General features: G+C 49.3%; 7 protein-coding genes and 1 non-coding gene across 12 annotated transcripts; 4 read left to right on the forward strand and 4 right to left on the reverse strand.

Moving 5' to 3' along the window:
- Window positions 1-12,120: 12,120 nt before the first annotated feature.
- On the reverse strand, window positions 12,121-14,855 carry LRRN4CL (LRRN4 C-terminal like). The gene is made up of 2 exons (XM_049779906.1): window positions 14,630-14,855; window positions 12,121-12,980 (listed from the first exon to the last, which is right to left on the reverse strand). Exon 2 carries the CDS (start codon window positions 12,975-12,977, stop codon window positions 12,252-12,254), a length of 726 nt encoding a protein of 241 aa, XP_049635863.1. The 5' UTR covers window positions 12,978-12,980; window positions 14,630-14,855; the 3' UTR covers window positions 12,121-12,251.
- Window positions 14,856-15,401: 546 nt separating this feature from the next.
- Window positions 15,402-37,184, reverse strand: BSCL2 (BSCL2 lipid droplet biogenesis associated, seipin). 4 transcript variants are annotated; one of them, XM_049779684.1, is made up of 12 exons: window positions 37,135-37,184; window positions 36,646-36,835; window positions 33,893-34,209; window positions 30,087-30,168; window positions 21,880-22,023; window positions 20,583-20,717; window positions 20,389-20,486; window positions 17,183-17,324; window positions 16,993-17,053; window positions 15,928-16,008; window positions 15,762-15,845; window positions 15,402-15,672 (listed from the first exon to the last, which is right to left on the reverse strand). In XM_049779684.1, the coding sequence occupies exons 2-12, from the start codon at window positions 36,718-36,720 to the stop codon at window positions 15,530-15,532; spliced, it is 1,362 nt and encodes a 453-aa protein (XP_049635641.1). In that variant the 5' UTR covers window positions 36,721-36,835; window positions 37,135-37,184; the 3' UTR covers window positions 15,402-15,529. The 4 variants fall into 4 exon arrangements, with proteins under 4 accessions (XP_049635641.1, XP_049635644.1, XP_049635643.1 ...); XM_049779687.1 differs by lacking the exons at window positions 36,646-36,835; window positions 37,135-37,184 and adding an exon at window positions 35,637-35,666; XM_049779686.1 differs by lacking the exons at window positions 36,646-36,835; window positions 37,135-37,184 and adding an exon at window positions 35,401-35,486.
- A 46-nt stretch (window positions 37,185-37,230) lies between these two features.
- GNG3 (G protein subunit gamma 3) lies at window positions 37,231-38,628 on the forward strand. Its single transcript, XM_049779972.1, has 3 exons — window positions 37,231-37,468; window positions 37,839-37,950; window positions 38,156-38,628. Exons 2-3 carry the CDS (start codon window positions 37,852-37,854, stop codon window positions 38,282-38,284), a joined length of 228 nt encoding a protein of 75 aa, XP_049635929.1. The 5' UTR covers window positions 37,231-37,468; window positions 37,839-37,851; the 3' UTR covers window positions 38,285-38,628.
- Window positions 38,629-44,340: 5,712 nt separating this feature from the next.
- On the reverse strand, window positions 44,341-55,723 carry HNRNPUL2 (heterogeneous nuclear ribonucleoprotein U like 2). Its single transcript, XM_049779605.1, has 14 exons — window positions 55,044-55,723; window positions 52,525-52,660; window positions 52,145-52,221; window positions 51,690-51,829; window positions 50,848-50,938; window positions 50,639-50,751; window positions 50,189-50,452; window positions 49,894-50,016; window positions 49,365-49,493; window positions 48,679-48,847; window positions 45,996-46,196; window positions 44,974-45,044; window positions 44,630-44,737; window positions 44,341-44,527 (listed from the first exon to the last, which is right to left on the reverse strand). The coding sequence occupies exons 1-14, from the start codon at window positions 55,678-55,680 to the stop codon at window positions 44,447-44,449; spliced, it is 2,340 nt and encodes a 779-aa protein (XP_049635562.1). The 5' UTR covers window positions 55,681-55,723; the 3' UTR covers window positions 44,341-44,446.
- A 1,807-nt stretch (window positions 55,724-57,530) lies between these two features.
- On the forward strand, window positions 57,531-70,892 carry TTC9C (tetratricopeptide repeat domain 9C). Of its 2 annotated transcripts, none has more exons than XM_049779909.1 (3): window positions 57,531-58,121; window positions 66,356-66,538; window positions 67,485-67,817. In XM_049779909.1, exons 1-3 carry the CDS (start codon window positions 57,884-57,886, stop codon window positions 67,730-67,732), a joined length of 669 nt encoding a protein of 222 aa, XP_049635866.1. In that variant the 5' UTR covers window positions 57,531-57,883; the 3' UTR covers window positions 67,733-67,817. The 2 variants fall into 2 exon arrangements, with proteins under 2 accessions (XP_049635866.1, XP_049635867.1); XM_049779910.1 differs by lacking the exon at window positions 67,485-67,817 and adding an exon at window positions 70,562-70,892 and having other exon boundaries at window positions 57,532-58,121.
- Window positions 64,269-64,401, forward strand: LOC126019262 (small nucleolar RNA SNORA41). The gene has a single exon (XR_007498994.1). It is a non-coding gene; the product is annotated as a small nucleolar RNA SNORA41 (small nucleolar RNA).
- A 12,259-nt stretch (window positions 70,893-83,151) lies between the features above and the next one.
- ZBTB3 (zinc finger and BTB domain containing 3) lies at window positions 83,152-85,450 on the reverse strand. The gene is made up of 2 exons (XM_049779668.1): window positions 85,359-85,450; window positions 83,152-85,018 (listed from the first exon to the last, which is right to left on the reverse strand). The coding sequence occupies exon 2, from the start codon at window positions 84,964-84,966 to the stop codon at window positions 83,416-83,418; it is 1,551 nt and encodes a 516-aa protein (XP_049635625.1). The 5' UTR covers window positions 84,967-85,018; window positions 85,359-85,450; the 3' UTR covers window positions 83,152-83,415.
- A 14,590-nt stretch (window positions 85,451-100,040) lies between these two features.
- Window positions 100,041-107,715, forward strand: POLR2G (RNA polymerase II subunit G). Its single transcript, XM_049779923.1, has 8 exons — window positions 100,041-100,135; window positions 100,263-100,372; window positions 104,469-104,628; window positions 105,282-105,332; window positions 106,619-106,684; window positions 106,773-106,844; window positions 107,351-107,384; window positions 107,563-107,715. The coding sequence occupies exons 1-8, from the start codon at window positions 100,124-100,126 to the stop codon at window positions 107,574-107,576; spliced, it is 519 nt and encodes a 172-aa protein (XP_049635880.1). The 5' UTR covers window positions 100,041-100,123; the 3' UTR covers window positions 107,577-107,715.
- The last annotated feature ends 3,814 nt before the right edge of the window (window positions 107,716-111,529 follow it).

Below are 111,529 nucleotides of genomic sequence, written 5' to 3' on the forward strand. Positions count from 1 at the left end.
AGAGCACAGCAGTAGGGGCCTTTGCCTTGCATGCGGCCAACACAAGACGGACCCTGGTTCGAATCCCCGGCATCCCATATGGTTCCCTCACCCCCACCCCGCCTCCCAGGAGCGATTGCTGAGTGCAGAACCAGGAGTAAACCCTGAGCAATGCCAGGTGTAACCCAAAAACCAAAAACCAAACAAACAAACAAACAAAGCAGTGGAGGGCCCCTCAGTGCAAATGGAAAAAATCCCTTGGCAATTTTTATCTGGAGTCTTAGAAACATGCTTAATTGGTTCCCCAAGCAGTAGGACTGTGTGTAGGAAGCTTGCCTGGTACACAGGCTGATCTGGGTTAGATCCTCAGCATTCTATATGGCTCTCTTCAGCACTTGCAGCAGTAATTCTTGAGTGCAGATTCAGGAGTAAGCCTGAGCATAGACCCTGCCCCCTCATCACCACCCCTGCAGGGAAAATAAAAATAAGGCAAAAAAAGAGATAGTGGGGAGTGTTTTTTCTTGGGGCCTGAGAGATAACACAGCAGGGCGTTTTCCCTTGCACGCAGCAGATCCAGGATGGACGTTGGTTCAAATCCAGGCATCCCATATGGTCCCCCAAGCCTGCCAGGAGCTATTTCTGAGCGCAGAGCCAGGAGTTACCTCTGAGCACTTCCAGCAGGTGTGACCCAAAAACCAAAAATAAATAAATAAATAAATACCAATAAAAAAGAGCTTACTCTTTGATCCACTTAAGAGCTCCAGGGAAATGGGGGGACCGGAGAGATAGCATGGAGGTAAGGCGTTTGCCTTTCATGCAGGAGGTCATCGGTTCGAATCCCGGCACCCCATATGGTCCCCCGTGCCTGCCAGGAGCAATTTCTGAGCCTGGAGCCAGGAATAACCCCTGAGCACTGCCGGGTGTGACCCAAAAAATCACAAAAAAAAAAAAAAAAAAAAAAAAAGAGCTCCAGGGAACTGAGGCATCCTGTGCCCATCCCCCAAGAGAATCTTTGCAAAACACTTTCTAATCCTGGCATCACTAATCTTGAAGGCAGAAGCCAATGCCATTGGTTTGGCCTTTTTTTTCCAGCAGCTTTCCCAGTGACTTTGGGGGATGTTCTTTTATTGATGTTATGGTTTTATGTTTGTTTCTTAGGGGGCTCCACCCAACAGTACTCAGGGCTTACACCTGGCTCTACACTCAGGAATCAGTCTGGGGTCCAGCCCAGGGGACCATTCGGGATGTCAAGGATCAAGAATCGAGCCCTCGGAGCCGAAGAGATAGCATGGAGGTAAGGCATTTGCCTTGGAGCCAGGAGCGATTTCTGAGCCTAGAGTCAGGAGTAACCCCTGAGCGCTGCCGGGTGTGACCTCCCCCCAATAAAATAAATAAATAAATAAATAAATAAATAAATAAATAAATAAATAAATAAATAAATAAATAAATAAATAAATAAATAAGGATCGAGCCCTGGTCTTCCACACAAAAGGCAAGCGCCCTGCACGCTGTTCTATCCCTCAGGCCCTGGGTTGTTTTTGACAGTAGAGTTCCATCTACACTGCAAGAGGCTGGGAAGAGGAGGAGGAGAAGGAGGAGGAACTGTTTTGAAATATTTCCAAAGTATCTTCAAGGATTAGGAGATAGTTACAAACTACAAACATTTCCACAATCCAGGCCAGCCAGGACCACCGGCCTCCTCCTCCTCTTCCTCTTCCAGGCCCGTGGCAAGGTCTGCTCCTCCAACTGCTGTGCCCTGCTTCCTCTGAATTTCTTCTTCCACTACAAGGTCCTATTTTCTAATTTTCTCCTGTCCTCCATACTCCAGCATTTATCCTCTGCTCTACTGATAACTTAGCTGTCCTTCTTGGCACTTCCTAAAGGTAAAGTTTACTTTTACATTTTTTATTTATCTTTTGCTTTGTGGGCAACACCCATTAATGATCAGGAGTTACTCCTGACTCTGAACTCAGGAATTACTCCTGGCAGTGCAGAGAGGAACTATGAGATGCCAGGAATGAACCCAGACGGGTCGTATCCAAGACAAGTGCCCTACCGGCTGTGTCTCTCCAGCCTAATTTATTAATTCAGAATTTCAAACTTGGTTTCACCCAAAAGAAAAATAATCCTTGGTTGCTTTGTATCTGCAACTTTCACCCTAAACAGAAATTTTTCTTTCACTCTAAACAGAAATTTTCCTTCTTATCATCTTGTTTTACATGTTATCAAGTATCCCTGAGTGTGATTGACTCAGGACAGGCCTTCTGGGTTCATTACTTCCCCGCTCTGGGATGGTCTCTGTACTCAATAAAAACTGCAGTTCTTTCAGGTTGCTCTCCCTCTTGCTCAATAATGCTAAAGCTACCCGCTACGTGGGATTCACCCTCTCAGCCTGGTTTAGATTATTTCCTGTGGCAACCCCTACTCCAGAACTGTTTCCCCTGGGTGGGATAGAACAGCGTTTTTCAACCACTGTACCGTGGGAAAAATTCCAATGTCATTCATAACATGCAGCTTTGGCTCACAAATTAAACAATCTCTAAATTATTTCATAATAAAGTAATTATAAAAAATATCTTTGTGTTTATTTGATTCCTATTCAAGAAAATTACTTTGTATATCGTCAATATAGGAACAGAGTTAAATTCTTTTAACATTTTCTTTCTTTTTTTGGTTTGTTTTTTGGGTCACACCTGGCAGCACTCAGAGGTTACTCCTGGCTCTATGCTCAGAAATCGCTCCTGGCGGGCTCAGGGGACCATATGGGATGCTGGGATTTGAACCAACGACCTTCTGCATGCAAGGCAAACACATTACCTCCATGCTATCTCTCCGGCCCCAAACTTTTTAACATTTTCTAATGGTGGTATACCTCGTGATTTTTTTTCATGAAAAAAATGTGCCTTTGCACAAAAAGGTTGAGAAACACTAGGATAGAGTATATGAAGTCTTTACGTAATTTAATTTTATTAAAAAAGTAGGGCCAGGGCCGGAGAGATAGCATGGAAGTAAGGCATGCTTTGCATGCAGAAGGATGGTGGTTCGAATCCCGGTATCCCATATGGTCCCCCAGTCTGCCAGGAGCGATTTCTGAGCGTAGAGCCAGGAGTAACCCTACTGCTGCTGGGTGTGACCCAAAACACAAAACAAACAAACAAACAAACAAACAAAAATTAGGGCTAGGGCCAGAGCAATAGCACAGAAGGGAGAACATTTGTCTTGCATGCTGCCAACCCAGGTTTGGTCCTCGGCATCCCATATGGTCCTTGGCATCCCATATGGTCCCCCGTGCCTGCAGGAGTAATTTCTGAGAACAGAGCCAAGAGTAACCCCTGAGCACCTCTACGTGTGGCCCAAAAAACAAAGAAAAATATCATTCTAGTAGGGCCAAAAAGATAGTATAGGAGGGTTAGATTAAACCTCTTTCTTTTTTAACCAAAATAAAGATAATTTTTTTTTGTTCCTTTCTATTTGTTTACAACTTGGTTTTACCCCAAAACAGAGATTGTTTTACATGTAAACCCAGACAGGACTGGCTCAGGATAGTCTGAGCTCTCTGTCCTTATTCTGTCCTTATTCCCCCACCTGAGAATGGTCTCTGTACTTAATAAAATGACAGTTTTGGTAGGCAGTTTGTGCCTTTTTGGGTCATGTCCGGTGGTGCTCAGAGATTACTCCTGGCTCTGTGCTCAGAAATTGCTCCTGGCAGGCTCGGGGACCATATGGGATGCTGGGATTCAAACCAGTATCTGTCCTGGATCTGCTACGTGCAAGGCAAATGCCCTACCGCTGTGCTATCTCTATGTGCACCCCCCCAAGCTCACTCTTGATATGAAGTGGAAGATTGCCAGACTATATTTGTTTCACCCTCAGTCTGGTCTGGATTACTTCATGCACGACACTGCTTCAGACCTGTTCACCAGGGGTTTGAAATACAGCACATGGAGTGATTTTACAATGAAGTTAAGTTTGCCTTGAATGCTGCCAATTCAAGTTTGATCCCCTCACAATGAAGGGTCTCCCAGCACTAGCAGGGGTCACTCTAGAACATAGAACCGGGAGCCAGCCCCGAGCACTGCAGGGTATGGCCCAATTCCTCACCCAAATAAATAATTAAATAAATTTTTTCTAGTAATCTTTTTTTTTTTTTTTGGTTTTTGGGCCACACCCAGGGGTGCTCAGGAGTTACTCCTGGCTGTCTGCTCAGAAATAACTCCTGGCAGGCACGGGGGACCATGTGGGACACCGGGATTTGAACCAACCACCTTTGGTCCTGGATCGGCTGCTTGCAAGCAAACACCTCTGTGCTATCTCTCCCAACCACCTTAGGTCCTGGATTGGCTGCTTGCAAGCAAACACCTCTGTGCTATCTCTCCGGGCCTATTCTAGTAATCTAATGATCAAAAAATGCTTAGATTGGGTCCAGAGAGATAGCATGGAGATAGGGTGTTTGTCTTGCATGCAGAAGGATGGCGGTTCGAATTCCGGCATCCCATATGGTCCCCTGAGCCTGCTAGGAGTGATTTCTGAGCGTAGAGCCAGGAGTAACCCCTGAACACTGCCGGGTATGACCCAAAAACAAACAAACAAACAAACAAACAAAATATTAAATTGGGAGTCAGACAGATAGTACAGTGAGTAGGGAGTGTAGGGACCTGGGTTCTGAGCATGGAAGGACTTCATTTTGTAAAGGCCACATGGTGTAAGCCACATGCTAGGTTTTCTCAAGCCTATTTCCATTAAAACCACCCCAAGCTACCTGACCATACCAGGTAGCCCATCAGGGAAGGACACAAGGGAGCAGTAGGGAGAAATGACTAGACTATAGCCAATCATTTTAAAGATCATCAAAAAGCTAGAATCTAAAGCAAACAAACAAAACAAAAAAAACTGGGGCCGGTGAGGTGGCGCTAGAGGTAAGGTATCTGCCTTGCAAGCGCTAACCAAGGAAGAACCAGGGTTAGATTCCCCAGCATCCCATATGGTCCCCCAAGCCAGGAGCAATTTCTGAGCGCTTAGCCAGGAGTAACCCCTGAGCATCAAATGGGTGTGGCCTGAAAAACAAAAACAAAACAAAAAACCAAACCTAGGGGCTGGAGAGATAGCAAGTCTCTGGATTGTCTTTTGGAAGAGGGGGCAGATAAAAGAGTGAATACAAGGGCCAGAGAAATAGCATAGAAGTAGGGCGTTTGTCTTGCATGCAGAAGGACGGTGGTTTGAATCCCGGCATCCCATATGATCCTCCGAGCCTGCCAGGAGCGATTTCTGAGTGTAGAGCCGGGAGGAACCCCTGAGCGCAGCTGGGTGTGACCCAAAAACCAAAACAAACAAACAAACAAACCTAAAAATAAGGAGCCGGATGGCAATGGTGCAACGGTAGGGCATTTGCCTTGCACGCAGCTGACCTAGGACAGACTACGGATTCGATCCCCTAGCATCCTATATGGTCCCCCAAAGCCAGGGGCGATTTCTGAGCACAGAGTCGGGAGTAATCCCTGAGCTATCACAGGGTATGGCCCAAAAACCAAAAATCAAACGAACTAACTAATAAAGTATTCAGCTTTACTCCAGTTGTGTGGTTTCATTCTTTGACTCTCGACTCTAACAGGTTGCCTTGAATGCAGGAAATCCCAGTTCAATCCTCAGCACCTTTTAAAGTTCCCCCCTTTTTTGGGGGGGTCACACTTGGCAGCACTCAGGGCAAGCTCGGGAGACCATATGGGATGCCAGGATTAGAACCACTGTCCTTCTGCATACAAGGCAAACGCCTTATCTCTATGCTACCTCTCCGGCCCCTCTTGTTTTCTTAATCCTCCTGGCACCCCTGCTTCAGGTTTGTTCACCAGGACTGGTCCCTGGCAGATTCCAAGCATCCATATAGTCCCCTCAAAGCACAGTCAGGAGCAATTCTCGAGCACAGAGCCAGTAGGAACCTGTGAGCACCACCAGGTCTAGCCCAAAACTAAACAAGCAAACAAAAATAGTATAAAAGTACTGTGCCAGAGTAAGAATATAACAGATAGGGAACTTGCATATGACTGAGACCTGGGTTTGATCCCCAGTAGCTCATATGATCCACGAACACCACCAAGAGTAATTCCTGGGGCTGGAGAGATAGCATGAAGGTAGGGTGTTTGCCTTGCATGCAGAAGGTCAGTGGTTCGCATTCCGGCATCCCATGTGGTCCCCTGAGCCTGCCGGGGGTGATTTCTGAGCGTGGAGCCAGGAGTAGCCCCTGAGTGCTGCCGGGTGTGGCCCAAAAACCCAAAAAAAAAAAAAAAAAAAAAGAGTAATTCCTGAGTACAGAGCCAGGTAGCCAGGTGTGGCTGCCCCAAACAAAACAAAATTGAGCAATACTGCCCCTGAGTTACTTCTCATGGAAACCGACAGCAAAATACAACATATAAGAATACACAAACAAGGTTATCCAGAGCAAACATAGAGACACATGCAGTATCCCAACAAAGACCCGAATGATAATACAGTGAGAAGAGCAGTGTGTGTGTGTGTGTGTGTGTGTGTGTGTGTGTGTGTGTGTGTGTGTGTGTGTGTGTGTGTGTGTGTGTGTGTGTCAGGGATCACTCCTGGTGATGCTCCAGGGTCAAACCCTGGTCAGCCAGTGTAAGGAAAGTGATTTGTCCATTGTACTATTGCTCTGACTCCATGATATATTACTCAAACTTTTCAAAGTTTGGGGAGGGGCTGTAGAGAAAGTACAAGGGTTAAGGTATGTGCTTTTCGCAATGCTCTCATCCCAGTTAAAACAACCCCCTGACCACTCCTGGGTGTGGCCCCATCTAAATAAAATAGATTTGGAGGTAAAAACTAAGAAATCCTCAGAGATTCGTGTATACTAATTATTTTTTGTTTTTGGGGGTCACCTGGTGGTACTCCAGGGTTACTCCTGTTTCTGTGCTCAGGAATCACTCCCGGCAGGCTCAGGGACCATATGGGATACTGGGGACTGAACCTGGGTCAGCCACATACAAAGCAAGTGTCTTACCCACTGTGCTATTGCTCTGATCATGCCCTGGGGATTTTCTTTTTTGAGGGGTGGAGTCACACCCAGCAGCACTCAGGGTTACTCCTGGCTCTATGCTCAGAAATTGCTCCTGGCAGGCTTGGGGGATCATATGGGATGCCGGGATTTAAACCACCAACCTTCTGCATGCAAGGCAAACGCCTTACTTCCATGCTATCTCTTAGGCCCCAAATTCTCTTTTTTTTTTTTTGTTTTTTTTTTTTTTTGTTTTTGGGCCACACCCGGCGGTGCTCAGGGGTTACTCCTGGCTGTCTGCTCAGAAATAGCTCCTGGCAGGCACGGGGGACCATATGGGACACCGGGATTCGAACCAAACACCTTTGGTCCTGGATTGGCTGCTTGCAAGGCAAACAACGCTGTGCTATCTCTCCGGGTCCCCAAATTCCCTTTTCTTGATCAAATCTCACTTTTGCTATCAAAGTAACATAAGATATTTTTGTTTGTTTGTTTTTGGGACCACACCCGTTTGATGCTCAGGGGTTACTCCTGGCTAAGTGCTCAGAAATTGTCCCTGGCTTGGGGGGACCATATGGGGTGCTGGGTGATCTAATCGTGGTCTTTCCTTGGCTAGCGCTTGCAAGGCAGACGCCTTACCTCTAGCACCACCTTACCGATCCCAACATAAGATATTTTTACATGAGTTTGCATGAAATGTGTTTTATTCTTTTATTTTTATTTTATTTTTGGTTTTTGGGCCACATCCAGTGACACTCAAGGATTACTCCTGGCTAAGGTCTCAGAAATCACTCCTGGGGCCGGAGAGATAGCATGGAGGTAAGGCGTTTGCCTTTCATGCAGGAGGTCATCGGTTCGAATCCCGGCGCCCCATATGGTCCCCCGTGCCTGCCAGGAGCAATTTCTGAGCCTGGAGCCAGGAATAACCCCTGAGCACTGCCGGGTGTGACCCAAAAACCACAAAAAAAAGAAAAAAAAGAAAAAAAAAGAAATCACTCCTGGCTTGGGGAACCATGTGGTAAATCAAACCTCAGTCTGTCCTAGATTAGCTGCATGTAAGGTAAATGACCTACTGCTTGTGCCACTGCTCTGGCCCCTGTTTCATCCTTTTAGTGAACTGAAGCTCCTAACATAGAGCAATGCTGAGCATAGAGCTGGGAGTATTCCCTGAGTACCTCTGGATGTGGCCCCAAAACCAAAAAATGAGAGAGAGGAGCAGAATAATAGCACAGCAGGGAGGCTTTTTGCCTTGCATGCAGCTGGCTTGGGTTCCAGCCCAAACATCCCATCTGGTTCCCTGAGCACAAAAGAAATGACTCCTGAGTATTATGGGTTGGCATAAAAATAAAACAAAACAACAACAAAACAATAGAGTGCTGGAGCAATAGCACAGTGGTAGAGCATTTGCCTTGCATGCGGGCCAACCTGGGACAGACCTGGGTTTGATCCTTGGCATCCCATACAGGTCCCTGAGCTTGCCAGGAGTGACTTCTGAGTGCAGAGCCAGGAGTAACCCCTGAGCACTGCAAGGTCTGGCTCAAAACAAACAAACAAAAAAACAATAGAACCTAATGAAAGAATGAATGTTAGGGGCCCCGCACCAGAGTAATAACACAATGAGTGGGACATCTGTCATGCAAGCAGCTGACCTGGATTCCATCCCCAACATCCCAGATGGTTCCCTGAGCACCAAAGGAGTGATTCCTGTGTGGAGAGCCAGGAGTAACCCCCGAGTATTTCTGGGTGTCGCTTCCCCAAAACAAAATTGTAAAAGCAGGGGCCGGAGCACAGCGGTAGGGCATTTCCCTTGCACATGGTCAACCTGAGAAAGACCTGGGTTCGATTCTCGGTATCCCATATGGTCCCCTGAGTCTGCCAAGAGTGACTTCTGACTGCAGAGCCGGAGTAACCTCTGAGTGCTGCCAGGTGTGTCCCCCCTCAAAAAAAAAAAGCAAAAAAACAAAAATACATAATAGCAACCAATAGGACCTAATGAAAGAATGAATGTCAAAGAGATGATTTAAAGACTAAGGTCATGGGCCGGAGCGGTGGCACTAGAGGGAAAGCGTCTGCCTTGCAAGCGCTAGCCTAGGACAGACCCTGGTTCAATCCCCTGCCCCCGTGTTCCATATGGTCCCCCCAAGACAGGAGTGATTTCTGAGCACATAGCCAGGAGTAACCCCTGAGCATCACCAGGTGTGGCCCCCCAAAAAAACAAAACAAAAAAAGACTAAATTCATGAGGCTGGAGCCGTAGGACAGCAGGTAGGGCTCACTGTCACGAGAGATTCCTGAGTTCAGAGCTACAAGTAACCCCTGAGCATTGCCAGATGTGGCCCCCAAACCCAAACCAAACCAGTGCAAACCAGAAAGATGAAATTCATGGAGAAAACCGAGATTCAATTCCTGGCGACACCTGGGCCTGCAAGTACTGCTAGGATTGATTCCCCCATACACCAAGCAACACCCTGGAAGTTACTCCAGAGCACTTTAGGGTGTGGCCATCAAATGTGAACTATAAAAATAGAGCACTGGCTGGGGACGTGACTCAAAGTTCTGAGTGCATGTTTTTCACGTAAGGGCCATAGATTCTACTTCTGGCACCACACGGTCTTCACGAGTATTACTGGGTGTGATTCCCTCCCAAAAAATGTAAGAGGGTCAACTGCCTGCCTTGCCTGTGTGGGGTTCTGACATGAAAGCATTGCCAAGAATAAATCTGTCTGCCACCTTGAATGACACATTTGCAGGAGAGGAATCGAGAAGGACCAGCAGACTGTCTTTGGGTACATTTCCTTTAATGTTCCAGTAACTTTGATAAATACAATGAGGACTGGAGAATCCCCTGGTATTGTTGATATACAAGGATCCCTAGTATGATTGGATCATTACTATGATGAGACTTATTTTATTAGTAAAAATACCAGCTTATCCCAGACAGCAGCTTAAATAGCTTCATTAGGTCACACCAGCCATTTCCTTCCACCCATCTGACAGATCTTGGCAGCTTCAGGAATTGGCAAAAGGGGTTAGAGGGGATTGGGGCTGGCGAGGTGGCGCTAGAGGTAAAGTGTCTGCCTTGCAAGCGCTAGCGTAGGACGGACCTTGGTTCGATCCCCCAGTGTCCCATATGGTCCCCCCAAGCCAGGGGCAACTTCTGAGCGCTTAGCCAGGAGTAACCCCGGAGCATCAAATGGGTGTGGCCCATCCTATTAGAGAGCTTAATATCAAAAGCCCACAGGAGACACCTAGACAGAGCCATTATGTAGGAGAAAGGTCAGTCTCTACAGCCTGTGGGCCATATTGGATCCATAGCTAAGAATTAATTTTCTTTTTATTTATTCAATTTCCTTGTTTTGGGGCCATATCTGCAGTGCTCAGGGCTGAATAGCTTTGCATGCAGAGATCACTTCTGATGGTACTTGGGAGAACATATGGGGAGACCAGAGGTTGAACCCTGGTTTGCTGTCATGCAAAGAATTTCCCTACCCATTGAACTATCTCTCCAGATCTTGTGAATAATATTTTCTTGGTGGTGTTCATTTGGTAATGTTCAGGGGTTACTCTAACCCCTGAACAGGAATCAGGAATCACTCCTTGCAGATCTCAAGGAATCTCATGGGATGCTGGGAATTGACTGCATGCAAGGCAAACGCCCATTTGCTTTGTTATCACTCTGATTTTTTGTTTTTGTTTTTGTTTTTGATTTTGGGTCACACCTGGCAGCACTCAGGAGGTTACTCCTGGCGTTACGCTCAAAAATCACTCCTGGCAGGCTCAGGGAACCATTTGGAACTGCCGGGATTCAAAAAACCATCCTTCTGCATGCAAGGCAAATGCTCTACTTCCATGCTATCTCTCTGGCCCCATATAACTCTGATTTTTTTTTAAGTGGTTACATGTTTATATAAGTACCTATATACTATTTTTCATTTTTGCAAAATCCAGAAGTGCACAGGGTTTATTTCTGGCTCTGTACTTAGAGATCACTCCTGGCAGGGCTGGAGGGACCTTATTGGGTACTGGGGATTAAACCTGGGTCAACTGCATTCAAGGTAAGCACCCTACTGCTATACTCTGACCCCAAACCTAAATTATTTACTTTGGCCCTTTAAGAAAAACTGAGCAGGGAGTGGGACAAAGTGCAAAGGGCCAGAGCATACATGCAAAACATGTGTAAGGCCCGGTTCCAAGGCATGATCCCCAGAGCATCTTGGAGGGAGTAGCCTGCAGCCTTAGTACCACTGGTGTGACCCATCCCGTCTCTCTCACACACACACAAATACACATACATACACACACACATACACAAAGAGAAAAAGAAAAAAGAAAAACTGATCTTGAAGCCAGGAAAATAGCTTAAAGGGTAAGAACACACTCACAGGGCCTGTGGTGCAATCTCTGGCTTCCTAAGAACCCCTGAGTATAATGCTGGTCGCCCCCATGTCCTTGAGGAGGTCCCCCTTAAAAATGAGCCTGAATCAAATCTATTCCCCCAATCCCTAATTATCCTTTTGGAGCCACACTCAACAGTGCTCAGGACTTGTTCCTAGCTCTGTGCTCTCTTGTGACCCTAAAGAGGGTTACTAGGAATCAAACCCAGGTCAGTCACATGCAGGGCAAGTCCCCTCCTTATTGTATTATCTCTTTGGCCAAACAACCCCCCAATATTATTTTGTTTGGGGTTACACCTGGCGGTGCTCAAGGGTTGTTTCTGGCTCTGTACTCAGAAATCAGTCCTAGCAGGCTCAGGGGACCCTATGGGGTGCAGGGATCAACCTAGGTCAGCTGTATGCAAGGCAGTTTGTGCTATCAAACTGGACCCTGCTCCCCCAATTTTTTTTAAACTTTATTGATTGATTGATTGATTGTTGGGCCACACCCAGCTGTGCTCAAGAGTTACTCCTGGCTCTGCACTCAGAAATCACCCATGGCAGGCTGGGGGACTATATGGGATGCCAGGAATCAAATTAGGTCCCTCCCAGGTCGGCTGCATGCAAGGCAAATGCCCTACTGCTATTCTATCTCTCCAGCCCCTGCCCCCAAATTTTTGAGGAAAAATATGAGCTGGCTCTTCTGCGTTACCCTAGTCCTCTGCCAGGAAGGCAGGGAACCTGATGGAATTTTCCAGTCGCGAACCAAAACTCAGCCAGACCCAGGTGGTGGTGGTGATACTGTCCAGGCTGCAAGGGGATGTGGGGGGTAAACATCTCTTCCTTTGGGGGGGCCCAGGAGCCAGGCTGGACTCTCCACTGGAAGAGCCCCCCCTAGGCAGATCAGACTCTGGGTGGATTTGGGGCAGCCTGTCGGCGAGGGCAGCCCCAGCGATCCCGCAGGCAGAAGTGCCACATTAGGGCAGAACAACTCAGCAAAGCCAGAGCGATGCCCACCCCAACAGCCGCATTCAACAGGGTCTGGGGCCTGGGTGGCATGGTGAAATAGCCGCAGGGTCCAAAGGGGGGACTAGACAACCCGGACACCCCGGGCACCAGGCTCTCCCCTGCACTGTTAGCCGCCACCACACACACCACATAAGCCCCTCCAGGCTTCAGTTCCTTCAGTTCTGCTCTGCGGAAGGTGGAGTTGAGAGGGGGCCCCTTCTGAGGGGTCCCTCCACCGTCTGACCAAAGCAGCAACCAGTATTGGTCGACAGGGGAAAAGGGGGCGCACCAGTGCACCTGTGCCCATCCTTCTTCGGCCATCACCTGCACCTCTCCAAGGCGTGGCTGCTCGGGTGGCAGGGCAGGGCTGGAGAGCCCTGGGCACAGACAGGCCACCGGGCCCACCCTCTGAAGTTCCTTGCAGGGCACCTGCAGGTGGCGACAGCGGTCGTAGTCACAGCGGACCTCTGTCTGCTGTGTTGGCAGTGTAGGCTGAGCCGGCTCATCTTCCTCCAACAACGGCTCATCTTCCTCAGACTTTTCAAGGGTCCAGGGCTGCGCCCCCAAAACAGTGGCCAAAGTGAGGGCAAGCAGCCAGCGAAGGGCTGGAGCCCCCCACATGGTCTGGAAGGAAAGGAATCAGGTTGAGGAAGGAAGTTGTAAGCAAGCCCCTGTGGATAGGACACAACTAGAGTGCTGGAAAAGCACAGGGGAGTGGTGGGAAGGGACCCAGCATTCATTTATCAGCCCCCCTTTTTTTGGTTTTTGATTTTTGGGTCACACTGGCAGTGCTCAGAGGTTACTCCTGGCTCTGCACTCAGAAATCGCCCCTGGCAGGTACAGGGGACCATATGGGATGCCAGGATTTGAACTATCATCCTTCTGGATGTAAGGCAAACGCCCTACCTCCATGTTATCTCTCTGGCCCCTATCAGCCCCTTTTTATATCTTTTTGGCTTGGAGGCCACACCCGGAGGTACTCAGGGGTTACTCCTGACTAGCTCTGCACTCAGGAATCACTCCCAGCAAGCTCAGGGGGACCATATGGGATGCTGGAGATAGAACCCAGATTGACAGAGTGCAAGGCAAATGCCCTTCCCGCTGTGCTATAGCTCCAGCCCTAACCCTACCCCTTTTTTTTCCAAGGCAGGTTTGGACTACACTCAGCAGTATTAATGGGGTAACTCCTCATTCTGTGCTCAGGGATCACTCCCAGTAGTGCTCAAGGGGACCATGTAGTCCATGAGTAGAACTGGAGTTAGCTGCAGGCAAGCACCTTAGTTTTGGGGCTTATTCCTGGTCCTGTGCTCAGGGAGCATTCCTCCTAACAGGGTTCAGGAGGCCCATACATAGTACCAGAGATTAAATCCAGATCAGTAGCAGCAAGACAAATACCTCAGCCACTGTACTATCTCCTGGGACCTCAAACTTACCTGCTTTTTATTGCTACATTGAATTTTACTAATCACTAAGGAGCTTCTGAACCAGCTCTTGGTTTCATGCAAAAAATGGAATTCAGGACTGAAGAGATAGCATAGCGGTAGGCCATTTGTCTTGCACGCAGCCGACCTAGGACGGACTGTGGTTCCCTGTGCCTGCCAGGAGCAATTTCTTTGTTGGCGGGGTGTCACACCGGGCAGCACTCAGGAGTCACTCCTGGCTCTATGCTCAGAAATCGCTCCTGGCAGGCTCAAGGGGGGGGGGGGGGAACCATATGGGATGCCAGGATTCAAACCACCGTCCTTTTGCATGCAAGGCAAACACCCTACCTCCATGCTATCTCTCTGGCCCCCAAGAGTGATTTCTGAGCACAGAGCCAGGAGTAAACTGAGTGCCAGAGCACAGAGTCCATGCCTTGCATGCAGGAGACCCAGCCTCAGCCTTTGGCGCTCCATGGTCCCCAGAGCACCACACAATATAGGCCTTGAGCATTGCCAAGTATGGCCAAGTGTGTTGCCCCAAAAGCAAAAGAGTACAACAGAGCTTGACATCAGCAAAGGCACCAATTCTAGCGGCAGCTTCAGAATCAACAAAGTGGAAGCGATGGTGAACTCAGCTCCAGCTGCCAGCCTGAAAAAAGAGCTGAGTGAAAACAAACCCACAGCAACACATGCAAACACTTAGTTCGGAGACAGCCAGGCAGGAAAAGGAATGGACCAGAAGCAAGGCAAGCGGGACCCTGGAATCCCCAACTGTCCACTTGTTTCCAGAGTCGTGGGCCCTGCTTGTAACCCCCGCCCCGGTTTCCGCCCTGGCCCACTGCAGGCCCTCACCCGTGGTTTGGCCTGGAAGGGGATCAGCAGCCTGAAGTCTGTGGGTAACAGGCTCCAAGGTCCCGGGAAGCAGGGGCAGCGCCGTCAGGTGGTGTCAATGTGTCCAACTTCGATTCTGTGTTGGCTCCCGGCTTTTATGCCCGGGGAAGTCTGAGGTCACTATCTAGCCCCCCTCCATGGTGAGTGGCGAGGAGGGGCTGGTCCTCTGGGAGGGCCTGAGTCACGGGGTCAGGGATGGGGACGCCTCAGCTGGAGGCCGGGATGCCTGGGTTCTGAAAGGGGATTGGAATGTGGACAGGCGCCCGGGAGGAGAGGCTGGTCATGTGAGACCCAGGAGCTGAGTAGAGGCACGGGGCCACCTGTCTGGCACGGAGCAGAAGACAGATGTGCACAAAACTGCTGCTTTGGCAGAAAAACACACATCACATCCCTGGCAGTCATTTCCTGCCTCCTGCCTCCCAAAGGTCAGAGAAAAAGGGAGGGGTGCGAGGCCAGAATGAGGTAGCATAGTTTGGGGGACCCGCCCTCCACCAGCCCCCACTAGGAGGGAGCTGTGATCACGTGGCTGAAACTAGGCAATTTCTCTCGGGGCCTGATGAATGGAAGCCACTGTGTGTCTGGGAAATAGTTGGGGGGCGCTGCGGGGGACCTTTCTGACCCCACAGTCTCTTTGGGTGAGATTGGGGAAAGCCAAGGGGAGGTCAGGATGTTCTAAGGGCAGCAGATTCCCCCAATGGGCCTGAGTCCCATTCACAGTCCAGAGATGCGCATAGCCAGCAAGAAAATAAGTTTATTGGAAGACACGCAGGTGGAAATGAAGCCGGGGGTGGTGGTGGTGGTGGTTGAGGGGGTTCCGGGGAGATAGGGCTGGAATGTTGGGGGGCATCTGCCCAGCTGTCCTCAGGAGCTGGAGCATGTAGAGCGCTGCCGGACGGTGCTTGTGGCTGGCTCGGAGCTGCCCAGCGTCTCTGGGGCCACAGCAAGGGTGGTGTTGGGCAGGTTGGCCTCAGTCAGCAGGGCCGCATCTTCCCAGGAGCCAGAGCCTGCGGGGCCGGAGGACCAAGAAAGAACTGAGCCCCCCACACGGGCTGTGCCCTCCCTACCTGCAGCCTCAGGGGCCAGCGCCCCTCACCATCGCTGGCCTCTGGCTCTAGCTCCTCCTCGTGGCCGTTTGGGAGCTGTGGACGCTGTTTCTTCTCCTCCACCGCCTCCCCTGCTGCACCCACAAAGGCAGGCAGAGGTGAGACTGGGAGAGGCCGACAGGCTGAGCTTCCAGGATGGGGGAGGCGGCGGCTTACCTGCTCTTGGGTTCTCTTCTGGACCCTCACCCTCCTCTCCAATGTCCGTTTGCTGAGGGGGCTCCTCCTGGTCTCGGGGTTCTGTATGGCCAGAGTGGGGAGAAGTCAGGGCGAGGGTAGTGATGTCTGGGTATGGCACTTCACCTGTTTTTCTTTCCTTCTTTGACCTCCTTGGTTTGGGGGCCACACCTGGCGGTGCCCAGGGTTTACTCCTGGTTCTGCGCTCAAGAATCACTCCTAGCAGTATCCAGGGGACCAGAGGGGATATTGGGGACTGAACCTGGGTTGGCTGTAAGCCAAGAGAGAGCCTACCCTGTGTGCTATCAATCTGGTTCCTCTCTTTATTATTATTATACATTAATTAGTATTATTATTTGGATCACACCCGGCAGTACTCAGAAATTACTCCTGGCTCTATGCTCAGAAATTGCTCTTGGCAGGCTCGGGAGACCATAAGGGATGCCAGGATTCGAATGCAAGGCAAATGCCCTACCTCCATGCTATCTCTCCGGTCCCTATTATTATTTTTGATTGTTTTGTTTTTGGGTCACACCCGGCAGCTCTCAGGAGTTACTCCTGGCTCTAAAACTCAGAAATCGCTCCTGGCAGGCTCGGGGGACCATATGGGATGCCAGGATTCAAACTACCGTCCATCTGCATGCAAGGCAAATGCCCTACCTCCATGCTATCTTTTCGGCCCCAATTATTATTATTTTTGTTGTTCCTTGTTTGGGGGGGCCACACCTCGCACGCTCAGGGATTACTCCTGGCTCTAGACTCAGTAATCGCTCCTGGCAGGCTAGGTTGGGATCAAACCCAGGTGAGCCACATACAAGGCAAATACCCTACCCACTGTGCTACTGTTCCGGCCCTTCCTATTTTATTGTTCTTTGGCCACACTTGGAGATCTTCAGGTGCTTTCCTCATTCTGTGCTCAGGGGGTCCCCATCTGTGCCAGCCTGCAGCGCTCCTTCAAGCCCCTCCAGGCTTGGCTCCAACTCAGCATGGAAATGCTGGAACCCAACTGGCTGACTGGGAATCCGGGTGCCCCGAACCATTTGTTACCTGTCTGGGGGGCATCCACCTTCTGCCTCACAGCCTTTGTCGAACCGCCCTTCCTCCGGACCTGTGGGTGAGACCCTCCTCAGTGCCGAGGCCTGACCCCCTCACCAGTGCTCGGGGCCCACGGGAGATCGTGGCGGGGGAAGGGGCCGGGGAGGGGAGAAAAAATGGGGGGGTGGTGGTGCCTGGTGACCTGCAAAGAGAAACGGTGTCGGGGCCAGACGCTCCCCCACATCCACTGCATGTAGCTGAAGAGCACGATGACGCTGAGGAAGGTGAAGTTGCTGGCGACACCCACGAAGGCGCAGGTCATGGGGAAATTGTACAGCAGATACCTGGGGCAGAGAGGAGGGACGGGGCGTGAGCGGCAGTGATGGGACAGCCTAGACCTCTGTTCCCCCCCCACACGTGTGCTCTGGCAGGCTTCTGCCTCGACCTCCCCCACCCCCCCCCCCCGCCTGCTGCCCACACCTGAGTCTTCCAGAGTTCAAGGCCCAGCCTCAGAAACTCCCTCCTGAGTCATTCCCACTACTGCTGAGTCACTGGTTCAGGGCGAGTGATCCCTTTGGTTCCTGTCAGCGTTCCCGTTCCCGTTCCCGTTCCTGTTCCTGGGGTGGCTTTCACAAAGACCGTGGGTGGGAGGCAGAAAGCACAGCCGGGAAAGCGCTGATCTTGCACCAGGCCAACTTGGCTTCTTTTCCCGGCATTCCATTGGGTCCCCTGAGCCCCGCCAGGGAGTGGCCCCTGGGCTCAGAGTCCGAAATAAGTTTTGGGGCTGAAGTGATAGCACAGGCAGAAGGGCATTTGTTTTGCACACGGCTGGCCCAGGACCGACCTGGGACTGATCTGGGTTCCATCCCCAGCATCCCATATGGTTCCTGAACTTGTCAGGAGTGTAGAGCCAGGAGTAACCACTGGATGTGGCCCAAATGCCCCCTCCTCAAAAAAGAAGTAAGTTCTCTTGGGGCTGGAGCGGTGGCGCAAGGGGTAAGGTGTCTGTGTTGCCCACGCTAGCCTAGGACAGACCATGGTTTGATCCCCCGATGTCCCATATAGTCCCCCAAGCCAGGGGCAATTTCTGAGCTCAAGCCAGGAGTAACCCCTGAGAGCATCACCAGATGTGGCTCCTGGTAGGCTCGGGGGACCATATAGGATGCCGGGATTTGCATGATCTGTCCTGGGTGGGCTTCGTGCCAGGCTAACACCCTACCGCTGTGCTATCTCTCCGGGCCCCTCCTTTTTTTTCTTTTTGGGCCACAGCCAGTGACGCTCAGGGGTTATTCCTGGCTATGCGCTCAGAAATTGCTCCTGGCTGGCATGCTGGGGGATGGAACTGAGGGCCATCCTAGGTTAGTGCATACAAAGCAAACACGTCCTATCGCTTGCGTCACTGCTCCAAGAAGTTCCGAGTACAGTCAGGAGTGGCCCAAACACGGAAAACCACCAAACAAAAGAGAACTCCCAAGTAGGGCCTGGGAGGGAGTACAGGGATTGGGGTGTTTGCCTTGTACACAGCCAACCCCAGTTCAGTGTGCTGAACACCCCCAGGGATGGTCCCCCCCAAACAAATAGATAGATGGTCAAACAGGAACTCAGTAATTCTGGCCAGTGATGCCCTGTGCCCACTCCTGCAGTGACTTTCAAATCTTCCAGAAAGTTGCCTGGCTGGTATGTGATCAGGGTTAGTTAAGGTCATGCTGCTCATCCAGTCAGCCTGCAGCTGTGCCTGTAATTTGAGCTTGAACCCCAGTAGCACATCTGGTGCTCTCCCCATGGCCCCCAAATCCCAGCACTGCCAGGCATAGTGCCCTAAGCACAGAGTCAGGTGTGGACCCTGAGCTAAGCCAGCTAGAGTGACTCAAGAAGCAAAAAACAAGGGGGCTGGAGTGATAGTACAGTGGGGGAGGGCTCTGGCCTTGCACACAGCCAATCCAGGTTCAATCTCCAGCAATCTATATGGTCCTTCAAACCTGTCAGGCCTGATTTCTGAGTGCAAAGCTAGGAGGAATCTAAAGCACTGCTGGGTGTGGCCCGAACACCCAAAAAGAAACCATCAAAATACAAAAACCAATAAAAGTCAAATTTGGGACCGGAGAGATAGCATGGAAGTAAAATGTTTGCCTTCCATGCAGAAGGTCGGTGGTTCGAATCCCGGCATCCCATTAGGTCCCCTGAGCCTTCCAGGAGCGATTTCTGAGCATAGAGCCAGGAGTAACCCTGAGTGCTGCCAGTGTGACCCAAAAAACAAAAACAAAACAAAACAAAACAAAAAAGTCAAATTCTTTGGAGGCTGGAGAGATAGCATGGAGGTAAGGCATTTGCCTTGCATGCAGAAGGATGGTGGTTCAAATCCCGGCATTCCGTATGGTCCCCCGAGCCTGCCTGGAGTGATTTTTGAGCACAGAGCTAGGAGTGACCTCTGAGCGGTGCCTGGTATGACTCCCCTCAAAACAAACAAACAAAAAAACAAAAGTAAAATTCTTTGTCAGAAGCAACTTGATTCAGAAAACTTACTGTAAATAAAAGAATTTTTGAGGGCCGGGCGGTGGCGCTAAAGGTAAGGTGCCTGCCTTGCCTGCGCTAGCCTCGGACGGACCGCGGTTCGATCCCCCGGCGTCCCATATGGTCCCCCCAAGCCAGGAGCAACTTCTGAGCGCATAGCCAGGAGTAACCCCTGAGCGTCACCGGGTGTGGCCCAAAAACCAAAAAAAAAAAAAAAAAAAAAAGAATTTTTGAGGGGCTGGAGAGATAGCATGGAGGTAAGGCGTTTGCCTTTCATGCAAGAGGTCATCGGTTCGAATCCCAGCGTCCCATATGGTCCCCGTGCCTGCCAGGAGCAATTTCTGAGCATGGAGCCAGGAGTAACCCCTGAGCACTGCCGGGTGTGACCCAAAAACCACAAAAAAAAAAAAAAAAAAAAAAAAAAAAAGAATTTTTGATAACCTTAAAAAAAAAAAACCCGGGGCCGGGTGGTGGCGCTAAAGGTAAGGTGCCTGCCTTGCCTGCGCTAGCCTTGGACGGACCACGGTTCGATCCACCGGTGTCCCATATGGTCCCCCAAGCCAGGAGCAACTTCTGAGCACATAGCCAGAAGTAACCCCTGAGCGTTACCGGGTGTGGCCCAAAAACCAAAAAAAAAAAAAAAAAAAAAAAACCCAACACCAGGGCCAGAGTGATAGCACAGTGGGTAGGACATTTGCCTTGCATGCAGCTGACCAGGTTCAAATTCTGGCATCCTATAAGGTCCCCTGAGCCTAGCAGGAGTGATTCCTAAGCATGGTCCTAAGCACGGCTGGGTGTGCCCCTAAATCGAAAAACCAACCAACACCAAAGGGGAAAAAAAAAAAAGGCAAACTAGAATCAGGTGACATCTGGCCTCTGGGTGGGTGGGTGCCTCACCTGAGCCCCGTGAAGTGTGCGTGGATGCGCAGGAAGGCCCCATACATCTGGACGCGGCGGCTGTGGACCTCGATGATGACGCCAGTGGTCGGCATGTACTGCGGAGAGAGCGGGCGCAGCGTGCTCAGCTGCTGACAATCCCTACCAGTAGGGCTCCAGCCTGGTGGGACCTGCCCTCTGCACCCCCCCATTACCGAATTCTCTCTGTATTCCGGGTACAGTTCCACCTCTATGATCTGCTTCTGCTCTGAAAAGCCCGATAGCAGGAGGCCCGAGAAGACCAGCGTGTCGATCGTTTGCAGCAGGCTCGAGCGGTAATGCAGCATCACCTGTCAGACCGCAAGGGGGAGGAGGCTGGGTGAGGGACCCTTGTAGTCCCAGAGTTACCCCCCCAAAGATGCTTCTTCTTCTTCAAGGGGAGCTCCCTGTACCCCAGTTATATTTCATCCCATAACCATCCCAGTCTTTTTTAAAAATTAAAAATTTTAGCCACTGGGGCCGGAGAGATAGCATGGAGGTAAGGCGTTTGCCTTTCATGCAGGAGGTCATCGGTTCGAATCCTGGCGTCCCATTTGGTCCCCTGTGCCTGCCAGGAGCAATTTCTGAGCCTGGAGCCACCCCTAAGCACTGCTGGGTGTGACTCAAAAACCACAAAAATAAAAGAAAAAATTTTAGCCACACCTGGCTGTGCTCAAGGAATCACTCCTGGTGGTGCTTGGGGGAACCATATGGGATGCCAGATACAGAACCCAGGTTGGCCCTGCCAAGCACCTTGTCTGCTGTACTACTGCTTTGACTCCCCTTCCTTTTTTTTGGGGGGGGAGCACACTCGGCAGCACTCAGGGATTACTCCTGGCTCTTCGCTCAGAAATCGATCCTGGCAGGCTCGGGAAACCACATGAGATGCCAGGAATTGAACTAGTTTCCATCCTTGGTTGGCCATATGCAAGGCAAATGCCCTACCTCTGTACTATCTCTCTGGCTCCATGACTCCCCTTTTTGGTTTTGGGCCATACCTGGCCATGCACAGGGGTTACTCCTGGTTTTGCACTCAGGAATCACCTCCTGGTAGACTTGGGGGACCATATGGGATAACAAGGACCAAACCTGAGTTGGCCATGTGCAAAGTCAACTTGCACTCCTGTCCTAGTGCTCTGGCCCTGGACTCCTTTTGGGCCACACCCAGTGACACTCAGGGATTAGTTACTCCTGGCTATGAACTCAGAAATCGCTCCTGGCTTGGGAGACCATATGGGATGTCGGGGGATTGAACCGTGGTCCGTCTTAGGTTAGCGCATGCAAGGCAGACACCCTACCGCTTGCACCACTCCTCCGGCCCTACCTTGACTCCTCTTTTCTCAGCCCCTGTGTTTGTGGCCTCAGGACTGAAATGTTTCTCCCAAAGCCTTGACCCAGGGAACTCTGCCCTGTGTCCCCCCAGTCCCCGTTCTCCTCCTGCCCACCCTCCCTGGACAGGGCATGAACACTTACAGAGCGTGAAGAAGTGGAGATGATGCGGCCACCTCGGGTGTAGCAGGAAATGGTCACCAGGAACATGCCCAAAGCTTGGTTGACAGGGGACTCTGGCAGCTCGAGCTCTAAGGTCACGCGGTAGGGCTGTCCATACATTAGCACCTGCCCCAGGGAAACCCCGTCTCCTTCTTAAAAAGACTTGGGGGAAAAATTGTACTTTCACCTCCCACCCCTTCACTGCCAGCCCACTTGGTGAGAGTAACAGGCCCCTGTCACCAGTATTCAGGCAGGTGCTGCCCCCTGCTGGCGCCTGGGTCCCTGATTAGCTCTCCCACAGTCAGCGGGCTGTACCGCTGAAGCCCCAAAAATCTAAGGGATGGAACCTAGGAATTCATATACACACACATAGACAGACAGATAGACAGATAGACACAGACACACACACACACACAAGTGTGTGTCCTATGGCTAATTCACATCTCTGTCCCATGTCGGCTCTTTTTAAATATTGCCTCTTTGGGGGACCAGAGTGCCACAACACAGTTGGTAGTGTTTGCCTTGCATGCGGCTGACCCGGGTTCGATCTCCAGCATCCCATATAATCATATGGATATGATCCCTGAGCTTGCCAGAAATTATTTCTGAGCTTGGACCCAGGAATAATCGCTGAATGCTACTGGGTGTAGCCCAACACCGGCCCCAAAATCTTGCCGCTTTGACAAAAGCTATGTGACAGGAACCATAGAAATAGGACAAGTGGGTAGGGCGTTTGCTTTACACACCGCTGACCTGGGTTCCATCCCCAACACTCCCCCTACTGTGTAGAGTCAGGATTGAGTCCTGAGCACCACTGGGTGAGGAGGAAATAAAAAAAAAAATCTGTGTCACATTTCTTTTGCAAAAGTAAGAACCGTCTGAGTGCCAACTGGGCCATCTGTTACTCAGGCCCGCGTCCTCATGAGGCCACCCTCCTGGGCCTCATTTCCATGATTAATGAACCAAGTGCCAGAAGTGCAGACAGTTACTGTCACTCTGGAGTAGCTTTGTTTCATTCTGGGAACCCCCCCCCCCCCAGATGCCGCTGAGTGGGAAGAGGCTTCATTAGGGTTGACTTTCAAGGGTGGGAGATGGGTCAGGAAACAGAGCCCCGCTTTCCCAAGATGATTCCTGTATTCCTCCAATCCTGTGCCCTCAGGGGGATATGTAAGAATTATAAACCCGGGGCACAGTTCAAGGAGCTGAGCTCATGGCTTGCATGTAGGAGGCCAGAGTTTAATCCCTGGCATTATTGCATGGTTCTCTGAGCATTACCAAGTGTGGGCCAAGACGTACCAAAACAAAACCCGGAAGAAATAATCAAACTTCTGTGCTTAACCAAACTGAAAAGTTGGGGGGGGGGGGTTACCTGAAAGTTACTTCTGCTTCTGTGCTCAGGGGTTGTTCCCAGTGGTGTTCAGAGAACCATGTGGTGCCAAGGATTAGATTGAGTGAGATTGAGTATCTCACTTGCAAAGCATGCACTTGACCCAGCGGGAGCCATTTTGCTAGCCCTTTTTGGTTTTGAGGCACTCTTGGCAGTGCTCAGGAATCCCTCTGGGTGTACTTTGAGGGGACAGCCACAGTACTAGGAGCTGAACATGGTCTGCCATGAGCAAGGTGAGCACCCTACTTTTTCCTTGAAAAATACTGTTTAGCTTACAGTGCTTATCTCAAAATGTGGGGCTTAAGTGCCTTAGCTCAAGATGTGGGGCTGGAGCTATAACAGCACAGTGGGGAGGGAATTTGCCTTGCACACAGCCGACCCAGGTTTGATCCCTGGCATCCCATATGGTCCCCCAAGCCTGCCAGGTGTAATTTCTGAGCACCAGGAGTAACCTGAGCGCAGCTGGGTGTAACCCAAAACTGAAAAAAAAAATCCGTGTATGGCCATGAAGTTACTAAAAGCACTTTCTCCTTAGGGCAAGAAGTGGGAAGCACAAACTTCCTTACCTCCTGTACTATCTGATTCTGGTTTTGAGATTTTTTTATTTGTTTGTTTGTTTGTTTTGGGGGCATACCTGGCAGCAATCAGGGGCTATTCCTAACTCTGTGCTCAGAAATCAATCCTTGCAGTCTCAGGGACCATATGGGATGCCTGGAATCGAACCAGGGTCCATTCAGGGTTGGCTGCATGTGACTGCTGTGCTATTGCTCTGGCCCCTATTTATTTTTGATTTTGGGGTCACACTCAGGGGTTATTCCTGGCAGGCATAGAGGACCATATGGGATGCCAGGATTCGAACCACTGTCTGTTCTGGATTGACTGTGTGCAAGGCAAACACCCTACTGCTGTATTATCTCTCTGGTCCCTATTTATTTTTTGATGAGGCAGGGTGGGTCATACCTGGTAATGCTTAGGGGTTAATCCTGGTTCTGCACTCAGGAATTACTTCTTGTGGACCATATGGAATGCCAGGACTGAACCCGGGTTGACCTTGTGCCAGGCAATACGCCCTTGCCACTGTGCTATCGCTTTGGCTCCTAAAGCCTTTTTTTTTTTTTTTTTTTTTTACACATTATACATTTCACTCTAAAAGATAAAAAAAAGTCAGGTGATTCTTTTTGTTTTGGGCCACACCTGGTGATGCTCAGGAGTTACTCCTGGCTATGTGCTCAGAAATCGCCCCTGGGTTGGGGGACCAAATGGGACTCCCAAGATTGAACTGTGGTCCATCCTGGATAAGTCGTGTGAAAGGCAAACACCCTACCTTTGTGCTATTGCTCAGAGCCCAGATTCTTTTTGTTTTTTGTTTTTTTTTGGGCCATGCCTCGAGGTTCTCAGGAATTACTCCTGGCTCTGCACTCAGAAATCACTCCTGGGGCCAGAGAGATAGCATGGAGGTAAGGCATTTGTCTTTCATGCAGAAGGATGGTGGTTCGAATCCCAGTACCCCATATGGTCCCCTATACCTGCCAGTGGCGATTTCTGAGCATAGAGTCAAGAGTAACCCAAGCGCTGCTAGATGTGACCCAAAAACAAACAAACAAAAAAATCACTCCTGGCAGACTTGAGGGATCATATGGGATACTAGGGATCAAACCCAGGTCTATCCCAGTTCAGCTGCGTGCAAGGCAAACGCCCTACCCACTGTGCTATTGCTTTAGCCCCTCGATGGCGAACCTATGGCACGGGTGCCAGCGGTGGCACACAAAGGCCTTGCAGCTGGCACGCAGGAAGGTCCTCGATTAAGATATGCAGTGCGGCGGGAGGCGAGTGTGCCGGTGTCTGCTCTGCAGCTCACCTGGCAACAGGGCCGGACTGGCCATTGGGAGGACCGGGCATTGTGCGGCAGTTTGGGTACTCAAAAAAGGTTAGCCATCACTGCTCTAGCCCCACGAGATTCTGTGTGATTTGGGGTGGGGGGCATAACCAGCATATCCTGCACTCAAGGGTGATTCCTGGTAGTGCTCAGGAGACCATATGGGATGCTGGGAATTGAACCTGGGTCGGCCCCTAGTCATGAGAGATTTTTGGGTCACTCATGGTGGCTCTCAAGGGTTATTCCTGGCACTGTGCTCAGACATTGCTCCTGGAAGGCTCGGGGGACCATATGGGATGTTAGGGATCGTACCAGGGTTCACAGCATGCAAGGCAAATGCCCTTTCCGCTGTGCTATTGCTCCAGTTCCCTAAGTCACAAGATTCTTTTTTTTTTTTTTTTGGGTGGGGGTCACACCCGGCAATGCTCAGGGGTTACTCCTGGCTCTACCCTCAGAAATCGCTCCTGGCAGACTCGGGGGACCATATGGGATGCCAGGAGTTGAACCATTGTCCTTCTGCATGCAAGGCAAATGCCTTATCTCCATGCTATGTCTCCGGCCCAGTCACAAGATTCTTATGAGCAATACCAGTGCTCTAGCCACTGTATTATGGTTCCACTCTGATCTTGGGCTTCCTGGTGTGATCTCAGGGACCTTCTCCATACCTCTTTTCTAGACTCATTTCCAAAGGACAGTTAGATTTCCAGTTTGGTTTTGGGGCCACCTCAGGCAATGCTCAGGGTTTGCTCCAGGGGAGATCATGTGGTACTGGAGATCAAACCTGGGTATCCAGTATGCAAAGCAAGTGCTCAGCATGTTGAGTTCTGAGTGGCCCTAAATTCTTCCTAAATTTGATCGATGGTTGCTTCCAATTACACTGCCAACTCCAACATCGGTAATTGGAAATGCTGCTTATCCAGGGTCAGAGCAATAGTACAATGGGAAAGGTGCTAAATGTGTATATATGGCCAGTCCAGGTTCAATCCCCAGTACCCTAAATCGTCTCCTGAGTATCGCCTAGAATGATTCCTGAACTCAGGGCCAAGAGGAAGCCCAGAGCGACACAAAGTATAACTCAAAAACCAAGATAAGAAAAAAAGAGAGGGGCTGAAGTGGTGGTGCAAGCGGTAGGGCATTTGCCTTGCACACGCTGACCTAGGGCGAACCGTGGTTCAATACCCCAGAGTTCCATATGGCCCCCCAAGCCAGGAGTGATTTCTGAGTGCTCAGGAGTAACCCCTGAGCATCAGGGGTGTGGCCCTCCCCCCAAAAAAAGAAAGAGAGGGGTTAAAAGTAGGAAGAGGGGCCGGAGAAATAGCATGGAGGTAAGGTGTTTGCCTTTCATGCAGAAGGTCAGTGGTTTGAATCCCGGCATCCCATATGATCCCCTGTGCCTGCCAGGGGCGATTTCTGAGCATAGAGCCAGGAGTAACCCCTGAGCACTGCCGGGTATGCCGGGTTCAGGCTCCCCCGCCCCCCCCCCCCCGTCCTCCATATTCCATGGGGGAGATGCATTGGGGAGGAGGGTGGGCAGACATCTGGCTTCCATGTTCCCCTTTGATTCTGGAGGCCAGCTCTTGCCAAGTATGGGGTTTGGGGAGGCACCATGCCGGAGGTCTTCTCCCAAGCCTAGGGAGTGCTGGGAGGCTTGGTGGGCCCCCAGCCATCCCTGTCTTTTTCCCCTGATTCCAGGCTTTCCCTGGATGCCAGCTCAGATGGCCAGAGTAAGTTCAGGTGGACCCTTAGGGGTCCTCAGGCTTCCCCCTGCCCTCCATACTCCATGGGGGAGATGCATGGGGAGGAGGGTGGGCAGACGTCTGGCTTCCCTGTTCCCCTTTGATTCTGGAGGCCAGCTCTTGCCAAGTATGGGGTTTGGGGAGGCCCCATGACGGAGGCCTTCTCCCAAGCCTGGGAAGTGCTGGGAGGCTTGGCAGGTCCCCAGCCGTCCCCCTCTTTCTCCCCTGGATTCCAGGCCTTCCTTGGGCGCCGGTCCAGGTGGACTCTATAGGGGTCATCAGGCTTTCCCCCTACCTCTCCCTACATTAATAGGAATACGCTTTGGGAGGCACTGGTTTATGTTGGGACAGTCACTGGGAATTTTTTTCTCCTTGGTCTCCTATTGATAGTATTGTATGCATATAGTTTATATATGCATAATATCCATCTTGCATTGTGACCTTGATACTACCCTACAAAGCTCATTTCTAATCTTTAACTGCCTCAGTCCCAACCCTTATTTCCCCCCATCTTCCCATGTAGGTGCAGCTCATGACATGAAGCTCACCACATAGAGTGATGAGTGCAGTTAGAGAAATAACTACACTGAAAACTATTATAACAATGTGAATGAATGAGGGAAATAGAAAGCCTGTCTTGAGTACAGGTGTGGGTGGGGTGGGGAGGAGGGAAATCTGGGAAATTGGTGGTGGGAATCCTGCACTGGTGAAGGAGGGTGTTCTTTACATGACGGTAATCATACAACTACAATCATATTTGTAATCACGGTGTTTAAATAAAGATAATTAAAAGAAAGATATTAAAAGTCAAGTTGCATGGTTTAATAAAAATTTGAAAAATTCGAAAAATATTTGAAAAAAATTTGAAAAAAAAGTTGAAAAAAAGAAAATAATTATCAACAAAATGGCAAAATATTATTAAATAAAGTTTATAGTTGTTGAAAAAAAGTAGGAAGAAAGAACGTGGGGAGAGAAGGCAGAAAGGAAAAAAGAAAGAGGGAAGGAAGGAAAGGAAGGAGGGAAGAAAATAAAAGGGAAGGAAAGGAGGGAGGGAAGGATGGAAGGAAGAAGGGAAAGGAGGTAAGAAGGAAGAAAGGAAAAAAGAAGGATAAATGAAAGAGGAAAAGAAGGAGGAAGTAAAGGAAGAAAAGAAGGAAGAAGGGAAGAGAGGAAGGACGAAAGAAGGAAAGAAAAGGACGAAAAAATAAGGAAGGATTGGGGCCGGGCGGTGGCGCTCGAGGTAAGGTGCCTGCCTTACCTGCGCTAGCCTAGGAGACGGACCGAGGTTCGATCCCCCGGCGTCCCATATGGTCCCCCAAGCCAGGAGCGACTTCTGAGCGCATAGTCAGGAGTAACCCCTGAGCGTCACCGGGTGTGGCCCAAAAACCAAAAAAAAAAAAAAAAAAAGGAAGGACAATATAGCTGCTCCTCCAGTCTTCTTTTTTTTGGTTTTTGGTTTTTGGGCCACACCTAGTGATACTCAGGGGTTAATCCTGGCTATGCACTCAGAAATCACTCCTGGCTTGGGGGAACTATATGGGACACTGGGGGATCAAATTGCAGTCCATCCTAGGTTAGCACTTGCAAGGCAAACGCCCTACTTACGCCACAGCTCTGGCCCCATCCTCCAGTCTTTAGAGGATTTTTTTTGTTTTTTGTTTTTTTTGGGCCACACCCGGTAACGCTCAGGGGTTACTCCTGGCTATGTGCTCAGAAGTCGCTCCTGGCTTGGGGGACCATATGGGACACCGGGGGATCGAACCGCGGTCCGTCCAAGGCTAGCGCAGGCAAGGCAAACGCCCTACTTACGCCACAGCTCTGGCCCCATCCTCCAGTCTTTAGAGGATTTTTGGCCCTCATTGAGGCCCCCAGCACTTCCCTGGCATTGGCTGCATTCCAATTCTGCATTTTTTGGGTCTGGTTTCATTTTGCAGCCACACCAGCAGTGCTGAGGGATAGCTCCTGAGGATGCTTGGGGGACCATAAGTTGTGCCTGATATTGAACAGGGGTCATCATCAAAAACCTTTAACTAACCACTGTCCTCTCTCTCCAGTCCCCATCCTGCCTTTTTTGGGCTCCTAGGTTTGTTAACGTCCTGCTGGCATCTGGCCTGTCCTCTGGCACAGTGGCTTTTGTAATGACAGGTTACATAGATTTGCCGACAGTTTCACAATTCTACCTGGCAGCTCTCAGAAGACCTGGGGCTGGAGTGACACCCTCCCAGGTCGCCTGGAGTGGCTGAAGTTAAGATTAAGTTTGCCTGAGTTTAAAACACTCCAGCATGGAGTTTCCCATGTTGGAATCATCTAGGAGGGCCTAGTTCCTGGTTACCCTTCTAAAGAGAAGAAATCACCTTCCATCAGTCAAAGTTTGGGTTTTGGGATTCTTGTTTGTTTTTGGACCATATCTGGTGGCCTCAGGAGTTACTCCTGGCTCTGTGCTCAGAAATTGTTCCTGGCAGGGTTGGGAGACTATGAGGGATGCCAGAGATCGAACCCATGTCTGTTCTGGGTTGGCAGTGTGCAAGGCAAATGCTCTATCGCTGTGCTCTCTCCGGCCCCAGACTCTGAGTTTTCTACCCTATTTTGTTTCTGTTTTTGGGTCCACACCTGGTGGTTCACACTTAGGAATCACTCCTGATGAGCTCAGGAATGCTGGGGATCGAACCCAAGTTGGCCACATGCAAGGCAAATTCCTTGCCCACAGTACTATTTCTTTGGGTTTTGGGTCACACCCGGCAGCGCTCAGGGGTTACTACTGGCTCCAAGCTCAGAAATCGCTCCTGGCAGGCTCGGGGGACCATATGGGATGCTGGGATTCGAACTACCGACCTTCTGCATGCAAGGCAAATGCTTTAACCCCATTATATCTCTCCAGCCCTGTTTTTGTTTTTTTTTTAAATAATTTTTTTGTTTCTTCATTTTGTTTTTGGACCACACCCAGCTGTACTCAAAAATCACCATGTGGGATGCCGGGGATTGAACCTGGGTCAGCAGAGTGCAAAGCAAAAGCCTTACCTGCTGTGCTATCACTCTGGCTTTCCACTGTACTGTTTCTCCAACCCCAAAGACTTTGGTTTTGTACCTATATGCCTTTCTCTGAAGACCTGTGACTCAATACCTGTTCTCCTGGCCTTTCTCAATCCTTCTGATTTCTAGCCACCCATGCTTGACTGAGATCAATACTCACCCTGTCCCGACCACTCTTAGCCAGCGAGACGTTGGCGACAGGGAAGGAACAGAGAAGTGGGGACTCATCTTCACAGTCGGTCCTAAGAGTGAGAAAAGAATGCTCTGGAACTCCCCATGAGTCTGGGTGGTCCCAATAATTGCTTCCTGTCCCTACTCCTTGTCCCAGAGCAGAAACCCTGACACCCCTCTCTCTATTACAGAGAGAAAGCAAGAAAGGAGCCTGGGAATTAAAGGCACCCAAATGGTCCCATTTCTTCCTGCTATTTCTTTTCTTTTTCTCTTTTGTTTTTTGTTTTTGGGTCACACCTGGCAGTGCTCAGAGGTTACTCTGGCTCTACGTTCAGAAATTGTTCCTGGCAGGCTTAGGGGATCATATGGGGTGCCGGGACTTGAACCACCATCCTTCTGCATGTAAGGGAAATGCCCTACCTCCATACTATCTCTCTGGCTCTCAGTTAATTTTTTTCTTCATTCCAGCAGACACTCTTATTTCACTCCTTCCCTTTTTATTTTTTTTTTAGGGGGGGCACACCCAGTGATGCTCAGGGGTTACTCTGGGTTCTACGCTCAGAAATCTTTCCTGGCTTGGGGGACTATTTGGGACGCCGGGAGATTGAACCGTGGTCCATCCTAGGCTAGCTCGGGCAAGGCAGACGCCTTACCGCTTGCACCACTGAACCGGCCCATTCACTCCTTCCCTTTATGTCCTTTGTTTTTTGGTGGCCACACTAGGGATGGTCAGGATTTAGTCCTGGTTCTGTGCTCAGGGATTGCTTCTGGCAGTACTTGGGAGACCATATGGGATGCTAAGGATCGAACCCATGTTAGCTGTGTACAAGGCAAACAAGGCAAATGCCCTACATATTTTATATCACTCCAGACCCTGAACAGCTTTTTTTATTTTTCTGCATTTGGGGCTACTACAGCCTAACAGCAGGGGGGGTCTGCCCAGTAGTGCTTGGGGAGTAGTGGCAGGAGTCCAAGTTGGGGCCCTAGGCTTGCTCCTGACTCTACACTTAGGGATCACATCTGGCGGTGCTCAGGGGTCAATATGGGATACTGAAGACTGCCTATAATGCACAAAGCACCCTACCGGCTGGAATATAGCTTCAGCCCCCAAATAAAACTGTTTTTAAGGTGTTTTGTTTGTTTGTTTTGGGACCACACCCAGCGATGCTCAGAGATTACTCCTAACTGCACTCAGGGATCCTTCCTGATGGGGCTCAGGGCACCTTATGGGGTGCTGGGAATCAAACCCAGGTCAGCTGTGTACTAGGCAAATGTGCTCTTCAACTAGACCATGGCTCCCACCAGTGCTTTTAAGTTTGTCAAGACTTACATCACTGAGGGCAGTTGATAAAAAGGTAGATTTGGGAAGGAGGTTCTCATCCCAAGATGTTCTGAATGTTGTAAACTGAAAAACTGAAGCTCCTTTGTAAAAAATTCCATCAAAAATTGTGGGAAGAATTGCATGTTTGTGTGTGTATGCTACATATTGGTATATGTAAACATTTTTCTTTTTTGTGAGTTTTTTTTTTCATTCTTTGGGGGGAGTGGTATCATCATACCTGGTAGTGCTCAGGATTTACTCCTAGCTCTGCATTCAAGAATAACTCCTGGCAGAACTCAGGTGATCATATTGAGCTAAGGATCAAACCCAGGTGGGCCACATGCTCTGGAGTAAAATTTAGGAAGGACATGTATGTGTGTGTGTGTGTGTGTGTGTGTGTGTGTGTGTGTGTGTGTGTGTTCATGAAGAAAATTTAGGAAGGATGTGTGTGTGTGTGTGTGTGTGTGTGTGTTCATGAAGAAAATCAACAATAAGATCATTGATAATAATGCCCTTATGCTATCATTTTGTTTTGGAATCAAGCCCAGTAGTGCTAGAGGATGCTCCTAGCTCAGTGTTCACTTTCAGAAGATTTCTGGGAACCCTATGGTGCTCAGGGATCAAATCTGGGCTTAAGCAAACTACATCTAGAATCATTGTTGATAAAATTTGGCAGGGGCCCCCCCCCAAAAAAAAAGAATGAACAGAAGGAGCAGGCGAGCAGAGCATTCTGGAAGTTTCTATCCCAGAGTTATCTAGTCTTTCCGTAATCTCCACTGTGAGGCGACATAACTGGGAGTTGGAGACAGTCATATCTGAGCCAGACTGACACTTTCCCGAGCCCCCTATTCCAAAAGGCTAGGTTAGTTCTGAGATGAACCAAGGAGATAGACTGGCACAAATATCTATGGGACACTGAAGTGATACCAAAGCAGGTGAGCACTTGTCTTGCACATGGCCAACCTAGGTTCAATCCTCCCCAGCACCTCACATGGTTCCCCGAGCACTGCTATGCATAATTCCTGAGTGTAGAGGTAGGTGTTATCCCAATACATTATCCAAAAACAAAAAACAAAAAACAAAAAAAAACCCTAAAAAACATACATGGGACCCTGAAAAAGAGAGTTGATACAACCAAGCAGAACCTACCCTAATAAAAACAGGAGAGAAGGGCCAGAGAGATAGCAGGAGGTAAGGTGTTTACCTTTCTTTTTTTGTTTTTGTTTTTGGGTCACACTCGGCGGTGCTCAGGGGTTACTCCTGGCTGTCTGCTCAGAAATAGCTCCTGGAAGGCACGGGGGACCATATGGAACACCGGGATTTGAACTAACCACCTTTGGTCCTGGATCAGCTGCTTGCAAGTAAAGACTGCTGTGCTATCTCTCCGGGCCCAGGTGTTTACCTTTCATGCAGAAGGACAGTGGTTGGAATCCCGGTATCCCATATGGTCCCCTGTGCCTGCCAGGGGCGATTTTCTGAGCATGGAGCCAGGAGTAACCCCTGAGCGCTGCCGGGTGTGACCCAAAAACCAAAAATAAATAAATAAAAAGTAAATAAAAATAAAAACAAGAGGGGGCTGGAGAGATAGCATGGAGGTAAGGCGTTTGCCTTTCATGCAGGAGGTCATCTGTTCGAATCCCAGCGTCCCATATGGTCCCCCGTGCCTGCCAGGAGCAATTTCTGAGCATGGAGCCAGGAATAACCCCTGAGCACTGCCAGGTGTGACCCAAAAACCACAAAAAAAAAAATAAATAAATAAATAAAATAAATAAATAAAAAAAAATAAAAACAAGAGAGAAGTGGGCTTCCTTTCCATCTTGATTTATTTTGGGGGTGCTGAAATGCCACACCCAACAGTTCTCAGCACATATTCCTGGTTCTATGCTCAGGGATCACTCCTAAGAGAGCTTTGGGGCCCCTTGATGGTGGGAAAGATGAAACCGAGGTCAGTTGCATGAATGCAAACACTCAGACCTGCTTTTCCATCATCTCTGCGACCCATTAGCCAGATTTTAGTTTTAGTGAAACAGAACTTTAGAAACTCATTGTGCCTTGGGACCGGGTGGTAGCACAGTGGTAAGGCCTTTGCCTTGCATTCGGCTCAACCAAGATAGACATGGATTTGATCCCCGCCATCCCATAATCTCCTTAGCTAGGAGCGATTTCTGAGTGCAGAACCAGGAGTAAGTAACCCCTGAGCACCGCTGAGTGTGACCCAAAAACCAAAAAAAAAAAGAAAAAAAGAAAGAAAAAAGAAATGAAATGAAATGAAATTCCTTATCCCAACTTGCCTGGGACCTTGGGCCTTGTGAGACAGGGAAAAAAGTCATAAAGACCTGCTGCCCTCCGCTTCCTCTTCTGTAAAGAAGGGTGAAATAGGGTCCCCCCACAACAAGTAATTCTCAGAGGCAATTTCATCCCAACAAGCAATTCTCAGAAGCTTCCTTTCCACTGAAATAGCAGCCCCTGCTTACCTGTAGTAGAAGTTGACGGGACTCAGGTGGCTGACTGTCGGCATGTACGAATAGTAGAAGGAGCCGTAGAGGAACACAGACACCCAGAGCAGGAGGAGGATGGTGCAGAAGAGCACCCCAAACTGCAGCAGCAGCCTGCGGGCTCTGATGGCCAGCACATGGCCTACTTCCTGGGCCCAGAGCAGGGATGGTAAGGGGGGCTCGCTAGCCATGGTGGGGTGTGCGGGAGAGCGGGCACCGAGTTCCGACCTCCCGCTCCTGGCTGCTCTGCCAGCCGGCCGCCACCCCTGGCCATGGGCTGGTGCAGCTGATGGTTCCTGGAAAGAGATGAGAGATGGGGAAAGAAATGGCTGCTTTCCTTGGGGAGGTGGGGACACAGCACGGGGCTCGTTGGACTGGCTTTGCGGAACCAGAGATAACAAGAGACAACCAGGTCTTTGTTCCATGGGGGCCTCTTCCCCAAACTCTTGCACTTCCCGGGCCAGTGGTATCTCTTCCCCTTTACTCCACTGTTCTCTATTCACCCCCTCTCCACAGGTGCCACCACCCAGGTCACCCAGACATTGATTCATTCCAAGTGACACTTAAAGAGGTCCAGCATCTTCAAATTCTCATGGGGTATTGGGTCTGGATTGACTGACAGTCCAGTGGGAAGGGACATTGCCTTGCATGGGTTCAATCCCGGGTACTCCATAAGGTCCCAGAGCCCCCACCAAGAATGATCCCTGAGGGGCCGGAGAGATAGCATGGAAGTAGGGAGTTAGTCTTGCATGCAGGACAGTGGTTTGAATCCCAGCATCCCATTTGGTCCCCCGAGCCTGCCAGGAGCGATTTCTGAGCATAGATCCCTGAGTAGAGAGCTAGGAGTGTCAGTCCTAAGCACCATCAGATGTGGCACCCCCCAAAAAAAAGAGAGAAAAAAAAATCCTTTGGCCAGAGCGATAGCACAGTAGGTGGGGCATTTGCCTCATATGTGGCTGACCAGGGTTTGACATCTGGCATCCCCTGAGCACAGTAAGGAGTCATTTTTTTTTGTTTTTGGGTCACACCCGGCAGTGCTCAGGGGTTCCTCCAGGTTCTACGCTCAGAAATTGCTCCTGGCAGGCTCAGGGGACCACGTGGGATGCTGGAATTTGAACCACCGACCTTCTGCATGCAAGGCGAAGGCCTTACCTCCATGTTATCTCTCCAGCCCCAGGAATCATTTTTGAGCACAGAATCAGGAGTAACCCAAGTAACAGGTGTGGCCTAAAATACCCTATATATATATATATATGGAAATATATAATATACCCAATATATATCCAATATATGATATATATACCCAAATATATACCATAGCCAATATATAATATATACCCAATATATAATATACCCAATATATATCCAATATATAATATACCCAATATATATATGGATATATATCCATACAGGGGGCTTTGACACACACTCGATGGTGAGTGCTTTAACACACTTACACACATGACACAATACACACACACACACACCACGATGATGCTGCGGGATCGTTGCGGGGAAGAGACAGTCCCAAGACAGCCCAAGCCAAGCCAAGTCACACTGGGGAGTTTTCCTCCGTCTCGAGCTCCGCCGGCTCCCCTCTCCGGGCCCGCTGGTCCGGCGGGGCAGTCAACCAACGGCCGTCGCCCACCTCCCGCTCCCGCCTACCCGCAGCGCCAGCACCTGGGAACGAGCCCGCGGGGCCGCCGCAGCTCCGCGGACTCACCAGCCTAGCGCGCTGCCCCGGCAACGGGGAGAAGGAACTTCCGCCAGCTGGGGCCACGCCCCCGCGCGCCGCCTTTATACCCGAGGGGGCGTGGCCTGGTAGAGGGCGTGATCAGTTAGGGTGTGTTGGGCGTGGCCCGAGTCGTCGGGGCGTGGCCTAGGCGAGAGGTCCCGCCCCCTTGCGCTCCTGCACTCGACTCAAGAAGGTCGGTTGGTTGGTTGGTTGGTTATCTGCTGGGTTACCCAGCAAGACCCAAGGGGAGAGGCGCTTTGGGCTAGGCCCAGCGCATGTTATTAGTCATCAGTGTCCCCCGCAGCCCCTCAATCCGTCCTCCCGGGTGGGGTTCACGGCCTTTCACCCACACTTTCACCCTGGTGTCTGAAATAGGGAACTCAACAAATTTGTATGTTCTCAGCTATTTTAGGACCTGCAAGGCCTCCTAGGTAGAGTGCTATGCCCAAGAAAGGTGGGGACCTATGTAGTGCCCCAGGGGGCATTGACTCTGAGATCCTTGGCAAGAGGCTTGGCAAGAGGGACAGCAGCTCAGCTCCACTTTTTTTTTGGTTTTTGGGTCACACCCGGAGGTGCTCAGGGGTTACTTCTGGCTCTGGGCTCAGAAACCACTCCTAGTAGACTCGGGGGGGACCATATGGGAGGATGCTGGGATTCGAACCACCGTCCATCCTGGATCGGCTGTGTACAAGGCAAATGCCCTGCCGCTGTGCTATCTCTTCGGCCCCTCAGCTCCACTTTTGGTCCCTAACTTCCAGGATGCATAACGGAGGTCCTCACAGCCACAAAACTCTCTTGGGGTTCTCCCCCTCAAAAGTGTGTCAGCTAAATTATTTTGTTTATATGCATCCCGAATCAGATCCCCCAAAGGCAAAGGATGCTGTGTAGGGGCACAACTTTGCCTTCCCCATAGTACCGAGTACCAAGCCAGCACACACATGCACCGGATGGAGGTCATCGTCCTGTCTCTTCCCAGCCTGTCCCCCTACCTACCTACCTCTTTGCTGGGTACCTTGGTCTGCTCTCCGTGGACCTCCTTTCCCCTGGCTTCTCTTCTTGGGGCTGCTGCCATTTCTCCCTCGCTGGCCCCTGGAGGTCCCAGTTAAGCGTCACTTGTGGCTAGGACATGAAGAAGCGAATACCTGTGGCTTGTCACATTTTCCTGGGAATGAGGACTCGGAGGGTCCCTGGAAGAGAAGCGCAGATTGAGGTGCTTAGTGCTGTGTCACAGTACAGGGAGGAGGGAGAAGGAGGGGGCCTAGTGCCCAGCTGATGTCAGATTTTCAAATGAGCAGGGTCCCCTCGGGCAGCCAGTCCAGACTCCACTGCAGGGGCTGTCATAGGTCCAGACCACCCCACTGGAAGAGGGGGAGGATGTCCCTGCCTAGACCCTCCAGTTCCTTGCAATTCCTTCAGCCAGGAATGGAAAGCTCTGGGTCCGAGCCTGCTTGCACTGGGGGGATGAAGCAGGGAGTGAGATCATTACAGCAGGACTGTGTGTGGGGGCTGCGGGTACCAGCAATTCTCCCCCACTAGCCTGGCAGTTGGTATGCTCCAGCATCTGAGCATTTCCTTCTAGCATCCTTCATCCTTCAGGTACCAGGCGTCTGGGTACTGCTTGAGCGGCAGAAACTGGCACCACCCCAGAGAGACCCCAGCCCTGAGCGTCCCCAGGGTCTTTCTTACTTAGAAGTTTCTAGAGCTTTGTCAATCTCTCAGCTGCAAGTCCCTGCAAGGTGGGGCACCCTTGCCTCAGGGACCAAAGGTTTTGGTGCAACCACTGACCAGATCCGGAAGGCAGCTGTCGTGGGGAGCCTCAGGTGAGCTGGCAGCCTGCTATTTTCCTCCCATTGGGCTGCAAAGGGGGCAAAAGGGGGCTCACAGCCCTCTGGGGCAGGTTTGGGTGGAGGTGCTCTGACAGCTCAAGGTGTGATGCACCAAAGAAGGGCTGCAAAGCTTTATGTAGTTGGGCCATATTCTGGGGTCCAGGGCCAGGGAGGAATCGGAGTGTTTAGCTCATCTCATTCTCTGCATTGTTTCAGAAAACATAGATGATCTAAGGCCACTGAAGGGAATAAGGGAGGGAAGACAAGATGGGGGGGCAGGGCTCCATCCTGAGCACAGGATGGTGGTGGTGGTGGGGTTCAGCTGCAATGGGGCAGGGTCGTCAACAGTGCATGCTCTGCTCAGGTTTTGCTCCAGGATGAAGGGGGAGACCCCGGTGAACAGTACCATGAGTATCGGCCAAGCCCGCAAGATGGTGGAGCAGCTGAAGATTGAAGCCAGCTTGTGTCGGATAAAGGTGGGTGGGGACCCTGCAACCCAGACCTAAGAGATGCTTTTTGTCTGTCCTTCAAGGGGGCGCCAAGGAGCGCTGTCCACACACACACCCCCGCCCCCCAACTCAGAAGGGTTGAAAGGAAGAGAACAGAGGGCCTTTAAGGGGCCTTAGAGGGGCCTGATCCTTCCAGGGTTAATTCTGGCTAACAACTCCCATTTGGCCCCAGGTGTCCAAGGCTGCAGCCGACCTGATGACTTACTGTGATGCTCACGCCTGCGAGGACCCCCTCATCACCCCTGTGCCCACCTCGGAGAATCCCTTCCGGGAGAAGAAATTCTTCTGTGCCCTGCTCTGAGCTTGTCCTGGCAACTTCCCTCCGGGGGGGGGGGGCTCCCTTAGGTCAGTAACTGCCTCCAGTCCCCAGCCCCTTGCCCACCCCTGGGAGATAGATGGTCGCAAGCACAAGCCCCCAGCCTGGATCCCTAGCCGGGCCTCGAACTCGGGGCGCTGCCTTTGGCCTCCCTCATGGAAGAGTCATCGGATTCTGCCAGCGTCCCTCCCACATCCCTCCATGACCCGCTCTGACCCGGGGGGAGAGGGATGAATGGGCTGGGCCAGGCCGGGCTGGGGTTGCCAACAGGCCAGGCCAGGCTAAGCCAAGCCATTTGAATAAAGTCATCCATCAGTCTCTGAGGTTCACTCCCGTGTTAAGCATTTGGGGGGTGGTGGCAATGGATGCTGTGTGAGGAAATTTGGGGGGCTGGGTGTGGCTGGCAGGTTTGGGGACCAGGCGGGGTGGCTGAGGGTGCGTCTCCAATGCAGGAATTAAATGACAAAGAGACAAAGGCCGCTGGAAGCGCACGCGTACACACTTGCACACACACAAACATATGCAAACACACACATGCACACGTGTGCACCCATGGGCAGTGAAAGGAGGCAAGTGGAGATGAAAGGCAGGGGAAACCAGCGAACAAACCGAACGGTGGATTTGGGACCGCTGCGCTGACAGATCTCAGCATCGCAGGGGAGGAGCTTGAGCTTGCTCGCCTGGCTCTGGCCCGGCCCGGCCCAGGGGCCGGTTTTCCCCTTCCCTCTAAGATGGCCGCGCCCATGGGCGGGTCCGTTCCAAGATGGCAGCCCCCGTCCCCGCGCGCTCTGCCGTACGGAGCTCCCCCCCCCCCCCTTTCTTGCAGCCAGTGAGTCCAAGTCCTAAAATGGCGGCGTTGGAGTCCGGAATTGTCTGCAACGGTCCTTGCTGGGATCGTCTGTTCTCTCTCTCTCGCTCTCAAAATGGCTGCCTCTGCTTTGGCCGCTGACTCGGGCTTCCAGCCAAGTCCGGCCCTCCCGTGCCCGCGCCCACAGGCCCAGGCGGGCCTCCAGCGCTGACTTTGCGTGGGTGGGTCTGGGTGGGAATCTCAGGTGTGTGGGGCCAAGTGTTCTGCATGAATGTTTCGGGGTGCAGCCATTGCAGACGCCCCAGATGGTTGCATCCCACGCCCTGTTTCCCACCCAGATGTGGTGCATCCTGTCTGGGGCTGCAATGCCATGCCAGTCCAACCCTACATCTTGCTTAGGCCCAGAATCAAATGGGCGCTTTCTAAAGCTAAGCCTGAGTTACTTTTTTAGGGGAGTAAGGGGTTACACACCCGGCAGCTTTCGTTACTATTCGTTTTGTTTTTGGGTCACACCCGGTGGTGCTCACGGTGAGGCACCTGAGTTACTTCTGGCTCTGCGCTCAGGGGACCATATGGGAGGCAGATGGAACTTGGGTCGGCATGTGTAAGGCAAAAGTTCTACCCGCTCTGGCCCACTATTCGTTCTTTGGAAGAAGATTAACAAAATGGACCAGGACCCAAGTCCCAGAATGACTGCACTTCACACAGTCAAATGCAAGGGCGCTGCTATGTGGAGGGCAGCTAGTTGACAACCTAGATTTCAGAGGCCTCAGAACAAGGGTGACATGTATTAGGAATATGTATGACATACATAGAGCTCCAATTTGCCCCATCCTCACACAGGAAGGGGTGCATGAAAGAGGAAATTCAAGGAATTATGAATTGCCTGCCCAGCTGGGCTGGGTTCCCCACGGGGTATAATCGGGATACTTGGAGTGGTTTTCTAGCCATTGAAGGCCTGAGGGGCCCTCAGTTCTAGAAACTAGTTCTTGTTCTGGTTGCCCTGCTGAAACAAAAGCATGCCCCATCTCTTTTAGTAGCCTGCACATTCCTTTCTGCTGGAAGATGTGTTGGCTTTTTTTATTTTGTTGGGGAGGGGGCAGGAATCAAAACTAGGGTCGTACATATGTAACTTCTCATTTTTTTTTTTTTTTTTTGGTTTTTGGGCCACACCCGGTAACGCTCAGGGGTTACTCCTGGCTATGTGCTCAGAAGTTGCTCCTGGCTTGGGGGACCATATGGGACGCCGGGGGATCGAACCGCGGTCCGTCCAAGGCTAGCGCAGGCAAGGCAGGCACCTTACTTCTTGCGCCACCGCCCAGCCCCGTAACTTCTCAATTTTTCCAAACTCTCCTTATTTTCCACACCCAGCAGTGCTTGGGGGAACCACGTGGTGCTGGGATAGAAACTGAGGTCCAGAACCACACGCTCAGCCTGTCCATTGAGCTCTTTCCAGCCCTGCACCCAATCTACTTTGGGGTCACCCCTGGCTGTGCTTGGGAAACCACATGGGGTGCCAGGAATAGAACTCAGGTCTTGTGTCCAAGGCAAGTAAGTGCTCTACTCTCAGTACATCCCAGCCCCACAATTTCTATTCTCATATCAATAGGGGTAAAAGAAATTCAGTCCTCATCAGGGAAGGTAGGGGAGTTTAGACATTAGATACTTGGCCTGAATTACAACTGTTACAGTGACAAGGTGCTTGCTTTGAATGTGCCTGACTCAGGTTTGATTGCCAATACCTCTCAGTTTCCCAGGAGCAAGCCCTGAGATATAAAAAATAATATATAATACAAATTTAAAAAAACTAGGAGTCTCAGAGTACAATACGCAATTGCCCACCTAGTTTTGATATCTGAGCGCAGCTGGGAGAGTCTCCAAAACTAATTCTATCCACCAAGTGGATAGAATCCACTTGTACTGAAATCAAGGCTATTTTTTTTGGGTACCAGCTCAGTCCCTGGGTTATAATCTGTACAGGGACAGAGAGGAGCTAGACCAGAATCTAGATCTCTGGGAGTATCCTTGCCAGTCCACCGGATGCTGTGAACAGCCACCAGCTGCCCTGTCCCCAAACCATTTATCAGAAGTCACGAGGGCCATTTAAGCAAGTGCTAGTAATGCTTTTGTTACCTCAAGTTACCTGTTCATCTGCATCCTCCAGATTCACTACAATTCTCCATTAGGCCACGACCAGGAAGATAGCCTAGGGGGTTGGAGCACATGCAGCCCAGGATTTAATCTCTGGGAGCAGGTCCAACACTGAGCCAAGAGTGACCCCTAAAGATACCGTGTGTGACCCCCTAAACCAAACCAACCACATAAACCACCCATCAAATACCTACTGAATGAGCAGACAATTCTCTCCTGTGCTCATGATAAATTCATTCAATTCTGTGATGGAACCTTGCATTATATTTCCAGCATCCAATTGAGTTTTCTTGGGGGCGGGGCTTGGCCATACCTGGTGGTGCTCAGGGGTTACTCCTGCCAAGCTCTTGGCACCATATGGGATGCTCGGATCAGCCCCATACAAGGCAAAAAACCTCCCCACAGTGCTCCAATCCCATAAAACTTGATTTTTAAACTGTGGTGCAATGTGTTACCCCAGTGGCAGTGGCGCGAACTTAGCAACAATAAGTCAAGGACCCCGGGAGTGAAGGTGTGGTGAGCAGGAAGGGACTAGTGAGCCAGCCAAGTGGCAGCCACTGTTGATGGAATTGGGGCAGCACCAGAGATGCTGAATATCCAGGAGCCCTATATCCCCACAATCCCGCATTCCACCCCAGTCATTGCAGTCACAGGACATAAGGTGAATTCAATCCAAATGGTCATTTATTCTAAAACTGGAAGCTACTGTGCCTACATTTTGCCAGAATGTTGTCATGAGAACAGGGGAAAAGTTACAGATGTAAACAATGACACAGTTACATTTTTTTAAAATGGTAAAACCCTTTTTTACTGGCCACTTCAAGAATGCTATTTTTTTTTACAGGTTGTGCAAAAACATTTACAGGCTCCATGTGGTATTTGTTTTTCTCACAAGCTTTCCCATCTATGACAACTACAACAGAAGTCTGATAAACACTAAACAGGTCTTCTAAGCAAAACAAGGCTAGAAATCCCTCTGGCTGATCCACACTCCCCACCCCCCACACATTGATATTTTCATAGTAAAGAGACAGAAACGAAAGCCAGACATCTACTGTTGTTGCGGTGATCTCTTAAGACTAAATCAACAAGGACGTGGCAGCTTCACTCTCCACCCTAGAAAAACAGCCTTTTATTTTCGAAAAAGAGGACTCTATTATCTAAAATTAACAGCAAGGACCTCCCCCAACCCTCCCTCCCTTTCTGTCAAAAGCACCTGATGTGGCTGAAGCTAGGCCCCTGCCAACCCCCTACCTATGCCACAGATTGGGAAGATGATATGTGCTGGAGGACTAACCCAGCCTCAAATCCCAGTTTTCATTGGTAACATAATGTGGTTTACAGGGAATGTTCTTTGGGAACCTATTTTGACATCCTTGTCCTAACTCGGCAAAGTTACTCCAAATCCCTTGCATTAAGAATTAGTGGGTTCCAGCAAAGTCCATGCAATCCTAACCCACAACTGCTCCTCTGCGCCAACACCAGAGTGCCAGGCGCCAAGAGGAAGGACGCTGCAAGCAAGCCAACTCATTTCCTAGCAGCCCCTTGCATTCCAGCCTTTGGGGGAAGGGGGTCAGAGGTACGTGTGAAGCTAAGGGTATGTCACAGACGGTGGCAAATGGGCCAAAAACCAAGGGTCTTCACACCAGAGAAAAGGGCAACACGGCAGTTAATGGGGGCTCGAGAGCAAAGAGCAAATCTCGGCACAAAACGTCACATGGACACTGTCCGGGTTAAGGGAATGGAGGGAAGCGTTTTCCAGCATGGCCCGGGTTTCCCTGTGAGGAAGTGCTGGCATTGGGATGCGTTGTTTGTAGAGTAAGCTCAGAGCCAATACAACGTGGAGTGAGAATAGGAACCCCAACTGAAGCCGTGGATTGAACAAGCACTCCTGTATCTCACTCAGTCTCTGGCCAGCCAAGGGAGAATTGCTTGGCAAAAACTAGGTGTCGGTGGTAAAATTACAAACAAACAAACAAAAATCCCAACAGGAAGTCTCTTGGGTCAGAGGCTTCTCTGGGGACACACAGGGAAAGCACCCCAGGGGCAATCCTGTCTCAATGATCGGGAAGAGGTGCTCCCTCTGCACACACGCATATCCCATACACCCCCCCCACTCACGCGTTCCCCACTTTTCAGCAGCCCCACTGAGCTGCCTTCTTCCCCCCACCCCCCCACCCCATTCCAAGTCACTCTCTGTATATCAAAAGAACCAGCAAGGCATGGGCCCTCTGTAGGTATAAAATAGTTGCTGTTCTCAGCACCTGGGCAGTCCCCTATATACAAACTCTGCCGGACTCAAGAGTCCTGCTTCGGTTCTGTGTGAGCTGAAACCCTGAGAATCGTTCCTAGGAGGCCAGATATTCTCAACAGGTGATGCCAGACAGGAAGAGGGAGACGGTCAAATCTCGATCTCCAGTCCTACGTGCCACCCCCCCAGATCCTGTGGACATAAGCAAGTCTGCTCTGTAAGCAGCCCCCCACTGCCTCCTGGGCCCGGGAATCCTATATACTAGAACCACCCAATTTGCAGGCTCCATGCCTCGGCCTACCAGCACGAAGGCACAGCACAGGAAAGCAGAGACAGGGACACTTTGGCCTCCCAGCCCACCAGACCAGCTATCCCGAGAGGGAAAGGTCGGTAAAGAAATATACAAACGGTTAGTTGGTGCAAGTGATTGCTAAGAGCCAATCATTTTATTGTCACTACCCCGAGTCACAAGCTCGCCCTCTGTCCTGCCCTGGAGCGACCTGCCCTCTTCTCGTGCCACCTCCTCACTCTCCCTGCTCACGGCTGCCAATCCAGCTGCTCAGAATGCCAGCAGGGTGACATTATCCGCTCTGTTCCTGTTCCACTGCAGGGGATGGGACAGACAGCCCTAAGTGCTGCTTTCTGCGCAAATGGGTTTTTTTGTTTTGTTTTGATTACAAATATCTAACTAGGTTTGAAATGTTTTATAGAATAAGACAATATTCTTTTCAACAAACTTTAAAAAAAATGTACAGTTTTGTCGTTGGTTTCCACCTCCCCCCTCCCCCACCCGCTTGCGCACCCTCCCCCCCACCAACCCTCCCCGGCAGCTCAGCCCCACCCCGACAGCCCCTGTTTTCCTTGGTTGTGTTTTGGGGGGTGCCTGGCACCCCCAGAGATTCAGCTTCATGGCTGACAGGCGACAATGGCAGGGGCTTCACCGATACCCTTGGTAACCGTAGTAGTTCCGGTAGTATCGGTCTCTGTCCTGGGGGTGGTGGTAGTAGTAATTCTGCCACTAGAAGAGAGGGGAAACCCCATCACTTGGAGCCAGAGCTTCCACGGACAGAGAAGTGGGATCCCCACTCTGGCCCTGCCCCTGGCCCCAGAAGACACTTACATCCCGATTGTACTGTCTGTAATAGTCTCTGTATCTGTTGTACTCGTAGTCGCGGCTGTAGAACCGTTCGTAGTCTCCCCGGTATCGGTCATAGAAATTACGATAGCCCTGAGAAAGGAGGGAGGGAAGCGGTGAAGGTGCTGGGCGGTCGGCATCTCTATCTGCTATCTCCACCCCCTCTTAGAGACACAACTTAACTGGAAGGGGAGAGAAACGGGCAATTCTTCCACCGGGACACATTCCAGGGGCAAAACCCTAAGCCCAGGAACAGCCTGAACCGCTCAGCTCCCGCCAGCAGGTGGAAGGAGCGGCCGTGGAGGCCTGAGCGGGAGAGCTGCACTCACCCCTCTGTTTGCAGACTGCCCCCAGTACTGCTGCCCGTAGGCCCGGTCGTAGCCTCGGCGCTGCCCGCCCACTGGAAGAGAAAGGGAGAGGCACTCAGAGAGCTGGCCAGGGTCCCGGCTCTGTGTCTGAGTGCACCCAAAAAGTTGGAGCCAGAGGCAGTTCTGGGGGGAAACAGGGGGCCTGCTTCTCACAGGCTCACACTGTTAATATACCAGGCAGCCTGGGTGGGTGGGTGGGTGGGTGGGTGATTTGGGAGGGTAGAGGAACAGAAACACAGGAAAACCAAGCCACTTTGTTTGGAAATAACCCAATTCCTGCAGGACATTTCAAAACTGCATAAGGAAACACAGCAGAGTTCAAAACTGCCGTGCAGAGAGGAATCCAGCTCTTCAGTTCTTTGGAAAGCTGTTATCCTAGAACCCAGACCTTTATTTGACAGATGATTTGAAGCTACTTCAGAAGGCACCCCGGCCGGGAACTGTTGGCACTCCCAGAGCCTGGCACAAAGAATGCAAAGGCTTTCATACTTAGACATGTCCACATACATACACATACTTGGAAAGGCAAGAGATGCACATGGAGGTAACTGGCAAACTAGCTTTCAGGCAGGAGACTAACTTCATTAACTGGCCAACTTACTTTAGATCCCTTCAGATCACTGAAGGCGGCATTTGTTTCTAGTTTACTTATCTGCATTGATTCAATAGAAAAAATTGTAGCAGCAAAGTAGGGAAAAATCTTGATTTCCCCCCTCAAGAAGCATTCAAAGAGACTGCAACAGTACAGTGGGGGAAGTGTATAAAATGGAAAACGAAGTCAAGGCTCAAGTGCCGGTTTTCAAGGAAATGGCTATTTCGCTGCAAGACAAACACACCAGCGGTACAAATACACACAGGAGACAGCAGCTCCAGCGAAGCAGTGCCTGATTTTGAAATGATGTGACTTGGTTTCCATGTGGATCCGGCCCTACAGAGCACAAAGAAAAGACTGACTTGGGGGACAGTCAGGCCCCAGCACTCACCATAGCTTTGGCCTCGGCTTCGGTTCTGCCGGTTGCGTTTGTTGCGATTGTTCCGGCGGTTTGTCCGCTTCTCAGAGGGCGGCAGGAGCTTTCTGGCCTCCTCCTTGTACTTGGTGACAATGGGCTGCGCTTCCTCCTTCTCAAGCTCCCCATATGTCACCTCATCCATGTAGTCGCATTTCTCAGGCAGAGAGAAGTTGGCTGGAAGGGTAAGAAAAGCTTGTGGGACTGAGAAGTAGCCAGGTGGGTAAAAATTCAAAAATGCTCGTTGACTTCACGTCTACTCAGAATTATATCTTTCTCGACTACAAAACACTTCCTCAGGCATCAATAGTTCCAGGCAAAAGGCTAGTAGGTGCAAACTGGGGGTTTCCGAGCTCTCAAGTGATCCATAATAAATGAGGGAGAACTAGGTTCAGTTTCTCATCAGAACAGACACGCAGATAGTCAGAGGCCAAAAGTAACTGAGAAAGTTTGGGGTTGCTTCAATTCTACATCTAGAACCACACTTACAAAGGCACTGAGAAAGTGACCCAAGCCAAAAAAACACATTGTCCTCCACAGATGGGCCTAGTGCTGCCTGCCCCAAGGGAAGCGCCGTGCTACCCCTAGACTTACACGTCAGCAGCTGAGCTCCAAGCAGTTTGGAAGCTCTCCAGATTCTTAGGAGTCCAGATAATTCCCAGGTGCTTTTTTTTTTTTTTTTGCTTGTGTGTGTATAGTGCTGGCTGGGGAGTGAATCCAAGGCCTCATACACACAAGTCAAAAAGCTCACCCTTGGGGCCAGAGAGTTGGCACTCGAGGTAAGGTGTCTGCTTTGCAAGTGCTAGCCAAGGAAGGACCGCGGTTTGATGCCCGGGCATCCCATATGGTCCCCCCAAGCCAGGGGTGATTTCTGAGTGCTTAGCCAGGAGTAACCCCTCAGCATCAAACGGGTGTGCCCCACCTCCACCCCCGTCAAAAAAAAGCTCACCCTTCTATGGGGCCGGAGCAAAAGCCCAGCAGGTAAAGCATTTGCTTTGCACAAAGTGGACCCAGGCTCAATCCCACATGTGGTCCCCCATCACCCATCACTGCCAGGAATAATTTCTAAGTGCAGGACCAGGAGTAACCTCCTCCCCAAATAAAGTACACCCTACCCTTCTTCTCTCCTCAATTTTTATATAACTTTTTTGTTTTTGTTTTTTTTTTATTTGGTTTTTGGGTCACACCCGGCAGTGCTCAGGGGTTATTCCTGGCTCCAGGCTCAGAAATTGCTACTGGCAGGCACGGGGGACCATATGGGGCACCGGGATTCGAACCGATGACTTCCTGCATGAAAGGCAACGCCTTACCTCCATGCTATCTCTCCGGCCCCTATATAACTGTTTTTATAATTTTTTTTTTTGGTATTTTTGGGCCACACTGATGCTCAGGGGTTACTCCTGGCTAAGCGCTCAGAAATTGCCCCTGGCTTGGGGGGACCATATGGGACGCTGGGAAATTGAACCGCGGTCCTTCGAACATTTTTTATAAAACTCCCTCATTTTTATAAAACTGCTAAATTCCTGCAAGCCACTGAATTATCAACTGGGGACTAACATAGATCATTCTGACAATGCTTGAACAATCCAACTTCTAGATGTATGACCAGGGACCGGAGCAACAGCACAGCAGGTAGTGCTTGTCTTGCATGCAGGTGGTCTGGGTTTGATCCTTGGAACCCCATATGGCAAGGTGTAGCCACTGAGTGCAGAGCCAGAAATAAGCATTGAGCACCACTGGGTATAAGCTTCATAAAAATAAAATAAACAAACAACCAAGAGCTAACAGGGCAGGTGGGTTGCCAGGAGCAGAGAAAAGCAAGAGGATAAATTGTACTCTGAAGAGTAAGGCAGGATAGAGGTCAACGAGACCGTTAAGTTCACCTTCAGACATAAGGCACTGTATTAATTACAGGAGGATTTCAGACACATGTCCAATAACCAACTAGCAAATTAACCAATTAAAGTGCTATTTGAATTTAAGACAAATTGGGGCTCAAGAGATAGTACAGTGGTAAGGTCCTTGCCATGCATGTGTCAATTCAGGTTCAATATCTGACATCCCATATGGTCCTAAGCTCCTCTCCAGGAGTGAACAACCCCTGAGCATTGCAAAGTGTGGTCCCCAAAGAACAACAAAATCAAGATATACTGTTGAGTATTTACTACAATTGCCATGTTTTAATTTGACCATATCACTTCCTGCTAGAATATAAATTCAATGAATTGTTTGTTATTTGTGTCTAAAGCAGTCCTAGACAAAGAGGAAACTTTATAAACACGGATAAGCAATGAAGACATCCTGAAAAGTATGTACTAAACAAATCAGTGACTGCTTATTGATGGCTCCCCTTTGAGTTTTCATTATTTTATGCAATCACTCTTCCTCCCCATTTACTGACCTGGAATAGATCTCCCCAGCATCCAATAGGAGCGCACTACTGAGCACTTGGTTCTGAACACTGCTGGGTGTGATCCTGCCCCAAAAAGTAAGCCCTACCCACTGAACTATTGATCAGGCCTCTAGTCCAAAACTTATCGACAGTAGCTCAAGCCCTTAACTTACTTTGCAGATTTAGATGTGGAGAATCACCTCACTACCAACATGTTGTGCACTAACCAAAGACAGGCCCCCCCCAGTCGGTGTAATTTGAGCCCACCTTTCATCTCCAGCATTATCGACTCAGGCACATCATCTCCCTCCACTTCCTTCCGTAATTCCAGCCTCTTCTTCCAATCTTCCTCATTAGGAACAACCACCACCACCTTCCGTGTGAAAGTTTTGAACAGCAACAGCTTCCGCCGCTGCCCAGAGTTGTACACATTACACTGGAAACAGAATGAACAAATGTTGGAGGGGAAAAAAAAAAGAAATCACCAAATCCAACCAAAACATATGTATTGAGCATCTTTCCCAAGTGAGGGACCAGATTAGAGTCTACATGTACAAGAATGTCCTTCATTCTTCAAATTCAACCAACTACATATCCTGCTTTGCTCTATCAGGAAAATTGACACTCAGAGTTAGGATTTGTTCAAAATCACAAGTCTAGCAAGTGGTGGAGTTAGGAAACCAAAGTAGCGCCAATCCTCCTTCTGTGGCCTCTATAATGTGTTTTATGGTCTACATCCAAAAAAACACCTGGTAAGAACTCCAATCAAAGCTGTGTTCAAACACATTACAACCACTTGAGTAATCACCAGTGCAACCTGATTCTTCTTTTATTAAATCAATCTCTACAACACACACACTTTGATTCTCTGTAATGTTACTGGACTAAGAGATGCCATTTGTTTCGTCTCCAAACCTTTTGTAAACTTTGGTTTCTTTAAAACGTCTCAATACCTGATCAAGAATGAAGTTCCTCTTTGTCCGGGAAGCAATCTGGACCAGCTTACTAAGGCACTGGGAAGCTTGCTGAACTAAAAGGTCTCGGCTTTTGGGATCCATCTCTGGCTCCTCGAGGCCCTTCATCTGTTGAAAGTGAAAAGGAAAAAAAAATACATAAGAAATCATGCAAAAAGCTCAAACCCAAGAGTCGTCTATAACTATGTTTTTAAATACCTCCAAAGCAACATCAGTTTAATCCTATTCCTAAGTGCAATGAATACTGTCCATTTCTGCAGAAGCCATTGCCAGTTCTGATCTGAATTTATATCAGATTTTATCTACTCTCAAAACTTTATACAGCATACAAAATAAATAAAGAAAACCCAACCAACCTCTACCATAAACAGAAATGAGAACTCATTTCTACTGGTGAGACTCTTTATTCTTAGGTACCTGAAAGACTCACTTAACTGGGGAAATTCAGAGTCTCTTGGCATCCCCAGAAGGAAGGCCTGGAACAGAATAGTCCAGCCCAGCTACTCACCCGCATCTGATTGAGCACAGTCTCAGCTCCCAGGACATTGTATCTTTTCTCGGGGTTTTCTTTTGCATATTTCAGTGCCCACTGGGTCTTTCCCGATCCAGGAAGCCCCACCATCAGAATTACCTGCAAGAAAAAAGAACCAGGAATATGTCATGACCAGCATGAAGAGGGGAGGGGCAAGACTAGATAAAACCCAGCATCTCTCCCTGCCCCAGCTCTGGGACTGGAAGGAAAAGCAAAACTCCACAGCATTCCTACATGGAAGTACCATGTTTCTGCACACTGCTGGGCATACCTCACACTCCTCTATGGTCTTAGGAGGGACTGCAGTGCGCACACGCTCCTCCACAGGCACAGCATGGATGAACACAAACTCTTCTGGGGGTGGGAAGAAGGGTGCCTCCTTCTGGCCAAAATTTAACTCCACAACACAATTTTTGCAGAGGACATGGGGTAGAAGGGCACGGTCTGCCAGGGATTCCTTGTTGATCCGGAATGCGACACCAAGATCTTCTCCATTCTTGGAGAAGGAAAGTTCTACTTCTTCTGTCTCAAAATTCTGTAATGAGAAATGACAAGAATATTTATGAACTCACAGTCTTGACAAATCTGGGAAAAATTATTCTTCCTTAATCTGCTGCCCAACATAATCACTCTAAGGACAGCAGCTAACGGAGAGTAAATAGAATTCCCAGTGCCCATCTCTCGATTCTACAATTAGTTCACAACTTTCACAAGCACTTACAGCAAAGCAGCCAATGACATCATTCTCTCCGAAAGTCTGGCCAAACTCTTCAAACTGCCCATTCTCTGCCTTGAGTCCTCGTCCATCAAAACCATAAGAGAATTCATCCTCACCTAGAACGATCAAATTAGTTAGCAACAACCAAGCTGCCCAGGAAGCAAAGCAATATGATAGCAAATGTCGATGAAAGTAAAAACAAATTATTTTACCTAGCTGAGGGCGAGAAAAATCAACAGACCAACCAACTCGAAGAAGAGAAACCTCTGTGCAGCCTTCCTTCATCGGGAGATTCTGAGTTACCTAGTCAAGAGAAAAATAAAGGGGCCAGAGAGATAGCATGTTGCCTTTCATGCAGAAGGTCATTGGTTCGAATCCCGGCGTCCCATATGGTCCCCCGTGCCTGCCAGGAGCAATTTCTGAGCATGGAGCCAGGAGTAACCCTTGAGCACTGCCGGGTATGACCCAAAAACCACCAAAAAAAAAAAAAAAAAAAAAAGAGAGAGAGAGAAATAGAAACCCTCAGATATCCTGACCGAGTAGGATCAGTTTTTGAGAACTAAAAAATGACAATGTCATTTTAGATAATTCAACATCAGAATACCAATTGAAATTAAAATCAAACTATGGACAATTAGATAAATTCTTTGCCTACCACAGCAATGGCTACTGTTAAAGATGGTGACTTTTCCTTTGCTTCTGGGCCAAACCCAGGGCTTGAGGAACCCTATGGATACTGGTATCAAACTTGGGTGGGTCAAATGCAAACTGAGTGCTGATCCCACTATACTATACTATTCCAGCGACTCCAGATACAGTTTTTCCTGTTTGCTTTGTTTCTGGGCCATATCCGGAGCTGCCCTAGGGACCATATGGGGTGCTGGGGAATGGAACCCAAGTTGACTGTATGCCAAAGCAAACGGCCTACTTGCTGTACTATCACCCCAGCCCCGCCTTTGTTCAGTTTGGATGAAATACTGGTGGGTGGAGTCCAATACATAGTAGTACTTAATATTTCAATAAATAATCATAATGAGCTATCGATTCATTTTACCTTGGCCTCAAAGCAGACTTTCCCCTTTGTCACTCCGTAAGTACTCCTTGCCCCAGACCAAAGAGTGGGAAATTTCTCTGAGAAAAGTGGCTGCCCTCCATAACGGTCTTTGCTCACTTGGAAATGGAGATCCGAGGTATCTGTTTTTAAAAAAAAAAAGTCAGTTTACTCCAATGTTCATCACTTGAATGCTACCAAATATACCCAGGAATGGTGATCAACAATAGATAGAAAAAGCTCCCATGTGTTAAATCTCTTCAAAGCTACAGGCCTTGAAAGTTAAAACTCCAACTTGAATAAAAATACATATATCTATATATATAGATACCTATAATATATATAGATATATATATGTAACCCATCTATATATATATAGATATATATATCTATAAAGTTAAAACTACAAAACCACTTTTAACTGGTTCAAGACCCCGAGAGGTCTGCCTTCTACGTACATGTGTCCAGGTTCACAAGCGTTTGATCTTCCTCTTCATCTTTTGCTTCTTCTTCAGGGGGAGGTGGAGACTTTGAGCTACATGTATGGGGGAGGAGAAGAGGCAAAGAAAGGCAAATGATCATGTTACCGAAAAGTTCTCTGCTTTGAGGGGTAACTGCTGCATATATTATCCCTTTTTTAAACTGCTATCAGAGTATATAAAATTCCAGAAGACAGCTTCTTTCAAGAACAGGAAAGGACAACAGGAGAGATTCCATCTGAAACTTAACACCTATAAAAACCTAATTCCATGGTTCATCCACCCCTCTCTCCAATCAACACCAGGTATCCCCAACAGAGCAGACACGGCTTTCGAGGAAAGGGTCTGTGGTCCCTCACCGGCTGTGGTAAGCCTCCTCTCGGAATTCATAGTAAGCTCGGCCATGTTCATCCTTCTCATCCCGCTGTCTCTTTACCCCCCGCCGCTCACCATCTGAGCCTGCTGGTTTTGACTTTTCACTATCTTGGTCATCTCCTACAAAAAGGAGGGAAAGAAAATCAGCAGTCTTCATATTGGCGTATTGAATAACCTCAGAACCAGTAGAACTAAAGGGTCGACCTGAGTAGTGGAGGATGCAGAATACAGTCAGGTTCTCCCCTACAGCGGCCACAGTCCAATTGTGTTCCCAAAGATCATCTATCTCCTAGCACTGGGAATTTTATTTAGGAGCAGGAGTTATTACAATGAGTTATTATAATGTTATATAGTTATTGTCTACTATTTCATACTATTTAAGGAGTTATAGTTATAAAGAACATTACAGGCTAAAAGTCAAAAAGAGGTAGAGACTGGACAACTCGTGTATTCAGAATGTAACTTGTTTAAAATCAGATCAAGCATTTTTCCCCCACCAACAGGTCATACAGAAAACCCTGCTGGACCTTTTAAATGAAAACTTCAAAGGCTAATTTAACTTTGTTTCTTGTTAGATTGGGACCCGTACTAGACCCAACACTGGCACTGTTGCACAACTTGACCATAGAGAGGTCTCAAATAAAAAGAAAAGTGTGTCTTGCTTGCGGAAAAAAAAAAAAAAAAAAAAAAACACAAAAAAAACAGCCATCCATGCTTTCTTTACAGAGCAAAGAGTTAACTGTGCGTGATACAGAACTGCCTTCTCATGGGTTTTGTTTGACCCAAAGTTGTGAGAGCAAAAACTATTCAGTCACAAGACATCCATAAATACTACTGCATCTTTCCTGCACACAATTTGGGGCAGAGAGGTGTTGTCATATGGGGCAGAGAGGTGTTGTCATATATTTAGCAGCGTTCTTTACAAGGGGGGGGGGGCAACAATAATTCTGAAATGCTTCCTTAGGCTTCTGAAGTTTGCGACACTCAAGCGAGATTATTTTTTTAACAAGTCATTTCTCCAAGGCAATGTTTTATCCTTCAGACTTCCTTCATCTGCTCTTTGGGAATAACACATGAAGTCAAAGGTTATGTAATGGGCATTCTTGTTCTAGAACATAGGACAAACAATCTGCAGATTGCATGTGACCGTCCTAGAATTGGGTTCCGTCTATGCCACACGAAGCAGCAGCCTTAAAAAGAACCGAGGCCACCCATTTCATAGGAAGACCTGGCCCCAGGCCCCTCGGACTATGTATGACAGACCGACCGAGTCACTGACTCGCTTCAAAGGAAGGAAGAGAGAAAGGTCACAACTCCCGTCCGACCAACAGACTACACACATTCTCACTCACAAGGTTATTACCCAAGGGGACCCCTCAACAACCTCGAGAAGCCCAGAGCCCCAAAGGCACAAGGGCGACCTCAGGGTCCAGCAAACCAACATAATAATCCGCCCACCTCGCCAAACACAGAGGACAGCTGGAAACGGACTAAAAACAAAACAAAACCAAACCCACGCCGGGGGACTAAAAGAAACAGAACAAAAGCCTTTGGCTAGGAGGGCCACTAACTTATTTGGGGCCGCCTGAGACGAGACGGAGACTTTCCCTCGGCTAGCTAGTTAACCATTAAACCCGACACTCAGCCATGCCATCCGCGGCTGCCCGGCGGCCAGGTTAGGTTAGATTTCCCCGATTCCTCGGGGGCGGCCCAGGCGCCAGCGAACCCCATTGGTAACTAACGTTTTCGGGGCGACAATGTCGAAACAACAGGCTGGGAGAAGCCCAAAGGCCTAGCCAGAAGCCTGCAGCCGTCCAGGGGAGATGGCCTGGATCGGTCCCTACTTTGTTTTTATTTTTTGCAAGAGGGGGTGCGTGAGTTGGGGTAGGGGGGGCGGCCACGACGGCGGGAAGCCGCTCTTACAGGTAGTGTGCGGGCAGGTGTGTGGCAAACCAGCTCGCCTCGGGCCTCGATCGCCAAAGAGCCCCATCACTCAGCCCATGAACACCCGGCCGGGGTCCGAGAAGGGAAAACGTCAAACAAACCCCGGGCCCTGGGAAGAGCCAAAAAAAAAAAAACAAAAAAAAGGGCGCGCGGGATCTTGCAGGCCCAAATGGAGGCGCGGGCTCGGGGCGCAACCTTGCATTCTGGCAAACCCAAGCGGAGGAGGAGAAAGAGGCGCGGGCTCGGGGCCCCGCATCGCATGCAAGACTGCAAAATTGCAAAGCTGCATTGGGGGTGGGGGGCCTGGATCCGGATCCACCTTGCACTTTTGCAAGCCCAAGAGGAGAAGGCGCGGGCTCGGGGGAACCCCCCGCGCGTCAGGCTGCAAGATTGCAAAAGCGACGTTGGGGACTAGATCCGATCCGGATCGGGGAGCAACCTTGCATTTTTTTTGCATGCCGAAGTGGAGGCGGCGCGGGCTAGGGGCCCCGCGCGCCAGGTTGCAAGCTTGCAAAGCTGCATATGGGAGGGGGGGATCCGGATCCAAGCCACGGCTCACCCGCTTCCTCCGCCGCCTTCTCCCCCGGCGCCTCGGAGCCGGCCGTCTCGTCCCCGCTGCGCTCCTCGGGCTCGTCGTCTTCCCCTTTGCCGGCGCCCTGCTCCTCGCCGCCGTTGACGCCACCTGCCTCGGGGGCCTTGCAGGCCTGCTCCTGCTCCTCCTCGTCGTCTTCCTCCGCGTGCACGGGCTGCCCGAGGGCCTCGGGCTGGGCCTGGGCTCGCTCCAGGGCTGCAGCTGCAGCCGCCTCCGGGGGCTCGGGCGGCGGCGGCTGCGCAGCCAGGCCCGGAGCCTGGGCATGAGCCTGGGGTGCAGGCGCCGGCAGCTCGTCGTCCTCGTCCTCCAGCAGCGCCTCCTCGTCCTCGTCGTCCTCCTCGTCGTCGTCCTCGTCCTCCATCTCCTCGTCCCCGCCCGGGCCGCCGCCGCCGCCGCCCGACGCGGCCACAGGCCTGGGCTCCGCCTTGCAGGCCCCGCCGGGCCCGGCCCCGGCCCCGCCGCCGCCCGCCTCGTCCTCCAGCATCTCGGCGTCCAGCGCCTCCTGCAGCCGCTGCGCCAGGTCCATCTTGAGGCCGCGCGAGTCCAGGCCGCGCCGCTGCAGCTCCGAACGCAGCTCGGTCACTTTCAGACGCTTCACCTCCATCGCTGCTGCTGCTGCCGCCGCCGCTGCCGCCGCCTCCCGCCGCCGCCTCCTCCCTCGCGAACCGTCGGCCCGGCTCTACTGCGCAGGCGCAGGCGCAGGCGCAGGCGCCGCCCGCCTCCGCTGCTCGCGCACGCGCACACGCACACGCACACGCACGTCCTTACGTCCTCACGCACGCACGCAGGCTGGCTGCGACGTGCTAGTTGTTGCTCTTTCTTGCCCCCGCCCCTTCCTCCCTCCCTCCCCTCGCGGAAGGCCCACGGGGTCTCCGCCCCCACCCTGATAGATAGACAGACAGACAGACAGACAGACGCGCCGCTGTCGCTCTCGCCCCGGCTCTTCGCTTCGCCCACAGGCGTGCAGTGCAGCACGGGCGGGTGCGCGCCTACAGCGACACTCTGACCGACTGGACTTCCTTCCGCTCTAAGTCCCGCCCCCTCGCGGCCTCTCAGCCAATCGCCGCCCGAGGGTGGACTACACAGCCGCATTGGGCCTAGGCCTAGCTTTGGCTTCCATTCAAGCGCCTCGTAAGCTGCCCGAAACGAGCGCGCGCCCGGCTTTTCAAAAAAAAAAAAAAATTTTTTTATCCGGCTCTACTGCGCAGACTCCCGGCACTGCCGCTCCGCCCCGCCCCGCCCCTCCCTGGGGGTCACCACCCTATAGGCCCGGCTTGATTTCCGGGTTTGAATTATTTTTTATTGGTTTGCTGGTCGCTCCTCTACCGTCTGGAGGTTCTGTAGCTCCTAGAGGAGTTTTTATACTTTTATTTCTTTTAGTTTTTATTTATTTATTTTTTATTTTATTTTATTTTTATTATTTTTTATCTAGAGGAATTTATTTTAAAAAGTCAGTCTTAGGGCCCGGAGAGATAGAACAGCGGCGTTTGCCTTGCAAGCCAGGACCAAAGATGGTTGGTTCGAATCCCGGTGTCCCATATGGTCTCCCGTGCCTGCCAGGAGCTATTTCTGAGCAGACAGCCAGGAGTAACCCCTGAGCAATGCCGGGTGTGGCCCAAAAACCAAAAAAAAAAAAAAAAAGTCAGTCTTACAGGAGCTGATGCGATACGAAAGATCATCGTTTTTCTGTGAAGTCAATCAAAAGACTTCAAAAGAAAGACAAGAGTTTTGGCCCTCTTCACTATTTCTGCCCAGCAACAGACACCCCGACCTCGCCTCTCTTTCCTCCCATTGGTCTACTTGAATCGTCAGCGGCGATCCTGATTGGCTGTTCGAGATCGTTCGCGATTTTCCTATTGGCCAAACTGCCCGGGTTTTTATTTCTTCTTCCGGGTTGGTCCGCTGAGCGCTGGGAGAGGCGGGGTTACTTTTCCAGGGCCTCCTCTGATTGGACGGCGTGGCGCCAAGCGCGCGATCGTGTAGACAAACCCCGCCCTCCCAACTGTCAGAAGATGAGGTTGGGCCCCTCTGGACTCGGCCGGCCGCCCGGAAACAAGTCCCAGGAGACACTTCCGGGTTTGGACCCAAGGGCGAGGACGAGCAACGCGAGTTGGGGGGAGACTTTTTGACGAGCTCTGTGGTCTCCTCGACTTCGTCTTTCAAGCTCACGGACCCTATTCACTCTTTTTTTTTTTTTTTTGGTTTTTGGGCCACACCCGGTAACGCTCAGGGGTTCACTCTTGACCCAGACAGACATCACGAAACGGCTTGTGGAATCGGAGGAAATGTATGCTAGGTGAGAAGCCAAGCCGGCTGCTCTTTCACTTCCGGGTTAAGCGTTTGTCTCCCCGCCTGATGACCTTTAGCTTCCGGGTCACACTGACTTTGTCTCTGCTGTTGCCCTTTCACTTCCGGGTCACGGGAGATGTGTCCGGGCAGAAGGCGGAAGTGGTTTTGCAACTGTGCCAAGTCCCTTAGCTGGGCTTTTTTATTTACCTGCATGGGGGCTATTCAGCCCGGAGTTTGCCTCTTAGAAAATCACTTAAATCTCTGGCTTGATTTTCTACACATTCTTTCCCTAGATTTTTTGCACTTCTAGGGACTGATTTAAATAAAAAGGCTGCTGCGAAAAGAAAATTAAAAAAGGCTGCAGAGCAAAGCAAAGCTTATTCCTTGCAGGGTGGTAGAAGACTCGTGGAGGAGGGCAATTTCCCGCCTTCTTAAATTGTCCTTTGAAATCACCTATTTTTGCTCTCCCATTCCAGAGCTTCAGTGGCTCCTTGACTTCCCCAGTTGTGTCAGAGCAAATGGAGAAACGTCTGCAGGAGGCTCAGCTCTACAAGGAGCAAGGGAACCAGCGTTACCGGGAAGGGAAGTACCGAGATGCTGTGAGCAGGTACCACCGAGCTTTGCTTCAGCTCCGGGGTCTAGATCCGAGTCTGCCTTCCCCGATCCCTAATCTAGGACCTCAGGGCCCGACTCTCACGCCTGAACAAGAAAATATACTGCACAGCATCCAGACAGACTGCTACAACAATCTAGCTGGTAAGAACAGGGCTGCAGGGTGGGTAGAGGAGTGAGACAGGCACATGAAAATCGATGGACATTTGCAAAAAATAAAAATAAAATAAAACACGATCGTGCTTCCCTGCCGTCACCTCTTAATTCTGCCCTGAATGGAAATAAATATTTCCCATTGGTAGGACATTTAAGTTTCCGTAGTCCTCTGCTGGAGGATCTGTTACACACGATTTTCTGAGCCCATACTGCAGGCATCTCTAAGTTCAGTAACAGCAGAGTATCATGGGGTCTACTAATAAATATTTCTTGTTGGCTCGTTTTGGTTTGATCCATACCCAGTTGTGCCCAGAGCTTCTTCCTGGTTGTTACTTAGGAAGTCTGGATCTACTCCAGACTTACACTTGGCATTGTATTCAGGAGATCATATGAGGAAACTGGTGATCAAACCCAGATTGGCCGTATGCAAAGCAAACACCTTACCTTTTGTGCTATTGCTCTGGTCACAGGCTTCAGAATGATGCTAGTGCCTTTCAGAAATGTTGATAAAATGCTGAATTTACATTAGAAATTGTTAGAGGCTCAAAAAGTATTTGAGTGCATACTTTGCATGTGGGAACTCAGGGTTTGAACCTCCCACCCACACATTCATCACATGATCCACCAGAACTACTGGGCCTGGCCCAAACCTCCATCTTCCCCACCCCCAAAAAATAAAGCAAAAATGCGAAGGTCTTTGCTGTAATGGAAAACATTCAGGAGAAGGGCGATGAATGATTAACAGCAAAAGAAATCACGAAAGGACTAGAAAGAGATTGCTCAAAGTGCTGCTTTTTTTTACTTCCGACATTTTTAAATTACATTTAGGCATTTATTATAATTGTGTCAGTATTTTAAGGTATTGATATTCATCTCACCTCATCACCACCAAAGTGCCCAAAACTGTCCACCAGTGTTCTTTTTTTTTGGGGGGGCAGGTCACACCCAGCAGCGCTTAGGGGTTACTCTTGGCTCTATGTTCAGAAATTGCTCCTGGCAGGCTCAGGAGACCATATGGATACTAGGATTTGAACCACAGACCTTTTGCATGCAAGGCAAACGCCTTACCTCTCTATCTCTCTGGTCCCCTCCTCTAGTGTTCTTGTGTTAGTCTTCATTCTCCCATCCACTCTACCACCTGAACTTGGTATTCTCAGTTCTGAGTAGTCCAGGCTTTATTTTATTTTTGGTTTTAGGTTGTGCTCGGCAGCACTGTGGTGGCTCTGTGCTTAGAAATTTCTCCTGGGGCTGGAGAGATAGCATGGGGGTAAAGTGTTTGCCTTTCATGCAGGAGGTCATCGGTTCGAATCCTGGTGTCCCATATGGTCCCCTGTGCCTGCCAGGAGCAATTTCTGAGCCTGGAGCCAGGAATAACCCCTGAGCACTGCCGGGTGTGACCCAAAAACCACAAAAAAAAAAAAAAAAAAAAAAAGAAATTTCTCCTGGTAGGGCCGGAGAGATAGCATGGAGGTAGGGCATTTGCCTTGCATGCAGAAGGACGGTGGTTTGAATTCCGGCATCCCATATGGTCCCCTGAGCCTGACAGGAGCGATTTCTGAGCGTGGAGCCAGGAATAACTCCTGAGCGCTGACAGGTGTAATCCAAAAACCAAAAAAAAAAAAAAAAATTTCTCCTGGTGGGCTTGAGGGACCATGTGGAATGCCGATGATCTATCTAACCCTAGTCAACCATATGTAAGGCAAACACCCTGTCCGCTGTGCTATTTTTCAAATCCTTAGTCCAGGCTTTAATTTTGGTTTTTGGACCACATCTGGTAGTGCTTAAAGCTTAGTCATGATTCTGTACACAGGGATCACAGCTGGTGGTACTCAAGGGATCACAGTGGTACCAGGCATTTGAGTTAGCTAGGTTAACTGCATTCAAGGCAAGGTTCTCCCCCACATACTAGTTCTCCAAGGGTTGATTATCTTTTGTTGTTTGTTGCTGGTGGGATATGTGATGCTAGGGCTTCCCAGGTGAAGTGGGGAGCAGAGAGATGGTAGCCTCAAGATTGCGTCCCTCAAACTCAGGGCTGATGAGAATCAGCTTCGAGGATCCTCAGCATCCACAAGCTCCAGCCCCTAGTCTCACCAGTCCCTGGAGAATGTCATTAACCCACATCCAGGTTCCACTTCTGCCCACCGTGGTAAATGACCTCGAGGCTGGAACCAGGTGCTGCCAAGCAGGAAAAGAAAGTCCCAAAGTCTTATCCAGATTTCCTCGTTCCTTCCCTCCTCTCACAGAAAAGAATTTTCAGGAAGAGCCAAAGAGTGAAGTAAAGAAAATTGATTTGGGAATAAGTCCAGAGAGAGGTGTGTGTTCCGGGGAGAGCCTGGGCCTCTCCAGAGTAAAGAACCAGTGAAGTGCACTGAGCTGGCTTGAAAGCAAAGCACCAGAAAGAAGGAAGTGCACATCTAGGGGAGATGAGGCAAATGGGGGCTTTTCCCAGTCTTTCATAAAGTTTTCCCAAACCCATCCCCAAATTTCTTTCCCAGGTTTATCGCCAAGGTGTGGGGGAGCTTGGAGGTGGTGATGGTCTTCTGATAGTCTTGGGTGTGGCCTTTGTTCCAGCCCTGGGGCCTCTCCCAGGGGGCCCAGCTATGCTCTGAGCTTGGAATTCTGCATCTTAAAGGTTTTCCTGCCTCTGTTGTGACCTGTGTTTGCTGGGCCTTCCTTTCTTTCCAAATTAATGATTTTTAATTTTGTTTTTGTTTGGTTTTGAAGAGGGAAACATTCTAGTAGGGGCTTCTCCTGGCTTGTTTAGGGACCTAGGAGAAACCCTGGATGGAAACTGGGTGGGTGGGCCACATGCATGACAAAAGCCCTCTTTTTAGATCTCCTCAGCCCTATTTTGGGGAGATGCCAAGGAGTGGATTGCTGAACCTTTTTTGTTGTTGTTGTTAGTTTTCATTTTGAGGCCACACATGACAGGACTGGGAATCCCCATGTTGTTTGGGATTAAACTGGGTTGCCTGTGTGCAAGGCAAGCACCTTATGCTCTACTATACTATCTCTCTCTCAAGCCCCAGAATTACTACATTATAGAGAAGGTCTATTCTTACATTTTGGAGAAATCTCTGTAAAAAAGAAATGTTTTTCATCTCAAACCTATGCCACGCATGCCAGCAGTGGCACACTAAGGCCTTGCAGCCTTCGTGCAGAAAGGTCCGCAATTAATAAATTTATAAAATTTATAAAGAATTTTTAGCTACTAAAATCTTGTTATTAAGGTTTAATTGACGTGCTGGCACTTTGAGGAAATTCTTTGGTTTTGACTGGCAGTTTGGGCACTAGGGCTCAAAAAGGTTAGCCATCACTGAATTCTAGACTGAGCCAGATAAAGAATATCCCCAAGAGAGAATAAGGCTTTCATTTTCCCCATTCATACACCCCCCCCCCTACTCTGGGGCTTCCAGTTTTTTGTTACCACTCTATATGAGAGACATCACTGTTTATTTGCATTTTTTTCATAAGTGACAAGGAACACTTTTTAGGCCTGTCAACCTTCTGCATGGCTGGAAGGCAGGCTTTGATAGAGAATGTCAAGGCCTGGGGGAAGAGGGTCAAAGCAGGGGTACTATGAAGTTTAAGAAAACTGGATATGGGGGCTGGGCGGTGGCGCTAGAGGTAAGGTGTCTGTCTGCCTTGCCTGCACTAGCCTTGGGCGAACCGCGGTTCAATTCCCTGGCATCCCATATGGTTCCCCAAGCCAGGAGCGACTTCTGCGCATAGCCAGGAGTAACTCCTGAGTGTCACTGGGTGTGGCCCAAAAACAAAACAAAAAAAAAATTGGATATGTGATTCCTGAGTGTAGAGCCTGGAGTAACAACTAAGCATCTCCAGCTGTGACCAAAAAAAAAAAAAAGAATAAAAAAGAAAAGGGGCCAGAGCAAAAGCACAGTGTTATGGTGTTTGCCTTTCACTTGGCCCACACTGAATGACCCAGGTTCAATTCTCGGCATCCCATATGGTTTCCCCTCACCCCCAGCCTGCCAGGAGTGACTTCTGAGCACAGAGCCAGGAGTAGCCCCTGAATGCCGCCAGGTGTGTCCCAAAAAACAAAAAAAAAAAAAAAAAAAAAAAAAAAAAAGAAAGGGAAAGACAAGTAAGAGAAAAGGTTTGGGGTCAGAAAGGGCTCACAGCCTCTGGACTGAAATTCCCCAATTGACCTTCACTTTTTTTTTTTTTTTTTTTTGGTTTTTGGTTTTTGGGCCACACCCGGCAGTGCTCAGAGGTTACTCCTGGCTGTCTGCTCAGAAATAGCTCCTGGCTGGCACGGGGGACCATATGGGACACCGGGATTCGAACCAACCACCTTTGGTCCTGGATCGGCTGCTTGCAAGGCAAACGCCGCTGTGCTATCTCTCCGTGCCCGACCTTCACATATTTAAAAAATTTTTTTATTAATGTTGATTGTTTAAGGGGCAGAGTGGTAGCACAGCTGTAGGGCGTTTGTCTTGCTCACGGCCTACCTGGAACCGACGGAACAGATCCAGGTTCGATCCAATCCCCCTGCAGTCCATATGGTCCCCAAGCCGGTCAGGAGCAATTTCTGAGTGCAGAGCCAGGAATAACCCGAGTGCCACCTGGTGTGGCTCATCCCCCACCCCCCAGAAAAAGATTGTTTTCATTTAAGAATCAATAATGGGGGCCCGGAGAGATAGCACAGTGGTGTTTGCCTTGCAAAGCAGTCTATCCAGGACCAAAGGTGGTTGGTTCAAATCCCGGTGTCCCATATGGTCCCCTGTGCCTGACAGGAGCTATTTCTGAGCAGAGAGCCAGGAGTCACCCCTGAGCACCACCGGGTGTGGCCCAAAAAAAACAAAAACAAAAACAAAAAACAAAAGAAAAAGAATCAATAATGGAAGGAGAGTAATATTCTGTGAGTATTTTACTAATTTCTAAGTGGACTAAAACCTATTTACATATGGGAGGATCTCATATGTATGTTTTCGGACATATATCTTTTTGCTTTGTTTTGGGTTTTTTTTTTTGTGGGGGGGCCACATCCAGTGATGTTCAGGGGTTACTTCTGGCTCTGTGCTCAGAAATCACTCCTGGTGGGTACAGGGGACCCTATGGGATGCCGTGGATCGAACTCGGGTCCATCCCGGGTCTGCCGCGAGAAAGGCAAATGCCCTACCATTGTGCTATTTCTCTGGCCCCTGGGACAAATACCTTTTATTATGGACTTGTATAAAGGAATTCTTCTGGGGTTGGAGAACAAACAAGTGTCACAGGACACTTGCCTCAGTGATTTTTCACATCAGCCCTCGGGTTCTAGATTTCAGGGACGTATCTGTGTCTTCTGCCTTTTCCTTCAATTCTGTCTAAACAGCCTTTGTTACCCAACAACCTAGGTTTGAGCAAAGCAGCACAACACTGCTGGGAACAGCCCCCAACCCTCAGGTGTAGCCCCAGAGCACTGCTGGGTGGAGTCTAAACCTCCCCCTCAAAACTGTAAACAATCTGGGGCTGGAGAGATAGCATGGAAGTAGGGCATTTGCCTTGCATACAGGACAGTGGTTCCAATCTGGTATCCCATATGGTCCCCTGAGCCTGCCAGGAGCGATTTCTGAGTGTAGAGCCAGGAGTAACCCTTGAGCACTGCTGGGTGTGATCCCCCCCAAAAAAACTAAACAATCTTTTAGAATAGTGTAGTTAGAGTCGGAGCTATAGTAAGGGGGAGGCACTTGCTTAACCCACGGTCTACTCAGGTTCAACCCTTGCCCCTTATATATAGTTCCAGGAGTGATTCCTGAGTGCACAGTCAGGAGTAACTCTTGAACACTCCTAGGTGTGGCCCAAAAACAAACAAAAAAAGATTGTACGTAGGATTAGAGAGAGAGTTCAAAAGGCTGAAAGTACCTTGAGCACTCCTTGGATCCCTCCTCCCAAAAATGTTTTTTAGGCCCGGAGATATAGCACAGCGGCGTTTGCCTTGCAAGCAGCCGATCCAGGACCAAAGGTGGTTGGTTCGAATCCCGGTGTCCCATATAGTCCCCCGTGCCTGCCAGGGGCTATTTCTGAGCAGACAGCCAGGAGTAACCCCTGAGCACCGCCGGGTGTGACCCAAAAACCAAAAAAAAAAAAAAAAAAAATGTTTTTTAAGTTATCTTAGAAAAGAATGAAGCACACTACAGCTACTGGTCTGCAACTGCTCTAAAAGTGGCCGTTGCGGCATTCCTCTGTGGGAAAGAAATTGTTGCACAAGTCAATACCTCTTTCTTAGCCAGAGAGTAGGCATAGACATGTGCGACAAACACTGAAGATAATGGAATTCAAATAGACTGGCCAAGACTTCCATCTTACTAGATGTGAAACCTTGGGATGATGAGACAGATATGGCCAGATTGGAGGACTGCATCCGAAGCATTCAAGCCGATGGCTTGGTTTGGGGCTCTTCGAAACTGGTACCAGTGGAATATGGAATCAAAAAACTTCAAATACAATGTGTGGTTGAAGACGATAAATTAGGGACAGACACGCTGGAGGAGCAGATCACGGCTTTTGAGGACTACCTACAGTCCATGGATGTGACTGCTTTCAACAAAATCTAAATCTTTGGGCCATTGCTCTTCAATAGAGGCTTGAAAGTAAAAAAAAGAAAGGAAGGAAGAAAAGAAGATAGGAAGGAATGAAGTAGGGGCCGAGAGATAGCACAGAGATAGGACATTTGCCTTGCAAGCGGCAGACCCAGGACTGACCTTAGTTCAAATTCCCACATCCCATATGGTCCACCATGCCTGCCAGCTGCGATTTCTGAGCATAGAGCCAGAAGTAACCACCGGTGGTTTCTGAGCACCATCGGGTGTGACCCCCCCCCCCAAAAAAAAAAAAAGAATGAAGCAGGGACCAGAACGATAGCACACTGGTAGGGCATTTGCCTTGCATGAGACCAACACAGGATGGACTCCAGTTTGATCCCCCTGGTATCCCATATGGTCTCCCAAGCCTGCCAGAAACGATCTCTGAGAGCAGAACCAGGAGAAACCCCTGAATACCTCCGCGGATGTGGGGAGGGCCCCTCCAAAAAAATGAATGAAGCAGGAAAAAAAAAGTAGGGTTAAGGTTGTGTGCATTTTGTTTGTTTGTTTTTGGGCCACACCCAGCAGCACTCAGAAGTTACTCCTGGGTAGGGGGCAAAGTGTTGACACAGCAGTAGGGCATTTGCCTTGCACACTGTTGATCCAGGACAGACCTGGGTTCAATCCTCTGGTCCTCTAAGCCAGAAGCGATTTTTGAGCACATAGCCAGGAGTAACCCCTGAACATCACTGGGTGTGGCCCGAAACAAAAAAAAAATTAAAATAAGGGGCTAGAGAGATAGCACAGTGGTAGCGCGTTTGCCTTGCAAGTGCTTACCCAGAACCAATGGTGGTTTAAATCTCGGCATCCCCTATGGTCCCCTGTGCCTGCCAGGGGCAATTTCTGAGCGTAGAGCCAGGAGTAACCCCTGAGCGTCACTGGGTGTGCCCCCCCCCAAAAAAAATTCAAAACAAGAGACAGAGCAGCACAGTGGTAGGGTGTTTGCCTTGTATGTGGCTAACCCAGGATGGACCTGGGTTTGAACCCGGCGTCCCATATGGTCCCCTGAGCCAGGAGTGATTTCTGAGCGCATAGCTAGGGATAATCCCTGAGCATCACTGGGTTGGCCCAAAAACCAAATAAATAAATAGAAGTTCCTCCTGGGGCAGGAGCTATAGCACAACAGTAAGGTGTTTGCCTTGTATGCAGCCACCCAGGACGAACCCTGGTTCAAATCCTGAGCCTGCCAAGAGCGATTTCTGTGCCCAGAGCCAGGAGTAACTCCTGTGTGCCGCTGGTTGTGACAACCCCCCAAAGGAAAAAAAATGTTACTCCTAACTCTGCTCAGAAATCACTCCTGGTGGGTTGGGGGGGGGGGAACCATATGGGTTGCTGTGGATCTAATCAGGTGGGAGGTGGGCCATGCCTTCCTCACTGTGCTATTGCTGTGTCCCCATCTTCAATAAATTTTAAGTTTACTCTTGCCTGTGTTCAGCTGGACATAACCCAGCACTGAGCACACAGTAGGCAGGAAAGTAGCACATTATAAGGGAAGTAATATTTAATCCCAAGTGTCTCTAGATGAATATTTGGTAGACACATGGATATGTGTTGGTTAAGTAAATGATTCTTAGAACTACACTACATTTGATACTTTCTTGAGCTGGTCCTTTTCTTGTTCCTTTCTCCCATCAGCCTGTCTCCTTCAGATGGAGCCAGTCAACTACGAGCGCGTGAAGGAGTATAGCCAGAAAGTCCTGGAGCGGCAGCCTGCGAATGCCAAGGCCCTCTATCGAGCTGGAGTGGCCGCTTTCCACCTGCAGGACTATGACCAAGCTCGCCACTACCTCCAGGCTGCTGACCACAGGCGGCCCAAAGGTGAGGGCAAAAGAGGTGAAGTGGTGAGGATAAAGGAAATAGCCCTGTGACCATGGGATCCAAGGAAGGAGATTTCATTTGGTTTGATTTTTTTGTTTCTTTTTGTTTTGGGGTCATACCTGGCGGCACTCAGGTTACTCCTAGCTCTGCGCTCAGAAATCACTCCTGGCAGATACTGGGGACCATATGGAATGTTGGGATTCGAACCACCTTCCATCCCGGATCGCCTGTGTGCAAGACAAATGCCCTACCACTGTGCTATCTCTCTGGCCCTTCCTTTTGGCTTTTTTTTTTTTTTTTTTTTTTTTTTTGGTTTTTGGGCCACACCCTGTGATGCTCAGGGGTTACTGCTGGCTATGCGCTCAGAAGTTGCTCCTGGCTTCTTGGGGGACCATATGGGACGCCGGGGGATCGAACCGCGGTCCATCCTAGGCTAGCGCAGGCAAGGCAGGCACCTTACCTCCAGCGCCACCGCCCGGCCCCTCCTTTTGGCTTTTAGTATTTGCTCCACACCCAGTGGCACTTGAGTCTCCTGGCTGTTCACTCAGGAATCACTCCTGGCAGGCTCAGGGGACCATATAGGATGCTGGGGATCGAGATAGGGTCTGCCGCGTGCAAGGCAAGCATGCTGTGCTATCGCTCCAGCCCTATAACAAACATTCTTGCACATGTGAATGTATTCTGTCTTCATGGGAGAGTAATACTCTATTTTATTGAACTGTAGAAATATTTTTGATTATATAAATAATGATGAATCTTTGTATAATTTCTCATACACCTTGAAAGGAGTATTAAATTGGGGGGGGTCCACATTTGGTGTTGCTGTAGCAAACATACTGTAGCAGGACTAGAACTTGGGGCTCCTGCATGTATCATGTATCTCTCTGGCTCAGAAAAAGTTTTTTTGTAAATTTACTCTTTGGTTTTGTTTTGCGGCCACATGTAGCAGTGTACCTGGCTCTGAGCTCAGGAATCACCCCTTGTGGGCTGAGGGGACCATATGGAATACTGGAGGATCAATTCTGGGTCGACTGTGTGCAAGGAAAACACCCTTCCCGGGGCTGGACAGATAGCATGGAGGTAAGGTGTTTGCCTTCCATACAGAAGAACAGTGGTTCGAATCCCGGCATCCCATATGGTTCCCTGAGCCTGCCAGGAGCGATTTCTGAGCATAGAACCAGGAGTAACCCCTGAGTGCTACCAGGTGTGACCCAAAAACAAAACAAAACAAAGAAAGAAAATACCCTTCCCACTGTGCTATTGCTCGGCCCTTTATTTATTTTTTATTTGGGGACCACTCCTGACTGCTTAGGACTTACTCCTGGGCCTGGAGAGATAGCACAGCGGCGCTTGCCTTGCAAGCAGCTGATCCAGGACCAAAGGTGGTTGGTTCGAATCCCGGTGTCCCATATGGTCCCCCGTGCCTGCCAGGAGCTATTTCTGAGCAGACAGCCAGGGGTAACCCCTGAGCAACGCCGAGTGTGGCCCAAAAACCAAAAAAAAAAAAAAAGGACTTACTCCTGATGGGCTTGGGCACAATTTGTAGTGCCGGGGATGAAATCTGGGTCAACCAAGTACAAGGCAAGCACCTTACCCACTATCAATCACTCCAGCCCCCCTCTGAAAGGGATTTTGAAGTGTTGGGGACTAAAATAATTCATGTGACAGTAAAGACATTTGCTAAGCCCCATTTCTGCCCACTCCCCAGCTGGGGTCTGGCCTACCATTTTATCTTTCCACTCCACTAACCCCAGGTATGACCTAGAAACGGGGCAGCAGGTCTACTGAGAGGATGTGAGACTTGCTATTATTCCCAAGACAAAAGGGATATAGAGAAGTGGATGATAGAATCGCTGCTTTTTGATTTTTGAAGCACTGAAAACTGTCTTTTTACATGATGCCTTAGAGTTGCTAGTAGGTACAGAAGCAGAAGGCAGAGGCTGGGCATGTGGCTCAGTGGCAAAGGTCCTGCCTTGCATGCATGAGACCTGGGTTTGGTTCGTGGCACCACTAAATACAGAATTACAGGCTGGAGGGATAGAACAGTGGGAGAGGTACTTGCCTTGCTTACATTTGATCTGAGTTTTATACACCCCTCCCCATGTCCTCCCTCAAATACCTCTAAGAGTGATCCCTGAGCGGGACTGGAGAGATAGCACAGCAGTAGGGCATTTGCCTTGCACAAGGCCAACACAAGATGAACCTTGGTTCGATTCCTGGCATCCCATATGGTCTGCTGAGCCTGCCAGGAGCTATTTCTGAGCGCAGAGCCAGGAGTAACCCTGAACGCCACCAGGTGTGACTCCCCCCCAAATAAATCTTTTGGGGAAGAGCTGGAGAGATAGTTCAGGTAGGGTGTTTGCCATGCACACAGCCAACATGGGTTTGAACCCGGGCACCCCACTATGGTCCGCTGAGTCCACCAGGATTGACCCTGAGCTGAGAGTCAGAAGTAAGCCCCAAGTTCTGCCCAACACACACACACACACATTTTATTTGTTTTTGTTTTTGTTTTTTTTTAAGTTTTTGGGTTATACCTGGCAATGCTAGGGTTACTCCTGCCTCTGCTGTGCTTAGGAATCACTCCTGGTGGTGCTCAGGAGAACCATATGGGATGCTGGGAATTAAACCCAGGCTGGGTGCTTGCAAGGCAAGTGTCTCTCCATTCTTCAGATGCAGGTGTGTTGACAGTCACTTCCTGGGTAGCATGATTTTGATGTTGGCTTTGTTTTTGTTGGTATTGTGTTGTCGCTGTTGTTGATGATGCTGCTGCTGCTGCTGTTATTGGGACATACCTTTGGTTCTTGGAATATTCCTGGCTCTGCACACAGTAATCACTCCTGGCAGGTTTGAAAGACCATATGGGATACTGGGGATCAAACCTGGGTCAGGAGGCCAGAGAGATAGCATGGAGGTAGAGCGTTTGCTTTGCATGCAGAAGAACAGTGGTTCAAATCCCAGCATCCCATATGGTTCCCTGAGCCTGCCAGGAGTAATTTCTGAGTGTAGAAGAGCCAGGAGTAATCCCTGAGCACTACCAGGTATGACCCCCCACCAAAAAAAAAAAAAAAAACACCCTGGGTCAGGGGCCGAAGAGATAGCACAACAGTTTGCCTTGTAAGCAGCTGATCCATGATGGATAGTGGTTCGAATCCTGGCATCCCATATGGTCCCTGTGCCTGCCAGGAACAATTTCTGAGTGCAGAGCCAGGAGTAACCCCTGAACATGTCTGAGTGTGACCCAAAAAAACAAACAAACAAAAAATCTGGGTCAGCCATGTGCAAGGCAAAAACCCTACCTATTCTACCTACTCTGGCCCTTCTAATCTGTGTCTCTTTTTTTTTTTTTTTTTTTTTTTTTTATTTCTTAAATCTGTCTCTTCCAAAAAAAAAAAAAAGTTATTAAAAAGGGGCTGGAGGGCCAGGCGGTGGCGCTAAAGGTAAGGTGCCTGCCTTCCCTGCGCTAGCCTTGGACGGATCGTGGTTCGATCCCCCGGTGTCCCATATGGTCCCCCAAGCCAGGAGCAACTTCTGAGCACATAGCCAGGAGTAACCCCTGAGCATTACCGGGTGTGGCCCAAAAACCAAAAAAAAAAAAAAAAAAAAAGGTGGGGGGGCTGGAGAGGGCCCGGAGAGATAGCACAGCGGCGCTTGCCTTGCAAGCAGCCGATCCAGGACCAAAGGTGGTTGGTTCGAATCCCGGTGTCCCATATGGTCCCCCGTGCCTGCCAGGAGCTGTTTCTGAGCAGACAGCCAGGAGTAACCCCTGAGCACCACCAGGTGTGACCCAAAAACCAAAAAAAAAAGGGGGGGGGGCTGGAGAGATAGCATAGCGGTAAGGCATTTGCCTTGCATGCAGAAGGACGGTGGTTCTAATTCCGGCATCCCATATGTTCTCCCGTGCCTGCCAGGAGTGATTTCTGAGCATAGAGCCAGGAGTAGCCCCTGGGTGCTGCTGGGTGTGGACCCCCCCAAAAAATAAAAGTTAAATCTGTCTCTTCATTGCCTTCTTTATCTTCCAAGATGCCAATGTGAAGCGGTACCTCCAGCTGACACAGTCGGAACTGAGCAGTTACCACCAGAGAGAGAAGCAGCTCTACCTAGGCATGTTTGGCTGAGGAGGCAGAAAGGTGCTCCCACTGGAACTGAGCAAGACCACTAAAGATGCGTGTAAGGGCAACCAGCTGCAGTGAAATGTCTGTTCATGCCAGGCACCTTGGACCTAACTGGATTTCTGTTTTGTTTCTGCACAAACTGTTTACCACTTTGTCACATCTTTCCTTATATTCTGGTTTTATTCATCTGTACATTTATATATTCAGTACACAATGTTCTGTAGCTTACAACCCGAAAACATTCTTCTGTGGTTTGCATTAATCATACCTATAGTTTTTTGGGGGTTTTTTGTTTTTTTTTTTTTTTTTGGTTTTTGGTTTTTGGTTTTTGGGCCACACCTGGTGGCACTCGGGTTACTCCTGGCTATGCACTCAGAAATAGCTCCTGGCTTGGGGGACCATATGGAAAGCTGGGGAATTGAATCGCGGTCCCTCCTGGGCTAGCTCGGGCAGGGCAGACACGCCACCGTTCCGGCCCCATACCTATAAATTTTAATGCTAGATGTCAGATATGTTCATATACAGAAAAAGCTAAAAGACATTTCTTTAATTTTGGTTGTTTGTTTTTGTTGTTTTGGGACCAAACACAGTGGTGTTCAGGGGTTACTTCTGGCTTGAGCTCAAGATTCAATCCTGATGGGTTTGACCAAAAGGGATGCCAGAGATCAAACTCAGTTGGCCCCGTGCAAGACAAATACCCTACCTGTTGTGCTATCACTCAGTACAGACTTTTGTGTGTGGCCTCAGATGCCCAAACCCAAATCAAAGTGAAACAGGCCACATAGTAGGAAATGTTTGTGTGGGGCCAGAGAGATAGTACAATTGTAGGGCATTTGCCTTGCAAGTGGCTGACCCTGGACCGACAGTGGTTCGAATTCCAGCATCCCATATGGTCCCCTGAGCAAATCTGCCATGAGTGATTTCTGAGCACAGAGCCAGGAGTAACACCTGAGCACTGCCGGGCGTGGCTCAAACATTAAAAAAAAAAAAAAAAAGGAAATGTTTGTGTGAAACTGACCATTATAAATGGGCTCACATTTTAGGTCTAAGGATAACACTCGGTGGTAAAGTATTTGCCTCACGTGTGAGGTCCCGAGTTTGATTCCTGTCAACATAGAACATGTTACCCCTCCAATCTTCCAATCTTCCCTTCATCCCCTGGAAATTAAAAATAATTAAAAAACAAATTGGGAGCCAGAGAGATAGAATAGCAGTAGAGCGTTTGCCTTGCATGCAGCTAACCTGGGATGACCCGGGTTCAATTCTTCACATCCCATATGGTCCCCCGAGCCAGCCAGGAGTGATTTCTGAGCGTAGAGCCAGGAACAAGCCGAGTGTCGCTGGTGTGGCCCAAAAAATAAAACAAAAAAAATTGGGCCCACTTTTTTCTTTCTTTTTTTTTGTTTTTTGTTTGTTTGTTTTTGGGCCACACCTGGCAGTGCTCAGGGGTTACTCCTGGCTGTCTGCTCAGAAATAGCTCTTGGCAGGCACGGGGGACCATATGGGACACCGGGATTCGAACCAACCACCTTTGGTCTTGGATCGGCTGCTTGCAAGGCAAACGCCACTGTGCTATCTCTCCGGGCCCGGGCCCACTTTTTTCAAGTTTTTTTTTGGGGGGGCCACACCCAGTAGAGCTCAGGGGTTAATCCTGAATTTGCACTCAGATTTACTCCTGGCAGGCTTAGAGGACCATATGGGATGCTAGGGATCAAACTCAGGTCAGCGACATGCAAGAAAAGCACGCTACTCACTGTTCTATTGCTCTGGCCCCAGGGCCCACATATTTAAAGTACTTTGAGTTAGCCACTTTTTATGAACTTCTTTTGTTAATATAATTTTGTCTTAATATTCCACATACTTTCAGGGTGCTTTATTGTTTTGAGGTGGTCAGGAATACTTTGTTGTTTTGGAGTGCCCAGCTTGCTATTTTGGGGACTATGCAGACCAAGGATAGAATGAGAATCTCCTGCATGCAAACCATGTATTCCAATCTTTATTTTATTTATTTGGCATTTTGGCCACACCTGGTGGTACTTGGATTACTCCTGGCTCTGCACTCAGGAATTATTCCTGGTGGGCTCTAGGGACTACATAGGATACATGGGATCGAACTCCGGTCAGCCATATATAAGGCAAGTGCCCTCCCTGCTGTACTGTCACTCCAGCCACAGCAGGTCCTCCACCTGTAAGCAACCTTTCCAGTCATATTCAGAAATTTTGCAGGGACACTGGTGGTGGTGACGCTCAGCACCTCCAAGGACACCAGCAGGGTTCTGGGGATCCAGCTCTAGATTCCCGCATGCAAAGTATATACGCCATTATAAGTTTGTGGGTTTGGTCCCTGACACTGCACTAGGGAAAAAAGAATATTTTATGGGGCCGGGTAGGTGGCGCTGAAGGTAAGGTGTCTGCCTTGCTAGCCCTAGCCAAGGAAGGACCTCGATTCGATCCCCCGGCGTCCCATATGGTCCCCCCAAGCCAGGGGCGATTTCTGAGCACATAGCCAGGAGTAACCCCTGAGCGTCGAACGGGTGTGGCCCAAAAACCAAAAAAAAAAAAAAAAAGAATATTTTATGTTTATAAAAAAAAAAAAAAAGCTGCTATAGAGCGGAGAGATAGCATGGTGATGGGGGTATTTGACTTGCATGTAGAAGGATGGTGGTTCGAATCCTGAGCCTGCCAGGAGTAACCCCTGAGTGCTGCCGGTTGTGACCCAAGCAAAACAAAACAAAATAGCTGCTATAGTCATTTCAAATTGGGACGGGAAGGTGGTTCAAAGGACTGAAGTTCATGCTTTGTACATAGCAGCCTTGGCTACAGTCCTGTGCTCCACATACAGAGTGTGGCCCTGGTAGTTCCCAGGACCACAGAGCCTGAGCACCATCAGCCTGAACATCGTCCTATTGCTGAGTGAGCCATCGTGACTCCGACCCTGGCTAGCGATTAGAAAACCACAAAATGTTTCCTATTCTCAGTTAATTGTTCTTACTTAGATAATTAATATAGTATGCTTTTACAAGTTTCTTTGCTTTGTTTGTTTTTTTTTTTTTTTTTTTTTTTTTTTTTTTTTTTTTGGTTTTTGGGCCACACCCGGTGACGCTCAGGGGTTACTCCTGGCTATGCGCTCAGAAGTCGCTCCTGGCTTGGGGGACCATATGGGATGCCGGGGGATCGAACCGAGGTCCATCCTAGGCTAGCGCAGGTAAGGCAGGCACCTTACCTTTAGCGCCACCTCCCGGCCCCGCTTTGTTTGTTTTTGTTTTAGGCCACTCTGGTGATACTTTGACTCAGCATTCCGGAATCACTGCTGGCAAGCACTTTACCCACTGTATGCATTTTTTTTGGTGGGGTGGGGTAGATTTTGTGCAGCTCTCAGGGGTTATTCCTGGCTCTGCGTTCAAAAGTTATTCCAGGCAGGCTCAGGAGACCATATGGGCCATATGGGATGCTGGGGATCGAATCCAGGGTGGCCACATGCGAGGAAATGCCCTACCTGCTGTGCTATTGCTCCAGCCCCCTTGCCCATATGCTTTTATTAAAATTAAATTCTACCTTAAAACCTACGGAGTCAGCATTTATTTGTGTCCTAAGTACTCAGTTGTTGTTTTGGGCCATACCTGAAGATTCATAGGGGTTACTCCTGGCAATGACTTGGGAACCATATGGGATGCTGAGGATCAAACTCAGATTGCTATGTGGGTGGCAAGTACCCTACCCACGGTACTATCTCTCCGATCCTTGGATTCTGATTTGGAGGAGTAAGTTGAGCCACACCCGATGGAGGTGCTCAAGGTTTACTTCTGACTCTGTGCTCGGAACCATAAGGGAGACCAGAGATCAAACCTGGATCTGTCCAGGGTCAGCTATGTGCAAGGCAAACACCCAACTGCTGTTCTATCACTCCAGCCTCTCATTGTATTCTAATTTTATTTATTTATTTATTTATTTATTTATTTTGGTTTTTGGGTCACACCCAGTGCTCAGAGGTTACTCCTGGCTCTATGCTCAGAAACCGTCCCTGGCAGGCACGGGGGACCATATGGGATGCCGGGATTCAAACCACTGTCCTTCTGTATGAAAGGCAAATGTCTTACTCCATGCTATCTCTCCAGCCCCCCCCACTTTTTTTATTTTGTATTCTGATTTTAAAAACAAAACTTAAAAGTTTAGAGGCTAGAGATAGTACAGAGAGTAGGGCATTTGCCTTGCACATGGATGACTTGGATTTGATCCCAGACATCCCATATGGTCCCATGAGCCTGCAGGAGTGATTTCTGAGCTCAGAGCCAGGAGTAACCTGAGTTCTGCCTCTTATGGCTCAAAACCAAAACAAAAAAAAGTTTATCCAAAATCCATGACTGAGCGATAGCACAGCAGGTTGGGTGTCTGCCTTGCACACAGCCGACCCTGGTTTAATGCTTGGCATCCCATATGTTCTCCCAAACCTGCCAGGAGTAATTTGTATGTGTGTGTTTTGGGGTCACACCTGGTGATGCTCAGGGCTATGTTCTTGGCTATGCACTCAAAAATTGCTCCTGGCTTCGGGGACCATATGGGACGCCTGGGGATCGAACCGCTTCTGTCCTAGTTAGCCATGTGCAAAGCAAATACCCTACCACTGCGCAACCGCTCCAGCCCTATAAGAGTAATTTCTAGGCCACACCCTGTTACACTCAGGTTTCTCCTTGCTATGAGCTCAGAAATCTCTTGGGGAATCATATGGAATGCCAAGGGATCGAACTGAGGTCCACCCTAGGTTAGTATGCGCAAAGCAAATGCCCTACCACTTGCGCCACTGTGCTGGCCCCCAAGAGTAATTTCTAAGCACAGAGTCTGGAATAATCTCTGAGTGCTCCTCTGCATGACCCAGAAAACAACAAATTTAAGCAAGAGTGATCCATTTTTGTTGAGTGTGATTAATATTCTGTCTTGATTTTTAGTTCTTTTAGAATAACAGGTGACTTGGGCCGGAGAGATAGCATGGAGGTAAGGCGTTTGCCTTTCATGCAGAAGGATGGTGGTTCGAATCCCGGCATCCCATATGGTCCCCGAGCCTGCCAGGAGCAATTTCTGAGCGTAGAGCCAGGAGTAATCCCTGAGCACTGCCGGGTGTGACCCAAAAACCATTTAAAAAAAAAAGAATAACAGGTGACTTTCAGGTAGGGAGGGTTTGGGGCCAGTACTCAGGGGCTGTTCCTGGCCTGTGACCTGGAGTGACCCTCATGGTGCTCGGGGATTATATGCAGTGCCAGGAACTTAATAGAGGTCACCCACGAGGCAATTTACCTTACCACCAGTCAGGTACCTTCCCTCTCCAGTTCTTGCAAGAGACCTCTTTTTTTTTTCTTTTTTGGTTTTTGGGCCACACCCGGCGATGTTCAGGGGTTACTCCTGGCTGTCTGCTCAGAAACAGCTCCTGGCAGGCACGGGGACCATATGGGACACCGGGATTCGAACCAACCACCTTTGGTCCTGGATCAGCTGCTTTCGAGGCAAACGCCACTGTGTTATTTGGGGGGGGTGGGGTCACACCTGGCAGCGCTCAGGGGTTACTCCTGGCTCTACACTCAGAAATCGCTCCTGGCAGGCTCGGGGGACCATATGGGAAGACGGGATTCAAACCACTGTCCTGCATGCAAGGCAAATGCCCTACCTCCATGCTACTTCTCTGGCCCTGATTACTTTTTTTTTTAATTTGGGAGAGAACTTTCTTATCATTTTTCCCCTAGAAAAACCTTCGACCTATTGACTTGCTTTCTAGGCCTTCAAGCAGTTTGATAACTGGCCATAGGGGGTCACTGTTGCAGCAGAGGCTCTGGAAGCTGACCATAGGCTCCCAGAGTCCACAGATATAAATAATCTCATCAACTAGAAAAATTCTTCTTTATTTTTGTTTTGGGGCCACATCCAGAGATACTTAGGGATTACTCCTGGCTCTGCACTCAGGAATTACTTAAGGTGGGCTTGGAGAAACCTTATAGGATGACAGGATCAAACACTACCACCACCCACCCATATCAGAGGCTGCAAATGGCCAATCCACTCCAGCCCCTGGATTTTTTTTTTTTTTTTTTTTTTTAGGGTTTAGGTCATACCTAGTGGTGCTCAGGATTTACTCCTGGTCCTATATTTGGGGATCACTCCTGACAATGCTCAAGGGATTATATGGGGTGCAGAGCATCAAACCTGGGTCATCTATGTGCAAGGCTTACCTTCCTAATCTGCCCCCACCCATTTCTCTTATGCTTTCAACCGGTGAGGTAAGGTGTCTGCCTTGCAAGTGCTAGCCAAGGAAGGACCGCAGTTCGATACCCGGCGTCCCATATGGTCCCCACAAGCCAGGGGCAGTTTCTGAGCTCTTAGCCAGGAGTAACCTCTGAGCATCAAATGGGTATGGCCCGAAAAACCAAAAAAAACCTCAACTCTCCAGATAAACCTGGTAGCAAGCAGTAGAGAGATAAAGTGAAGCAACTCTGGCTTCAATTATTGTTTTGGCCGATGCTTTAACTATCCGGCTATTCCTGACTGCCGATGCTAATGAAGGACCACTTCACATGGCAAGTGAAGGTCAAGTGCTTGTTCATCAAGACAACCAAGTCAAAGAACCACTTTTTTTGTGTGTTTGTATTTATTTTGGGTCACACATAGCAGAACTCAGAACTTACTCTTGTGTTCAGGGATCAATTTGTCTTACATGCAGCCGACCTGATTTTGATCCCCGGCATCCCATAAGGTCCTCTGAGCCTGGTAGGAGTGATTTCTAAGCGGAGAACCAGGAGTAACCCTTGAGCACACTGCTGGATGAGGCCCAAAAACAAATAATAACGGACCGAAGATATATCATGGAGGTAGGGCATTTGCCTGCATGCAGAGGATCAGTGGTTCAAATCCTGGCATCCCATATGGTCCCCCGAGCCTGCCAGGAGTGATTTCTGAGCATAGAGCCAGGAGGAACCCCTGAGCACTGCCGGGTGTGACCCAAAAACCAAAGACAAAAATAATAACAAGACATTTATTATTAGTGGGGAGATGACACCAAGCAATGCTGTGCACCCGGTGCTGGGATCAAACCCAAGACCCTGCACATTCAGAACAGGTTTTCTACCATCTGAAGCAGGTATTTTTCTTAGAAAGGACCCTCCTAACATTCCTCAAGGAACCCTGTAGTGTCAGGGATCTAACCCCAGCCCTTAGCCCATCAGGCAGTAATGATTTTTGTTTGTTTGTTTTTGGGTCACACCCAGCAGTGTTCAGGGGATACTCCTGGCCTGTGCTCAGAAATTGCTCCTTGGGGCCGGGCGGTGGCGCTGGAGGTAAGGTGCCTGCCTTACCTGCGCTAGCCTAGGAGACGGACCGCGGTTCGATCCCCCGGCGTCCCATATGGTCCCCCAAGCCAGGAGCGACTTCTGAGCGCATAGCCAGGAGTAACCCCTGAGCGTTACCGGGTGTGGCCCAAAAACCAAAAAAAAAAAAAAAAAAAAAGAAATTGCTCCTGACAGGCACAAGGACCATATGGGATGCCGGGATTCGAACCACCATCCTTCTGCATGGAAGGCAAACACCCTACCTCCATGCTATCTCTCCGGCCCCAGGCAGTAATGATTTTGCATCAATAAAATGCCATCTGGGTGGAGGGAGGACAACATTAGTGGTGGGATTGCCCCTGATTCAATGTCATTATGTACCTAAAAAATTACTGTGAGAGATTTGTAATCCACTTTGGCCAAAATAAAAATTAAAAATAAATAAAATAAATAAATAAAATGCCATGTGAAAAAGAAACATTAAAAGGTTAGTTTTTCCAGGAGCCAGAGAGATAGCATGGAGGTAGGGAGTTTGCCTTGCATGCAGAAGGATGGTGGTTTGAATCCTGGCATCCCATATGGTCCCCCAAGCCTGCCAGGAGCAATTTCCTAGCATAGGGCCAGGAGTAACCAAAGTGCTGCCGGGTATGATCCAAAAACCAAAAAGTAAAAAAATAAATAAATGGTTATTCCAATGCTAGAGAAGAGAAAGCCATAGATAAGGCTCTATAGACCATCAACTTTGGCTTCAGTAAAGGAGGTTTCTAATGCTAAATGTCTCCTTTCTAGAACTCACAAAACAGCAGCCTGCCAGAGTGCAGAGTGAATATAACAGAAAAGACACACCTCTGGGGCTGGAGTGATAGCACAATGGGTAAAGTGCCTTGCATGTGGTAGACCCCACTTTGACCCCCAGCGTCCCATAGGGTCCCCCACCCCACCCCACCCCACCCGCAGCCTGCCAGGAGTAACTTCTGAGTGCAGAACCAGAAGTTCTGAGCGCCACTGGGTGTGGCCAAAACAAAACTGTTATATTAATTAATTATATGAGTCTTTTTTTGGGGGGGTGGGGCTACACCTGGTGGTGCTCAGGGGTTACTCCTGGCTGTCTGCTCAGAAATAGCTCCTGGCAGGCACGGGGAACACATATGGGACATCGGGAATCGAACCAACCACCTTTGGTCCTGGATCGGCTGCTTGCAAGGCAAACGCTGCTGTGCTATCTCTCCGGGCCCTATATGAGTCTTTTATGGTGCATGAGGACTCTATTATTTTATACAACACTAAACAACAAAAAGACATTTCAAACATTAACTATCCTTTTTTTTTTTTTTTTTTGGTTTTTGGGTCACACCCGGTGGTGCTCAGGGGTTACTCCTGGCTGTCTGCTCAGAAATAGCTCCTGGCAGGCACGGGGGACCATATGGGACACCGGGATTCGAACCAACCACCTTTGGTCCTGGATCGGCTGCTTGCAAGGCAAACGCCACTGTGCTATCTCTCCGGGCCCAAACATTAATTATCTTGATCTTTTTTTCCTTCCTTTTTTTTTTTTCCTTGGGGGAGCCACACCCGTTTGATGCTCAGGGGTTACTCCTGGCCAAGCACTCAGAAATTGCCCCTGGCTTGGGGGGACCATATGGGACTCCGGGGGATTGAACCGAGGTCTCGATCTTTCCTTGACTAGTGCTTGCAAGGCAGGCACCTTACCTCTAGCGCCACCTCACCGGCCCCTTTTCCTTCCTTCTTCATCTGCACTCAACAGAGGGTTTCTTGGGCAGCTTTGCATGCAGCTAACACAGGATGGATCCTGGTTTGAACCCCGGCATCCCATATGGTCCCCAAGCCTGCCAGGAGCAACTTATGAGCACAGAGCTAGGAGTAACCCCTGAGCACTACGGGTGTGACTAAAAAAACAAGAAAAGTTTCTAGAGATTCCTGTAGGCCATCCACAGACTATTTAGCACCACAGGCTGGGACCAGGCCTTTGTCTCCCCTACAACTCTTTCAACCACCCCACCACCCACCAACCCACACCAGCACACCAATCCCCCCACTTCTCTGCTCTCTTCACCAGAGTCCAGTACCTGTGTGACCCCCCATGATCACTGACCTCTCTAGGCTTAATCACATTTCCTGTGGGGGACTAGAGCCTATAAGATTCTCTCATCATCTTAAACCTGAGTGTAGTCCAGCAAGTAGGTCGTTTGCTTTGCATGTGGCTGACCCGGGTTCGAACCCCAGCATCCCATCCCATATAGTCTCTGAGCCAGCCAGGGTGAGTGAAGAGCCAGGAATAAACCCTGAGCGCAGCTGGGTGTGGCAAAACAATAGAAAAGATCCTCTCATCTGACAGTTTCCACCACAGAACTTCCCGCTTTTCAGATTCTCAACATTGAGGACTTTAATTCCTATTTACCACATGAGGCAGACATTTCAAGGCATCCACACAGAAATTGCTATTGAAACAATGGCCTTTCTATGTTGGAAATAGAAATAAAGGGGAGAGGCTGAGTGATAGCACAGCAGTAGGGCATTTGCCTTACACACAGAGGACCCAGGACGGGACGGTGATTCAAATCCCAGATTCCCATATGGTTCCCCTTGCCTGCCAGGAGCAAGTTCTGAGCGCAGAGCCGGGAGTAACTCCTGAGCACCACCAGGTGTGACCCAAAAACAAACCAAAACTATGAAATAAACAAAGGACCACAAGGGGGGCCGGCAAGGTGGCGCTAGAGGTAAGGTGTCTGCCTTGCAAGTGCTAGCCAAGGAAGGACCGCGGCTTGATTCCCCGGCCTCCCATATGGTCCCCCTAAGCCAGGGGCAATTTCTGGGCACTTAGCCAGGAGTAACTCCTGAGCATCAAACGGGTGTGCCCCCCCCCAAAAAAAAAAGACCACAGGGAACCCAAATTCTGGTCTTGGTTAATGATCTTCAGTCAGGTGGGACCAGAGTGATAGCATGGCGGTAGGGCGTTTGCTGTGCATGCAGGATGGTGGTTCGAAACTCAGCATCCCATATGGTCCCCCAAGCCTGCCAGGAGCGATTTTAAGCACAGAGCCAGGAATAACCCGAGTGCTGCTGGGTGTGGCCCACAAAAAAAAAACAATCTTCAATCTAGGGCCGGAGAGATAGCACAGCAGTAAAGTGTTTGCCTTGCATGCTGCTGATCCAGGATGGATGGTGGTTCAAATCCCAGCTTCCCATATGGTCCCCCGTGCCTGGCAGGAGTGATTTCTGAGCATAGAGCCAGGAGTAACCTCTAAGTGTCGCCAGGTGTAACCCAAAAACAAAAACAAAAGAATCTTCAGTCATAAAATAAAAAGAATCTTAAGTCATATTGTAACCCAGCAGAACAAGCCATGTTTCCAATCCAGGTTCCATTCTGAACTATTTTTTCTTTTTTGTGTCTGTGGGGAGTTGGACCACTCCTGGTGGTGCTCAAGAGTTACTCCTGGGCCCGGAGAGATAGCACAGCAGCGTTTGCCTTGCAAGCAGCTGATCCAGGACCTAAGGTAGTTGGTTCGAATCCCGGTGTCCTATATGGTCTCCCGTGCCTGCCAGGAGCTATTTCTGAGCAGACAGCCAGGAGTAATCCCTGAGCACCGCAGGTGTGGCCCCAAAAAAAAAAAAAAAAAAGAGAGTTACTTCTGGTTCTGGATTCAGAAATCACTCCAGGGGCTGAAGAGATAGCATGGGGGGTAAGGCGTTTGCCTTGCATGCAGAAGGAGGGTGGTTCGAATCCCAGCATCCCATATGGTCCTGAGCCTGCCAGGAGCGATTTCTGAGCATAGAGCCAGGAGTAACCCCTGAGCTCCGCCGGGTGTGACCCAAAAACCAAAAAAGAAAGAAAGAAAGAAATCACTCCTGGCTGGCTCAGGAGACTATATGGAATGCAGAGAGATCAGACCTTGGTCAATCCTGAGTTGGCCGGGTGCAAGACAATACCTTACTGTACTATTGCTTGGTCCCCTTAACTAGTTTTCCAACCTTGAACAAGTTAACTTGATTTTTTCCTATCTCCTTTATCCTTTATTAGGGAAAAAGAAAAGTGGTGGTGAGGGGAGGAAGCAGAGGGTATAATAAACTCATCAAGTTGTTGAGGATTCCATAAGAATGTAAAATCTGGGGCCCAAGCAATGCACACTGGGTGGGGCTTTGCCTTGGATGAAGTTGACTGGGTTTAGATCCCGAGTATCCCATCCTGCGAGGAACAATTTCTGAGTGCAGAGTCAGAATTAACCTAAATTCCTCTGGGTGTGGCCCCCAAACCAAAATTAAACAAACGAAAAGTAAAATCCTTAGGGCTAGAGTGCTAGTTCAGCGGGTAGGAAGCTTGTCTTTCATGCCAGGAGTTGATTGCTGATTACAGAGCCAGAAAGGAAGCCGGAGCACTACTGGTGTGTGGCCCTAAAACCAGATACATAAGAATTTGAAATCAAGGGGGCAGATAGTACAGCAGTAGGGAGCTTGCCTTGCATGCAGCCAATCCTGCAGCCAATCCTGCATCCTGCATTCGAATCCTGGCATCCCATATACCCTATGCCAACCAGGAGCGATTTCTGAGCACAGAGCCAGGAGTGTTTTATATATATATAAAATCACCAGTAGAAATCCAGTACACAGGAGAGCAATCACAGCCACCCCCCAATTGTGAGTCCCCTCCTTGGCATGATTCTAAGAAAAAAATACCCTCGGGGGGGCCCAGAGAGATAGCACAGCTGTGTTTGCCTTGCAAGCAGCCGATCCAGGACCAAAGGTGGTTGGTTCGAATCCCGGTGTCCCACATGGTCCCCCGTGCCTGCCAGGAGCTATTTCTGAGCAGACAGCTAGGAGTAACCCCTGAGCACCGCCGGGTGTGGCCCAAAAAAAAAAAAAATACCCCCGGAAATGAGCAATGACACAGAGGAGGGTGTTTGTCTTGCACACACTGATCCCAGTTTGATCCCTGGCATACCATATGGTCCCCAGAGCACAGTCAATAGATTCCTGTGCTCAGAGCCAGGAGGAAACCCTGAGCACCGCCAAGTGTGGCCCAAAACGAAAACAAAAGTCTACTGTGTTCTCTACCTAGCTCACTTCCCTTCCCAAAAGCAACCTGAAACCCAGCCCCCGCTTCTCCCAAGATCCCTTAAAAGAGGAACCCAGAGGGTTTGCGTGAGAAAGCAGCCAACACCAATTGAGAGAGACACTTGCTTCTAGTTTTATGGAGCCGAATGCAGAGAAGCCACGACACACTCAGGAAAACTCCCAGGTCATGCCCGGAGAAGGGCTGATTATAGGCTTCTGCCCCCTTTCCTCCCTGCTTCCCCCAAGTTCTGGCACTCTGATGGAAGGGAAAGAAAACTGTCAGACGGTACCTTCCTGGCCATCAAGTAGGTGGCCAAGGAGATGCTTGTCCAGCGACACTTTCTTGGTCCAAGCCCACTTAGCTGATGGTCACACTGCAAGTTTTTTAGTTTTTGGCACCCGCTACAAACTCTTTGGGTGGCCCCCCACCCCCACTGTTCTGCCTGTCGGCGGGAGGGGAGCCGGGCAGGGACTGGGCACCCAGATGCAGGGCAGCCTCGGGGTCGGGCTTGCTGCGTTTGGCCAAGTCCTCGTTGTGCGCCTTGCGGATGTGGCGGTACAGGTCCCCCGACTGCGTGTAGCTTCGCAGGCAGTAGCGACACTCGTAGGGGCGTTCTCGGGTGTGGACGGTGGCGTGTCTACGCAGCGTGTATGAACACGAGAAGGTCTTCCCGCAGGTCTTACAGGTGGGCACATCCTCCGGGAAGACCCCGAAATTCCCGGGAGCCGCTTCGTACTCAGAAGGCAAGTACAGGGGTTCGTGAAGGGCCGGGGGTGCGGGCAGTGGGGAAGCCACCAGGCTTCGGTGATACTGCCCCGAACCGGGCAGCAAATGGTAAGGGACAGGAGGCTCAGGAGGCAGAAAGTGCTCGCTGGGCCCCACGTCCTCAACTGCTCTGGGCTCCTCAAATGCCTCTGGTGGGGGTGGTTGCCCCCCAAACACTGCTCCGGCAGCAGCTGGGTACAGCCCTTCCGGACACTGTGGCTGCACTTCGGCTGCATCAGGCTCCTCGTCGGAAATCACAATCGCTTCTACCTTCACTTGGACCAGTTCAGCTTCCACTGGGGCTGGAGCCTGGGACGGGATGGGGGCCGGGACAGGGGCAGCTGCAGACGGGGAGTAGAAGCCTTGCAAAGGTCCACCAGCACCCCTGGGTTCCACCACCCTGAGACTCTCAGGACCCACATCAAGGGATGCCAGTGGCTCTGCAGCCACAGCCGGGAGGCCAGAAGCAAAGTAGTTTACAGGAATGGTCTCTGTGGAGCTGCTGGGGCTGGCAAGAGAGACATCAGCCATGGGTGGGAGCGGTGCCCGCAGATGGGACAAGTCAACCTCCACGCCAGGCTGCGTAGTGTCGGCCCCACTGGGTCCCGGTGGCTCATCTGGAGGACAGATAGTGGGTGAGGGAGCCACTGGGCCTTTCCATTCGTCTTTGCCCCAGTGGCTGGAGGTCTCGGCGGGTGGCATTGAAGGCTGGGGGCCACGAGAAGTGCTGGGCAAAAATTCCAGACCAGGGGCTTGTGAGTTGGTTTCCTCCTCCTTCTTGGTACTGTCTGCCTCGGCCAGTGCCCTGGCTTGCAGTCGCCTCTTACACACCTTGACGATGTCATTCATGTGCAAGTAGCTGGCAGCGGCCAGCACGTCCTCCACGGGGGTGTCGCCCCTCAGAACCAGTTGGCCAGCGTACATAAAGTCCAGGAGCAAGCCAAAGGCCGGGGCTGTGACAATCTCGTTGTGGATGCACACCAGATCTCTCTTCTCCAGTTCCCTCTCCTTGTAGAAAAGCTGGAAGAAGGGGCTGCAGCAGGCCAGCACAGCCCGATGAGCCAAGAACTGGGTGCTCCCCACCATCACGGTGCAGTCACACAGAAAACCCTGGGACTGTTGCTCCCGCAGGCTCTGCAGCAGCAGCTGGCTGTGTTCTGGGAACTCCATAGCACCCCAGGAAGGGAAAAGAGACCCTAGAAAGGTCCCCAGCAGTGGCTCCCTGGGAAGAGAGAAGAGTGGGGTTAGGACGGATTAGGACAGTTACCTCCCACCAGATCAAGCCCTATGCTCTCTCTTGCCACCCAAAACCAGGCCACACACAACCCCTTGACCCCAAGATAGGGGTTACACTGCCCTCCTTACTCCTCCTAGTTCCCACCCAGTTGTCTACTTTAAGCTCCGCCCCCAAAGCACAAGCCACGCCCCATCAACGGAAGTCCAGCCCCGGAAGTCCCGCCCCTCAACCAGCCTCCCATTTCCTCAATGCGCACCCGGTCGCTTCCAGTCGCTTCTACAATTTAAGGAAATCTTGCTCCCTCCCGGGTCTTCCCGGCCGGTACCTCTACGTCCCACTCCAGCAACGCCCTGAGCCTCGTCCTCTCGCATTCCAGGGCTTAAGGAGTCCTAATGGAGGAGAACTAGCCGAGAAAGCTGATTCCTTCACCCACCACCGAGCAAGCCATCGAGCAGGCTCCGCCCCTTCCCACCTTCTCCGTTCCGATTGGTGGAAGCTCTTTCTCCCCGTCACTGATTGGCTCACGCTCCACTGGCCCCGCCCCGCCCCGAGCGGCGTCTTCTAGCGGGCGTCGGTCAAGCAGTGCGGCTCCGGATTGGCTGCCGCTTCTGTCAATCTCATCCTCCTGGTCCCGCCTTCCTGGGCGCAGCGCTCTCCTGATTGGCTGAGCCGCTCCATCCCCTGGAGGAGCTCTAAGGCTGGACCAGAACTTGGCCCCTGGGAGGAAGGAGAGTGCTTTGCTGGATTGTATCCTCTAAAGTCATGTCATAGTTGTAGGACGAGCAGAAAATTGAGAACCAACCAATTGTAGCCAGGAAACCCGGGCCTAGCTGGGCTCTTTCTGCCATCACCAGGAGTAGTGGTCTTTTCCCGCCTTTAGAAGTTCCAGCAAAGCTGGGGCTGGAGAGATAGCATGGAGGTAAGGCGTTTGCCTTTCATGCAAGAGGTCATCGGTTCGAATCCCAGCGTCCCATATGGTCCCCCGTGCCTGCTAGGAGCAATTTCTGAGCATGGAGCCAGGAGTAACCCCTGAGCACTGCCGGGTGTGACCCAAAAACCACAAAAAAAAAAAAAAAAAAAAAAAAGAAGTTCCAGCAAAGGGTCTGAGTGATAGCACAGCAGTAAGGTGTTTGCCTTGCATGTGGCCTCCCTGGGACAGGCCCGGGTTCCATCCCAGGAATTCCATATGGAATCCCTGAGCCTGCCAGAAGCAACTTCTGAGCCCGGAGCCACAGGTGACACCCCTGAGCATTGCTGGGTGTGGCCCCAAAACCAAAACAAATAATCAAACAAACAAAAATTCTAGCAAGCTTTGACCTCCAACTGCCCATCTGATGGATCCAGGTTGATTGGTGGGTGTAGATCTCTGCAGGAAGTCTGAATTTGAACTCCCAGCCACCTTGTGTCTTTAAGTGTGCTGGGCAGGTGCTGATAAAGGAAAGGAAGGAGGAAGGGCAAGACTCCAAAATGTGGGCAGGAGAGATAGTTCAAAGGGCTCAGCGCATGCGGGAGAGTCTCATTGGATCCCAGATACCATCTGGTCCCCTGAGCATCCAGAGGAAGTAGCTACCCAGCTCCCAGCTCCCAGTAGAGTCCAAACCCACCCCACTCCACCCTCCCAGAAAAAGACTGCAGTGTGCCAGGATAAGGAAAATGATGTGCATAGGTGTGTCTTAAAACCATCTTTAAGACACACACCCTCCTCCCAAGATAAGCAGAGTAAAGGCCTGTCTTTGGGATCTAGAGTCCTTTTTGTTTAGTTGGTTTTGGTTTTGAACCATGCCCAGGGGAGCTCAGGGTTTCTCCTGGATCTGAGCTTAGAAATTACTCTTAGTGGGGCCGCCGAGGTGGCGCTAGATATAAGGTGTCTGCCTTGCAAGTGCTAGCCAAGGAAAGATCGCAACCGCAGTTCTATCCCCCGGCGTCCCTTATGGTCCCCCCAAGCCAGGGACAATTTCTGAGCACTTAGCCAGGAATAACCCCTGAGCATCAAATGGGTGTGGCCTGAAAAACAAAAACAAAAAGAAAAAACAAAACAAAAAAGAAATTACTCTTGGCAGACTCTGAGGATCATCTGGGATGTGGGGAAATCAAACCCGGGTTGGTCGCGTGCAAGGCAAACGCTCTACGCACTGTGCTATAGCTTCAGCCCCTGAACTGAAGATTCTTATCTCTTCTACCCAGGCCACAGCTGGCAGAGTTATCAGTAGAATAAATAAACCCACCACATGAACTCTAAATTGCTCTGCAACCAAATTCTTCTGTAAGACTTAGCCCAGTTGGAGAGATAGCACAGCGGTGTTTGCCTTGCAGACAGCCGATCCAAGACCTAAGGTGGTTGGTTCGAATCCCAGTGTCCCATATGGTCCCCCGTGCCTGCCAGGAGCTATTTCTGAGCAGACAGCCAGGAGTAACCCCTGAGCACCGCCGGGTGGGCCCAAAAACCAAAAAAAAACAAAAACAAAAACAAAACAAAAAAAAGACTTAGCCCAGTCTAGGGCCATTTTCTGACTATTCTTTTTTTTTTTGGGGGGGGGTGGTCACACCTGGCAGCGCTCAGGGGTTACTCCTGGCTCTACGCTCAGAAATCTCTCCTGGCAGGCTCGGGGGACCATATGGGATGCCGGGATTCAAACCACTGTCCTTCTGCATGAAAGGCAAATGCCTTACCTCCATGCTATCTCTCCAGCCCCCAATGCCTTTTCTGTTTGTTTGTTTTTTTTTGGGGGGGGGAGTTTGGGGGAGTTACACTCAAAAGCGCTCAGGAGCTACTCCTGGCTCTGTGCTCAGAAATCGCTCCTCGGGGGACTATATGTGATGCCAGAATTCGAACCACCATCCTTCTGCTTGGTGACAGTCACATACAGTTTACATGCTCCTTGGCTTAAGACCCCACTGCCAAAACCAAAAAAAAAAGACCCGAGACCACCTCTGCAAGATTTTCTTCCAAGAATTCCTTCTCAAGTCCGCACCACTTTTTATATGGGAGCCAAAAAACGAACTGAATAACTTTTGTTTATATTTCCCCCGATTTCCTTAAGGTCTGGTTTAGAGAAGACAGTTTGGGTCTCACATCTGTTTCTGTTTTCAAGCTGACACAATGTTTTGATAACTGGAAGAAAAGTGGGCATCATATGGGCTAAGGGAGGTTTGGGATTTTATTGGTAAGGACTTTGTTATTCTGTCAATAGGAAGCTATTGTGGATTTGAAGGGGAATACTGTAATATGATTCTTGTTCTTTTTTGGGGGGTGGGGAGGTATGGGGGTTAGACCACCATGCCCAAGGGTATTTGGGAGCTACTCTGAACTGCCTTTAGGGGTCATTCCCAGAAGTGGCAGTGTGGGGCCAGAGAGATAGCACAACGGTAGGGCATTTGTCTTACATGTGGCCTACCCAGGACAGACCCGGATTCCATCCCTTGCATCCCATATGGTCCCCCGTGCCTGCCAGGAGTGATTTCTTTCTTTTTTTTGGGGGGGGTCACCCCTGGCACTCAGGGGTTACTCCTGGCTCTGTGCTCAGAAATCGCTCCTGGCAGGCTCAGGGGACCATATGGGATGCCGGGATTTCAACCACCATCCTTCTGCATGCAAGGCAAATGCCCTACTTTCATGCTATCCCTATGGGCCCCTAGAGCTATTTCTGAACGCAGAGCTAGGAGTAACTCCTGAGCGATTTGGATGTGATCCAAAACAAACAAAAAAGTGGCCATTAGACCCTATGGTGCAAGGCATCTAACCTGGGTCAGCTGTATGCAAGGCAAGGGCCTTAACCCATGTATTCTCTCTAGTCCATGCTTCCTTTTTTAGAGATTTTTTTTGTGGCTAACTCTGGAGAAGGGATGGTTAGGTTAGAGTTAGCACAGCGGTGTTTGCCTTGCAAGCAGCTGATCGGGGACCTAAGGTGGTGGGTTTGAATCCCGGCGTCCCATATGGTTTCCCATGCCAGCCAGGAGAGCAGATAGCCAGGAGTAACCCCTGAGCACTGCCGGATGTGGCCCAAAAAAGAGAAAGAAAAATATTAGCAGTAGGCAGGAAATTATGTAAATATTCCAATGAGAGATGATGGCAATTAAGCAGCGTAATTATGATGGTGCTTGAAAGAGGTGCTGAGTCAATAGAATTTGGTAAACTGAGTATAAAATGAAAACAAGAATACAAAGAATTCATGAAAGGGGCCGGAGAGATAGCATAGCGGTAGGACATTTGCCTTTCTTTTTTTTTTTTTTGGTTTTTGGGCCACACCCGGTGACGCTCAGGGGTTACTCCTGGCTATGTGCTCAGAAGTCACTCCTGGCTTGGGGGACCATATGGTACGCCGGGGGATCGAACCGCGGTCCGTCCTAGGCTAGCGCAGGCAAGGCAGGCACCTTACCTCCAGTGCCACCGCCCGGCCCTGGACATTTGCCTTTCAAGCAGCCAACCCAGGACCAATGGTGGTTTGAATCCCGGCATCCCGTATGGTCCCCTGAGCCTGCCAGGAGAGATTTCTGAGCACAGAGCCAGGAATAACCCCTGAGTGCTGCCAGGTGTGGTTAAAAAAAATTATGAAAGGCCAGGATTTTTTGTTTTATTTTGTTTTTAGTTTTTGGATCACACCGGCCTCTGTGCTCAGTAGGCTGACAGGGATTTAAGGAATCAAACCAAGGTCACTCCTTTGCAAAGCACATGCCCTCCCTGTTTTATTGTTAGATCGGGAAATAATGGAGGAAGAAATTATAGAGAATTCTATATCTTTGTGGGGTAGTTTTCTTTTTTTTTTTTTTTTTTTTTTTTTTTTTTGTGATTTTTGGGTCACACCCGGCTGTGCTCTGGGGTTTTTCCTGGCTCTGTGCTCAGAAACTGCTCCTGGCAGGCACGGGGGACCATATGGGACGCCGGGATTCGAACCGATGACCTTCTGCATGAAAGGTAAACAAACGCCTTACCTCCATGCCATCTCTCCGGCCCCGTGGGGTAGTTTTCCTTTGATCACACCTGATGGTTTCTTGGGGAGACCACATGGGATGTTGGGAATTGAACCCAGATCTGCTGACTGCAAGAAAAACACCCTACTCTGTACAATCTCTCCAGCCTCAAGAGAGTTCTGTTTCTGACTCTGATCTTTTTCTGTTTTGTTTTGGGCCACACCCAGAGGCACTCAGGGGTAACTCCTGGCTCTTCACTCATGAATTATTCCTGGCAGGTTAGAGGGACCATATGGGTTCAGCCAAGGACTGAACCCAGGTTGGCCACGTGCAAGGCAAAAGCCCTACCTGCTGATGGGGCCGGGCGGTGGCGCTGGAGGTAAGGTGCCTGCCTTGCCTGCGCTAGCCTAGGACGGACCGCGGTTCGATCCCCCGGCGTCCCATATGGTCCCCCAAGCCAGGAGCGACTTCTGAGCGCATAGCCAGGAGTAACCCCTGAGCATTACCGGGTGTGGCCCAAAAACCAAAAAAAAAAAAAAAAAAAGCCCTACCTGCTGTGTTATCGCTCCAGCTTCCAGTCTTTGATCTCTTTTTATCTTTTTGGTTTGTTTGTATGTTTGTTTTTGGGTCACACCCGGTGGCGCTCTGGGCTCTGCACTCAGAAATCGCTCCTTGCAGGCTCTGGGAACCATATGGGATGCCAGGAATCAAACCCATATCTGTCCTGTGTTGCACAGTTGGGGCCAGCACGGTGGCGCTAGAGGTAAGGTGTCAGCCTTGCCAGTGCTAGCCTAGGAAGGACCGCAGTTCAATCCCCCAGGTCCCACGTGGTCCCCCAAGCCAGGAGCGACTTCTGAGCGCATAGCCAGGAGTAACCCCTGAGCGTTACCAGTGTGGCCCCCCCAAAAAAAAAAAACAAAACAGAAAAAAGATTAACAACCTTATTTCCTTGGGTTCAGAACAGATCAAAGACAACCTCCTCGAGGACTTTGAAACTGGTCAAGATATATTTGGGACACTCTGTGAATATATTTGGGACACTCTGTGAAGGCCATGTTGAGTGAACCCAGATTTTATTAATTGATTTGTTTGTGTTAGTTTTGGGACCACTCTTTTTTTTTTGGGGGGGGGTTTGTTTTTTTTTTTGTTTTTGGGCCACACCCGGTAACGCTCAGGGGTTACTCCTGGCTATGTGCTCAGAAGTTGCTCCTGGCTTGGGGGACCATATGGGACACCGGGGGATCGAACCTCGGTCTGTCCAAGGCTAGCGCAGGCAAGGCAGGCACCTTACCTTTAGCGCCACCGCCCGGCCCCAGGACCACTCTTGGATATTCTCAGGACTTATTTCTGGCTCTGCACTCAGGGATCACTTCTAGCTGGGCTCTAGGTACCATATATGGTGCTGACAATGGAACCCAGCTGGACTGTGTTTAAGGCAGTCTAACAACTGTACTATGTCTCTGGCCCCCAAATTTCATACTTTTTGTACTCAATATTCTCTCAAAGAAAAAGATTAAAAAGTGGGGTTGTAAGGGCCGGCGAGGTGGCGCTAGAGGTAAGGTGTCTGCCTTGCAAGCGCTAGCCAAGGAAAGATCACGACCGCGGTTCAATCTCCCGGCATCCCATATGGTGCCCCCAAGTCAGGGGCAATTTCTGAGCGCTTAGCCAGGAGTAACCCCTGAGCATCAAACGGGTGTGGCCCGAAAAAACAAACAAAAAAAAAGGGGCCGGGCGGTGGCGCTAAAGGTAAGGTGCCTGCCTTGCCTGCGCTAGCCTTGGACAGACCTCGGTTCGATCCCCCGGTGTCCCATATGGTCCCCCAAGCCAGGAGCAACTTCTGAGCACATAGCCAGGAGTAACCCCTGAGCGTTACCAGGTGTGGCCCAAAAACCAAAAACAAAACAAAACAAAACAAAACAAAAAAAAAAAAAAGTGGGGTTGGGGGTCAGAGTGATAGTACAGTGGTAGGATGCATGCGCTGACCCAGGATGCACCTGGGTTCGATCCCCGACATCCCATATGGTCCCCCGAACCTGCCAGGAGTGATTTCTGAGTGCATAGCCAGAAGTAACCCCTGAGCCCCTGAGTGTCACTGGGTATGGCCCAAAAACCAAAAAAAAAAAAAAAAAGAAAAAAAGAAAAATGGAGTCAGAGAAATAGTCCAGTGGGTAGGACATTTACCTTGCACACAGTCACTCGGGTTCAATCCCTGACATTCCATATGGTCCCATATGGTCCTTTGAACACCTCCAGGAGTAATGCTTGAGTACAGAGCCAGGCATAAGCCGTGAGCACTGATTTACTTATTATAAATAAATAAAAAAAAAAAGAAAAATTTGACTTCTCTGTGTATTCAATGTTAGGAACACTATTTTTTGAGCCTTTGCTAAATGCTGGCAACAAACAGAAAGGTCATTTTCTGGGGCCGGAGAGATAGCATGGAGGTAAAGTGTTTGCCTTTAAAGCAGAAGGACGGTGGTTGGGGCCGGGAAGGTGGCGCTAGAGGTAAGGTGTCTGCCTTGCAAGCGCTATGGTTCCCCCAAGCCAGGGGCGATTTCTGAGCACATAGCCAGGAGTAACCCCTGAGCGTCAAACGGGTGTGGCCCAAAAACCAAAAAAAAAAAAAAAAAAAAAAGAAGGACGGTGGTTCAAATCCCAGCATCCCATATGGTCCCCTGTGCCTGCCAGGGACGATTTCTGAGCGTAGAGCTAGGAGTAGCCTTTGAGCACTGCCGGGTGTGACCCGCCCCCCCAAAAAAAGTCAATTTCTAAAGACATGTGACTCAGTGCCTTGCATGTGTGAGATCCTGGATTTAATCAATAACACAACAAAAAGGATAGGCTCAGTGCCAAAGTGGTAGCACAGGGGGTAAGGCATTTGCCTTGCACTAAGTTGACCTGTGTTTGATCCCCGGCATTTCATATGGATCCCTGAGCCTGTCATGAGTAATTGCTGAGCACAAAGCCAGGAGTAACCCAAGAGTGCTGCTGGTTATGGCCCAAAAACAAACAAAAAGATAGACTCTAATTTATAATTGCCTGTTCTTTTTTTGGGGTGGGGCATACCAGTTGATGCTCAGGGGTTATTCCTGGCTATGCGCTCAGAAATTGCTCTTGGTTTGGGGGACCATATGGGATACCAGGGATTGAACCAATGTCTGTCCTGAGTCAGCCATTTGCGAGGCAGACGCCTTACCTCTATCGCCACTGCACCGGCCCCATAATAGCTTGTTCTATCTACATGAAATAACAGAAGAAACCAAGGCTTACTTGGATTTAGTAATTTTGTTTTGTTTTGTTTTGTTTTGCTTTTGAGCACCCAACAATACTCAGGGTAACTCCGCCAGAGCAATAGCACAGTGGTAGAGTGTTTGCCTTGCATGCTGCTGACCAGGGACTGATCCATGACATCCCATATGGTCCCCCGAGCCTGCCAGGAGTGACTTCTGAGTGCAGAGTCAGGAGTAACCTCTGAGTACTGCCAGGTGTGGTCCAAAAACAAAAATAATAAAGGGGGGTTCGTCTTGTTTTTTAACTGAGAAATCACTCTCAGCAGGCTCAGGGGAGCATATGGGATGCTGGGGATCAAACCTGGGTCAATTATGTGCAAAGTAAACACCCTATTCGCTTGTACTATCACTCTGGTCCCCTGAATTAAGTAACTTGAATGAAGTAACAGCTAGTAAAAGACAGAGCCCAGATGTAATTAAGGTCTGTCTTCAAACCACAATCTAAGCACTTGGTAGAGCCATCTTCCTGGAGGATACCAAGTGGCCATGACATTTGGGTTAAGGCTTGGTTGGGAGTAAAATTTTCCAGTTGTTGGAAAAGTTGCTTATATAGTAGGAGACCTTTATACTCAATCCACAAAATCCCAAGAGGGCCTGGGAAATACTACAGGGTTTAACATGTTTGCCTGGCACGCTGCCTACTTGGGTTTGATCCCTGGCACTATATATGGCTCTTAAGCATCCCCAGGAATGATCTCTGAGCACAGAACCAAGAGTAAGCCCTGTGCACAGTGGGGTGTTTTAGGATAAAACTTTGGAGATTTTGACCCAGGAATAGGGACAGATGAATACATCAAAATCACCTTTGATTTTTAACCCCTAACTTATGTTATTATCGTAAACATACAGTGCAAGAGGAAAATATAAGTGTAAAAATTATGCTTATCATGGGGCCGGAGAGTTAGCACAGCAGTAGGGCATTTGCCTTGCAAGCAGTCGACCCAGGATGGATGGTGGTTTGAATCTCAGCATCCTATATGGTCCCTGAGCCTGCCAGGAGCGATTTCTGAGCACAGAGCCAGAAGTAATCCCTGACTGCCACCCGGTGTGGCCAAAAGAAAGTTATTCTTATCTAACATATGGCTTCAACTTTTACCAATATATTATTGCCAAACTTGTTTCACATGTACCTTGGCCATAGTTTTATTTGGGCACTTCTGGGATTGAATCAAGGGCCCTCCGTATTTGGACATGCAATCTACTGCTGTCCTACATGCCTCAACCATTGGGAACTTTTTCAGCCTCTGACAGTAGAAGTCTCCAGTTAAATATGTGATGTGGTTCTTCTTGAAACTGTCTATCCCATTAAAAATAAGCACTGTAGGAGCCAGAGAGATAGCACAGCGGTAGGGTGTTTGCCTTGCACATGGCAAAAAGAATAAGCGCTGTCGGGGCCGGAGTGATAGTATAGTGGGGAGGGCAATTGCCTTGCACATGGTTGTCTCAGGTACTATCCCTTAGCACTGCCAGGAATAATTCGTGAGTGTAGAGCCATGAGTAACCCCTGAACATCTCTGGGTGAAGCCCCAAACTCAATAATAATAAGCCTGTGTGTTCAGTTCATCTTAGACCACATTCACAGTGTGGTTCCGACAGCATTACTGTTTAGGATACATGGGGGCAGAGAGTTTACAAATTCTACTACTACCTTTCCCAGAGTGTGTGTGTGTGTGAGGACCACCATTAAAGTATGTAAGGTCCCTGGGTAAGAGTGATAGCACAATGGCACAATTGCCTTGCATGTGGCTGACTTGGACGAACCAAAATTTGATTCCCAACATCCCATATGTTCCTCTGAGCCTGCCAATAGTGATTTCTGAGCGAAGAACCAGGAGTAATACTTGAATGTGCTGGGTTTGTCCCCAAAACCAAATTAAATAAATAAATAAAGTATGTAAGCTCCAGACTTGATAATAACATTAACAAAGGGAAGAGTAGAATAAAATGAAAAGCAGCTCTGTGTAATCCTGTAACATTACTGTGGTAGGACCTATGTTCTAATGTTTTTCCAAACATTTTTATCTACTAGTAAAATTTTTTTTTTTTTTTTTTTTTTTTTTTTTTGTTTGTTTTTTTTGTTTTTGGGCCACACCCGTTTGACGCTCAGGGGTTACTCCTGGCTATGTGCTCAGAAATCGCCCCTGGCTTGGGGGGACCATATGGGACGCCGGGGGATCGAACCGTGGTCCGTTCCTTGGTAGCGCTTACAAGGCAGACACCTTATCTCTAGCGCCACCTTCCCGGCCCGTAAAATTTTTTTATTGTAATTTTTTTCTTTTTCTGGGTCAAGGTGAGACACACCTAGCTGTGCCCAGGGCTTACCCCAGCCTCTGTGCTTGGGATTTCATAGGAGATATCTGGATTGAATCTGTGTCAGTTGTGTGGAAGGTAAGAAACATATCTGCTGTACTATCTCTGGCCTCTAATTTTTATTTTTCTTCTTCTTTTATTCTTTCTTCGTTTTTTGGTGGCTGAAGGCCCAGTCTCAATCCCCTAGAATATATGAGCACCACAAGGAGCAAATCTCAACATGGAAATATGAATGTGACTCAAAGCCAAAACAAACAGATAGGGGCTAGAGATAGCACAGCAGTAGGGCATTTGCCTTGCATGCAGCTGACCCAGGAGAGAGGATGGTTACTTTTTTTTTTTTTTTTTTAGTATTTTGGGCCACACCCTGCAATGCTCAGGCATTACTCCTGGTTATGCGCTCAGAAATTGGTTCTGTCTTGGGGGACTATATGGGATGCCGGGGGATCGAACCAAGGTCCATCCTAGGTCAGCCCCGTGCAAGGCAAATGCCCTACCCCAGCACCACCACTCCAGCCCCTTTGATTCCCAGCATCCCATATGGTCCCCAGTCTGCCAGGGGCGATTTCTGAGTGCAAAGCCAGGAGTAATCCCTGAGCACGCTGGATGTAGTCCAAAAACGAATCAATCAATAAAGTTTAAACAAAAAAGACAAAAACACCCACTAACAAAAATAGCCAAATAATACAATTTGTATCATACACTTTGTGTATACACATACTGTTTATCACCCACAAAGCAATGTATGTACACTGTTTTGCACATGACCAATCTGAGTTCCAACCCCACTTTTCATATGATTCAGAGCACCGCCAGGAGTAACACCTCAGCATTGTCAGGTATGGTCCTAGAATATTTGGGTTTGGAGAAATAGTACAGCAGGTTAAGGTAGTTTACTTTGCACAATGCCAACTGGATTCTATCCTCCTATCCCTCTCCCCGCCTCCTGTCACCCAAGTACAGTCAGAAGCTTATTTCAGTATGCAAAACCATAAGAAACCAATCCCTGAGCTTCAACCAGTGTGGCCTGAAAACATAAAATCCCTAATTTTTTGTTGTTTTGGGGCCACATCCGGTGATGCTCAGGAGTTACTATTGGCTAGTAGAAAATCACTCCTGGTTTGGGAACCATATGGGATGCCGTGGTCCATCTTAGGCTAGTGCGGGCAAGGCAGATGCCTTACCGCTTGTGCCACTGCTCCGCCCCCCAAACCAATAATTATTACACCCCTAAATCCTATATTATAAAAGAAAAAAAAACAATACAAAGGACTATAGAAATAAATGAAAGTGGGGCCGGAGAGATAGCACAACAGTAGGACGTTTGCCTTGCATGGGGTTGACCCTGGACAGATCCAGGTTCGATCCCCAGCATCCCATATAGTCCCCCGAGCCTGACAGGAGTAACTTCTGAGCTCAGAGTCAGGAGTAACCCCTGAACACTACCAGGTGTGGCCAAAGGAAGGAAGGAAGGAAGGAAGGAATGAAATGTTTTTGTATTTTTAAAATAAATTTTATTGTGACCAAAGTGAATTACAAATCTTTCACAGTAATAGTTAAGGCACCTAGTGACAATGAATTAGGCCCATTCCTACCACCAGTGTTGTCCTCCCTCCACCCCTGTTTCCAGCATGCATCCCTTATATCCCTCATTTGCCCCCCAACTGCTAGTGTAACTGCTCCCCTCTGTGTATAGCTTGTTGTAGATTGGATATCGATTCTGTTGTGTTGTTGACTTGGGGTTTGGTGTTTAAGTCTGATCAATTTTTTTTTTATTTCCACTCAATGTACATATGCCTGTTGGTCTTGGTACCCTCCATTTTTTTCCTCCCTCAATTCATGAGGCAGAACAAGATGATTCAAGTTATGTGGTTGTGTTGGGAAAATAAAAAACAAACAAACAAACAAAAAAACTGGGAGGATTCCGTCTAGAGGCTATAAATATCAATTTAGAAGAAGGGAAAAAAAAAAAGAAAATATCAAACAAACAAAAAAAACCCAGCAACTGCCAAAAAAAAGCACCCAGCTACTAAAAACAACCACCATCATATAATAACCACAAGAATGAAAGACAAGGGGCCGGGCGGTGGCGCTGGAGGTAAGGTGCCTGTCTTGCCTGCGCTAGCCTAGGACGGACCGCGGTTCGATCCCCCGGCGTCCCATATGGTCCCCCAAGAAGCCAGGAGCAACTTCTGAGCGCATAGCCAGGAGTAACCCCTGAGCGTCACAGGGTGTGGCCCAAAAGCTGGTCTCCCAGCTTCTTGAAGGATCTCTCCTTCCTGGGAGCCGGGAGTCTAGCAGGAGGAGGTTTGGCTGGCACTGGTAATCTCTGTCCAGTGTACATTCTCAAAATTCTCAAGAAACATTAATAGTACTCTCACAAGAAACATTAATAGTACTCACTATCATTGAATTATGTTTTTATGTATGCAGAATGTCCATTTTGTACTCTGCCCTTTTGCATACCCCTTCATAAGTTCATATTTCTCTTTAACTTCTTTATCTCCTATCATCATTACTCCTTTTTTACCCTTTCTAACTTAAGTACTGTTGAGTCCTAATTCACAGACCAAAATGGTGCCCTAGAGTTAACACCCACCCAACTATTTTAAAAGGCATAAAAATGACGCATATCTTTTCAACATTTTATGGGTGTTTTCTTTGACGGCTATAACTTTTGCTAAATACTTTCTTATACAGTGATGATCCCCCCCCCCCATGTTTTTTATCTTCTCTTTGTGAACTGCTCAATATGGAATTTGGTGTGAAAGAATCCCTCAGTTTAATACTTATGTTTGAACCAAGTCATGGGTCTTGTTGGAAATGTTCTTATGCCCCCATATATCTGATAGCACCACGTGGCTTTATTACTTGTTTGCGTAGGCACACTAACATGGGAAATTACTATACATACCAATAAGTTCTTATCTAATAGAAATGGGAACACACAAATCTTGTAGTGCAATGAGACCTTACACCCTGAACATTGACATAAAGACCTGGCACAGGCCTCAGAAGAATGGGCATTCTCCATTTACCCCTTGATCTACAGAAGACATTTACAAAACATCCAAGGTTGTATATAACATCACCCGGAGGCATTCCTGTACCAGGGACGACCCTACAGCTGCTCTGACATCGATCTACTCAAAAGAGACATCCCTTAACACTGAGAAGACAACAAGAACAATGACCTGCTTACTGGACAGGGCTTGCTGTATTGCCCCTTTATGGTGAGGTTTGTCTATAACATCACCTGGAAGCAATCCTCTACCACGGAAGACCCTACCACTGCTCAGACATCGTCCTGCTCAACAACAACCTGCTTACAGGACAGGGCTTCCTGCATTCCCCTTTCATGGTGAGGTGAAACGAGAAGGCACTCCACATCATGACTTCAATATAGGACATGCAGATTCCAGAATCTTTAATACAGAAACATGAGACCGACAACAGAGACTGTGTGATAAGTGTATTGGCGCTACGGACAATGTCTTGGAGCGAACGATAACTTTCCTGAGGCCTAGAGCTGGTCTTATGCCAGGAAACTTCAGGGGTAGGATCTCTTTGTATTTAGGCCAAGGCTATTCCTTTCCATGCCTCTCATATTTTGGTGGGCCTATGCAAACAACAATTGCCACTCTAACACCGTTTTTACTGTGCTCCTTTGACTCTAATCCTTAAAACACACCCACTTAAAATTTGAGGTTAACTTAAGCTAATATGCATGTACATGGAAATGTAAAAAATACTATGCCTCTAATGTTTAAGGAGTTACGTAAGTTTGATGGCTTTAGATTGCCTTGTGTGCTGTTAAGAAATATTATAATGTGCTACAATCTGGGGACTTGAGGGACAAAGTAATTGCACATGGATTCTGTTTTATTTATCTTAACTTTCTTTGGTGAAAGTTCAAAGTTAAGATATCAGCAAGGGGACTTCTTCTGATAATTATGTTATGGGTGATTGTCCTTCCACTGTAACTTTACCTTATCCTCTTTCTTTGCATCTTTTGTTCTCATAATTCATAATAAAAAATTATAAAACTGGAAAAAAAAAAGAATGAAAGACAATAAAATTAATTGAAAAAAGAAATGAGATAAAAAAGAAATTTAGGGCCTGGAGAGATAGCACAGCGGCGTTTGCCTTGCAAGCAGCCGATCCAGGACCAAAGGTGGTTGGTTCAAATCCCGGTGTCCCATATGGTCCCCCGTGCCTGCCAGGAGCTATTTCTAAGCAGACAGCCAGGAGTAACCCCTGAGCACTGCCGGGTGTGACCCAAAAACCAAAAAAAAAAAAAAAAAAGAAATTTAAAAAAATAAAAAGAAAGAAATGAAAGTTTTGACAAAGACAGTTTTCCCAAAGGCCTTAAGCCAAGTGGTTCACTTTGAAGCCAAGCGTGACCCCCCTAGGGGCGGAGCTTGATGCCTCTGTGCGGACCAATCGGGTTCGCGGAGGGAACGGAGTCCCGCCCCCTTGCCCCGGAAGTAGTTCCGGAATTGGCGCGTTTCCGGTGCATCCTTGGGCCGATTGTGGTCTTGGTGCAGACAGACCCAGGGCCCGTCCTGAGGCCTTCGGGAAAATGTTCTACCACGTAAGCTGGACGCGGGTGGCTGCGGGGCTCGGTGGGGCGGAGTGGGAGGACGGGCCCGAGCGGCCGCTTCTTGCTCCAGGCCCCCGCCTCCTCGCTCACCTGCTTTTCACCCCATTGCCCCTTGCAGATCTCCCTGGAACATGAGATCCTGCTGCACCCGCGCTACTTCGGCCCCAACCTGCTCAACACCGTGAAGCAGAAGCTTTTCACCGAAGTGGAGGGCACCTGCACGGGCAAGTGAGTGCCTCGGGCTCGGTGCTCCCCGTCTTTTTTTTTTTTTTTTGGGCCACACCCGGAGGTGTTACTCCTGGCTGTCTGCTCAGAAATAGCTCCTGGCAGGCACGGGGGACCATATGGGACACCGGGATTCGAACCAACCACCTTTGGCCTGGATCGGCTGCTTGCAAGACAAACGCCGCATCTCGCCGCTGTGCTATCTCTCCGGGCCCCGTCTTTTTTATTTTTGGTTTTTGGGTCACACCTGGCAGCGCTCAGGGGTTCCTCCTGGCTCTAGGCTCAGAAATCGCCCTTGCCAGGCACAGGGGACCATCTGGGATGCCGGGATTCCAACCACTGTCCTTCTGCATGCAAGGCAAACGCCGTATCTCCATGCTCCCCGTCTTGATGTGTTCAGGGCGTCCGATCCCTGCAGAAACCTCTCCCCACACTTCCTCCTAGGATCCCTCCACCATCTGTGGGGGTGCCCAGTCACCTTTCCACTTGATTGCCTCACTTCTGGGTCAACCGTTTGCAACGATGCAAACATAGTTCAAGCAACTGTTCGCACCGCACAGTGTCGGATCTTGGAACGAAGCAATAAGCAAGAGCAAAAGAGCCCAGCCCACAGCCTACTCCCGAGTTCTCTGTGATTCTGTTGGGTTTCTCCATTTACGAAGTCCCAGGGGAGGGATCTGGCTGGCACGGCTTGGTCCTGATGGAGAATTTGGGTGTGGAAAGGAAGAGATTGAGACTTGATCATCTCTGTGGTTTGTAGCAAGGGGCCTGTCAAGGTTTTTCTGTGAACAAGCTACAAGCATGGAGTACTTGGGCCCCCGACGTCAAAATTACTGGGTTGTGGACTATAGGATAGTGAATAAAGTGCTTGCATGTGGCCAACCAATCCCTGGCACCACATAGGGTTCCCCAAGAACCACCAGGAGTGAAACCTGAGTGCAAAGCAAGAAGTTAAGTCCTGAGCACAGCTGGGTATGGCTCCAAAATAAAATGAAATGTTTTAATCTTAAAAAAAATATATTAGGGACCGGCACGGTGGCGCTAGAGGTAAGGTGTCTGCCTTGCCAGCGCTAGCCTAGGGCGGACCACAGTTCAATCCCCCAGCGTCCCATATGGCCCCCCAAGCCAGAGGCGGCTTCTGAGCGCATAGCCATGAGTAACCCCTGAGCATCAAACGAGTGTGGCCCAAAAACCAAAATATAGGGGCCAGGCGGTGGCGCTAAAGGTAAGGTGCCTGCCTTGCCTGTGCTTGGACGGACCGCGGTTCGATCCCCCGGTGTCCCATATGGTCCCCCAAGCCAGGAGCAACTTCTGAGCGCATAGCCAGGAGTAACCCCTGAGCGTTACTGGGTGTGGCCCAAAAACCAAAAAAATAAAAATAAAAATAAAAAATAAAAAAAACAAAAACCAAAATATATATACTAGTTCTGGGTTTTGAGGGTAGGATGCACACTTGGTAATGTTCAGGGCTTACGCATGACTGTGCTCAGGTATCACTCTTTTTTATTTTTTTAGGTATCTTGACAGTGCTCAAGGAACCATATGGGGTGCTGGGGATCTAACCCCGGGTTGGCCAAGTGCAAGATTATGAACTGCTAATGATGGTTTCCCATGTATATAACTATAGTATCACACCTATCGCCACTGTATCCATCTCCCTTCTCCCCAGGGACCCCACTTGGGGTTTTTTTTTTTTTGTGTTTTTTGTTTTTTGGGTCACACTCAGCAACGCTCAGGGGTTACTCCTCGCTTTACACTCAGAAATTGCTCCTGGCAGGCTCGGGGGGACCATATGGATGCCAGGATTCGAACCACCATCCTTCTACTTGCAAGGCAAATGCCTTACCTGCATGCTATCTCTCCGGCCCCCCACTTAGCTTTTGGGCCACACTTGGCAGTGCTCACAGGTTATTCTTGGCTTTGCACTCAGGAATTACACCTGTCGGTGCTTTGCAGACAATATAGGATGCTGGGGATAGAACCCAGGTTTGCTGCATTCAAAGCAAGTGCCTTACCCACCTTACTATCTGACCCATCCATCATCTTTCCTTTTTTGTTTGTTTGTTTGTTACCGTTTTTGGATCACACCTGGCAGCGTTTGGTTACTCCTGGCTCTATGCTCAAAAATTGCTCCTGGCAGGCTCAGGGGACCATATGGGACGCTGGGATTTGAACCACCAACCTTCTGCATGCAAGGCAAACACACTACCTCCATGCCATCTCTCTGGCCCCATCCTTTCTGTTTTGAGTTTAACTTTTTGTTTGTTGTTTGTGGGTAACATCCTGCAGGTTTTCTTGGTATTTTTTTGTTTGTTTTTGGTTTTTGGGTCACACACGGCAGCGCTCAGGGGTTACTCCTGGCTCTATGCTCAGAAATCGCTCCTGGCAGGCTTGGGGGACCATATGGGATGCCAAGATTCGAACCAATGACCTTCTGCGTGAAAGGCAAACACCTTACCTCCATGCTATCTCTCCGGCCCCACATCCTGCAGTTTTTAGGGATTACCTGCTGTGCTATCGTTCTGGCTCCAAGATAGTTATTGAATAAAATTTGCTTAGAAAGATGAGAGGACAACGGGTAGGAATTTGCATTTGCCTTACAGGTGGCTGACCCATATGGTTTCCCCTGAACCACCAGAAATGATTCCTAAACTCAGAGCCAGGAGTAACCCCCGAGCACCTCTAGGTGCGGCCCAACAACAACAATTAAAAAAAAGATATGAGAGGAAAGAAAAGAAATAAGTGTTCACGAGAGAACATAAGTTTCTCCAGAATGGAAACTAGCAATCAATGGAACAGCAAATGAAATACAAGTGTTGCACAAAAAGCATTTTTTTTTTTTGGGTTTTTTGGTTTTGTTTTTGGGTCACACCTGGCAGCGCTCAGGGGTTCCTCCTGACTCTATGCTCAGAAATCGCCCCTGGAGGGTCGGGGGACCATATGGGATGCCCAGATGCGAACCACTGCCCTTCTGCATGCAAGACAAATGCTTTACCTCCATGCTATCTTGCTGGCCTCCCCCCCCAAAAAAAAAAGCTTTTGTTTTGAGGACCACACCTTGTAGTGCTCAGGCTTTACTCCGGACTCTCTTCTTAGGAGTTACTCCTGGCAGTGTTCAGGGACTCCATGGGATGTCAGGGATCGAACTCGGGTTGACCTTGAGCACGGCTTTACCCACTGTACTATTGCTCCATCCCCAGGTTATCGTTTCTAAACCTCACATTGAGAAAATTAGAAGCTTTTGGTCAGAGGCTGGGAAAACCTACCTTAGGTGGTTCTAAGGTATCCCAAAGGGGATTCTAGTCAGTAGTGGTGAGGTGAGGGGGTGGTGCAAATACTGGAGTTTGCTGGCTTTGTAGGAAGCTTGAGGTAGCCCCTGACCACCCCAAGTATAGCCTGAAACGACAACATTCATCAGTTAGATGGGGAAATCAGAGAATGCGATTGGCCTTATACACTCTGCTTTGTCTTCTCTCTTGGTCATTAAGCATTTTGAGAACAAACATGCCTTCTCCTTTGTTTATTGTTTGTTTTTGGACCATACCCAGCAATGCTCAAGAAGAGACTCCTGGCTCTGCACTCAGGAATTGTTCCTGGCAATGTTTGGGGGACCATAAGGGATACTGGGGGTCAATACCATTTGCTGTGTGCAAGGCAGACACCTTAGCTATTGTACTATTGCTCTGGCCCCTCTCTACTGACACTCCTTTGTACTTGTGAGGAATCCCAGATTTAATGTTTTGTTATGTTTTTGGGGAGCTTATTTTGGCTTCACACCCAATGATGTTCAAGAACTACTCCTAGCTCTGCTCAAGAGCAATCTTTTTTGGTGCTTGAGAAAAATGTGTGGTGTTGGGAATCAGATTGGGGTCAGCCATATGCAAGGCCAGCATCTTACCTTAGCTATTATCTCCTTCCCCATTCTGTGTTTTTTGTGGGGTGTTTTGTTTTGGGGCCACACCTGGCAGTTCTCATAGGTTACTCCTGGCTCTACACTCAGAAAACACTGGCCCACGATGGTATATTTTTTTATCAACAAATAATTTCAGAGGCTTTTTCCCATCTGATGCCTTTTTGTCCCCCCACATCTTGTTTTCAGGTATGGCTTTGTGATTGCTGTCACTACCATCGACAACATTGGTGCTGGTGTGATCCAGCCAGGCCGAGGCTTTGTCCTGTATCCAGTCAAGTACAAGGCCATTGTTTTCCGGCCTTTTAAAGGAGAGGTTGTGGATGCCATCGTCACCCAAGTTAACAAGGTGAGACCATCCACAGGTGAGACTTGCTGGTTTGTTGGATGAGGAACAAGTCACAGCTTCACTTGCAAACTTGGTGTCCTGGGCCAAGTCCCTTTGTTGGGTTTTGTTTGGGGGCCACACCCAATGATTTACTCCTGGCAGACTCGGGACCATTTGGGATGCTAGAATTGGAAACCCGGTTGGCCTTATGTGCAAGTCATGAGCCCTGCCCACTGTCCTATGACTTAGGAAGTCCATGCTTATAGCTGCACCAGTAGTAGTTGCTGATAACGTCCTCATCCTGTGGGTTTTGTGGTCCCTCTGGTACTTGGTCTTATCACAGAAGCCAAAACTTGGTGGTGATGGGGGAAAACTACTGACAAGTTCTGAGCATCCAACTTTTGAATCTTACACTCTAGTTGCTTAACTTGAAAAAGAAAGCTTGGAGAAAGAGAGACCTGAAACCAGTGTATTTCGAAGTGGTTTGCTATTATGAAGAACTTCCTTGGGAATCAGCTCTCCAGGGTGTTGCCTGGGGTAGGGAGGGGACTCAGCTATCACACAGGACCTCTGATCCCTCCCCTTCCCCATATGTGCATGATTTGGAATAATGGGGTGGGGGAGGAAAGGCTCCTAGGACAGGGAACAAACCCGGTCACCCATTTTCCTGGTAGGTCGGACTCTTCACTGAAATTGGACCCATGTCCTGCTTCATCTCGAGACATGTAAGTCTTGGTGGTTGGGGCTCAGGGGGAGCTCCACATTGCTGAACATCATGAAAACATTGTTTGGCGTTTTGGTTTTGGTTTTAAACTTTTCTTTGGGGGGGTTGGTTTTTGGGTCACACTCGGCAGTGCTCAGGGCTTACTCCTGGCTCTATGCTCAGAAATTGCTCCTGGCAGGCTCAAGGGACCATATTGGATACCGGGATTCGAACCGCCGACCTTCTGCATGCAAGGCAAATGCCTTACCTCCATGCTATTTTGTTTTATTGGTTTGGAGGGGACCACACCCAGCGGCACTCAGGAGTTACTCCTGGCTCTGTATTCAGAAATTATTCCTGATAGGCTCAGGGGACCATATGAATGCCAGGAATTGAACCCAGGTCGGCCATCTACAAGGCAAAGGCCCTCCTCACTGTGCTGTCACTCTGGCTCGTGCTTTTTTTTTTTTTGGGGGGGGGGGGCATACCTGGCAGCACTTAGGTTACTCCTGACTTTACTGCTTGGAAGTTACTCCTGGCATGCCAGATATCAAACCTGGGTCTATTCTGGGTTGGCTGCATGCAAGGTAAATGCGCTACCACTGTGCTATCACTTCAGTTCTTAGGGGACCCTATGGGATGCCAGGGATTGAACTCGGTTCAGCTACATGCAAGGCAAGCACCCTACCAACTGCGCTATCATGGTTTTTTTTTGTTTTGTTTTGTTTTGTTGTTTGTTTGTTTTTGGGCCACACCCGGTAACGCTCAGGGGTTACTCCTGGCTATGTGCTCAGAAGTTGCTCCTGGCTTGGGGGACCATATGGGACACCGGGGGATCGAACCGCGGTCTGTCCAAGGCTAGCGCAGGCAAGGCAGGCACCTTACCTTTAGCGCCACCGCCCGGCCCCGGTTTTTGTTTTTGTTTTTGGGTTACACTCAGCGACGATCATGGGTTACTCCTGGCTCTGAACTTAGAAATTGCTCCTGGCAGGCTCAGGGACTATGGGATGCCGGGAATCGAACCCAGTTCTGTCTTGGTTCAGCTGCCTGCAAAGCAAATGTCCGACTGCTGTGCTATCTCTCTGGCCCCATCTATCGTGTTTTTTGTTTTGTTTGTGGTGGTGGTGTTTGGTTGTGGGACCACACTCAGTAGTGCTCCAGAGTTAATTCTAGCAGTGCTCAGGGGTGCCTAGACAGTGATGGGCATTGGCTGGGGTCAGCTGGCTGCAAGCCCAGTCTGTATCCTTCCCGGTGAGGTCTGTTTGTCCAGTCTGCTGGTGTGCTGATATGGTCTCCCCTTTGTTTTAGTCCATCCCGTCAGAGATGGAGTTTGATCCTAATTCCAACCCCCCATGTTACAAGACTATGGATGAGGTGAGTGAGGAGGGAGATTGGGGAGGGTTGGGAATACAAGCATCTGTTTGAGGGTGTCTGAGCCAATCAAACCCCTCTTCCTCCCCAGGACATTGTGATTCAGCAGGAAGATGATATTCGGCTGAAAATCGTGGGCACCCGCGTGGACAAGAATGACATTGTGAGTCTCATGCCAGGTGGTACAGGCAGGGAAAGCAATAGCACCCCCAGGGTTCCTGGGGGAGTTTCCACTTGCATGGGGAAGAGGGAAGAAGGACCTAGGTAGGGGGTTCACCCAGTGTTTCCCAACCAGTCTTTTCCTTACTCCGTACTCTTTCCAACTTGGCTTCTTTCCCTTCCTCCCAGAGCCTCTGCTCTGGCAAGGAGGAACTAGGGACGCAGGGCTCTAACCCAGGTCTACTGTCTGAGCACCTTCACTTCTGTACTCTTGTTTGTTTGGTTTTTTTAATCTTTCTTTTGGGGCCATACCCGGCAGTGCTCGTGTTACTCTTGGCTCTGGGCTCAGAACCACTCCTAGCAGGCTTGGTGGACATATGGGGTACTGGGAATTGAACCCGGGTGTGCTGCATGCAAGGCAAACGCCTTTTCTGCTGTGCTATTGCTCTGGCTCCTCTGGACTCTTTTTTTTCCTGATCCCTTAATGCTTTTTTTCCTTCCCTCTTGCAGTTTGCGATCGGCTCTCTGATGGACGATTACTTGGGTGAGTTCCGGATTGGGGTGGAGGGGACTGCCAGGAGAAGAGATGTGTGGGAGGTACAGGGGTACCCTGCTGTCTGCAGGAATAGTCCCAGCCATGTGTCCCTGCGGGGGAGGTAAGCCCCTGCCAACAGCTGCCCTAAACTCAGGGTTTAACCGATGTGCTTTTCCCTTTCTTGTAGGGCTTGTGAGCTGAGCGCCAGGGCCAGGTCCCCACTTGGTCCTTATCACAAAGGTGTGGCTGTCACGGTTTTCCTGTTCTTCAGAGATTGCGTTTGGTGCCTGTGGGAGAGCCTAGAAGGTTTCTATTGGCCCCAGAAAAGCACCTGGTCCTTCTTGTACCTTTTCTTTTTTTTTAAACTGTGTCTTCTACCATAAAAGATTTTGGTTTCTCATTAAATGTTTATCTTCTTTGTTTTTTTTTTTTTTTTTTTTTTTTTTGGTTTTTTTTTTTTTTTTTTTTTTTGGGTCACACCTGGCAGTGCTCAGGGGTTATTCCTGGCTCCAGGCTCAGAAATTGCTCCTGGCAGGCACAGGGGACCATATGGGGCGCCGGGATTCGAACCGATGACCTCCTGCATGAAAGGCAAACGCCTTACCTCCATGCTATCTCTCCGGCCCCTCTTCTTTGTTTTTTAATAAATAATATCTTTATTTAAACACCGTGTTTACAAACATGATTGTAGTTGGGTTTAAGTCATAAAAAAGAACACCACCCCCCTTCGCCAGTGCAACATTCCCATCACCAGTGCCCCCATCTCCCTCCCCCCATCTCCTTTCTTTGATAAGGACAGTTGTTTTGTATTTTTGGGGTCCTACTCAGTGGTTCTTGGGGAACCTAGGTTTAAAGATGGAATCCAGGGTCCGGAGAGATAGAACGGTAGGTCGTTTGCCTTGCAAGGGCCAACCCAGGACCAATGGTGGTTCGAATCCCGGCATCCCTGAGCCTGCTATGGGCAATTTCTTTTTCTTTTTCTTTTTTTTTTTTTTTTTTTTTTTTTGGTTTTTGGTTTTTGAGTCACATCCGGCAGTGCTCAGGGTTTATTCCTGGCTCTATGCTCAGAAATCGCTCCTGGCAGGCACGGGGGACCATATGAGATGCAGGGATTTGAACCACCGACCTTCTGCATAAAAGGCAAATGCCTTACCTCCATGCTATCTCACCAACTCCCAGGGGCAATTTCTGAGCAGAGTGCCAGGAGTAACCCCTGAGCGTCGCCAAATGTGACCCAAAAACCATTAAAAAAAATGGTATCTAGGGCTGGAAAGATGTCACAGCAGCGGTAGGTGTTTGCCTTGCACACTACTGGGGGGGGTGCCGCTGCCAGGTGTGGCCCAAAAAACAACAAAAAAAGATAAAATCTAGGCTTCCTACATGCGGAGAATCTGCTCCGACCTCAATAACTAGTCTTTGCAGTGGGGCCCTTTTGGACCCCACTTGGGTGTACTTGCTTATTTCTGACTCTGCTCAGGAGTGACCCCTAACAGTGTGATGTCAGGGATTTGAACTGGGCTTGGCTACCTACCTATAAGGCGAGCACCTCACCTCTGTACTTATTCGCTTTTGGTCTCAACTTTTTATTTGGTGATAGGAAGGAAACCTGGGGGTACTCAGGGCTTACTCCTGACCTTGCACTTATAAATCACTCCTAGTGGGGTTCAGGGGGTCATGGGACTCAGGGAATCTAAGCCAGGTCTGCTACATACAGGACAAGTGCCCTACCCAGGTTTAATCCCCAGTACTTTATATGGTCTCTTGAGCCCCACAAGAATGATCCCTTGGGGCCCGGAGAGATAGCACAGCGATGTTTGCCTTGCAAGCAGCCGATCGAGGACCTAAGGTGGTTGGTTCGAATCCTGGTGTCCCATGTGGTCCCCCGTGCCTGCCAGGAGCTATTTCTGAGCAGACAGCCAGGAGTAACCCCTAAGGTGGTTGGTTTGAATCCTGGTGTCCCATATGGTCCCCCGTGCCTGCCAGGAGCTATTTCTGAGCAGACAGCCAGGAGTAACCCCTGAGCACCGCTGGGTGTGATCCCCCCCCCCCAAAAAAAAAAAAAAAAGAATGATCCCTGAGCGCAGAGTCAATAGTAAATGAGCCCCGAGTACTGCCGAGTATGGCCTACAATCAATACAAACATTGACCTGAGCAACACTATGAGAAGGACATATGTCTTGCACATGGTCAACCCTGGTTCGATCCCCAACATCCCAAATGATTCCCTGAGCTGGCCAGAAATGATTTCTAAGTACAGAGCCAGGAATAACCCATGAGCGCCACCGGGTGTGGCTCCAAACTGAAACTAAACAAATGTGTCATTTTATTTAGGGGTCTAGGGAGTGGAAGGACTACACCTGCTGTGTCAGGCCTATATAGTGCTGGAGGGATTGAATCCAGGCTCTGGCATGCAAGGCAAGTGCTCTACCACTGAGCCTCAGCCCTGGCCCAGGAAGCACTGGAATCCAGGCCAAAAGCTGTAGTACAGCAGGTAAGTCACTTGCCTTGGCACCCCATATGGTCCCCCAAGCATCACCAGGAGTAATTCCTGAGCACAGCCAGGTGTAGCCCAAAACAAAAAAAATTATGTTAGTTGGGGCCAGAGCAGTGGCGCAGGCACTTACACAGGACATTTGCCTTGCATGTCCTAACCCAAGATGAACCACATGGTTCTCTATCCCTGGCATCCCATATGGTCCCCCAAGCCAAGGGCGATTTTGAGCGAAGAGCCAGATGTAACCCCTGAACGTCACTGGTGTGGTCCAAAAACCAAAAAAAAAAAAAAAAAAAAAAGTGGGGGCCCGGAGAGATAGCACAACAACATTTGCCTTGCAAGCAGCTGATCCAGGACCAAAAGTGGTTGGTTCAAATCTCGGTGTCCCATATGGTCCCCTGTGCCTGCCAGGAGCTATTTCTGAGCAGACAGCCAGGAGTAACCCCTGAGCACCGCCAGGCCCCCCCAAAAAATAAAATAAAATAAAAAAAGTGCAGTAAATTAAGGATTTTTTTTTTAGGGGTGGGGTGGGGCCACACTTGGTAACACTCGGGCTACTCCTAGCTATGTGTTCAGAAATCGATCTTGGCTTGGGGGATTGTTGGGAGCCAGTGCTTCCTTGCAGAAGCTTGACATGAGCACAGCCATTTTTAGACTACAGCAGCCATTATGCTGCAAGCCTGTCCTCTAGTTGAACTGTAACTTGAATACATGTCAGATGGCCATAAAACAATGCAGACCATTAATTGCAAGCCTGAGAAATTCACTGATAGCATCTAGGTACTCCCTAATGGGATGTTCTGGACAACTTTAACACAGGAGCTGTTAAGGTTGTACTAAGTACGGGCTAACGTGGAATGTTTGGAAAGAGTGTAAAGCATTGCACACGTGACCCTCCCTTTGTGATTTCTTACTATATAAGCTTTGTTAGTTCTGAAAATAAATGCCACCTTGATCAGAATTTTTGCCTTGGTGGTCCCTCTTTCTCTCCCATTCTCTTCACAGGTGTAGGCCCTTTCCACGACCCTCGAATAAACTGAGGCCGCGGGCCAGCTCAGGGGATCATATGAGAAGCAGGGGAGTCGAACCTCAGTCCATCCTAGGCTTGTGTAGACTTGTGCCAGCAAGGCGGACACCTTACCGTTCTGCGCCACCACTCTGGCCCAGTAATTTAAGTTTTATTGCAGTGGGTGCACGTGTGTGTGTGTGTGTGTGTGTGTGTGTGTGTGTGTGTGTGTGTGTGTGTGTGTATGCGTGCCTGTGTGCGTGCATTTGTGAGGTTTCATACTTCTGCTGGTGTCATGGGGTTTCCTCTCAGCCACAGTGGACAGAATCAGAAATTGAACTTGAGACTATAGACATGAAAGCTCAACCAGGAGTCTATCTCTGAGTCCATTTTGGAGTTTGTTTCATGCCAGTTTATTTTGGGATCACACCAAACACTGCTCAGCGGTTAGTCCTGGTTCTCAGGATCACGCCTGACATTTCTTTTTTTTTTTTTTTTTTTTTTTACAACGCCTGACATTTCACATGAACCTCAAGTGACAGTTGACTTGGGGATCAATTAAGTCAAGCCCTGTTTCTCTGGCTTCATGCTTCTGCCCTCTTTGGTAGTTTGCTGCCGAGATCAGATCATCTGTGTGAGTAGCCAATAACAGGC

This window comes from Suncus etruscus, chromosome 9 (genome assembly GCF_024139225.1).
Source record: "Suncus etruscus isolate mSunEtr1 chromosome 9, mSunEtr1.pri.cur, whole genome shotgun sequence".
In the NCBI taxonomy this organism is placed as follows: domain Eukaryota; kingdom Metazoa; phylum Chordata; class Mammalia; order Eulipotyphla; family Soricidae; genus Suncus; species Suncus etruscus.

Bases quoted from the DNA above. Each gene is read 5' to 3' on its own strand.
- LRRN4CL (XM_049779906.1), bottom strand. From the start codon at position 12,977: ATGTGGGGGGCTCCAGCCCTTCGCTGGCTGCTTGCCCTCACTTTGGCC.
- BSCL2 (XM_049779684.1), bottom strand. From the start codon at position 36,720: ATGGCAGCAGCCCCAAGAAGAGAAGCCAGGGGAAAGGAGGTCCACGGA. The intron at 16,009-16,992 runs GTAACAAATGGT...CTGGCCATACAG, and splicing joins GGTGGATGCCCCCCAGACAG to AACCCCGAGACCAGGAGGAG. The intron at 15,846-15,927 runs GTAAGCCGCCGC...TTGTGGGTGCAG, and splicing joins AGAAGAGAACCCAAGAGCAG to CAGGGGAGGCGGTGGAGGAG.
- GNG3 (XM_049779972.1), top strand. From the start codon at position 37,852: ATGAAGGGGGAGACCCCGGTGAACAGTACCATGAGTATCGGCCAAGCC. The intron at 37,951-38,155 runs GTGGGTGGGGAC...ATTTGGCCCCAG, and splicing joins CCAGCTTGTGTCGGATAAAG to GTGTCCAAGGCTGCAGCCGA.
- HNRNPUL2 (XM_049779605.1), bottom strand. From the start codon at position 55,680: ATGGAGGTGAAGCGTCTGAAAGTGACCGAGCTGCGTTCGGAGCTGCAG. The intron at 50,939-51,689 runs GTAAAATGAATC...TCTCTTGACTAG, and splicing joins AAGTCTGCTTTGAGGCCAAG to GTAACTCAGAATCTCCCGAT. The intron at 46,197-48,678 runs GTGGGCTCAAAT...TTACCCTTCCAG, and splicing joins GATAATGCTGGAGATGAAAG to CCAACTTCTCTCTGCCTGAG.
- TTC9C (XM_049779909.1), top strand. From the start codon at position 57,884: ATGGAGAAACGTCTGCAGGAGGCTCAGCTCTACAAGGAGCAAGGGAAC. The intron at 58,122-66,355 runs GTAAGAACAGGG...TTCTCCCATCAG, and splicing joins CTGCTACAACAATCTAGCTG to CCTGTCTCCTTCAGATGGAG. The intron at 66,539-67,484 runs GTGAGGGCAAAA...GGCCACATGTAG, and splicing joins TGACCACAGGCGGCCCAAAG to CAGTGTACCTGGCTCTGAGC.
- ZBTB3 (XM_049779668.1), bottom strand. From the start codon at position 84,966: ATGGAGTTCCCAGAACACAGCCAGCTGCTGCTGCAGAGCCTGCGGGAG.
- POLR2G (XM_049779923.1), top strand. The intron at 104,629-105,281 runs GTGAGACCATCC...TTTTCCTGGTAG, and splicing joins TCGTCACCCAAGTTAACAAG to GTCGGACTCTTCACTGAAAT. The intron at 106,685-106,772 runs GTGAGTGAGGAG...CTTCCTCCCCAG, and splicing joins GTTACAAGACTATGGATGAG to GACATTGTGATTCAGCAGGA.